The sequence below is a fragment of the Centropristis striata genome, chromosome 12 (genome assembly GCF_030273125.1).
Source record: "Centropristis striata isolate RG_2023a ecotype Rhode Island chromosome 12, C.striata_1.0, whole genome shotgun sequence".
NCBI classification, from domain to species: Eukaryota; Metazoa; Chordata; class Actinopteri; order Perciformes; family Serranidae; genus Centropristis; species Centropristis striata.
This window is the reverse complement of record NC_081528.1, coordinates 10,547,423-10,691,601: the sequence shown is the minus strand read 5'-3', so window position 1 is coordinate 10,691,601 and position 144,179 is coordinate 10,547,423. Positions and strand designations below refer to the sequence as shown.

At 41.3% G+C, this 144,179-nt stretch overlaps 1 protein-coding gene across 1 annotated transcript; it reads left to right on the top strand.

Moving 5' to 3' along the window:
• The first annotated feature begins 28,420 nt into the window (after window positions 1-28,420).
• Window positions 28,421-138,220, top strand: fat4 (FAT atypical cadherin 4). The gene is made up of 17 exons (XM_059346118.1): window positions 28,421-33,948; window positions 83,750-83,881; window positions 90,522-90,783; window positions 91,487-91,837; window positions 95,258-96,180; window positions 97,889-98,063; window positions 110,368-110,548; window positions 113,217-113,467; window positions 113,672-118,021; window positions 119,609-119,713; window positions 120,112-120,419; window positions 124,556-124,641; window positions 125,826-126,005; window positions 126,447-126,571; window positions 128,490-128,692; window positions 132,616-132,877; window positions 135,014-138,220. Exons 1-17 carry the CDS (start codon window positions 28,846-28,848, stop codon window positions 136,921-136,923), a joined length of 14,907 nt encoding a protein of 4,968 aa, XP_059202101.1. The 5' UTR covers window positions 28,421-28,845; the 3' UTR covers window positions 136,924-138,220.
• The last annotated feature ends 5,959 nt before the right edge of the window (window positions 138,221-144,179 follow it).

The window sequence follows — 144,179 nt, the reverse complement described above, 5'->3', positions numbered from 1 at the left end:
TGGACTCATCTCTGGGGGGAATGAAAAGGCTTAGCCCAATTAATGGTTGAGATGCCCCCTTTAAGAGCAGCCGCACTCAATGCAACCGCCACCACACCCAAAATGAGCCACATGCCAGAGCTTGGTGTCTCTGCCCGCTAAATACATCTGCCCTGTATACTGCTCACATGTTAGTGATTCTACAGTGTGCTGCCTCTTCTTCTGACGCTGTGTTATGTAACATGTAGTCTGTGTGGTGAGGCTGCAAAGAGCATGGTCAGCACTCAGTATGTGTCATTGCGTGTTATTGTCATGCGCTGCAACAGGGTGACGAGCATTGGTGACGCAGTAGGAGCAACACCTGTATGATATGATGCAATTCAATGCAATAGTTCTGCAATAAATATCACTCGTCCTACTTTGTGTTCAGTTTTTGTTGCTCTTCATCAGAGCGGCGCTGATTTAAGGCTTTAGTTACTTTGAAAGATGAGGTAGTTTTGTAAGGTTGTTTGTAATAGTTTGTCAAACCTACCTCCACTTCCACTTTGTTTATTTATTGTACTGTGGTGAGTTTTGTCACTTCAGGGAAATACCAGAAAATATAGTTTTTAATTGGACATTAATGTATGATCTGAAATATATTTCACTATATTTCACCATTAAAAATGGTAGCAGGGCGGCTGTGGCTTAGTTGGTAGGGTGGTTGCCCATTGATCGGAAGCTTGATCGGAGGTTCGATCCCTGACCATGGCAGCCTACATGTTGAAGTATCCTTGAGCAAGATACTGAACCCCAAATGGCTCCCGATGCTGCGGTCATCGGTGTGTGAATGAATTCCCAATGGTGGCAGGTGGCACCAGTGTGCCCTGGTAGCCTCGGCCACCAGCCATGTGTGAATGAGCGCAGTCTGTACTGTAAAGATTTGGATAAAAGCGCTTTATAAGTGCAGTCCATTTACCATCCATAAAAATCAACTAACATCTACAAATGACCACCAAAACAGACTTCTGTATGTATGTATGTATGTATGTATGTATGTATGTATATATGTATATATATAGGGGATGGATGGTGCAAGGGACCAAATTTATAAAGAAAAAACACACACATAGACACAGAAAGAGAAAGAAAAAAGAAAAGTCTCCAGTCAGGGTCATTGCTATTCTTGAACATGCAGCATGACCATTCAGTCTTGACCTTTTGTCACACACTGTTGTTCGTCAGTTATACTATTCCCCTAAAACTGCCAACTGCTTGCTGTAACTGGATGCAACATATGATAGCTCCTATACTACTCCTATGCTACTGAAGCTCGGCTGTTGTACCAGCATGTGGTGGGCAAGTGCTTGCCTCTGCAAGAGCACCCACATCATCAATCATTTTTTGATCAAATAGAATCAAAAATCTTTTAGAATTCCCATATGGTATATATATATATTTCAATTTACAAAGCAGTAGAATGACAAGCCCTGAAGGCTCGATTCAAAATGTGCCCTGATTATTGTTTCAGTCTGCACATAGCAATGGAGAAATTACATGTATTTAGGCAACAGAAACCCATTTTACAAAGGAGAGTGTGCCAGGAAGTGTTTAGATTTTTACCAGTTTATGACGTGTGTGTTGACCCTAAAAGTGGTTAACTCGAGTAAAAGATAAATTATTTGAACCAGATTTTTTTGAAAATATCCCCATAAGGCAAAACACTAAATATACACATTACTGTTATAAATCTGCAGTGTTAGTTAGATATTCTGTAACTGTAACTGATTTCTACCATAACCTGCTGCTTACTTGGCGTATAGCAGAAACAATTCATTTTCTGCTTTATCTTACACAGAAAGTGTTTTCATTCAAATATTGTAAGACATTTTTCTTTTCAGTTTTTGTTATTGAACTTTCTGCAAACATACAGTAGAAAGTTGCCTTTAAGCACCCAGGGAAGAGAGAAAAATCATTTATCTCAATAAGTAATTAAGCAGACTATGCCAAACATGCACTAACACCTCAAACACAAACACAACAGTAAATTACCCAGGGATACACAAAGATAGGAATACATTAGAGCCAGCTACTACATTTCATTGGTATCATGCATTCATTCCAGAGCAGTCCTGTAAATTATTAATACCAAATGCAAATGTTGTATGTACATGCTTTGTAACATACATTATTTGTAATATGCATTCATTTTCATGCATATTAATACATCAAACAGATTGCAATTTGCAAACATGCCACAGCTATGCCAAAAGCCACAGTCAAACACTAATTATCAGCTACATAGTAAATATATGAAAACACTAGCAGAACACATCAAAGTCTAAATTATGAAAGCTAAAAATCATGATTTTGATGGAAATGTATAGGAATGGGTGCAGAGCCTATTTGGGTGCTTCCTTTTATACATAGCGTCTATTAAAGTATCAAAGAAGTAGGACAACCAAATTATGAAAAGAAAAAAAGAAAAAGAAAAAAGTGGCCAAAACATTAAAAAGACCTTTGATTATACTGGATATGAGACATTGCTCTTGTCATTTCTTTTTCCTTTTTTCAGTGGTGTCTACTAATCCTTGTATTGTGGTGGAGGCAGATATCTCCGAGAGAAATATATGAAAATACTGGCAAAAAAACAAGACTAGCTATAGGCATGATACCAAACAAGGTGTAGACATGTGTATGTGTTGTAACTTTACTGCCACTGGTTCTTTTCTTTAGACTGACTTTAGGTTAGTCAGTCTGGCCTCTGACTGTTTCCTCTCTGTAGTCTGCAGGCGCTCTCCTTGAGTGTTGACTGCGGACGTGACATGGCTGGCATCTGTGAAAAAAAAACATTTGCTTAGATTATTTGGATTTTTAAAAGATTATTTAGTTTTTTGTCTATTTTGTATCTGGTATGATTTTCTAAAACATCACCCAGTTCATCAAACATTAAAAGTTTGCAGTTGGCAGACATTAGGGTTGTGCCATATCGTAGCGTGTGCTGAACTAAATATTGGCCACCTGTCCCAGACTGGTACTGACCGGTCAGATCCAAACGCACTGATGCATTATGCCGTTCGTTAGCCACGAGCTAACATTAGCGCACAATAGTCTGACGTCCTGTCCAGGATGTACCCTGCCTCTCGCCCAATAAAATACAAATAAGATGCCTTAAATAAAACATTCAAGAACCCTTATTCTCCTTTACAATAATGAATTAAAATATATGCAATGATTAAGACACTGGCTGGCTACTCCAGGGAAAGCCCTGTTGATTGTGAAAAATGTTATGAGGTGTTGGCTCACGAGATTGATGCATTTTACTACTTATTTGCTAATACTCAAGAGTCAAGAGTAACTTTTTTGTATTGAGCAACTGTTTTGCATTTTACACTACATTTTAGATTTATGGTTGATTTTTATTTTGTTGTACATTTTTTATTTATTTATACAGACTAAAAAATCATATTTTCTATATATTTTTCAGTATTTAGTAATATCGTCAAGGATATCGTTATCGCAAAAATACCATGAAACATCGTGATATTCTTTTAGGGCCATATCGGCCACCCCTAGCAGACATTAATCATATTTTTAGTGTTCACAAACAAACACTTGGTAGAGAGGAACACCAGACACTACAGTATGTTACCAGCCAACAGGACAGCACACAGTATGCCAAGACACATATCTAGAGGGCAGCTTTATTTTCTGAAAATCTATCGAAGTCCAAAGGAAAAATCCTTTTCCTCTCAGCTGGTTGGAGAGACAGGTCAGTGTCAGGCTGTGAATCAGAGTGTCGGTGTAAGACAAGAGAAAAGGTAAACAAACTTGCTGTGCATGTCATGGACATTTGGTCCATTGTCTCTGTCCTTTTAAACTTATATCCAAGAAAGGACATCAGGAGGAGATTAGTTAAAGATCATTTATAAAAGAAAGAACAAGTGAGATTTAAAAAGCAGATGGCTTACACCTTATTAGTTGTCATTTATTTTGTATCCATGTGTTTTAGGTTGATACTTTACCTTCAGTTACAAGTTCCACTTCCATTGTGACGTTCTTCTTTAAAACGCGCCATGCTCAATTTCCATTAAATCCATTCTGACAATAGTCTCACTGTTTTCCCTGTATCAAGGACACATTTTATAGAGGTTTGTAAAGAAACAGAAATTTCTGGTCCTCAAAAGATAATTTCTCATGTGTGGGTTTACTATTAAACATGCATGATGCTTTTATGGTAATCTGCTCATTAGATATTTCTTCTGTAAGTTTCCAAAGTGCTAAAACATCACTTTCATCAGGAGAAACTTTTAAGGTACAAAGAGACCGCACACAGCAGAATCATCAACATCAAACTTATCAGCCACATTACATGTTCTGTCTTGCTCTAAATTGGATGGATAACATCTTTATATCAATTTCTGTTATTGTTTGTTTCCGTTCCATCGTTAAAACGCATATCTCCCTTTGACACAAGCAACTGACATTTCATTTTGTTTCTAATCTGATGATCAACACTGCTGAGGACACTATGCTTTATTGAAACCAGCTATCTGCGCTCCTCAGTGTGAGGGATTCTTAGATACAGTACAGCTGTGGTGCAGACATCAGTCTCGGCTGTAACAAAACACTGGGAAAAGTTGCAGAGAAATGTGACCGCAAAAAAATGTGTCATTTGTCAAAGAATTTCAAAATGACAGAAACCGTTGTCAGGTTGACATGTGCCAGAACAGTTGATGTTTTGATTTTTTTCTCACTGCTGCATTACACATCGGGGGGAGAAGACAGGCTGTCAGGGCAGCTGCTGTGCTGTACGCAAGTATTGATCCCTCCCTCCATGTGGAGCACTTAGTGGCATCTCTTAACTGTTGTAGGAAACACTGAGAGTGCTGAGTGTTTCTGCAGCTCTGGCAGGATGAACTGTTTGAACTGCTTCACAGAGATTAGATAGCGCTGGGCCCTGAATTAAAGCTTTGTTGTGCTTGATTTCAGGTCTGTAGCTGCATATATACCATGAAGGTATCTCTGTGCCTTATCAGGAAGATTAAGACCCTAGGTATTGTTGCAAGTTGGAACAATAATAGAGCCACAGGAACAAGCTGAAAGAAGAGATCCACACAGGATTTTTGTTTTGAAACAGTGAATAAGGAGGTAACTAAAGAAAGAAAAGATCAAGATGCTCATGTCTCAATAAGAGAAACTTAAACCTAACCTTTTTTTTCTTTTTCATAGAAATGCATGCTAATTGGATGGAGGAGTGTTTAGATGTAAGTCAGAAAAGTCAGAGGATGCCACTCAGTGGCTAGTAAAATATTTTAGTGTAGACTAATGGTCATGCAGCTAGCATGGTGATAAATGTTGAATATGAAACAGCCTGGCCTCCTAAAAATTCTGTTCCCATGCAACAGAACTGCACTGTCAGTTAAATTTTGAGGGAAACATATTTTCTCCTGTGATGTGTTTGTTCTTGAAGTATCACAGAAACATTTAAATTTTAAACTTCAATTTAAAGTCAGTCGAATATCCGCACATGTAAGATGTTATGGTTGATGGATGGATCAAACAAAATCAGGACTTTTACCCAAGAGACTGGTGTTTTCACCCTGAGTGAAACCAAAGGTCAACATTATTACAAGTTATTTAGGTAAACTACACTTTTTACCCAAACCATGATTTGCTAAACCTGACCATGTAGTTTTGCTAAACATTAATCGTGTGTTTAAAACTGTAAATGCAATCCAGGAGAACACATCTCCCTTGAAATATTATAGTGAATGCAGTTTCATTGTATGTGAATGTAATTCTCAGGAGACATGGTTTGTCCACCAGTAGTGAGAAAATAGTGAGAAATAATGATATACCACAGCAGTTCATTTTTCCATTTTCTAGCTACATTGATATTTAAACTCTTTTTTAAGCTTTTTGGCCAAGACAGCGGAAAACCTGACATATATAAAGATTGCAAACAAAAATATCACCATGTGCCAAAGCACCCATAAAATAAAAATCGCATAAAAGCTGAGAGCAGACTGAATGACTTAGGGACCAACATTATATAGATTCTGGCAAAATGACAAATATAAAGCTCCTTATTGAGTGTGCCTTAAAATCCTTCATAATCACAATTCATAATCATTCCTCACTGTAGGAAGTGAAATATTTGAACAGCTTGAATGAAATACAAGCTCACTTCAGATTGGAGGTAAAGCCGAATAAATCAATTCTGGATCTGTTCACATGCACACATTAAGACTCATGTGCAGTGATGGGGAACAGAGGTGTTTAACAGCAAACACAGACACGTTGTAGATTTACATGAGCGCCAAAATGCTGCCATGCATGTAGACACAAGCAGGAAATCTGCAAATGCCAATCATCCTTCATGCTCTGAAAACCAAACCGAGGACAGAGAGGAAAAGAGACTTTACTTGGATTTCACACAAGCTGATGTGTCTGCTTTTATCAGGAACGAATCAGAAAACAAATACAAATGACAAGCAAACACACACACACACACACGCACACACGCGCACACACGCACACACACGCACACACTCTCCTGTGGGGATAATAAGATAACTGACAGAGAGATGTCTGTGGCAGCCGTCTGAGCTACACTTGGTTGACTGTTGACATGAAAAGCCTCAAAGTCATTCATATGTAAAGTTATTTAATGTTAAAGTTGCAACTGGCTGCATAATAATTCAATAATTCAGACACATATCATAATGCAATCGGTGTTTTATGTCATTCATGAATTAGGGCTGCAATAAATGACTAGTTTCAGAGCTGGTTAGTCTGCTGATTACTTTATTGATTCATCGATTACTCATTTTTCTATAACAGTATAGTATATATTTGTATAAAAGGGACTTCATCAAATTCTTTGTTTTGTCTGACTTACAGTCCAAAAGCCACAGTTATTGGCATTTACATGCAGAAAAGTATAAAATGTCACAGTTTAAAGGCTGGATTCATCAAGTGTTTTCAGGAAAATAAAAAAAAAGGATGTGAGTTATTTTACTTACACCACTCTATTACTTCATTTTCAAGCGAAGGGAGAAATCTTTTTTAATCTTCCCTTTTTTTAAACTCATCCAATCTTATAATTTCCTTTTAAAAGTTTTTCACAACACATTCATTTTTAGTAATTAACTCTGTTGGTGCAAAATTCCAATTTAATGCATTTGGTTTGTTTTTATATTACGTTTGATTTACTTATGACAAGATAATAAAACATTAGTGAAAAAATGCACAACCTTCAAGAAATGCCAAATAAATGGAAGCAATTAACAAAATTGTAAAAATAATAATAATAAAAAAAAATAGTAGGCAATATCAGTTAAGAAACTTTGTAGAGAGTCATATAGTATTGCTTTTAATGCATCTTCATTTTCCTTTTTCATGAAAATATATGAGCTTTAATTTACTCTCTGATATCATTACATTAATCAAACCTGCAGGAACATTTTTAGCTAAGGTCGCGACTAAGTAACATTCAACATTTATATATTAAATTAACAATTTATATTATAAAAGCCAACATTAAGAGTATATTATGCTTCCTTTTCTTTCAATCAAATTCCCCCTCACTGCCACAGCACAAGTTGTAGAGAAACAGCAGTGAAGTTGACTGGTGAGAGCAGACAGTAAAGCACAGCAGCTAAATGTTCAAACACTCAGTGAACAGCAGCAGTTCTTCTCCAGCCTGAGGTCATCTGAGGGTGAACAGCACAGAGCTGCTTGTTCACTGCAAGACAGTAATGATACTGATCACTGTGCTGGATTTTTTCTTCTTCCAGTAAGAAGATGCTGTGATCATCTTCTTACTGAAAGAAAAAAAAATCCAGAGAGGATACAGAAAGAGACAGAGGTAATCAGCAAATGTTGTAATGGACATGATCTCAATGGTAGCTACAACTCTACTGCTACTGTAGACTAGAGATGTAGAATAAACTCATCTGAGCAAGCTATTTTTTACCTTTATTTATATTTTTAAAATGGCAATTGGAAGTTTAAATAGCATATTATTTTACTGATTATTTGCTGCTCCCATCAAACAGCGACAAATACATTTTAAGACTAGCATTTTCTGCAGGTCTGTTTCAGATCAGTGTTTTATGCCGTAGAAATAGTGTCTTAAAAGAAATCTCTCAGACTCGACAAATGAAAGTGCTCAAGTGGAACTGGAGAAGGAAGAAAGGTGCACTGCTAGATGCCTGAACAATAACCTCTGCTCACATTGCCTGGAGGCAGGAGGACCTGGCGTACGATTACAAGTCCTAAAAAAGCACAAAGCAGAGGCAGAGATAGGGGAGTATTTCGTGTCTTCTTCACCTCCAGGTGTTACCTGCACTGCAGCGTCTGATTCAGCCGGCACGTTGCTGCCCTGACCGTTATAGACGCGCTCGCTCTGGGTCTCTGGGACCACACAGCCTTGTTTGCCACATTCCTCTGGCAGCTGGGCTGAGCGTGATTGACACCTGCGGCCAGTGAGTCACAGGTACAGGCCCAGTCTCACCCCACCAACATCCAGCCGCCCTCACAAAGACAGCCTCAGAGGGTGGTAAGATAATCCCACAGTTAACTATCCAGCCTTTTGGCCTCAGACTCTCCCCTGCTCCCTTCCATCCTTCTTTCTTTTCCTCCTTTCCCTTTCTTCCTTTCATTTCTCTCTTATCCTTCAACCTCGCCTCACCTTCATCCTGTCTGTGTTTTCCCTCTTTAATCCTCTCCTCCCTCGCTTTCTTTCCTCTTCTCCTTCTTTACTCTCTTCTCCTTTTACTTACTTTGCCTCTTTTCCTTTTCTGTCCCTCCCCCCTGCTCTCCTCTTCTTGCTCTGTTCTCCCTATTTGCTTTTCTTCCTCCTCCTCTCCTTTCCTCCCAGTTTCTTCGCCTGTTTCCCTTAGCTGTCTTTCTTCCTCTCCTGTGTTCTCTCCATCTCTTTTCATCGTGCATTGCTACACACACATAATGTACACACACCTATTTCCATCTTTCCTCTTGACCCAAAATAGCCACTTAAAGAAGTGGCACCCGGCAAAAAGTCCAAATTTGGAGAATTTTACAATTTTTTTTGTAAGGGCAATAACTGGTCATATGTTCCATGTTGTGGTTCAAAGTTGCTTCACTGAAAAGTGATTGTCATTAGAACATTTTTGCTTTGCTCTCATTTACAAATTACTCAGCAGGAACACTTAAAAGTCAGCTGGAGACTGTCTTTTCAATTCATCGAGCTAATCTAAGCTTAATTAGCCAGATAGCAACAACTCACAAATCTGTCATAGATGTCAGCTGCTAAAATCAAGTCAGTCACCAGACAGAAATTAAAAGTAAACTTCTGTCTATGTCGGAAAACATGGACCCATAGTGTGGGTCCCTAAAATGACAATATAAGGGAAGAATGAACTAGCAAAATGTTTATAAAAAGAGAGAAACACAAATCAGACCAAAGTACCAACACCACAATTTTAAAATACTCCTCCGTAAGTTGAAATCTTGCTCACAACAGCACAAATATGTAGGTTTGTCAAAGTCATATACAAACAAAGGTAGGCGAGGAATGGCGCGTCAGCACCACTTAGTCAACACTCATCTGTCCACCACCCTCATCATCCTGGGGGAGGGTGGAGGTGGAGGTTTTTGGTTGATGCAGGTGACCTGTCTCCCCACACGGTCCATCAAGTCTCTGACACACTGTGAAGCCTCAGGGGGGATCAAACACAAAGCAACCGCTCATCAACGAGACCACTGTTCCCAAGAATCTGATCATGTTTTGGTGTAAACAGCCTGAAAGCCTCTCCTTTAATTATATAAAAAAAGACAGAGATTAGTGCGCTGACAGTTACCTCAATGGAGCTAATTGTGAGTCATTTCATAGAGCAGCAGAGTTGAAAATGACTGTTGGCATGCAGCCCAAATGTGTCCATTAAAGACAGCTCTGAACTGGCCTTAGTCATGAAGGAATAATCTGGCAGTGATGTCAGGAAGTAAGTAAAGACTCAAACAATGACCCACATTCAACATTATGGCAGAGAAAAGGAAAAACACACCTCTGGGTGTTCTAAACTTTATTTTATCAACGAAACTCAAATTGTTTGTCTGAGCGGGAATGGTGAAATTGATTAGATTAGAAAAGTGTTAATCATTACCACATTATTAAACAATGCCAGGAGTGAAATTGAGCCACTGTACAGGCTGTGACTAAGTAGTCAAAATTACAGTAGATACAAGCTGCATCCACATCAAACAGGTGCTGCAGACAAAAACACAAGTCCTCCATTTCATTTGAATGTGGGTGGTGCATTTAGGCTGCAGGGGGTGGCGGAAAAAAAAGGGAAAGACTTCAGTTGAGGGTCAACTTTTGGAGCAACCAAACTGTAATCCATCATGTAATTAGCAATCATAATGAACAACACACCACAATATGGAGCATAACATTATGTTTCATGTGAAAACATTCTTTTTGGCCTGCACAGCAGGTCCTGATTAGCTATTAGAAGAAAATGTGTTTTTTTTAATTCATCGATTCATTCATAGAACCATGCATACTAACAGCACGACACTCACTCGCACCATGGGGAACACAATGGAGACACAAATGGGTGACGCTCCCACATGAAGAACAATGGCTAGATACAACCTGAACAATAACTTTTTTGGTCAAATTCCTTAATACATTTTATAAAATGAATTGATAAAACTCAATCAGTAAGCATAACAACTCAACAACATGCCACATCATAACATTTGGCTAATATTTTAAATTGTATTGTGAATAACACTGTTTCTTTTTTTTTTTTTAATTGGCTAAATAAAATTCATGGATAAAACTTAGGCTGTGGCTCAGTTGGTAGAGTGGTCACCAATTGATCAGAAGGTCAGTGGTTCAATCCCAGATCATGGCAACCTACATGTCGAAGTATCCTTGGGCAAGATACTGAAGCCCTGGTAGCCTCGGCCACCAGTATGAATGTGTGTGTGAATGGGTGAATGAGCGCAGTCTGTAGTGTAAAGCGCTTTGGATGAAAGCGATATACAAGTGCAGTCCATTTACCATTTAAGTTCATGATCAGAAGTGTGATCCTGAGGGAAACAATTTGTCCAAATGCTTTTTTCTCCTGATACCTGCAGAAACATACACAACCTTCATTATTGTGAAATTAGCAAGCATTTCTGATCATGTAATGGCATGTTGTAATGCTTATATCAAGCTTAGTTGAATGTTAAATTTACTTTGTGCGTCTCTTTCTCAAGACTACCTCTCTTCTCCTATAAGTTCAGCATTCAACCTGTCCCTGTACTTTCTGGTTCTTTCCTTACTCGCCATTATGTCCCTAGGTCTTAGACTTTCTGCCTGGTTCTCAAACTAAAGGAAACATTGTACCAATATATTTGGTCTTATTTTCTAATTTAATTAGAGTATTTTAAAGGTCAGCAATGTGACCGCGGACAGTCACACCAGTGGACAATAGTCATGTTTCAAACAAAATATTCAAATACAGGAATCATAATGCACATGTTTTACAGATGGATTCATTTGTGGATATCAAGTTGTTCATAAAAACAGAGAATTTAATAAAACAAACAATTTTTATTTATATTTGTCATCGTGAACACAAAAAAATGGAGCGTCACGTCAACCACCCATATCCAGCCTGTTATTCTCATTTTAGTAGATACTAAAGGTGGAGTAGTGATTACTCAAAGATGTTTTTCAAGCCAAACATGTCAATTTAAGAGTTATGTTTTCTGTAAGTTGACTTATACCAATTGAACAGCTGCTTGCCATTTTTGTGGCCTTCATTTTCCGTCACAATTTCTAATGGATGAGGCTATTATTCTGGCTCTGGCACAAAGAGATGACGTCCCCATTTTTAATCCCGCTTACAAAGCTCTTATTGGTCTACTGATTGATTGTTTCTCCAACTGGGCAAACAGCTGTCAGTGCCCACAACACCACACTTATTTGTATCACTGAAAAATCTAAGAAGTGGGCAGTGATTCATGTAAGTCCGCAAACCAGGCTACCAAATCTTGGCAAAAGAATCCCTGAGTCACTGATTCTGTCCATTTGTGCTCTTTGTGGATTCCTTAGTTAACAAACCATATTATAACCAACTAAGGGTCTGCAAACATGCAAATGCTTGAAATCCTTCATTCCATGTCTAATGATCAGTTCAGGCAGCCAACTATACATTTTTCAAAGGTGGCAACACATATTCACATTTAAGAGCATAGCATATGACCTGAGAATAGATTGCAACAGTTTGATAGTTGGGGAATGCAGCAGATTACTTAACACCATGAACAATCAAGTCCATTTAAAGAGAATGGGGGGCGTCAAAAATCTATCCAAAAACCCACAATCAAGACCAAGAACAAGACCTTGAGGAACTCCATAGAAAAAAGCCACGCTGTGATTTGGTATTAAACATTTTGGACATTTTGGAGATGTGTACAAGAATTGCATTTTTTATCAATTGGAAGGCAAGCACTTCTGTTGTGGAAACTGCTAAGAAACCAACTTATTGTCAATATACATACATCCTCTAAATATTGTCAGCCTCTAGTTTGTGGTTGTAAAGTTTCATGAGGCTGTGATTATCCGAGAGGTCAAAGCAGGTCATACACAGCAAGTTTCAAGAAATGCTCTAAATGCAATGAAATAGCTAGTGTGGGCACTAAGATCATCAACCATGAACATAATTGAGCCCATTAAATCCACAAGAAAGCAAAAACAGCAAAAGAAGTATCAGAAAACTATATGGGAATTACATCTAGAGAAAAGGCGTAATATGAAAAAGGAGAATACTGTTATTTTTCTCTGTTCTGTATAATATTTCTGAACACACAAACGTATAAAAGTATAAACCTTCATTTCAAGACAAACTGCAGTGCAAAAGGAGTAATAAACATGCTTTTATTGTGGTGTGTGCATGTTCAGGGCTCTGAGACAGCCTCAGTCACAGATCATTTGCTGGGTTGACAACACAAACCCAAGTCCATCATAACAAGTGTGATAAACAGCCTAAGCTTGTGTACAAAGAAACATAGCATCCACATTGGGACACAGCAGGCATCAGGGCAGATATGATAAACACCACATTCCCCTCAGACCTTTTTTTTTTGTCTAAACTGCAATCTCAGTAGCAACAGAGTGGAACCACAGTGCATTATCCAGTCTGATGAAAGTTGAGATACAGTTTGTGCATGAGCAGTTTGTCAGGGAATGTATTCCACTTCCTTGCACATACTGTACAGTCATTTATGCTGAAGGGAAGCAAATGTAAGGCCTGAAATATGATCATGGAAAGGCTGTCGGAATGGCAATATCAGGACCAGTATTCATTTTCCACTCTGCTGAAAATTAAGATACACTTCTACACTTCTAAAATGTACATTCAAGAGCAATTCATGATAAAGAAACACAAAAGCTTAATACAGTTTGTACTGCTTTATGAAACTGCTGACAAAAGATGTATGAGGACGAGTCAGCAACCGGCTGCTTCTTGTGTTGTTAGAAAAGACAAGATGAAATATGAGATAAAGGCTCAGCGGAAAACGACCCCTCAACCCTGATCACTGTGATACTGTATGAGCAATGCGTGTGATGGAGGAGATATCATCGGTTTTGTGTTTGCACAGTGATACCTAATACCGCTTTATAGTGAGGATATTCATCCCCGGGAATGCAGGGGCGATAAAAGTGGATTTATGACCAGTTATGTATGCTGGGGGCACTGTAAGGCACACATTGTTGGAGACTTAATTTACTTTCATTGTTAAAGCATGTAACACAAGCACAGCCTTTCACATACTGTTCCATTTTGTAGACAAATTGTCCATAATCATCAAAAGAGGATATTAAGGGAAGCTAGTCTTGGATGGATTTCTCTTGAAGCTTAATAAAGCGGGCCTTTTTATTGCTTCAGTAACCTTTAAACACAATAAATGCAACAGTTTTGATTTCGCAAATGGAAAACTGAATTATATTTAATGGAAGTCATTTGAAAACCAAATGACTTTTGGCAAAACTAAACAACCTTTAGTGTAAAAATGTCATGAAGACATATAGTGGATGCCCCCCCAACGCCCTGATATTTCCACATGTTCCTTTGCATTCTGAGCTGTATGAAAGCAGACGTCTGCTACAGTCGTTTAGTTAAGATTAGACAAGATTGTTCAGCTGCATAAAAACTCTTGTGGCCTGGTTTGAGCAGAGATATTTCTTGGCAGATATAGAGATTAACTTTGCAAGCATTAAAATTCCATGTAAAGCGTGTCTGGGGGTTTGTCACTATGCCGACAAACACAAACTAAAACAGCAGAAGAGAGAACGACGGAGAGAGAGGCAAGCTCACAAAGCAGGCTTTTTATTACCCAGAACCCCACTGTCTCCCAGGGAGCACATATTTAATTACAGACGTGACAAGGAAGACATGAGGGAGTTCAAATGCAACGAATCTGTCATCCCCCCGCCCCGAGTGGAAATCGCACTCTCACCACACAGCATGCTGTACAGATTAGCTCGGGGTCGGAAATTACAGAACATCTCCCAACCTCAGTGGAACTCTCTACAGGAGCTTGCCAACTTCCAGGACCAGCTTCCTGCAGTCTAATGAATCTCCCATTTCTCTTTCTCGCTTGCTAAATAGACCTTTCAGTGCGAACGTTGTTTCTAGCTTATCATACAGGAGACGGACGTTTATTTAGCTTTATACCAAGCATGGTAAATGTGATGGTATAAATAGATTTTTATCCTGATTCAACTGTTTTTCTAGCAATAGCTCAAGGCCTGAGTCTGAATGTACCTTTTTATTCATACTTGAAAAGTGTATCCCAAGGCACTTCATAGGCAGCAGTGCATTTGATACCAGTGTAACTCAAGAAATGCTTACAATGTTAAACTTTGCTTAATGGGGTGCCTCAGGGATCCATCTGCACCTCGCTCTTTTTCACCCCCACCGCGACACCATTTATGATATGTGATCGCTGAATCGGGGGACACAAATCAAGGGATCCCCCTCTCCCTTGTGGGAGGTACGGTGCACGCTCGCCCACAGTCAGCACATTTCAACAGAGCTTTTCTTTGTCACATTTTTCATGGATGAACGTAACAGTTTCAAAGCTATTATTTTCTGCCTTGACAAACATGAAATCTATCCCTCGGTAATAATAGAACTGCGGGAGGCATTTAAAGAGGTGGCTCAATGTACAGTAAAAGATTTACACACTTCTCCTCAGACAGCTTCAGGCTTTTATCTGTGCATGATACACGGCTCTCACATGGTCACAGAGGATAACATACAGAGCCGTGTGCTTCACATCTGAGTAAATAGATAAGCGCTGCATAATCTCTGTTGCATGAAACATTCTAGTCACGATGTTCAGCACGCCGTCGTAAAGAAGTGCTCAGATCCACTACTTACAGCTGCACTAATCAATATTTTTATAAGAACAATGGATCAAATAACTGTGTGTAATATGATAGGGGTTGCTTGTAGTGACAAACCCCCAGAGAAGTATCATCCAACTCTGCAGCTCCCTCAGCTCTATACTTTATCATCTTGCTACACATTCGAAATCAGTTTTATATAATGATGATGTGTCAGTGTTGTGTTTACAGTTTCTGTTGCCCCATGGCCAAAAGATCTATTAATACACTAAAGCTACCACTACAAATAGTTAATGAGAAGTAAAAGTCTGGCATTCAAAATGTAATTTAAAGCTCCACTAAGCAACATTCTTATACAAGTAATTGCTAAAGGGACTATGTGTCACATAGCTCATTATGACCCATATTACATTTATTGTTAGGCAACGACCTCTTGTGGTCGTAGAAATTATGACGAGAGTGAAGAGGAAGTCAGGTGACATAAAACTGACAAATACCAGAGGACTGTGACCCACTGTTTGTGTCATCTGTGAAACCAAAAGTTGTTTATTTAAGTTAATTAGCAAATTAACTTCCATATGCAACTTTTGAGTTTACTCATCTCAACCGAAACTATGATTTTTTTCACATATTTGACCAAGTAGTTCTGGTGCCTAAACCTAGCCAAGTACAACCCTACGTGAATAAAAACAATGCATGAAATTCAGAATTCAGTGTGTATTTTCACAAAAAGAAGTTTATTAGTTTCAACATAAAATATATTGCCTTTGTACAGTTTTCATTGAATATGTCAGAAAGGATTAACAAATGAATACTGTCTGGTTTATTTGCATTTTAGGTAATTTATTTGGAATCAGGGTTGTAGTTAACTACATGTTTGAAACTGCGACCGTTTCACAATGCCAGTCATATTTGTCATATATCATCTGAACTGTTGTTCATACATTTTCGTAAATTGTCGTATTATGTGTTGCATGTGGAGACATGACACTAGTTCATGCTTTTTAGCATTCTAAGACTAATTTAGTTTTTACAGCCCTGTTGTCGACCCTGTTTGCATCGACACGAAGTAGCTGGTTTGAATGTTGTTGTTTTTTTATTTGTTATACAGCATGTCTGCGTTATGATATTAGCTCTGTTCTGCTGCCCCAAGTGGCCATAAAAATCAGTTAATGCAGCTTTAAGTAAGATTAGCAAAAAGATAGTTAAAGTTCTATGCAGACATAATGGCCCATTTCAGTTTTATATTGTTACACTAGATAACTATTAGTGATGCATTCATGTGTTATTAGCATTTTAATGTTGTCAAGGTGCAGCTGGTTTTAATTATCTCATACACTGTTGGATAGTTTAATGTGCTTCATAACAACAGGTACTTTATTTGGTTATTAAAGTTTTTTCCAAAATAAAAGCTATCAAATCAATGTATTGGGGTAAAAAGCTCAAGTCTGAAAATGTAGTGAAGGATAAAACTGGTATGTACAAATAAAGTCCAAGTACATTAAAATTGCATTTAAACACAGTTATTCGGTAATTTGAGGCTTTCCACAGCAGTCAGCATGTGCAGTGTTAACAATTAGGCAGTGTGTGTTGATGTAACAGTAGGAAAAGGTTACTCAGCTATAACCATAATCCTTCCCATAAGCCTCTACAATGATGCCATAGTCATCCAGTGTTAAAAATCTAATTGCAGAAATTGCTTTTGTGCCTTTTAGTGATTATTTCATCAGTAAAACACTTTTGCATGAAAGCTCATTCCTGGAGGAAATACTGTATTATCTGAAATCAAGACAATGTGCATTGATTCTTCACTTAACAAGAGGCGGTGCAATTGTCCTGAGGGTTATTCAAATATGAACTCATCTGGAAGGGCAATCAGGCTCGGCTCAAGTGAATCACCTGATCATTTGAGAGGATTCCAACTAGTACTTAACCCAAGATGGCATCAGTCTCACAACAAACCCCAGTGTGCAGTTCACATCTCCTATTAGCCTGTGTCATTAAACCAACATCATAAACCCTCCTAAGTACACTTTCCTGCAACTGGAAGGTGTTCATGGATTTAGAAAATGGTGCCCCTGCTGATATGGTACATAATACCTTCATTTCAGTTTTTGCCAAGTCATTACCTTTATTTGTGACGAGGGAGCTAGTTTATGAAATGAGGTATATCTTAAATGCCTCACAAAAGTAGTAGAAGGACCTCACAGCAAGAAAAACAGAGAAAACTGACATATTTTATCATGTAACAAATGAATATATGCATTTTCTACTTCAGACAGACTGAGTGGTTATATAGGATAGGCAACTGAAATCCCTCTAAGAGAGACAAATACTGGCCCTGGTCTTTGTAGTTGCTCTTTCCTAAAATAATTGCTGTCCAAAAAAAATAAATAAATACATTTAGAAAAACGAAATAACAACTACACATAGGGTTAGAAAAGAACTAGGCTTCGGTTTAATTCCAATCTATAAACAGTTATGGTTAGGAATAAGGTCAAAGGTCAGATTAAAGTGAGATATCCATAACAACTTTTAGAAATTTGGGCATTAAGGTTGCCAGGATAATATTTATGACGTGTTTTAAATAGAAACAGGAGGGTTAACAGAATATTGAACTTTGTAACACAGGACCCTGGGGACAGATACGCTCTCTCTGATGCCACTGCATATGAATTCAAATGCAGACGCAATATTAGCTTTGGGTGATGCAAATGTGAGTTGTCTTTAGTGTCTTCACTTGTACTAAAAGGTCATGTGAGGTCATAACATGAACGCCAAACAGTGTTTTCCAGATGGAGGAAAAACAAGAGTAGCAGTTTGCTAGCTGAAGCAGTTGCAGTTATAAAGCCTTTCTAAAAAGGAGAGGGTTCTGGAGGAAAATCTGTGAAACTACTGTATTTCCTGGATAGTTCTAAAAAGTATATTTATTCATAACAGTTTATAACAGTTATTTGTTGAACCCAGTTACTATAAGCTGGCTTCCCATTAAGCACTAGCATTAGTTGGCTTTCCCAGCAAGCCTACTTTGCTAGAAATGAATGGTGTTGACAGTAACTACTTCTAAGATGTCCTGTTGTGTGACTGCACGTATTTTTCCACTTACATATCAATGTCAAACTCGAAACTCTAAGAAGAACTACTGATTTCCCATTTGTCTTGAGTAAATTTGTCCTCTGCACCTAAGGATGTTTGAGGAAACTCAGGAAAACTCTCAGACCTCAGGACGGTGTTTTGAAAGGGCATCCAAAAAAGGGGGTCCGGTGAGAGTGTGAAATTGGATAAGGGGTCTAATGAACAGCACCACACTCCACTCACCGCAACTTATCACTGTCCTCCTCACTCCTCTGCAGCCTCAGTGTGGAGTTTCATATTAGTTTCAAAGAACTCAAAGAGCACAATCTTCTTCATTTTCTTATCTTGACTCGGGATCAACTGCATGAGCAAAGCAATTTGCAGTGTGTGTGTATAAGGTAGCCGCCCTACTGTATGATCCATCTGTATCTATCACAGGTCAGATTGTTATTGAAATTACTTCAGACTTTTCTTTGTGTAACCTGTGCCAGAGGATGAGAATTTCTCCTGAGAAGCATTTCATTATAATGGCACACAGAAAATTATTAAAAACAGCAACTGTTTCCAACTGACATCAGAAGGATATTAAGATTCATTTTTCATTAAATCATGCAGATATCAGCCATTGAAAACATAATTAAGGTGCTATTTTTCACTTGTTTGTGTTGGTGTAAACCCCCAAATTAATAACATTTCAGGTCTTGATTGATGTTTCACAATGTTTTTCATCTTCAGTTTTGATTATGCTTTATAATGCAACATTTTCATGCAAATAAATGGCTGTGTGCAACTATGCAATTATGCCAGTTAGTCAAAAGCACAGCAGTGACCACTTTAGCATCAAAAATGTTGTGAAAATAAACAAAACGCATCATTTGCTAATTAACTGAGCTAATTAGTTTCATGACACATGCCATTTCATTGTTGACTCACTGATTACAACATGAATAATAAATAGTTAATAGTATTTATAATCTCTGTGCTTGTGGCGTAACATATTGGCATCAGTATTCTGAATGGGTGTGTGAGATGAAGAGAGCTGGACAGTCCCCTCTGGACTCTCATTAAAATGTTTTATTTATTTATTTATTTATTTATCAACAGATTTCCATCATGCATGATTCTGCTGTAAAAATGCCAGAGTCCTGAGGATGAACAGTTTTGGAGAAAAGAAAAAAAAGACATTCTGCTTTGCACTGCATTCACCATCACTGTGGAGTGCTGATCAAAGATTAGTAATATAATGATGCAACAGTGACACCTGTGGGTTGGCTGGGGTGCTGCATGTAGAAAGGGCTGCATTTACTTTAATATTTCACACAGCATGATACTGCATGTACCAATGTGTGTGTTTTTTTACACAAATCACAAATATTTAATTATTAAACATTGAAAAATATGGTTAATAATCACTGTGTAGAATGACGCATTACAGCGTTTGTCACTTAAAGGATGTTTAAGGGGGAAAGTTCCTGTTTAACTCAAATATGAGTTTGTGATGTGCAAGTACATGCAGGATTTTGTGACTAGTTTGTAAGATAATAATGAGAATGGACTTTACAGGGTAGAAGAAGACTCTTGTATCCAGTTGTTGAACTTTTTAAATTAAAAATATCAGCATGTTCCTAGATTCTGTGAAGGAGCAGAAATTAATGTAATTTTAAGAATTTTTGATAGCTTTTTCATGTCTTAAATTGAGGGTCTGCAAGGCATCCTGTTGTGTAAATCAAAGGAATAAAGTGAAATACAACTGCCCTCTTTATTTCCCTTTTTTCAATAGATGTGAATAATCAAAAAAAGAAGCAAATGTAAGGGAGAGGACGAGGAAACACAGCAGCTAAGAATCTTATCCAAACATTTGGATTGATTGTTTTATGACTTCAAGTGGCCATTCGAGGAACTGCAGTTTTTGGCACTTTCAGTTCTGGAGGTTGCAGCTTGAAGAACCAGGAGAATTAAATTTTGTTACTCTACTAGAGCTCCATGAATGGGGTTGGTACTTTCTGATGATTCATGAGCTGTCAGAGTAGAGACTAAAGGGCTGAACTAGCTGCCATTGACATTGATATTAGGATATTCTTGTTGCTTATTCATGTTAAATACAAAGACAGGCTTTGTTGTTTACTCTGTGACATGTTTTTAAAAAAGAGTGAGAATGTTTGACAAATAGAAATAGAAAAAAATAGAAAATAGAAAATATGTCCTTAAATAGTTGTTAGAACCATTTATTTATTAGAATAGTTATTAGTGAAGTCAGCTGCTGATTGAGCTGTAAGTCCTGGCTTAACGTCCACAATTCAGTTCATCACGATGGTGCTGGATATTGTTGAAGTCAGGGCTCCAAACCAAACCGAAAAAAGCAGACATGTCCACAGACCTTTGGCCATATGGAATATTTATCTGCCTCAACTGTCACAAAGTGATTAAAGTTAGCAGACGTTAGATCAGACAGCACTGGCAGCTTCATTAGTGAGTTAGCTGAGGATCTGAAGTGCCAGGATGGGTTAACCACTCCATCTCATGTCATCACCCCACCCTTTTCCCCTCTGACTCACTCCAGTGAGAAAATACTGAAATACCTCCTGTATATTTCATCAAAAGACTTGTATTCTATAATTCTACATTTCAACATGGCTGCAACATTTGGCCCTCCACCCTAAAATGAATGACTGTTTGGTTTGTTTGGCGAATGGCGGCGCAAGCGATATCTCACACAACGCCCATGTAATGTACCCAACAGCGGAGTTTACTGATTGATATTTATTTCCTCGCGTTGAGATTTTCTCAGCGTGAGCAGATGAGGGGGATGGAAACTGGGAGAAGGCGAGCACGCTAGGAAACAGCAGGCCCTCACATTAGACTCAGCAACAACGGGTCGCTGGGAAAACTGTTGCAGGACGACAATTTAAAACCCAGAAGCACGTTAAACAAATACAGACATGCAATAGATCCACTGTCAGCGTTAAGGCTTGGCCGTTCACACACTGGTTATTAGAAAAGAGAGCAGTGTTGTTTTGCTGGCTTTCACTTTCCCCGGGCAAACAATAACCTTTTTGTAGCTCACTTTTTAAAAGCCTATTCAACTAAACTCTTGTTGCCTGAGACTGAAACCAATGACTTGCTTGTAAAAAAAAAAAAAAAAAAAAGTACAAATTTCCCCTCTTCTTCAACATTGTTTCTTCACGACCCCTGAGGGATGATACAGGACTGACCCTGAAAGCTGCACTCAAGTGCCAAGGAATGAAGAGACGATGATTAGCATCTCATTATGTGTCCTCATATTTAATTTAACTCAAGTTCAAGTTCAAACCTGATTGTCCTTCTTTGCGTCAGTTCATTCAGGTCACATCCCATTTCTGTACACTTCACAGAGGACAGCACATGGTGCATGAGTGGCTGCTTTGGATTACTGCAGCCCTTCATCTTCTCATCGACTCCTGCATTTGATCTTCATGGCCGAGCTTTGACTTTACAATATGTTGATAGATTTTATGAGAGTAGGCACTATATACTTGCACTGAGCTTTCTTAAGAGTGGAGGAAACAGCCTTTGATGGTCTGAACTAATCTTATTGAGGGGATTTCACATTTCTATCTGACGTCTGTCTGCCCGGTCCACGTTTGGTTCTGCTGAGCCAAAGATTTCACTTTCATTTTAACATCCTCATAAACTTGTTTTGCATCAAGCTTTCTGCACAACCTCAGAAAAGTAATATTTTTGACCCCAAATTACTCACACCAAAACTACTCAGTTGATGCAGGATTGATTTGCAAGAATTCATTCAGCACAGACTCGAAACTGAAAACACTATTTCTATGAAAAAAGCCAACCATCTGATTTGTACAAGGTGGGTTGCTGCAGGGAAAGTTGCTTGTACCATTTTTTTTGGAGGTGACATGACAAAATGTATGATTAGCAGGTTGCAGCATCCATGCTCCATCCAAAAACAGTAGTCCAGTAGTCCAACATTACTTTTAGGCTATAGGTGTTCAGCATACATTCAGTTTGTGCATGTTTTTGGGAGGAAGCCCAGTGGCCCGGTGGGACCCCACGCTGACACGGGGAGAACATGCAAACTCCACACAGAAGCCGCAGGCGGGAGGCAAACCAGCGACCCTCTTGCTGTGAGGCAAGAGCGCTAACCACTCAGTGATCATAACCTGAAGAACAACATCAACACCTGTAGATATCTTCTCTCATACAGGATTTATACCAATGGGCTACAGTATAGGATCACTACCTGGATGACAATACCAACACCTGTATCTTTCATCATACAGCATTCACACTTACAGGGTACAGTCTTGGATCACTATTTATCAACACCTGTATATATGTTTTATCATACAGGATTTACACCACATGATTGCAACAATACTTTCCTGGGCCAGTGGCAATAATATCAAGTTAGCATACACTGTTATGTTACAAACTGCCCCACCTGCCCCAATACAGTTTTATGATTAAGATCAAGATTAATTCATCACACACTCATACACACTCAATCCTATCATAGACTACATGATTTCCCTCATATCACACAAAGATACACCAGCATCATTTCTTCAAAAAAACAACCAATGTAAAGTACTTTTCATTGTTTACACACAGCCCCTTGGAGACACGAATAAAGAGGCCAAATAGGCAATAATGTGTTAACAAAACAGAAAACTTAGTGTTTCCATTATATGCAGCAGCTGCTTAAAGATTTTATGAAATATCATGAAGTAGCTATTACACCCCTCCTCTGAACTCACTCTTCCCTTTGAGGATGTGCAAAAGGAAAAGTAATAGGACGTCAATCATTCACAAAGTCCTGACAAGCACATAAACAACAGTGCTCAGTATTTTCCTATGGTATTTTCTCCTTCAGGCCGAGTCACGACACACTGGAACCCTTGACGACTGGAATACCATGGAAACCACGCTACTGCGGCGGCTAACGAGACACAGCAACAGTAGCTTGGAAAATAGGGGTATATGCCACTTAATTTTATGAATTTGCGGTTTATGAGCTCACAAATGAAACAAGAATTAGCTAGCTAGCATAACCAAGCTGCCACTGCTATTAAACTCCGTGAAAAAAACTATTTATATACAGTCTATGGAAAAAACACTATCCTACCTTATGTGACGGTCTTCGTTTTTCCTCGAAAATTGCTCCATGACAATCGTAAAGTCCAGTTAAAACTTTTTTCCCAATAGTTCAAGAAGCGTTTTTGAGTTTTAATCCATGCTGTGATGAAAACGAGCGCTCCCCTTGGCAGTTTATCGCCGCCTCGCCGGTAAAAGTTTCAACATGGCGATAAATATCCAAAATCTCCCGGTCACCTGACCTCTTTTACGTCCTCGTCACGACAGACACAACCAGCAACCAATCAGAATATTTGACTTATTTGAAAATAAAGTTAAAATAAAATTCATTGGTTCGTGTTTCAAGATATATGTATAGTCCAGGGATGGGCAACTAGATGCCCGGGGGCCTGAAGTGGCCCTCAGTACAACTACATGCATTTGAGCATGAAATCTTAAAAGTGAAGTGTAAAAATGCACAAAATTACTTAATCAGAGTAAGTGGTTATTTTTTATTTGCTTCAAACATTTTGTATTCCTATTTCTACTGTTATACATACATTTGAGCATTAAATATGTTACATTTCTGCACTGTAAACATATTTAAAATTGCAGTTTCATCATATCTGGTGAAATGCACGGTCCTATATGTGGCCCTGTGGTAGTGTCGATGAAAAATTGTGGCCCCCTGCAGCATTTAAGTTGCCCAACCCTGGTATATCCTATACTTTCAACACACACACACACACTTGGTTTATTGTTATTTTGGAGCCAAACGCTATTTAAAAACATTTCACAATTATATATAGTTGTACAATAAAGCTCAGTGTTAAATGTGTTGAAATCATAGACTGAATTTGTATGATTTCACTACAAACACACACACACACACACTTGTTTATTTGATGTGAATAAATAAGAAGAAGATGAAGAAGAAGAAGAAGACAGACTGAGGCTACAGTTTCTGGGTTTTGGACGTCCCTAGAGGTCGGAGGGTTAGTCAGGACTTTGCTGTAGCTCTAGCTGAGAAAGTCCTTGATCAAGTTGCTCTTTATGTGTGGAGGAAATAATGTATGTCACTTTTGCACAAAGCAGTTGCCAAATGAATGTAATGGTATTATACAAATTGCATTAGAACCGAACAGAATTACCTTTATTGTCATTGCACAGAGTACAACGAAATTGTAGGTTCTCCACCCAATCAGAGCACAGGAAATGTATTTAAAACGTTGTATACAAAGAGGCTGACTTATCAATTTCAGATCTGTCTGTCTTGTTTAATATGATTAAATTAAGTGTGCTATTTGCAGTTTGCTCACTGACTAGGTCTCTACTACAGTTCAGATAATGAGATACTTTATCCAAATCAATTGGAAGTGTAGAACAACATTTATTGTAGTTAGAAACAGAGAAAGATGTTGGCAGTTAGACTCAATCAACATGAAGCATCTACAATAAACAGAGACCCATTTCAACCAGAAGGTGACATAAAGAGAATGCTCACAGAGGAGAAATGGTGGATCACTCTGCTCAGGAAACTTCGCTGTAGTCTTCCCTCTGTTGATATAACCATGTCTCTGTGAATATATTTCCCTGATGGTAGTGGCAGATCACCAGAAACCTCTTCAGTGTAATTCTTTACCTGTCCACCAGATGCCATTCGAACATCCAGCACTCCATCAGCCCTCCAATGATCCCCCTTGACCTGAGCTTCACAGCCCACCTCCACACCTGCACCTATAGTGAGTGGCTCCCTGACCCAGTCCAGTCTTCTTCTTACTGTCTGTTTGACCTTCTGCTTGCTTGTTTGGACTTTGGGTTCCTGCCTAATCCTTGTTGGATTCAAATGCTTGTTTTAAAATGCCTCTCTGGATTTGACCCAAACTGCTACATGGTCCTGAAAGCTCTTGCACCTTATATTTGGGGAAACAATTAACTGAACTACACAAGCTCTTCCTCTGACATCTGCATTTGGATCCTATTACTGAATCCCTGCTCACTCCAGCTGCAACATATTATCTGATGATGTATTCTCAACATATTTTCTCATTAACCGAAGTCTGTCATGTAGAAATGTTTGTGGTGCTAGATGAATGGTCAACAAAATTATTAGGAATCCTTGACTGAGGACCATGAAAATAATTACCAGGCTTGATAGTAACCTGGGCAGTAGTTGTCCACATGTTGTGCTCCTTACCTGTGTGTTTCTCTCAAGGAAAAGGAGAAAAAAAAATAGATAATTAAGCCCTTTTGAATTCAAGGTTTTCTATACATAGCAAAAATAGACTAAGATCAATTAAAGCAACCTAAACCTTGTGATAATACCGTTTGACAGCAGGATACAAACTTGCATTCAGACAGCTTTATAAGTGATCTTAGCTCTCATATTGATTCAGTATTTGTAAGTGTTTTCAATGTCAGTGCAGGCCATCAGATCAGCATCTCTTCCACGTCCAAATTAGTGCTCAGATCAGTGAAAGCACATAAAAACATCAGTCAGCATAAGGGAATTAAATAACAACAACTTGATATTTATATCAAAAGCATCCTGAGAGCTCCTGGCTTAGCCGGTGTAATCAGGTTAGCGAAACGTCTCCTGTGGGGAAGTAATCTACTTTGATGCTCTGTCTGCTACCAAAACATTGAATCTGTGTCAGGCTGCGCAGGCTGAGCAGCTACCAGCCAGTCCAGCCCGCTCTGTAATTAAATTACATTAGTTGACTCATGTCCTACTTAACGTCCAGGCAGCCAACGGCCTGATTACGGAAGCCACAAATTGTCAAATACCAAACCCGAATAAACATTTATGTCTCTCAAAAACCAGGAAGGTTGTAATTATGCACCGTAATGTTATTTCACAGGACAGATGAAGTGCAGCACAGGAGCTAGCTTCCCACATCATCCACGTAGAAATTCAAACTGTTCTTCCTCCTACAATTAGACTGAACTCAGTGAACTTGTATGACCTGGAATCAATCTGATCCCACAGCATATAGGCATTTATCATAAATATGAGTCTGGAAGTTATTAATTCCACATAATCAGGTCTTTCCCCAGATTGTAATCAATGAAAGAAATACAATTAATGCTCACATGCAAACACTTAATTCAGACATGAGTATTTCATCTTTTGTGGGAAAGTGATTAAAAACTATCTGCCTTGTTTCTACTAACATTCTTTCAAATGTTAGTTTTTCAAAAGTGAAATTGTGATGTGAACACTGGTAGAGAAGCTATAAAGACTATATGAAATCATATTATTTGCTATGTATAAAATAAAATGAATACACAGATGAGAAAATTATCTTTTCTTCATGCAGAAATTGAAACATAAAATTTTTTTTTTGCTTATTTTTACTGATTTTTCCAAAATATTTACATCAAGGAACTCTATTTAGAGTATATTCCCACATTTGCACAATGAGACTCATTTTAAGAAGACACAGTAACTGAATGACTGTTTGAGCTTTGTTAACATTTCGTCGAATAACTTTACAGTATTTAAATTGTCCTTAAGATGATAATAAAACCCTTTCATAAATTATGTTTATATTATTTTACATGCCTTTTTGATCATGCAATCACTGGTTTTCATGGAAAAGTCTAAAATTAGATGAATATTCAAGAATTTAAAACAGCTGTAATTAGATGTAAACCTGCAATGTTCACCAGTTAAGCATATGATGATTCGGCAGAGAGAACAATGATAATTCCCTCCTATTTTATTGTTGGAAAGAGTGTTGCATGTATCCATTCCAACTGTAGTTAAGGATCTGTAGAAACAATCAAATGCATGTGTTGATCTCACCTTTCATCACTTGTGAGAGGAATTAATGCTTCTTTGCACAAGTTTAATTTAACACCAAAATTTCTTCCATAAATATCATACTCTCAACCATTCTAACTCTGTGCTTCCATCATTTTATATGCATCTATTATTAAACAGTTTATAATTATAATTAAATAAATTCTACTAAATCTGCAAGTCCAAAATCGTATATATCTTTAACCATTTGCCTCCTGCTCTTTACAAAGTTTCACTGAAATGAGTTTGGTTTGGAAGTACCACCATTTGACCCCTAGATGGAGCTACTTACCCACACATTTAAAGCTTTCTGCAACTTCCATTATATGCAATTATCTCACTGGTTATAATGAACTCTGGAAATGACACTAATCACTGAGCTTTATTGGACAACTCATTATGATTAAGACTTAATATTTTTTATTTTATTTTATTTTTTTACACTTTGGTTCAAAAATAACTAAAGAGAACACTCTGATTGTACACAAAAGACATTAAGCTTTAGTGTACAATATACAATGCAAATAATTATAATAATCCAAAAAAATTTGATCATTATATTCAAATAAATTGTTGTTTTTATAGATACTTGTAGCACCAGTATTTTTTTAGACATATTCATATTTTTATGACATTTGGCATTTTTTAAAAACTTAATAACACAATTTAACTTTGTGTTAGTCAAATATGATTTTAAAGCAACTTTTAACAGTTTATGCTTAGCTTTACCTCATATTAACCCTAGTAATTTCAATTATTTATTGTGAGCATGCCTTCTATTATAGGATCTGTATGTGTTTGTATGTGTTCTGAGAATCTTTCCTATCCTGAGCTCATTAGGACAGTTTTACCTCGCATTAATCTGTTATTGAAGTAATTAAGAGCCCTCGGGGCATCGTTACCTGTCTCATTTGATTGACATCCTCTTCCACAAGCGGGGACAACGGGCTGCACAATGGAGGAGGGAGAGGCGGGGGGAGGGCGGGCAGGAGCACCGCCATCCAATGGGATCAGTGATGGGAGGGAGTTTGTCGAACTCCAGCTTTGTCCTAACTTACTGGGACTTCTGAGTACAATATGACTGAAGCGCCTGCACCGTTATTCCACGGGACGGTGCGTCGGCTCAGCCGCCTGCTCGCACTCAACACCCGCTCACTTGCGCTCTAACTTTGGATAAACTTTTTTTCCACGCATCTCCAAGGAGCTTGGGACTTTTTCTTTTGTTTCGTCTTGCAAAGGGATTGTCAGATTGCGTTTTGAACATGCTTTTTGCGGAGTTGCATTAAAACTTCCCTGATCTGCAGGAATCATTCTCTCCATTCAGAGGATTGTGTTGCATTGAAACAGCGCTGCGCAGGATAAAATACACACTTCTGGAGTACTTTGGGACACTGAAAAACTGTGGAAAGAGTCGTCACTGGGCTTCTTATTGAGTTTTCTGTGGAATACAATGCTTTAGTGACTCGTCCGACCTCAGTAAAGTTGATGCATCATAGGCATGGACACTATCTGAGAAAGGTGGACTGGCTAACTGACCATGGCGCTCACAGGTAGGGGCTTAGGCCGGTTTCATTTGATTTTACTCATGTTATGGACTCTGTCGCAGTACTCAGCATCCAGCCAAGTCCGTCAAGAGTTTCAGGTCCTGGAGGAGCAGCCCATCGGCACCTACGTGGGCACGATAGAGACCAAGCCCAGCTTCACGTACCGCTTCAGCGAGAACCACAAACTTTTTGCAATTAACGGCACCACCGGGGTCATTTACACCTCCTCTGTGATTGACAGGGAGCTTTTGCAAAGTGATGTCATCAACGTCGTGGTGCTGTCCAGCCAACCCACCTACCCCACCGAGGTCAGGATAGTAGTTTTGGATATTAATGATAACTCCCCGGTGTTTCCTGACGCCTCCATAGTCGTGTCTTTTAAGGAGGACGCCAGCAGCGGCAGGCAAGTGATCCTGGACACTGCTACTGACTCAGACATTGGAAGTAACGGAGTTGATCACACCACGTACAGAATAGTGAAAGGCAACGAGCAGAGGAAATTCCGCTTGGATATTACAGTCAATCCTAGTGGAGAGGGGGCATTCTTGCACCTTGTTTCAACTGGAGGCTTGGACAGGGAAGTTACTCCCTTCTACCAGCTCCTGGTGGAAGTAGAGGACAAAGGAGACCCGAAAAAGTTTGGCTACCTGCAAGTTAACGTCACTATTCAAGACATAAATGACAACCCCCCTATTTTTGATCAAGATCAGTATCAAACCAGTGTTTTTGAGGATGCAGCAGTAGGCTCTAGTATTCTGCAGATCACAGCATCAGATCAGGATGAGGGAGCAAATGCTGAAATCCGGTACTTTTTAGATGAAGGAACACCTTTCCAAATTGACCCCAAAGCAGGTACTATTGTTATAAAAGAGGGTCTGGATTATGAGAGTAAGAAAGAGTACTCACTGACTATTCATGCAGTAGACAATGGGGTGCCCTCTCTGTCAGGCAGAACAGAAGCCACAATCAAACTTTTAGATGTCAATGATAATGACCCAGTGGTGAAGTTTAGATATTTTCCTACAACTTCTAAATTTGCTTCTGTTGATGAGAATGCACAGATTGGCACGGTTGTTGCTCTACTCACTGTTTCAGATTCAGACTCCCCCACAGCTAACGGTAACATATCTGTCTCAATCTTAGGAGGCAACGAGCAGAGACACTTTGAAGTGCACACGTCTCCTGTGCCCAATTTAAGTCTGATCAAAGTGGCCAGCGTGTTAGACAGAGAGAGAATTTCCTCTTACAACCTGACTGTGTCTGTGTCAGACAATGGCAAGCCTATAGCTCGCTCCTCTTTTGCCAGTCTGGTTATTTTTGTGAATGATATCAATGATCACCCACCCATATTCCAGGAAACGCTATACAGAGTAGATATCAGTGAGGACGTACCAAAAGGCAGCTACATTAAAGGGGTTTCTGCAACAGATGGTGACTCTGGGCAGAATGCCAACCTGCGCTACTCCCTGGTGTCTGGAAACGCTTTGGGCTGGTTCTCCATCAGTGAAAACAGTGGTCTGGTTACCAGCGCTGCTTTGCTGGATAGGGAAATAGCATCTGAAATTGTGCTCAACATTAGTGCCAAAGACCAGGGGCTGCAGCCCAAGATTTCTTACACTAAACTGATAGTCAACATCACTGATGTGAATGACCAAGTGCCCACTTTTACACAGAGTACCTATCATGTTTCCCTGGTAGAGCACGCTCCTGCCGGCACTGAGCTGGTGGTGCTGTCTGCCTCAGATGACGACGTAGGGGCCAATGGAACTATCCGGTTCTCATTTGATGCAGAGACTCCAGCCAGTGTCCAGGAGCTGTTTCGCCTGGATGCCGTGTCAGGGCGATTAAGCACAGCCGTGGAGCTAGACAGGGAGGATCAGGCCTCCTACTTACTGCACATCCAGGCAGCAGATGCAGGCAGCCCATCTTTGCACTCTGTCGGAAAAGTAAACATCACCCTGAAAGATATCAATGACAACAGGCCAGTTTTCTACCCTGTGCAGTATTTTGCCAATGTGAAAGAGAACGAGCCCTCGGGTTCTTATGTAACCACTGTTTCAGCCACAGACCCCGATTTAGGTCGAAATGGCACACTCAAATATATAATTACAGCTGGAGATTCTTCCAAATTCCGCATTAATAGCAACACTGGGAAAATCACCACGCTTGTGCCCCTGGATAGAGAGGAGAAGACTGCTTACCAGCTGCAGGTGACAGCAGCAGATGGCAGCGGGCTGCGCTCACACACCCAGGCCATAGTGACTGTCACTGTCATTGACACACAGGATAACCCACCAGTTTTCAGCCAGAAAGTCTACAGCTTTGTTATGTTTGAAAATGTGGGAATTGGGACAGTTATAGGGACAGTGTCAGCCACCACTGTAGATTTAAACACAAACATTTCATATCTAATCACCTCAGGCGACCAGAGGGGGCTTTTTACTGTGAACAGTGCAGGTCAGATCACAGCATCAAGCCAGATAGACAGAGAGGAGCAGGGCTTCTATCAGCTGAAGGTTGTAGCCAGAGCTGGGGAGATCACAGGAGAGGCCTTTGTTAACATCACTGTGAAGGACTTAAATGATAATGCCCCTCATTTCATTCACGCTGTGGAGCATGTGAGCGCAGTGGAAAACTGGAGCACAGGTCATGTCATATTCCAGGCTAAAGCTTCAGATCCCGATGAGGGAACAAACGGCATGGTGGTTTACAGCCTCAAACAAAACCCCAAAGGCCTGTTTCATATTCATGAGAAGCACGGCCTCATCACGCTGACCGGGCCGCTGGAGGTCACCACCAGCTCTTACGAGGTCGAGGTCATTGCATCAGACATGGGGGTCCCCCAGCACACCTCCAGCCTCATCCTCATTGTCAGCGTTTATGACGTCAACGACAACTCGCCAGTGTTTGACCAGCTCTCCTATGAAGTCATCATCCTGGAGTCTGAGCCAGTCAACAGCCGCTTTTTTAAAGTGGAGGCCACCGACAAAGACTCTGGGCTTAATGGTGAGATTATGTATGACATCGCTGGTGGGAACACAGGTGATGTGTTTGGCATTTTTCCAGACGGGCAGCTGTATATCAAAGCGGAGCTGGACAGAGAGATACAGGACAGATATAACTTAGTGGTCATGGCTAAAGACAGAGCTGTGGAGCCGCTAAGTGCCACTGTCAATGTCAGCGTGATTCTAGATGACGTAAACGATAATCGTCCCCTCTTTAACAGCACCAATTATGTGTTTCATTTTGAGGAAGAGCAGAAGCGGGGGTCGCTGGTTGGGCATGTTTTTGCAGAGGATAAGGACTTTGGCCCCAACAGTGAGGTCAGATATACATTTGAGACTCCGCAGTCCAACTTTGAGCTGAACGCCATCACCGGGGAGTTGACCAGCACGCTGCAGTTTGACCGCGAGTCGCTCATGAGACAAAGAGGCGCCGCGGTGTTCAACTTTGTGGTTGTCTCGTCAGACCAGGGTCTCCCCAAGCCCCTCCGAGACCAGGCCAAAGTGCAAGTTTACATACAAGACATCAACGACAACCCGCCTAAATTCACCAAAGACATTTACCAGGCCTCCATCTCAGAGTCGGCTCAGAACATGACACAACTGCTGAGGGTCTCTGCCTCCGATGTGGATGAGAACAAAAACGGACTGGTTCATTATCATATCTCTGAGGGTAACGAGGAGGGACAGTTCACTATTGATAGCAGCTCTGGACAGGTTACTTTAGTAGGGAAGCTGGATTATGAATCTACATCCTCATATTCACTGAAAATCATCGCTGTTGATGCTGGATCTGTGCCCCTGTCCTCCTCTTGTATGCTCAGTATCAGCATCCTGGATGAGAATGACAACTCCCCCTCCTTCCCTAAGTCCTCTCTGTCAGTGGACGTCTTAGAGAACATGAGGATAGGGGAGCTGGTGGCCTCAGTGACCGCCACTGATGCTGATTCAGGTCAGAACGCAGACATAACTTACACCATTACAGCCACAAACAACCATGGCACTTTCAGCATCAGCCCCAACACCGGCAGCATCTTTCTGGTTAAAAAGCTGGACTTTGAAACTCAGTCATTTTACAAACTTAACATCACAGCAAAGGACAACGGCAGACCTCCCCGCTCCTCGTCCATTCCTGTAGTTATACATGTCAGGGATTTTAACGACAACCCTCCCATATTTGCCCCTGGTGACATTTTCAAATCCATCCCTGAAAATCTTCCCCTCTCAGCCTCGGTCATGACAATTACAGCTCACGACACCGACGCAGACATAAACGGGGAGCTGGAGTACTCCATTGTTCAGCAGATTCCCAGGGGAGGCCACTTCAACATTGATTCAGGCACTGGGCTCATATACACCAGCAAGGAAATCGACAGGGAGTTTTCAAATCTGTTCGAGCTGACAATCAAAGCCACTGACCTGGCATTTCCAGTTGAATTCCGCCGCTTTGCCCTGAAAAATGTCACGATATGGGTGACAGACCTGAATGATAATGTTCCCACTTTTATATCCCAGAACGCCCTTGTGGCTGAGCCCAACATAGTCATCGGCTCCATCCTGACAACAGTGATGGCCTTTGACCCAGACGAGGGGGCGAACGCAGAGGTGGAGTACGAGCTCATAGAAGGGGACTCTGACACTTTCATCATGGACAGGTACAGCGGAGATATTCGTCTGGCCTCCCAGCTGGTTCAGTCCCGCCTCATGTACACCCTCACGGTGTCAGCCACCGACCATGGCACCAGCCGCAAGACGTCCAGAACTGAGCTGACCATCATCCTCCAAGGGATGGATGGGCCTGTTTTCTCCCAGCCCAAATACATCACCATCCTCAAAGAGGGCCAGCCGCCAGGCACCAACGTCATCTCCCTGGATGCCTCGAGCCCGCGGGGCTCAGCGACCAAAGTGGAGTATTTCATCGTGGCGGTTCGCAGCGGCGGGAAACCCGTGGGTCGGCTTTTCACCATCGGCCGCCACACTGGAGTGATACAGACGGCTGCAGAGCTGGACAGAGAACAAGGCTCCGACCTCTACCTGGTGGATGTGTACGCCATCGAGGCAGACGCCAGCCAGCCCAGAACACAGCGTGCTGAGGTTAGTACACTGCTGACTTTTCTATTCTCTACAGGTACTGGAAAGCCACCTTATATTTTGCTATATTGGCCTATTTGATCTGTTTGGCAGGGAGAGGGCATGAACTCACCCACTGGCATTTGTTATAGACATTTGGATGGAATAAGTGTAATGAGATCAAGGTCTGAACTGGAAAAAACGGGGACTGAGACTGTCCAAGTCACACATAAAACAGAGCCACCTATTCGTTTTGTCTGCTCATTAATTAAATTCCTCTTTTACACATGGCTCTGCATTACATTAAATCACAATTTTCTTGGACATGAGTACGAAGGCCTTGTTCTCTGGCACGATAACTTTATTGTTCCCATTTCCAAAAACATACTAGCCATAACAATTCATCCTGAATGTGCCTCCTCTAATATTTGAGCAGTCTCGGAAAGGGAAATGAGTGTTGCATGTCTCCTGCACAAGCTTCTCTGCTGCTCTCGTGAATTGAAATATTCTTATCAGCGGATATGAACCGCACAAATCAAAAAGGACCACTTTTTAATTTCCCCACTGTAGACATAAATCATTCAGAGCTGCTGTTTCAGGTTCAAGGCCCATGATGGTTTCCCCAGTGTCTCCTCTAGAAATGAAAAGAGTCATAAGGTATTCCAGTGCAGGTATGCATCATCAGTGCCAGTATTACTTTAAGGCCTTGAGCCTGAGGCTGTTTTAGCACTGGGGTGGTCTTGGGGTGCCTTTTATACCACTGGGAACTGCTCCACAGGCAATAAGTGACCATTAAAATTGGGTGACCCCTTAAGACTCTGTGAAAAGATGCTGAGGGCAGAGAGAGTGAAACTTGAGCTGTCCACTGAGTTTGCATTATGCAATGCACCTTTTTCAGGCTCTCCCTAAAGAAAGAGGGAGTTCTCTGAAGTGTAATGCGGGAACCCTAAACCCAGTTTTGGGTGGCTGAGGCCTAGCCGCCAGTCAAATGAAAAACAAATGTGAGTCTATATATGTTTTGGAAATTTTAACCAGGACTTGAATTGCCATGTTATTACAGGCTTGATGACACACACGCACACACACACACACACACACACACACACACACACACTACATATAAATTTGACTTGAAAAAGGTGTAAGCTCCTCTTAAAAAATGTGTTTTGTGTTACCACTTTTCAGAAACGCCTGATGTGAAATGATTTAAAAGATTAGGTTTAGTGGGAAGTCTGTGACGGTTTGTTATTGATGCCTTTTCAACCACTGCAGATATTGAAGCTGAAATCTAATACAGCAATCAGTTATTTGGAGACAAACTTGCACATCATTGAAATCAAGGATTACTTGGCAAAATCGTGTTAGCTAAGTTAACTTAAAGGTTTGCTCGGGCCAAATGGGAATATCAAATGTTCTCTCACTTTGCCTGGGGCGAAGATGGCAATCTGCTTTCCTGCACACTCTACTGTCGGGCTAATGAGAGAATATAGTGCTTCAGTGCTCTGCTCCCAAACCTTAAACTCTAGATTGGTTTCATGCTAAGCTTGAACTTTCTCACCCCTTGGAGAGATGACTTTACCACACCACCTGGCTGAATAGTCAGACTCTCCATTTTGAGAAGCGTGAGATCTAATAACTTGGAGGAATTCAAATGACCTTTTGGAAACTGGTTTTGTGCTGAAATGCAAGGTTCTTTATGGCAGTAGCTTTTAATAGTAAAAATGAACAGGTCATATTCGTACTATTTGTATCTCCTCTGTCATCAGGATCTCAAAGGACTGTGTGGTACAATAGTGTAAACTTTCAGACTTAGACTAATGTTTTTCCAGTGCAGTGTTTATACACCAGATACCCGGTAGCAACTGGGGGATTATTTCCACCCCTGGGGTTGTGACCCTTTCACATTCTCCATTTCCCACTCTCCCCATTCACTGGATGCATGAGTGAAAGCTGGCATTTTTTTTCTCCTTCTATACACTATGTGTGATGTTTTGGAAACACTCAAACAAAGAGAATCTGGCTGGACATGTGTTATCGACGGTCGTGATCTTAAACAACTCAGGACCCTGTTAGGCCTGCAGAGGAGAAAGGGGATTCTGGGTTTTTTCTTCTTGGCATCTCAGAAAGCTTCATTGTCAGTGATTGTGGATTAGAATCTCTATTTGCGGGACTGTGTGTGACTTTTGTCTCATGTCTGGGTCATGTATAATGTGCATTAGGTGTTTCTTTGAGCCAACCAGTAGTAGTGCGAAGATAAATCAACATGTTCATATTTGGTTCGACCACTTCAGCAGCTTCTGTCTCACTTTGGAATGTCGTTCAGGTGACTTCATTACCCAGAAATCCTATTGTTTCTTCCTCTGAATAGCCGATACAGACAAAGATATTGAGAAAAAATATCTTGGCAGCAGGTTCATCTATTGTTGGGTGATTCCAAATTCCATTCATAGTGTTCAGGAGGATGTTTTTTATTTAACTCCAAGTTTTGATTCATCACATCCTGCGATGTCCTCGTTTAGAGGTGGAGAGAAGCGTTTCCCCCCATAACTCATACTGAGTAAATCCACACTGAATCACCTTAGAAAAGACTCTCCATGAAGTGAAACTTACAAGTATCAGTTCAACTTTTGGCCACAAGTTAATCAGTGATGTGTCAGCAGGTGTTTCCCTTCGGCTGTTTAAAGCTAAACACCTGCACAGCACTTACTGGGGTGTGAGCAGAAGTGCTGGAAAGACTATTAGAGAGGTTCATAAGTTGATTTCCAAGGAGAATAATCTTTAGTTGTGGCTGTTACTAGATTCAGGAGAACAACCGCAAATGTTTTAGCCATAAGGCATTGCTGATATTCATTTTCAGAGAGATTATGTTTAATTGGGAAGTGACAATGAATCATTTTCTCCCCATAGGCTCTAATGGTGACTCTGAAAACTTTGTGGCTTGGCAGATGACAGTTGAATGGCGATCCAGTTTTCATTGCAAATATAGAGAACGAAATGTCCATAGAGACTTCTCAAATGTTCATCAGTAGGCGTATATTCATTCCAACATCTTTTCGTTAAAAAAAAAAGCCAAAATATGTTTTTGTGACTTTTATTCTACAAGAATACAGTTAAATTACACAGTATACAGAATGTTTGTTGCTGGAGTTTTCAGCTGCTTGCATTCGTCATTTTCAACCAACAAAAGTGAATTTAATTGTTAATTAATTGCAAAACCATAATAGTAACCTGTATGTTTAGATTTTTGGTGCAATACTCCTTTAAAGAAAGATGGGATAAGAGAGATTATGTTTAATTGGGAAGTGACAATGAATCATTTTCTCCTCTGTAGGCTCTAATGGGGACTTTGAAAAGTTTGTGGCTTGGCAGATGACAGTTGAATGGAGATCCAGTTTTCATTGCAAATGGAGATTAATGTCCAGATAAACTTCTAAAAAGTCCACCAGTAGACACAGATTACACACATTTTCTGTTAAAAAATATGCCAAAATGTGTTTTTGTCAATTTTATTTTACTAGTTTGGTCAGTTGGGATCCTAAGAGAATACAGTTAAATTAAACAGTATGTTTGTTGCTAGAGTTTTCAGCTGCTTGCATTTTCGACCAACAAAAGTGAATTTAATTGTTGCAAAAAATTAAGAACCACCTTTCAGAACCTATGCATACTTAGCGTATGGTTTTTGGTGCAATGCTCCTTTAAAGAAAGAAAGATGGGATAAGAAAGAAACCCCAGAGAACAAAAGAAAAGATTTTGTCTCCCTGTTATTACACCATCGCCTATCTGTGTCTTACTCTTTCCCTTCATCTGCCGCCTCACATTCAGCCCCTATAGACTGGACCACTACAACTGTTTTCCTAAACTCACTGTGAATCAAAATGAAGTGCTGTTTTTTCTGCGAGGCCCTCTAGTGCCACATCAGTCCTTGCCCCTTCCTCTTAAAGGCATTGTTCCCCCCTAGAAAGTAAACACAGTCGGAGTGTTCAACAGGCCTTCCTTTGTTTTGCCTTCGCAGATAAAGTGTTGCGCTGCCCCGGCCGTGGATCAGGAGGCTTTTTGTTATTTTTCTGTCTGTGCCAGCATCTTGCCTTGGCAGATTTAGGAGTGTGTATGGATGCCCCTGTCAGCCAGCTTTCCTCCCCTCTCCTCACCAGTGAGGGACGAAGCTGTCTGGAGTTGTGAGATTTGAAGAAAGAAAAGGGTATGGGAGGGTTCTGGACATGTCAGACGGTGTTATTGGGAGTTGTGGGAATGAAGGAAGAGGCGGGGTGGAGGGGAACGTTTTTTAGGAGGGTCCTGGAAGGGCCAGGCAGCGATGCAAGGAATCATGGGAAGGAAGAGGCGAAGGCAGGGCTCCTGATCATGTCCTAGAAGCAGGTGGGAGCAGGAGCGCTCAAATCCTCCTGTCCAGAGCTTTGGATCCAGATGGCTGAGGCAGATACAGAAATTAGTTTCGATGTCTGTTTGCTTGAACTCTGTTATTTCCCTCCTCCTCTTTGTTAAGCTGTATATCTTTCTCTCTTTGCATCTCTTTTGTGACTGTTTTCTGTTTCTGGGAATCTGTTTGTGTCTCTCTCTGTGTTGTGGATCGGTCTGATTCATAAATCTCACTGGCAACAAACTTCAAAGTTTGCTTTTCTTTCTTTCTCTTTCATTCCCTCTTTTTGCTTTCTTTGTGTTTTGGCGTTGCTGAACCTCCTCCGACATGAAGGGAAATATGATCAGGCGGTTTTTTGGGTTGTAGGGAAGATGGAGAGCGAGATAAAGCCAGCCAGGTCAACGAGGCAAGCAGAAGAAGGTCATGTACGGCTAGACAATATGATATGGATGCTGCGTGTGTATTTCCGTCTGTATGAGAGTATTAATAAAAATTGAAATATTGATGACTGCAGCTTCCAGAGAAAGGTCGAACAGTGACACGGATAGCTCCCAGAGCGCAGCATTTAATGTTCTTTGTTGAATCAAACTGAACAGGAGAAAAAAACGCTATGATTACATTCGAATAATGCACAAACTTAGTATTAAAATTTCATGTTCCTCAGAAGGGACATTTTACAACAACTGGAAGAGGAATGATGCAGAACAAATGGCCTCCCTGTGTGTTGTAATTCATGGTCTAATTGTAATTTTTTGAGTGTGTCTCTCAGTATGTGTGCACATGTGCTTGAGAAAAGGGTGGTAACAGTCCAGTCCAGGTAATAATTCACGCCGGAATCCGTCTGGACACGCATTTTTGAAATGGTCATCGAAGGAGGCGAGCATCTGCGCGGCTCCCTCCTGGTAGGTGGTCGCTCCGGGTGAACCTGTGGGCGAGCCGGTGCAGAGGAGCGCAGGTTGTCCCAGAGCGCCTGTCCGCTTTTTACGAGACAATCGCCATAAAAGTTGGATAAACATTCGCTCATGCATAGATGCGTGCAAGCAAATGCTGCCAAAAACACACACACATGCACACACTGACCACACTGACTCTCTCTCAAGTGCAGGAAAACTCTAAATGGTAGCCACAGTCAAAATAACTCTGTTGCATTTAGATTATTATGATTATGTTACTGTCAAATAAGATCATTGGGATACTTTGTGACTGCTATTCTGCAGATTCAAGCCGAGCCTTAATGAAGCCAGCGGTTTATGTCCTCCTTTTATTACACGACTGTTTGTTAGTGTTTGTCTTGTTCCATTTATTTTGTGGCACAGTGTAACTTTGTTTGGAGAAGTGTAAAGCAGTTACGGCTCCTCTCCACTCACCACTTAAGATGAATATGAAAGTTACGGTGTTTTTCCTAAAGAGCTCCTATAGCTTTGAGTCTCGACAGTTTTAGCTGTGCTTTGTATAACAAGCCGTCTCACATTTCACCATGTTTGACTTTTTTTTTGTCGGCGACTGGCACAGCTCACAGTACACATTTGTCAGACCGGGGGCTGAGAGGTCAGGAGCAGGGTCATATTGTTCTGCCTTGCCATGTTCTTTAAAGTGGAGCCAAGTGTCACGTTAGTCATGAAAGAGCAAAACTAACTTTTTTTTGGCCACCAGCCACAAAGGCTATTAAATCCCACAATTCACCAGTCAAGTTTTGGTATTTGACAAACCAGGCAGGAGAGATTCAGATGATTGTACACGGCTCGTTACCTGCTCAAGTGACTGAGGAGAGAGTTCAGTATCCATAACATAGTTTCTCACCAACATTAAGAGATGCATGATGCTGTGAATAAAGCAGTAGAGAATGAGTCTGTCATGTCATGTCATGCTGGGAATTGTTAGAAATGTGTCAATTCTTTCCACCTATTTAATCCCCATGTTTTGATATTGACACTAAAAAATGTTTTGATGATCTTGAAAATGATACTTTAGATCAGTGGTACCCAACCCCTTTGTCTTGTTGCGACCCTTTTAAATTGAAGAAATTCCTGCTTGCAACTCCTTGTCATTTGTTAACCATCTGTGACCAGTTAAACTAAAGAAAAATAAACTGTGATTAAAGGAAAGTCTGGGGATTGTGGGGCAGCACAGAGCAGTTTCTACTTTGTTAATCATCAAGTTACACCTCAAGTTTGTCTTGTCTCAGCAGGGTGCAAAAACGGAAAAAGCAAGCAGACTACTTAGAGTTCCTTTAATATGACCTATACAACTGGATTTATTTTTTTACAGCCCGTGGAGTCGCCCCCTGGTGGCCACTAAAGAGAATGCACTTTGATTTTGCTTAACTTTTCAGACAGATTGCCACTTGGTGAAACCACGGCATAGTTCAGTTGTTTTTCTACAATCATTTACCAAAATAATCCTCAAATGTTAAATGTAATCTCTAAACAGGCAGTTATAAAGACTTGAAATAGCATTAAATTGTTGGAATTTGGTTTGGATAAAAAGAGTGAGCAACAAAAATTGTATCTGACCAAATCCCAGCTTTTAGTACTTGGCAGTTTTTGATGCTGCTGTGGACACATTTCTGTCTATTTTCAATTCACAACCCTAGATGTGGGGTCAGTAAAAATCTAGATATTCTTAGATCTAGTAAAAGTAAACTGAAGTTAAAGTACACAGAATTACCTTTGAGATTTCAATCACATTGTGTGAACTTTGTAGCACTCATTGTGTTGTCTTTTGTGGCAAACTGAATTGTCCTGGTGTGGTGACTCCACCCTGCTGCTTCTCTAAACAGGTTAAAACAAAAATTATTTACACACTCTATTTTTAAACTCGGTTTGCCGCTAAATTGTGTTTATAAAGGGAATGCGCATGTATATTAAAAGAAAACTCTTTCGGCTCTGCGGTTGACTGTCCGCAGACTTTCTTTTTTCATTTTTTGCCCCCTTTCTGCCTCATGCAAAGTCAATGCAAGACCTTGGGTTAGAATAATAAATGAATGTGGCCAAAGTCTGTGCATGCTCCGCAGAGTTTTGCATCATCAGGTTTATTTTCACATCAGAGATGCATTTCTCTTGTTCTGTGACTTTGATTGTCATGCCTCATTTGGGAGGGGTCATTCCTCTGTCTTAAGCACACATGCTGGGACCAAATGTGCGACTGAAATAGTATTAATCTCCACCGGGAATGCTTTTCTCCTTTGGTCCGCGTGATCAAAAGGGAGCCGTTTACCGTTTTGTACCAACAGTGAGAGATTTCTTCAAGTGCAATCAGACGAGTCCATCAGAAGCTGTGATCTAAAGTTTCCGAGCTTTATAGTCGCTCAACCGCAGCAAGGTTGATTGGGAGTAGCTGAAGTGGTAATGATCAGGTATAGCAATGATTTGGGTCGTACATTTTCCCTCAGTAAGAGCTACGCAGGGAAATAAATCTCCGCCTGAGTATGACTACATCCCAGAGATTTCTTCATCACTTTTCTCTGCGCTGCTCTGACTGTGAAGGGACCATAAAATATGCCCAAGTCTGTCCAGCTTCGAAAAAAAGAAATGTTCCACTACTTTCACTTGTAAAACGAAGGGAGGTAGAGAGAAAGAGGGAGAGCGGAGGGTTGATTTTGGCACATGCTCTCTGCGGTAATAATGGATCCCAGCTACAGAATGATTTGTTCTTCCACGTGACTTACCGAGCTCTCTAGCATCAACAAACACTCCAACACATCCACATGCAGAAATACACACAGCAAATTTCCATTGTTTTCAGAGCTCAAACTTCACTGTGCTGCCTCGTTGACCTGTCTCTCCCTCTGCTTTCTGTCTTAAAATAAAAAATAATAAAAAAGAGCTCGGTCCTGCTCTTTTGCACATCTCACTTCCCACTGGCCGTCCATCAACAGCACCTCCAAAGTGACATTTAGTGCGGTCGCCTCCTTCACAGATCCTCCCACCTCCAGGGACATCAAACGAGAAGCAGAGAGAGGATGTGCGTTTCTGCACTGTATGCAGTGCTGTCACGTGCGCGTGCACACACACACACACACACACACACACACACACACTCCATCTCAAGCGCTTGCGGTAAGACGAGAGACCCCAGGCAGGAAGGGGTATCTCCCACAGCCTGGACAGATAATTTAGGAGCTAGATGGGAGATGGAGGGAGGGAAGGAAGGAGGGGGGGCAGTGAGGTTTGAGCTGGGAGCGAGGGAGGGAAGGCTGGAGTAGGGCTTTAGTGTCAGAGGCAGGAGACAAGCAAAGATAGACTGGCACCAGAGAGCGAGAGCCCGTGTTATTGTTATCTCCCCTCTTATTTTATGAGTTTTCCATCAGGAGATCCACTGCAGCTCCTGCTCCGTGTGCAGCACACGCTCCTGCTTTATTAAGAGGTTAACCATATTGTGATTTACCATTTGTACAGGGATTATTTTTTATGTTTTCTAGTTGTGTTGTTGTGATTGTTGCTTTTCAAGCTTTCAAAATCTTCTCTTGCTCGCTCTGTTGTTGCAGGTCTTAACTCAAAAAAGAAGCCAAGCCACAGCCGATTTGCAGCTGTTTTCAATTTAGGAATTGAAATATTTCAGCTCTCAAAATGTCCCTGCATGACTTTTCCGGCACTCAATTTCTATGCAAGTTGTTTGAATTTTAAAATTTAAGTCGTAATTCTGCTAATGCTCATCTTTTGACAGCTTGCTGGCTTTGTCTCTGACCTTAAAAACCCACTGACCTATCTGTGTGGAGCTTTCCCCCCTTTTATTCTAGCTGTTTAATAATTTGTTCCTTTTGTTTGCAAATCCTTTTTACCCTTCTTTTGTAAAGAGATAATTGTGTTATTTACCTCCGAAACCCCATCAACCCAGCAGTGTGCTTTTAATTTCAAAGTCATGCTGTGCAGCTGAACATTGTTCAAACCCAAAAAAACTTTATTTTAAATTTGATTGGAGATCCAAAAGTTTATGAAAATACCAAATGCATGACACACAAGTTTGAAGCAAAGGTGTATAAAACAATGTGTTAATCAGCTAGAACATTTTTAATTAGCTAGAACACTCCCAATTATTGCAATTATGCAGTCATAAAGTCTGCAGGTTTGAATATTTAAAAGTAAGATTATTTTCTCACTCACCACGCAGAGGTCTGTTGCAGATGTCTCAGAGTTTGGCCCTCAAATGATGTCAAATTAGCATAAGATATTTTTAGAGGTAGATTGTTTTTTTTTTGTAATTTGGGTGAACTGCCCCTTTAAGCTGTTCCTGAACAGACAGGTGCTTCATATCAGGTGTTTCTTTGCAGCGTTGTTGACTTACAGAACCCTCCACAACACACAGGCTTCCCTCCTCGTTAAGTTGTGTGTACACATCATCCTCCCATGGGTCGTTCTGCAGAAAGGCTGTGGTTGTTTGAGCACGTAGCCGAGTGGAACGTCTCGGGAAAATAGCTTGTGGTCACCGAGACAATAACTGCAGAGCCTGAGCCTCACTTTGGAGGATTATTATCTCATTCAAGGAGATTCTTGGATCAGAGCCGGCTCGATGCTGGCGCGGCTACTCGGTATTTCCAAAGCAATAATCCTGGAGCATCTTCTTTTTTTTGGTTTGGTGAAATATCATAGAGCACACTGGATGCAAGCTTTGCATTGAAACATTTCCACCCTGCACGGTACACTGTGTGGCTGTGCATGGCAGCTAGCAAAAGCTGGCCCTCGACAGCAAACACAACGCTGTGTTTACACAAATTTCCAACAACTGATCTGCTGTCAGAAGCAGAGAGCAGAAAGAACTCCTGGCTTGAAATAGAGAGCCATTTTGGTGAATGCGGCCTTCCTCTCCCCTCTCCAGTTGGGGCTGTTTAATTGAAAGCAGCTGGTGAGGGTTCTGGGCAGCGATGTGCGGGTCCAGTCAACGTGACTCAGCCTCACGAACGGGGTACCTGAGCCGCCCTCCCTGGCTCTGCTGTCAGGCACGAGTTATGTTTTTATTAAAGTTGGTGATATCTGAAGCTGCAAACGAGAGGAAAGTGTGACTGTTTTAAACTCTTTTGCTGTGGCTCTGGTTTCGATTACACTCGTTGACAATGTGCTATTTTTACTCTTTTTATGTCTTCTCTTTTTTGCCCACTCTGTGATTTTCCTATGCAAATGGATGAAGTGGCCTAATTTCAGCAGGCTCTATTGTGTGTGGAAGTGGAGGTGTAATTTAACAAAGTACTGTCCTTAAAGTTGACTTTATGGTCGTTCCTTTCAAACACTCTGCTATTCTGACCTTGTCTGCATTGCTTATGTTTATGTGTGTAACTGTGCTTGCTCACATGCATATCTCCTCTCACAGTGCATGCCTGCAGCATTAAACAGTTCACTGTTCTTGCATACTTTTTGCACAATCTACCAAATCTTGGCGCCTTCTCCTCATTTTTCCCCAGTTATCATGCTCAGCGTCTCTGGCACCAACACGTAGCTCCCCGAGATGAAGAAAAAGGAAAAAAAAAAAAAAAAAAGAAGCAGCCCACCGAAAAATGAATCATCCAAAACTTTGTCTAAACTTGGCTGGCCTGCAGTTGACGGACAGATCATAATGAAGTCTCCCTCCCAGGACATTTTGTTCTTACGGTATTACATGGAGGGTGATCAGATATTACACTGAGTCTCTATCTCCTCCAGGGGGCTGCTTCTGCTGCCGGGGCTTCACTTATGCTGAGGTCTACAGGAGCCTGTGGGTGGATGAGGGAGAGAAGGGGGGGGGGGTACAACAACAACACAACACATGAAACCTCAAAACACACTGCAAAAAGCTTATGATATTATAACATTATAAAGCGTTTTATAGAAAATTGAAGTCAATATGAAACATGAAAGATTAATGATGCATTCACATGCTCATTGGATAATCCCATTTCCCAACTTCATGCTTTAAGACTTTGAAACAGCATGCACGCTACATAGACATGTGTTGTATTTTATTGCTGAGAGCATTTAAACAAACTATTTATCTCCCAAAACTGCTAAAATATGTCTTTACCTGACTTGTTATCAGGGTTAATGCTAACAAATGACTTTTTAAAAATGAATCTAGGTCACTTTAGGTGGATATATTACCATGCTGCAAATTGCATTTGAGCAAAATATTGATATCCAATACGTGATTTCATTAAAAAAAGTTAAATTTCACTCCAACATTTACTGTCGTCCACCAAGTTTCTGCATATTGGGACGCCAAGTTGTCTTTGTTTGCCAAAACAAAGACTTTCGGTGTTGTTGTTCCAACTTGAAGGGGCTTTTCGCAGTCGGGGAACTCACTTTTCGGATTTATTGGACACCACATGAGTGCAGGGTTAAGAAGCTAAACTGGAATCAAGAAAACCCTTTTTTTTTTAAAAAAGAAAAAGAAAAATTTATTGGTAAAACTCACTGATTGTACACATTAAGATAAGCAGTTTGACCCAAAGACAGTTACACTTGCTGTTTAACGATAATTAAACTCAGTTTAAATGTCACAGTTTTTGGAAATGAAGATTCTAATTGTGCAATTTTGTCATAATTGTTGCTGTAATATGAGTATTTACATAAAGACAGTGCCTTTTGTTTTGCCTCTCCGGTCTTATTCACCACAAACCATTTAACATCATAGCTAATCATTTTGAAAACCAAAATGCTCTTTTAGAAATTTGAATGTGTTTCTTCTCACATTTCAGGCAGCAGACAGACATTATTAAGTCTTCCGTGTCTTTGAAGGAGCTTTGTCAAGTCTGAAAGAATAACCCCAGTGATGTCATTGGGGTTATCACGGCTCAGGCTTACAGACTTCAAAATTCCTAATGTGATGATTGCAGAAAGAGCCAGTAGCAGAAGAGAAATCCCAGACGTGTCCGGCATGTGTGTGCATACTGTGAGTGTGTTTGCATCTTGCCCTAAAACCGCTGCAGTCCTCCAGCACGCCAGCTGCCTCGGTGCTAATCCCTCCTCTTGCAGATTTACACATGATCTCGCAGAGGCTTTGTGCCATTTGATGCAGTTATTTGATAATGAGTGAGTGATCCAATGGAAAGCAACACTCTCAGGAGCCTTCCCAGTGAATCATGTGACCTTTGACCCGACTTGGCAGAACTCGAGCGGAAACACTGCCTCTTGTCTTGGCAGCTAAGACAACCGGCTATGTTTGTGTCCAAGTGTGCGTTTGTGTGAATATACTCCTCGAGGAAGTGCGATTGTGTTTCACGAGGCCGATAAATGTTTGTGCATATGTGTGTATGAGCATATGTGTGACAGGGCCCGACAGCGCTCAAGACTGGCAGCCCGAGTGTGAACTCTGCATGTTTCCTTTATTCCTCTGACGTCTGACAAGGCCGAGGCGCTGTTGGTAATGATGTGGTTATTACTTCCCATCATGCCTCGCTGCAGGGCCGTAAAACACAGCAGTATATTCTCTTTGTCCCTCATCGGATGCCTATGGGGACCCGCACTTTGCTGCTCTTTTATGAAGCGTTTGTGTTCTCCTGAGAAACGTACCAACACACTCTTGGGACCTCATTCACAAAAGCCTGATGTTTGATTTCATCATATTATCCTGTCAAAAATGGAAACTCTGTTTACCTCTTTCATGTCCTGGGAGAGTGATACTATTCCTCCACATAGCAGCTTTGATTGTAAGAGATCAAGTGTTTTTTTTTTTTACAGTAAGACGCTTTTCCTTTTGAATTCTGAGTATCCTCTTTTGGGAATTAAGCTCTCCTCATGCAAATCAATCAGTAATAAGGCATGGGCATCAGATTTCAAATTTGTCTTTGAAACTTTAGATTTATTCTCAGGCTTTATACGCGACCCCCGCTGTTGGGTTTTGCACGAGCCCCCTTCTCGGGCTGTGGAGAAGCCATAGTTTTGCCCCGGGCCTGGAGTAATGCCAGCTGTGGTCATATGGAACCAGTTTGATCCCCCTGACTGTCAAAATGCCCCGTCTGCCCCCGGTGTTGGACTCCATATGTGGACATGGTGCTGTTTGGTATTAACACAACAACGACTCCAGTCTCTCACACGAGCTGGGATTGTATATCTACCTACTTATTCCCCACAGGGGGGTTAGATGACTGCGAGGGCAAATGTTGAAATATAAAGTGGATTTGACATTGACGCCAAGTTTATATATTCTGATTTTAAATATCTGGAATTTACTGGAGATGCCTGGTGGTGTTAGATGTGTTCTGTCCTGTATTGATATAATTTGAAATCAGTTTGACCTAAAGCCAGTATTTACTGTTCTGTTGTCTTCGTGTTTGATTAACAAGTGATTTCTGGGAAATGCGGTGCTGCTACGAGTTACTGGAACTGAGTATACTCATTGTGTCATTGGTTTTGCATCTTTAAACTCATTTACAACAAATCATGACACATCATCACATTGAAACCACACTGCTCTTATAGACATTTTAATGTGCTTTGTCTCCCGTTTCAGGCAGCATTGGTCCCCATTGACATGGGGCTTTATGTATTAACTTTATTAAGTTGTGTAATTCATTACTGAAAAGTCTGCATTCAATTTTGTCAAAGTCACAGAAATTATGAGACAACAATGGAAGCTTTCTACATCAATCTGCACATAAACGTCACTGTGGTAAAATACCATTTGCAGAAATGATTGCAGACATAATGGATTACCCAAATCTAGAGCTGAATGACTGCTAATTAATATGAAATAATATACATAATGGAAATCAATGGTGACCTGTAATACAAGAAAAAAAACGTTTTGCAAAAAACTGGAATCTGGTTTGCAAAAATGTATACATACAATTTACGTCAAACAGTTAAAACTTGCAAAAAAAACCCAGTAAAAGTGTTGATATTGGTTGTCAAATGTTCGTAGTATTGCAGTTCATAGCGTCAGAATCCTTTAATTCCTGCACCTCTTGCACAATAATGGGCACATTATTCAGAATCTATGCAGGATGAAATGAATTACCAACATTACCCTTCCACATTATTTGAAAACCTCTCATCTTCGAAAAAGAAAAGCATTTTTGTTTCCCTCATTAATCCTGCTCGGTTCACAAAATCAAATTCATATCATTACGACACAAATTAGCCCCCTGCAATCATTACCCCATTGTTGGGGTTGTTTACATTGTTGTTTTTTCCGCTGCTCTGCATACATCAATTCGCTCTCGCCTTAATTAATTCTTGCACTGAAATTAACTTGGGAGAAGTCCCGGGATGATTCATTTAGGGTGTATATGATTAGGACCAGCCTGGAAGATCAGAGGCTCTTTTTAATCTGTAGCACCGATGCTAATTCATCAACCAACCCCCCTTCCTTCTCTCGATCCCTTTCTGTCTTGTTGCGGTTTTATTCTTTCCGATCATAAGACCCCCCGTCCCCTTGACGCAGTTGGTGTCGGATGGAAATGAGGTCTACCCATTTCTTTAGGGACAGGATGGATAGATCAATGGATGGATGGATGAGGGGGATAGAGAACCCGGTGCGGAGGCTCTCTCTCCGGGTCTCCATTGAGCGGAGATTACATCGCCGGTTGGTGGCTATAAAATGCAGCGCTCCCCTGGCAGACACCAAACAGGACTCACAGGAGTCTTTTCAAACCTCCCCATTGTTAGCGAGGGATTATTCTTTGGGTTGTTATCCCATTACGCTGTAATGGTAGCAATTTTCTGCTTAGGAATTTGTCTTTTTCTGGGGGAAATACATGCCAGAAAGTTTTTGAATCAAGCACTTATCGTTAGTAATTTGTAAAAAAAGTGTTAGATTACATTTCCACGGCTCGTGACTTTTTAGAGGACTCTAAATTATTGTCTGGATCCAACAATAGTTATTTTCCTTGAGGCACTGATATCCTGTATTTAAATGTAAAAGCATATTTTGCTTGATGTGGCAAAACCCTATACTAAATTGTCATGATTTCCCAAAATGAGAGCAAAAGGCGGGTATTGAGGGATTGTTATTATAACTCTGTTAGCCTTGTCAGAATGCCTCAGCACAATGCTTAAGTCAAATTCTTGGAATATTTTAGGTATTAATTTTTTCCTGACGTGAGCAATGGTCCATTCTTCATTATGGAATGGGACATCAACAAGGCTTTTCAAAGTAATGCTCTTAACAGGTCATTAAGCTTTTTTTGAGTTTTTCTGTAAGTTTGCCCAAACACTAAAACCTTGTGTCTTTCACGTCTGATTAGTGACACTTTAATAAAGTCGTTTAAAGTTCAGCGGACTGAATTTTCCACCTTTTCTAGTGTTTCTATGGTCACGGGGAAACGACCCGCATTCAAGCCTGTACGCAATCTTTTAAATGCAAATCCTTTAAAAGTAACTGTGTAATTCTGTCTATGGGGACTCTCCCGACTTGGCTGCGAGAGAAAGTGTTTTTTTATATAAGGCAACCACGGCTGTTTTCCTTTCTGTCTTCTTGATCTGACAGCAATTGACTAAGCCAGTCCTTAAGGCGTGACAAAAGCTTGGCAAAATCTTTACATTTCTTTTTCTCCTCTCTCCCCCCTCCCTTGGCTAACTTTTCTTGGATGGGCCAAGGTGGACAAAGCCTGTCTTCTCTTCCACTTGATTGGGTCAGAAGGCTGAAGTTAAATGTTTGGTTCAAAATTGTCTTAGCATTCCCAGCATCATGTTTTCCTCTTTCTTTTTCTTTTTTTTTAATGGCACTCGGGGAAGCTCGGAAAAGTATGTCGAATCGGTCACAATCAAATCATTTACGGTGAGCTCACAGCGAAGGAATTAATGCATTTTATATGAGGATGCCGAGTCTGAGGCAAAGTCCCCTCAGCAACATGTGAGAAAACTCCCTCTCTCTCTCTCTCTCTCTCTCTCTCTCTCTCTCTCTCTCTCTCTCTCTCTCTCTCTCTCTCTCTGTCCATTACTCTCTCCTTTCTCTCTCTCTCTTTCTCCCTCTGTTTTACTTATTGAAATTATAGCTGTCACCCACTTCACAAGGAGGAGAGCCAGGGGAAGCAGGTCATTGACTTGATTTTCATGGGAAGGCTGATTCGGCCATTCAGGGTCTGATAGGTCCAGTATTGACAGCCCTTTGCGGGAGGGGAGGGGAGCATGCCGCCTTCATTGTACCCACGGTTTGCTGAGGAAAAACAAGAGAGCGCCTGGGAGACAAAGACCTCAATGGGAACAGTAGCCCCTGTGTCCCCTTGCCTCTGACTGCTGCTGCTGGGAGGCTTGTGTCTTCCATTCTGGCCTCAAGTGCTACTCCCACCCTCTCTCAAACACCCCGCCACCCCCGTCTCCCGCTCTTTTTTCATCCTGTCAAGTGGCTGCAGAGGTGTTGCCGTTTCATTCTCTGACCCCTGACACCCTCCCTCTGAGTCCCATCGCCTCCGAGTGCAGAGGTTGTTTGTCATCTTCATTTGCAGGAGAGTAGCTCTTCACTTGTATCTGCAGAGGGCCAAATAGCCTCACTGCTGTTCTCAAGTTAGACATGTACTTTGGGCCGATATCAGCCTTCTGCTGCTTGTCCTGTCTGTGACATTTCTTCTCTTCTGAGGACAAACTCATCCCACTTCTCTCTTCTGATACTTAAACTCAGTATCAAGAGTTATACTATTTTATTCTGCTTCCTAGTAGAAATAGGCAGGAGCTCTCAATTTGGATGTCAGCATTCATTCATTGTCCTTACATTTCAAAAAATATATTTTATTATTCTTTTGCTTTTGCTGCATCAATATCTGACTATGATGTGCTACTATAACAGGTGACCCATGCACGCCAACAAGGTAATATGTATGGTAATGTTATGATGTAACAACAATACTCAAGTAATCTTTAGTGTGATTGAGTCTCAAGAACCACTCGTACGAACAGATTTGTTCTTAAGTGGCTTGTAGAGGTGATTTAGGAGGGCTTGCAGATTCACTGATTTCTTCGTATTTTCAATATTCCCTTAGTCACAAACCCTGTTTACATTTGGTCCGGACCTGTTGTAGGAGTCCTGTGCAGTATTTCCACTAATATATTGTATATTTCATTACTTTGAAGCGATTTTGAGTGTGAAAATCCTGCATGAATTATAAAGAGAGAGAAGGGTTACCCCCCTGATTGAATTCTCCAACTCTGCAGTAACTCTATAGGTAGTTTAGTCAACTCATCCAGTGGTAAATTACCACATTGAAATAGCTACTTTAGCTAATATTACTTGTGTCTATTTCATTTGAACGAAAAGTGACAAGATGCAAACAGTGGTAATTCATTTTAATGTACATAAAACTCCAATACTGTTAGTCATTCGTTTTTCCTCTTAGCAAAATGCTCTGAGGGAATTTAAGTTCACTCAGGTAAGCAGTGGTGCATATATATATATATATATATATATATATATATATATATATATATAATTTATGTCTAGGGCTTTTATTGTGAAAGGTAAGGAGTGTTTTTATGATAATTTATTGCGAATACTCAAATAGGGAAACTACTAAAACTTTCCATTCCTCCTTCCTAGAATTATGAATAATAGTTGAATTAAACAGTCAAATTTCTCAATAATCTTCAATAATGGCTGAAAATATGAACACATCAGCAGCTGTTATTTGAAAAACATTTGTATGAAGTTCAGTACTGGTCAAGTCCTTCTGCTCTCAAGCACTTGCTCTTGTTTTAACAAGTCCGTGTCCGGCCTGGCCACTCATCAGAGTGTGTAGTACACTAGTCTAGGTTGAAGGTTATCAGGTCACTCTTATCAAGGCCTCTCTTTGAAGTAAGCCCTGGCTCTGTTTCCCTCCTGATAAATACTGTATGTGGGCTCAGTCTGGGCAGACGTCCAGCATGTGAAGGATGGAATCATTTCTGGTGTTTTTGTTCCAAAACACCAAATAACATATTGCCAAGGATTGCCAAAAGTAGTTTCAAAGCTGATTTGATGTTGCAGTGCTGTGTTGTTTGTTGGAAACTCGGTCCAGGTCTTGATCTCAGAGCATCATCATTTTGTTTTTTCTACATACCAAGAGATACAGAACGCAAGTTGAAAATGAGTCATTTTAAGTTATCGTGAGCCTGATATTCTCCTGGAGTCGGACATTACGCGTCAGACTTATTTATGTCTTCACAGCTAAATCTGTAACATTGAACAGTGATTTAAAAAACACACAACGAAGGATTTAGAGACGACATGGGACTGAACGTGATCCTGCTAGTATTTGCACTTTTATAACAGAAAAGGGGGGTTGACCCTGCGTGTTTATGAGCAGGATAAAGAAATACAACTGCGGAGACTGAACTCTAACCCCTCCTGACTTGGCTTCCAACCTTCCTGAGGACTTTATGACCTCTGACCTTCAGGCTAACCCAGGAAATTGCCCCCGCCCCCCTCTTGACAGGCAGTCAACGCTGCCTTTAGTACCATCTTTCCGACGTCTGGAGAAAGAGCCGTAATGAGAACACAATGCCGAGACCGACACTCGGAAATCATGCAGTGTTGACAGTAGGAGATCACAGTCTATGAATTTAAGTTTCAAGACATCAAAATGATGATAAGCCAACTGGTAACCATTAGGCTATTTGAAACTCCGGGCCTGTATCCTTCAAAGAATTTAGTGAACACACACATTAACATCTCGGTTCCCTTCAGGTTTTTCTTTTTCTTCCCTTTTTCTTGGTGACCACAGTGGATCGGCATGGCAGACTTTGTAGAGGGACTCTATCCTCCTTACATCCCACACACCCAATCCCCCCCCCCCCTCAATCTAATACTGGCTCCTTTTGAAGTGTGGATTTTCTGGAGAAGTGCTTCGCCGCCCCTCTCCATCGCCCCCCCACACCCAAATCTGTCTATTGATGTATCAGGGCCCCTGCTTTCATATGGGGATATGGTCCCTCGATTTTTGGTCGTGAGCTCTTTATCGTAATTTACTGTATCAGGGAGTGCTTCTCTCCTGGTATGTGGGGATTGAAAGGAATAGTCATGTGCTGAACTGATTAAGAAGTTGGTGGTGACCCGAGGTTAAACCCTTGGAGAGGAGGGGAGTGGGTGGAAATACAAAAGCGAGTCGGAGCGGGCGTAGTGGGCTGATAGAGGTGGTAAAAATGGGTCACACAAAAGGTGGAAAAAACATCTTGTCCCACTTGAGTAGAAGTGAAACTTTGCAGACACTGAGGTCAAGGATCCACCTCACTACCAAGCCCTTCGCCCTCAGAGAAGTTGAGATAACTCCATTAAAACGAACCTTTCAATTGTCATCTTGACTTGTTTTGGTAAAGACACTTTTTCCTTATCATATTCCATTAACTGGAGATTACCTCACCCTGTCTCTCCCCTCTCTGTACCCTCACTTCTTCTCATGATTCAAGGCACCACCAGACTGTTTTTGTAGCTGGCTTGTCTCTTTGGAGGACTGGAGTAAACTGAATGGTGACAGCTTTGCCTGCCAGGCGAGCTGTGTGGTGCAGTGTCTGTATTGAGTCTAGGCTTGAGTTTTTCCCCCCTCCCTCCTCTGTGTTTGATGAGAATCAGACAGATTTAGTCGAGGTTTGTGCAAGCGCAGAGGAGCGGCCGGCTCTCTGCACACCGCTTGCTGCCACACTAATAGTGGCACGGCCTGGGACCGCTGAGATTACGTGTTACCAGGCCGAGATGTCACAAGCCCAGGGGGCTTTTGTTGCTTTCAAAGAGACGCCTGGTCAGTCTGTTCCACCATTACTTATCACACTGACTCAGATGAAACAATACAGGGCAGAATTAGGGGGAAAAGAGTCATGAACTGTGACACATCTGCTCAGCCAAAATTTTCCTCCTTTCTTTTTCCATCCCGTTTTACAGCCCATTGACGGGATCGTCCTAGAAACTCTCATTGCAGGATTTCCGTTTTCCCCTTTGACAATTAATTGAGTGCTGCTGTCCTTCCTGGCATCAAACTTACATTAAAAAGCACTGACCCGTTTCGATGGTTAACTTAACCCAGCTGAGGAAAGCCCACTCCAGCAATCAGATGTAACGGCATATTGCATTTAATTTGGAAAAAGTGTGTTAAGGACTCTTTTTCTTTGAGCCTTAGTTGCCGTAAGGGAAGGCGGATCGGAAACTTTCTCGCTGCCAAATTGGTGGTCAAAGTGGCCGTTTCTCTGCTCCGGCAGCGTGACAGGAGTCTTATCAAACTTTAACGATTCTCACCACGGAAGTGAAGATGTCTCAATGCTGTCTTTGTAGGAAGCTCTGTCTGTCAGTGCTCAGTGAGAACCGTGCAAAATCGAGCTAAGTGGAATTAATGAGCGAATTTTGCCCCCGAGACCTGCACTGCCTCTGTCTTTGTTTGTTAAAGTGAGTGTTTTCACTGCAGCCTTTTTGCCCTGGCATGGTGCTTGCAGAGATCTCTTGGGTCCAACAGGTAATTCCCAGGCATTTCCCCTTGTTTGGCTAAGGGGAAAAAAAAGTAGCGTCTACCCATTCTACCCATCCGTGTATGTTAAAGTCATCAGCCTGTTGGAAAAAAAACAAAACGGTGAAGAAAAAATTGAGGTTGATGTGTGCAAGAGCGTCCCTAATGTTCATTACTTCATTCAGAAAAGATGTGTCCCATCCTGGGAAATGTTTTAAAACCGAGACATGGAGAAAAAAGGCTTGAGAGGAGAGTCTTGTCATCTAAACTCTGTCTGTCAGGATGCATTTAGCTCCTGGTAATGGGAATACAGTTTACTCAAATAGGAGACGTGTACGTATTAATTGTGAATGTTTCCATTCTGTTCTGTGTACATCTGAAGAATAAACAGCACTTTTGATTCAGCTCAGATCTGTTTCAGCTCTTAAAATGAAATTGTGCCATTAATTTCAGCTGTCCTCTCCAAAGGCGTATCAGACATTTGTTTGTATGAAGCTTTGATGGTTTGGCCTTGTTAAAGAGTTCTGGATGTCTGTGGCAATTATGTTCCTAACTAAACATCCCTATCCAATTACAGATTCAGAGAAAAGACAGAAGTTGTAGTTCTATACTGCAAAGTATAGAAAGATATACTGTGTAATACTATACAGGATGCAAAATAAACCAATTGTCATAGTCTTAATTGTGTCTCCTCTCTGGTGACACTCTAACTGACAACTATTTTCCACCTATTTTCTCAATTAGTTACCTCTGCCAAGGATCCACTTTTGATTGTCAGCTGTATTACAGAAAAATTACCAGTCTGATTTTCATGAAACTTGGTGGAAATTAGAAGCATGGGGCAAGGAAGAACCAATGATAATTTTGGAGTGGCTCTGGATCACAGGGCAGATACACTAATTATTTCTTAACATTGCAAGAAGAGCATCACCTTGATGAAAGGCTGCACCTTCATGACATTCTAGTTTATTTATGTTTGGTATAATAAATGTAATAAAATCATCACATAAAACACATTTAGAAGGCAAAAGTAGTTTTTCTGAAATAATTTCAGCAATTGATTCATTGTAAATAAAAAAGTTACCAATGCGTTTTGTGACAGTCAACTTATCAATGGATCAACTAATAATTTTAGCTCTAAACACATGAAAACCCCTGTAGAATGTATGCATAGTGTGAAGTGTTTCCTGCTGTTATATAGGAACCATCATATCTAATATGCGGATTCTTGTACTTCTGCGCTAACTAAGTGTGTGTATGTGTGTGTGAGGTGTGCGCGGTGCTTTGTGAGTCTTAGTGGAGATCCTCCTGGCCCCCAGTGGGACGACGATAAAAGCCTTGTGTGACACTGAATCACTGGCCTTTAGAGGATTTCCACGGCCCTGAAAGGCAACTGTGATAATTCAGGGACAATCCTTCCCCGGTGGTCTTCCCACTGGCATCCCTTAATAACTGTATTAGCAATTAAGAGAGCCGCAATCGGGGCCTGAAGCCGCCCTCGCAAATTGCACCGTCTTCCCCTCATCTCCTCTGCTTGTGGCTGGGCTTAATGGGCTGTGAGACGACATAACCCTCGTTCATTATGGTCTCACCATAATAGATAACAGACTCGAGATAATGTCACTTGCCGATACAACACCATATGCGGTGTTTATTTTCAGTCGCAGTCCCTCGACGGTTGTGTAAGATAATAAATGAGCAGATCGGGGAACAGCTGAGGCCGACTGAAATTTCGAGGTTGAGGTTACAGATATGCGAGTCTAACCCCCAATTTCAACACCTTCAGGCTCGCTGAGTGATGTGGGGCCCAGACAGGATCTCCTCAAACCATTCAGGGTAACATTCTTCCAGAAAGGCATTAACGCAGTTTAATTTTGAATAATTCACCAAGAGGATAACCCAGCTCGCCTTGTGAAATCATAGCAAACCTCACATGCAGGTTTCTTGGGGCTAAATTAGAAGCCTTGATGATCCGTCAGCTTGCATCTCTATGAGGCGTCCTGGGGGTTCTCTGCATAGTTGCATGGAGCTGTTGTTGGAAGAAACCTACATGTATAGCATCTTATCGGGCATTATTAGTGTGCAATGTATATCAGGACATATTCATTTAAAATGAAGCAATGTCTACTTGCAAGAGTTGTGAGTGATATTCCTTCACAACCTTTTTAGACTGTGTCAGTTATCTTTTAGCCTATGGATCAGCTCTGGAAATTTCACTTATAAGCACCAAACAAAAAGGGGAACATGTAGTTAATATTCTGAAATATGACGGGAAAAACCTTTTGTCTGTATTTGACTTATTATATTTTGTATTGCTGAGTGGCAGCTTTGTCACTATACTAAGCTCTTAAAGTTACTCACCCTCCACAGTGAACAATAAGCTTTTAACACTGCTGCACATCTTCATTTAGGTTCACTTTAAAGACTTGTAAAGATAAAGATTTATTCATGTGGTACTGCATCATTTTAAAGGGTACATTAAAGGGCCAGTTGTGAATCTGTGAATCTGCCAAAAAAACAGGTCACTTGATCTATTATAAATTCTAGTGACATGCATTTATTTTTGAATAATTCTTTGGTAACTTTAGTTTTTAATTGATAAATTTGGCAATTAGTAACATCACAGAAACAAAACTCTAACTTTACCATTACTATGACATTGTGAGGGTTGCGTTGGGGCTTTTAATTGTAAGAATTTCCTCTTTTATTCCTATTCTGTTAATCATTTTATGACCATGAATTCTGCCCCGACCCTCAGTCTCATTCATATTTCCATCTCTGTAGGATTTGTGGCTTTTTATTCAATTGTGTTTCTTCCCTCATCTGTCTTCTAATCTATCAATACAACTTTATGTTACTTATGTTATAAATTGAAATCATTACCAATGTTTCAGTCACCATTTCAAGAATTTCAGTGAATGAGTCAACAACCTTGAATTTAAGTCATAGGAAGTTCAGTTGTTGATTTATTTTTCGAAGCCGATGAATGCATCTGGGACATAATCAGCTCTATCTGTGAAGAATCGTGTAAATGAGCTCGTGCTGGTACATTTTTCACAGACTGTAAATTTCCTTTGGACAGAGCTCTGGTTGTTTCATTGCTCCTGGAAGAGAGAACACCCTGTGAATCATTCACCCACAAAAGCATAGCGAGAAACACCACAAAAGTTTGGATGATTTGGTCTGCTCTCTTCTTTTCTCTCTCTCTTTTTTTTTTTTTGGCACTTGCCATCTCGACTCTCCTCCTCCTCCTCCTCCTCCTCTCCCAGCGTCTCACAAACCGTGTGGTCAGCGAACGTTAAGAAGTTATGGATGAGCATACTGATTCCTCTGATGAGCGAAGCCCCCCCTTTCGTCTATTCTGTCCTAATAGGAAACAGGGGAGATTCATCCTCCAATCCGCCGTCCACCCCCGGAGGCCCATGATTGGGGATGTGTATGGTGGGGAGAAACCAGGGATGACAAATAAAGGCTGAACTCTTGAATGGCAAGGTTCTGCTTCCCGTGGCTCTGTTTGCAGCGTGGACCCCGGAGGCCATAGCCCCTCCGCCCGGGGGGTTGTCAGTTACTGATGGCACTGTTGTTGGTTCCAGTGTGAAGGGGGCCGAAGAAGCCCCACCACAATCCCGCTTGTTAAATAGCATGAATTAATGAAGTGGCGGAGCTGGGAACTTCCTACCCCTGAGCGACTTGGGAGGAAAAAAAGAGGGCCACTTCCTTAGCATTTCTATGGGCCCCCAACTTCTTTTCATCCTGTCGGCTTTTTCCCCCCCGAAACCCCCACTTTTTTCTCCCCCCGCCCGCCTACACCCTCAAAAACTTCTTTTTTTTGAAGTCCTTTAATCCTCTGGATTTATGCCGGGTTGGGAACAGCGACTGATAAGCGGCCTCAATAAGCAAAAAATAAGATGGCTTTTGCAGAGTCGTATATGTGAATGCAAATGTGAACAGTGGTCATGGCTAACGGCACAGAAAGATGAGATGAAAGAAAGTTGCAGATGTGAATGTTTGTGTTTCGGCTTCTTTTTTTTTGTTTTTGCTCCCTCACTGAAACACTTCCTGCAAATAATTTTTTTTCTGAGCCTGCAACTTTGTTTTAAACTTCTCAAACCAATTACACGACAAACCTCTGTGCTTTTTAATCTAACTGAAATCTTAAAATTCATAAGACTCTAAAGAGGATACAAAATTGCCCCAGCAGCAGGACAGCATTCCCATGGTGCACCAGTCTCCAGTTTTTATTGCCACCCCTACCTTCTTAATTTATGTTATTTATGAAACTGCTTCAGATTTAGCTGCTGCTTTATTAGTCTTATGTTACTTATGATGTCAGTCTTCTATGCACCTGATTTACAGATGGGCAAAGACACAGCAACACTTTTATAGAACTGTAAAGCGCTCCGGCGATGCTGATGGATGGCAGCAGCAGTACAGTACCTCTAGTGTTGCACATGACCACAGAGAGGGGTCGATTTAAAATCCCCTCAGTACCAAACCCAGGACAATATTTATCAACCTTTAAGTGAAACAGCTCGGAGACAAATGCCACCTGAGGGAAATTCAGTCTTCTTTGGTATGTGTCTTGCTGTTTCATGAGAATGCTGCACTCTTAATGGTCCGTGAGGCTCATACTTGTTGATTTAATGCACACTTAAAACGCAAAGTTCACACATAGCAAGTTTAGAATTGCTTTTAGAGGAGAGACACATGGATCCAAGCATGCTGACACCCCTTGTTCTTTCATTTCGGCCGAACAAGTCAATTTTATGGAGACAGATTGGGCTTTAGACCGCGGCTGCACCTAGACCTGGCTCATCTCAAAGTCTTCCGCAGCGGTCCCTGCAGTGAATCATTCGAAACGGAGACCGAGGCCGCTTTGCAGATAACACAGATCCCTTTGAGGTAAAGGCTGGTTGTCCGCCAGTTCCCTAATGGGAGCGTGTTTATACTTTGAGTTTTTATCTGCTGTGAAGGGCCCTCCGCCACACAAAGGCTGGAATTCCTCTCGTGAAAGCTTGATACTGCAGCGCAAAATCACGTAAATAAATAAATGAAAGGAATAATCGGTCAAGGTGGATGGAAAGGCATCGGTACGCCCGTCGCATGCAACAAAAAGGGGCTTCGATGGTATCTCCTCCCCTGGACGAGACGTGCATGCTACTTTGCTGTGGAGGGAGAGTGTAAACACGGCCTCGGAGCCTCGGCCCGCTTGCTCATTTTAGGGGCAAAACACTTAAAAGACTCTGATCCCGAGCTGTGATAGCCAGGTTTCCATAATGCCTTTCTTCCAAAAGAGCAGCATGTGCGTGGCAGAGTAACTGATGTAGACGTTTCAATGTCTGGCTGCACCAATTTTGAAGGCGGCCGTTTAATGCAGTTATTATTGAGTGATTTATAGTTGGCTGTTTTTGGTAATGCACGATTATGCTTCACTCACCGAATGTTATTTCAAGCGTATCTAATCTATTTTCAGCCTCATGTAGAGTGAACAAACATTGACATGAAGTTAAATGAGCCTGATGCATGAAAATAATGTAAAATCTGAAGTCACTTCAGAAGTAAAACAGACAGAATAAACTTTTATTGTGGTGACAGTGGTGTATGAATACAGTCATAGCCATGTCTGTGGTGCAACAATATATTTAAGGGCATCTTTGAACTTGTTCAGCTGGCTGCTGCACTTCAGCGCGATGAGACTGAGTATGCATGAAACCAAATATATTACAAAACGGTCGATGTGGAGTTTTGAAAGGGACCGTATCTGATTTGCTCAATTCCCCAACAGGCTTGTTAGCTATGATATCACAGCAACACCCCAGAATGAAATAATGAGCAGGTCATAGACTCTTCCCATGGACAAAACACTGGGAAGTGACCAGCTTCAAGCTGGGCGGGGAGCTCTCTTCTTGTCCAGCCGGAGCAACTTGCCCATTATCTCCCGGCTGTGTTTCCTCTGTGAAGGAACCCCCCGCGGCCGCCGTCTCACTCTCTCCTCCTCTGCAACAAAGACCAGAGGAGCTGCAGGTAGCGATGCTAAACCGGGTGCTGTTTTTCTATAAAAGGAAAAGGGAGGGCCTCAGTGAGCTCCCCTTTGAAAAGTTTATGAAATTAACCAATTAGGACCTGCAGGGTAGTGAGATAGAGACGAGAAAGGGGAAGAAAGACCCTTCTCTTTTTCTCTCTCTTTTTCTTTCACAAACACACACACATCGCCCACTCTCCCAAAGCCCAGCATGGATTAATCACTCTGTCTGGGCGAATGAATGGTCGTTCACATCGCTGAGGCCTGTTATTTACAATTAAGTAGTTAGACAATAAAACTCACGCCGTGGAGTCTGCTCAGTCCTCCTCGCCTGCTCTCACTGCAATGCTTTGTCCTGCTTTTATTTTTTTCTACGTATTTCTTTCTTGTTTTCGTAGTTTTTTTTGTCACCTTTCTTAATTCTTTACCTCTTTATGTTGTCTTTTTGTATTCTGTTTCTTTTCTCCTACCTCTCTTTTACTTTTAAACATTATTTTTCTTCTTCTTTCCCTTGCTATTTCTTTATTTTTCCTCCTCATGTCCCACCATACCTCTTCCAACTTTTTTCCATTGAAATCTTTCTTTTTCATGTCTCTGCCTTTCTTAATCCCTCTTTCACTTCTTCAATCTAAAAGTCTTTTTTCCCCTCTCTCTCTCTCTTATTTTGCTGAGAAGGAGCAGAACCAGATAATGAGGCAAGGAAAGGTCCCGGCCCATTAGCTTTCGATGGAGGAGAGCAGCAGACTTCTATGACTCTCTTTTATTCCGTACGAGTCAAATCACTCACTGATAAACATATTAATATACTCAAACATGAGAGCAGTGTTAAATACAACATAGATCTTGCATTTTAGGTTGCAGTCGGTTTGCTCCTCATTATGCATTATTTACATCTCACTGGTTATTTTTGCAGAGCATGCTGTAGGTGTTTACATTGTTAAATAGTTTTTCACATTGTTAGAATACAAATGTGGACTGAAAACACTCTAATACAGTAAAACATGTTTATTCTGACCTGATATTTAAAGTAGATGCCACTAAATGGCTTCTTCTAAAGAAGGAAACATGATCTGATGAAACAGTCTCCAACTGTGAAGAAGAAAGAAAAGGAAGAAAACACGGCTTCAGATAATTGGCATCAAATATCTAAAAAACACGGTGTCAAACATTAAAGAAGAAAGAATACATTTTGCAATACATTAGCACAGATGATCTGCTTTGCATTTTTTCAGCATTAGTAAAGGAATTGTGATGCTGGCAGGGTCAGTTTTCTACTTGTGGAGCCAGTTTGATCCACCAGTTTACTGTATAGGTGCAACGGGACCCAGACAGCATAAGACCAGTATAGTTTTTTAATTTTAGCATTCAGCAGATTCAGGAAATGTGCAATTTGAACAGTCTGATTTGTCATATGTTAGCCAAAACAATCCACCCTGTATGTGTGATTATGTAGTTTTAGTTTGTTTAAAAAACACCAGACTATGACTAAGTCAAGACAAGGATTTACATTTTAGTTAGCCTGAAGGGCAACATACATATTAGTGGTGTCTAAATCATCATGATCATTGTGAGTTGAATCCCACAAACTGTCCAGAAAAGCCCTAATTTGATCAAATTTGTTGGCACATCCAGGCTACTGTACCATGATTACTTCTGTGTGTATTTGCATGGCATGTTTCGTTACACTTGGATAAGTGCTGTTCTGCAGCAGTAACATTCACTGGCCTCATTAGTGTCTGTGTATACAAGCTGGAGTTAGGAGTCTTTGTTGGCTGTATCTAAGTTGACCTTTATTGTGAAAATCAGCACTAACAAACACGAGAGTGCACAAATAAGTGCAAACACATCCACACAGTTAACTCACAATCATACCCAGTCACACTCAATCACACACCAAGCCATGCAGACAACAGCGGTCAGAGGACAAACCACGACTTGTGTCCAGCAGCACGGCCACTCATATCCCCCCTGAGAGTCAGCATTTACTACAAAACAAATAACAGGAAGCTGTGCTGGCTGCGCCGTGAGAATTTGCAACAATCCCCACCCTTGTGTTGCGTTCCTTCCCTTCTTCTTGCTGACTTAACTTTACGACCTCCTCCAGCCTCGTGTCGCCTCGGTCAGGTCTGGCCTGAGGTGGTTTGACACGAAGCAGTGCCACTGGGCATTGTTTGCATCATATTGTGACTCTTTGTGGCTGTTTGTTTGTGCAGTTTTTGAAGGAAAAGTTTAGAGGGGGTCAGTTTACACATCTCGTAATGCAAAAGGCAATAGAATAGAAATAAAACATATCTGTGCTCTGGATTGTTTAAGGGTTAGTGGTTTATTTAGCAGTGTTTCAGCCTCAGCTGCACTTTGTCAGGCTTTTTTTTTTCTGTCTGTGCTACGTGCTCTTTATTCCTATTGCAGAAGTACAGCAGAGTTTGGAAACTCTTTGTGCCATCTCAGATCTTCCTTACTTGAGTCTTTTTTCCATGTAGAGTTCTTCCAAGTCATTTGTAAAAGTGGTCTGCTAAAAGCTTTCCCTCCTTTGAAGCATCTTGTTCTGAAATGGAGAAAAACTGTCACATTTCTTCCGACTAAATTGCTCCTGACATCACAGTAAACGGATGAGTTATTGCTCTGTCTATTATAAACATTCTTCTGGTTGATAATTAAGCCAGCTGTTGTCTCTAAACCTGACATGAATTTCAAATAATATTTTCTTAAAAATCAAGTGTGGTATCGGAGCGTTAATCCTTTTATTCTCTGCTGTTAATCTTCACACGTATAGTTTGTCTTATATGAGCATATAGCGTCCAGTGGTGAGCAGCACTGGTTTGGTAGTAAATCCCACAAACTGGTTGTAAAACTGATTTACAGACACGATGGCCACAGTCAATTACAGTTTGAACTAAATCTGGCTCGGCTCTGTTTATCTTCTAAATCTGGACGCTGGAGAACGTTTAATTAGTGTCAATAGTGGTTTAATTATCCCATTCGTTTTCATGTCATAAGTTACGGGCAGCGTGCTGCGCTGCATAAATACACTTGTGTTACACTTGTGGAATGCGTGGAAAATGACCAAGATGTAGTACCCTTATATTTGACATCTCCATACTTGGCGAATAGATCTTCATCATGCTGGGGGAGAAAGTTAATTTTTATACTCTGTATTTATGCTGCTTTATATTTTTATTTTAACAAAAAGCAGACCTCTTCTGACAGCTTCTTACCCATGATACAGCAACGTGGATTTGGAAGTCCTCATACATGAACCAACTTTGGACAATGTCATCAAGATAGAAATAAACAGCTTGGCCGAGCGAAGGCGGGGAGGTTTGGAAAACTGATTACAGGCCTTCGATTTCTAGCCCACACTTGACCAAAGAATCAACATATTTACTGTATAACATTTCAGGAATAGATGAGACGAGAGACCAAACCAAAAAAATAGAAAAGGAAAGAAAGAAAGAGGAGAGTGTTTAACAGAAAATAGCATCACTCTTTTCGATTGCCAGCTCCAGGGCGTTTGCCAATAGCAACATCGAGGGGAGTCTGTTGCAAAGAGGAGTGCACTCCTTTTTGGATGGATTACATTTACAATCTTTGTTGAACCCTTCCCAAGAAAAAGAAGAGGGAAAAAAAAGATCCCTGTCACTCTCTTGGAAGCCATGGCAGCACGGTGCAAACACTATCTCATCTCCCTCGCTATCTGCAGACTTTTTAGGGTATTTGGGGTAAACGTTTTATCGTCCGTGCATACACTGTACCGTGCCCTCAGTTTGACTTATAGAGGATAAATGGCATCTGTAATCTCTGTTTGTTTTCATATGTGTGTGTGAGAGCGTGTGTGTGTGTGTAAGTGTAGGTGAGATAATGCAGAATACGTCAGCCGGGGCTTAGATTAGGTTTAGACCATGTTGAGTGATTCACTTCTGGGTTATCTTAATTCTTTAAGATAAGGTGGACAGTTCTCAGACTCCCACACTCGCTGTTTCATCGTGGTCACTGCTTTGGATCCTACCTGTGGTCTGAATAATGTCGGCGATGGGAATTTGGTCTGGGTGCAGATAATTGGGCTCCGAAGGGTTGTAATCGGCCACACATGCAGTGACACAACCCATTCAGTGACTTAAATCCTCTGAAGCAAGTCTGAATGCAACACAAAGTCAACAGTATTCATCTGGCCAACATTACATTTCAGTTTGATTGCCTTGTATTCGCTACAATGGCCTCAAATAGCTCACAGTCAAGGCTTCAGCCAATGATGTATTCTCCAAAGACAAATGGCAAACTCTACTACCACTTATTTTCTTAACCCTGGCCAAAGTATAATGAACATCTGCAAAAATTACACGTCTTAATAAGATTTTCCAACTGGCTGTTTGACGTCACTTCAGCCCCTTTCTCTGCTTTTTTTTTTTTTTTTAGCCCCAAAATTCACATTGTGGCCCTTAAAAACCTTCCCCGGCTCCCACCCAGGCGTCCCCGCTCACAGTGACAGACACCATTCATTAGTATGCTGTATTTGTCCATGCTGTTCAGACTTCTCCAAACAAAAGAGATGAAGCAAACACCCAGGAGTGTCTAATGGTCTCCCCAGCTGTTGATGCACTAATTGCGGAGGCCCTCCGAGCGCAGCGTATCTGTCTTTGAGGGCCGTGATGGATCTCTGAGAACAGGCGCAGATGAGACGTCACACGCAGAGTTGGAGTTAGCGCAGAGAGGCTAGCATATATCACTCCCCTGTTTTTGATGAATAGTTTCCTTTCCCAAACACAGCTGCCGAGTCAGATTTGTGTCCTTCTTCTCCGTCTTTGCCGCTGCCCCAAGAAAAACGAAGACCTTGTGGATAAATGTTGGAGTCCGGTCCCACCTGAAATCACTCAGCGGTTCATGGAGAAGTGCTGTATGCGATACAGTGTGGGATGCATTGTCCATGCTGGAACACCGTTTGACAGGTCTCAGCTGCAAATTATCAAGCAGTAGACCCATCTGTTGACATGCTTTCAATTTTTTGCAAAATAAATACATTTATAGCTTCATTTTAGTGTGTTATGGACCAGAACCATCAAAATGACCATGTTAACTCACTTAACAAAACTATAAACTTACAGACTTATGGTATTGGCTCAATCTATATGACGTTAACATGGCTTTACCTCCACATACTGTGGCTATTACTGCATGCCAGAGGGGGCCAACTGGTAACATAAACTAAAGTGCAGCACTTGATACCATTTGTCATTGTTCAAGAGATTAATCCAAAGCACCTCACAGCGCCATGGGACATTTATAAACCTGGCAGTGTGTTTGATATATACTGTGATTCAGATTGGCACGGTAGGGCAGTATGCCAAGTTTATATATTAATAACATGGACATTAATTCATCCTTGATCAATCATTATTTATTGGAAACTATTTCCAAGGCCAAGAATGAAATCAACTTCATTTGTACATTGGTTTGTCACATATGATTCCCTTTATAGGCCCACAAAACATGTGCATAAGTGGTGCAAAATCTGAGTAGACAGAAAACGTACAATACTATAAAAATATAGATTTTTAATAGGTATTGCATATTGTTGTTAAGGAGGTGTTTTAATCAATTGTAAGTGAAAATTGCTGCTTTACTAGTGGCTAATTTGGACTATCCACCATCACTGAGTGGAAAATGCTAATACTGGGTTGGACACTGGGACCTTTTTTTAAATGTTCAGCAAATGGGAAGTTTCCTTCCAAATTGTGGACATTAATTACTGTATGCTGGAGTATTAAACTAGTAAGGAATGCCAATGAACTTTGTTGTAAAACTCTCCAGAAAAAAAAGTTATAATTGTTGACAAACCTGTATATTAATATTGAATTCTTAAAAATGTCCTTAAAGCTGCATAAAAGAACATTATAGTACGTTAGAATTAAAGTAAAGTGTTGCCAGTTATTGATCTACTCTGCTTCCTGTTTGGTGGATGTGAAGCCACTTCTTTCCCTCTGAGTGTATAGGCTGTTAATGCATTCACTTTTTTAAAACTTTTGCGGTATTCAGTGAACGCCGCGTGAGCCGAACGAATGTCCCGCTGTTGCATTGATGTGGTGAACAGAATTGACATAATCTTGCAATTTTCTCTGAGAATAGGATTGTCACCAGAGCAACGGAGAACTATTTACGAATTTCCCCCTGTCAACGCTGCGTTCATAAAGATACGTCCTTGGCCCCTGGTCGTTCCCTTCGTGAGAGGAGATAAGACGGACGTTGAGAGAGAGATGGTGAAATGCAGATAAAGTCGAGACGTGAGAGAAAGAACTGAGTGAGAAAGTGTGTTTCTCTACATGCAAAAGATAAGAAAGTGAAACCGATGCCAGCCTCATCTGCTAACACTATCAAATAACCCTCAGTCTGCTCGGACACCTCTCGTTAAAATTCCATTCATGGATCAGTCCAGTCACACATTTCTCACACTGATCTCTTCCTGATTTGGATCCTTAGCTCAGCAGAAAACAAACAAGCAGTTATTTGTGCGAGATTATGTCAAAATCTTCTCACGGTACGACAAAACCCCACCAGTCGGTAGGGTGTTTGTTTCACGTGACCATGTTTGGCTTTCTAGTAATGAGCCCGATCCTTAAAGGTACCCAGCAGGCCAGGGAGTGCTTTTGACAATTCCATTCCCCGTCTGGCTGACCTTAATCTGGATTAGTTGATTTTCTTTCCTTGGATTAACAGCTTGTGGTTCAATTAAACTTCACGCAGCCGAATGAGTTTGAATCATGGAATTACAGAACGCCGCATGGCGCTCGGAGCGAAACTGAAAAAGCTTCCAACTTCAGTGTTTCCTGCGTGAACAGCCTCTGCTGTCCGGCCAAACCATCTGGCCTGGAGAGGTTTTTTTGGCCTACCAAGTCTTAAGGCTACCATGCTATGCAAAGGCATTCCTAGACAATGTGGAGACATACAGAGAGGCGGTATCTCTCTCTGCATGGCAGTTTGAAGTCTTAACTGTGAAAACATTCCTCAGAGTATCATTTTTTTCCTTGAGTTAAAGCTTTATGTGTAAAGACAAAGAACCGTTTTACACTGGATAAGTAATGTTACACCAAAGCTCTGTGAAAAGGCAAAGTGGAGACAGACGCACTATTTTTAGCTTTTTAATTAGCTCAATAACTGTCCAAAGTATAAACAAACCGTTCTATTCCACATCTGTCAAGTTAAAGTAGGTACTTGGCTTGATTTGACACCAAAATCACCAACCTTATCATGATAAATGAGTCACAAAATGCATTTATGTTCACTTTTCAGGGTTAGGGTTAGGGTTTCACAGGTCTCTGCATATAAATAGTGTCATCAAAGTCATAAATATGATTCAGAAAGTAATTTCTGAGAGATCCAATGTATCTGACCTGTTTCTCAATATTATAGTGCCTGAAATAGCAAACACAATACCAATAATAAGTCCATTGTTCATAATTGTCATGAATGTAGTGCTATAGTATACATTTTCAGTACTTCTAACCCTCAAACAATAAACTCTGAAGTCAGAGTGATGAAGTTAATGGCTGAATATCATATATAAAAAAGTTTTTTTGCAAGTAGCCCAAATAAAATGTCATGAAATGTAGAGTGCAGAGATAGTGAGGGAAAATCAATAAGTTCTTATTCATCTGCTCTTTTCTTTAGTAAGAAAAAATGACATTTAGTTAATTCAGTGATGCTATCACAGCAGCTCTGAGTTGGCAGTAAAACTACACACAGCAAGTCCTCAGTTTGACTCTCTGGCCAGGCTGTAAAAACATGAGGAGAAGAACTTGAATGGGAAACACCTCCTCAATAAATAACATTTAGGTGCCCTTGAAAAAGGCACTTACCCACTCATTCAAGCCACAACTGCTCGAATAAAGCGTCTGGTTGCCAACAGTAGATGTCTGTGCAGGTCCCAGGTGTGAATGTGTGTAACTAGCAGACTACTTGAATCAGCGAAACTCTTCCCTCGGTAGAAAGATGAGAGTTGAATGGTGCCCACGAGCTGAGATTCGTATCAGATGGAAAATAAACCTCTTGCTTTGTGACAGTTTACACTATTGTGTATTCCACAGAATTGAGAAAACAGTAGCATTTATTTAGTTAGAAAATATCTCGTTATTTTTCTTTTACTATTGTTTAAACAGGTAGGAATAAACAGTGGAGCCCCAGAGCTGGATTTACTTGAAATCTGAGCGACATGTCAAATGAAAGAGGAGCCTTGGCGTGCAGTGGAAAAATAGAAACAGGAATTAAGACCCACAGAGGGAGAGACGAGAGGGATGTGCATGTGAGGGCAGCAACTGGATTGCAGAAGAACTTTAGTTTGACTGACAGTGGATACTGAAGGCTGATGATACTAGCAGACATATTTTTTCCACATTCTCTCATTATCACGCTCTATTTTAATTACTGTCAAGCATCTAAACCTGCAAATAATATTACTTCCTTAGTATAATGTGTTTCCTGTTTGAACAGGATGTGCAGGCAGGACGGAATACAATAAGGGATCAATCTAATGAATAAACCAGTCAGTGTGATCGAAGGCAGGGAAGTCATATTGTTTACAGAGAGTTTTATTGGTTGGGTTTTTCACCACAGGAGCAGTGTGGCTGCAGGGATGGCTTTGTTTGTCTTCGGGTCGGTCAGTCCGACACACGGAAACAAGATTGAAATGTGATGGATTGCCATGAAATTTGGTACAGACATTCATTGTCCCCCAGAGTGGAAATCCTACTGAATTTGGCAACTTTTTGTGGCTTTGTTTGAGGAAGGAAGTCCATCATATCAGCAACGGGCCATTGATTTTTCAAGCATTTTTGCTTGATTCTGATTTATTTTCTTTATTTTCTTATTTTCTAAATTCTTATTTTTCCTTATTTTCTAAGAGAGAGAGATAGGAATGCAACACAAGTCCTGAAAAAGTCAGACAGTCTTGATAACATGCAATCACTGTAATCAGATCCATTGAATTCTGGTTTTTCGTGAGTCCAGCACTTTGGTCCAGACAGAAATACATCAACCAGATTGAAAAGTGATGGATTGGCATGAAATTTGGGGCAGACATTCATGGCACCTGGAGTAGAAATCCTATTCAATTTGGTGATTTGCTGACTTTTTGTAGCTTTCTTCGAGAAAGGGCATCCATCATATCAGCAGTGGGCCATTTTATTTGAGCATTTTTGCCTTATTTGATTGTGCAGAGCCAAAGAATAGAAAAAAGAGGGAGAGAGGTATGACATGCAACAAAAGTAAAGAAATTTAGAAAGTTTGGGCAAAAATGACCAAAGCACACCAGAACCACTGAGTTCTGACATTTACTGAGAATCAGTCCAGCACTTCAGCCCACACAGAATTACAGCAACAAGATTGAAATGTGATGGATTGCCATGCAATTTGAAACAGACATTCATGGTCCCTAGAGTAGAAATCCCACTCAATTTGGCGACTTTTTGTAGCTTTCTTTGAAAAAGACTTCCATCACATCAGGAATAGACCATTGGATTTTTGTTTTTATAGTGCAGACAACTGATAAAGAGAGAGAGTTTGACATGAAACAAAAGAAAGTCAGAAAGTTTGGGTAGCTTAGCATGTGCTACTCTGCTACCAAGGCGCTCTAGAAACATTGATTTCTGATTTTTAGAAACAGACTGGACCTTTGGGACACTGTGGAACAAAACCAGTAGGACAGCTGAGAGAGGGCCTGAAAAAAAGAGTGTGGAGGTGGGGGGTTAAGGAGAAAAAGAAGGGGAGGATAAGAGGAGGGGAGAGTATCGAGAGAAAAGAAGCAGAGAGGACAGACAAGAGGCCCAATTGACTTTAGGGCCTCACTTGTCTTTTTCTGGTCTCTCAATTGCTGCCCTCATTCCCCTTTTCCACTCTCTCACCCCCCTTCTCTCTCTGTCTCTCTGTCCTACCATGCCAAGTGGTTGGTTTCGTCCATGCATACCGGGCTGTGGCGGCGGAGGGGGTGGGTGTTGGACGGGTGGAGGTGGAGGTGGTGACTGTTCCTGTCGTTGACTAGATCATATGTGACACTGTAAGCCCTTTTACCCCGGCGCAGCCCTACTTAAATCCTCTTCTCTGCACTGACTGACAGCGGCCAGACGTCCTCCAGCTTTAGACATTAGAAGCTTTTGTTTTCCCTCCTGCCCCGGATGACGTGCAACTGTCAAACCAATGTTTTGATTTTTTGACGTAGCGTCCACGACTGGCCGTATGGTACTTATACTGGCATTGGTTTGTGGCCGTGAGGATGTTTTTCCTGCATTCACTGAAAGTCATGAAAGTGGTTCTGACTGTTTGTGGGTAAATATTGTTTTCATTACAAAGACTGTTCGCTGACATCCTGTTAAAAGGGTCCCAAACACTGACAGGAAAATAAAAAGCACATCTGACTTCCCAACAGTGCTCAGGATGAGATCGTGCCCCTTTGCTTGTTTTCCTACAAGAGACGTGTGTATTTGTGTTATCTGAAGCTGTTCAGTCTAAACATATCTCATAAAGATTTCGAACACAATCCGCCTTTTCCTGGATGCATTGTTTAACATGTTGTGTAAATGTTGAATTAATATGTCACTTGTCAGAGGTCTGTTTGTGTGTTTGCCCGGCTGCGGAGCGGCTTTGGGATACACTGTATATCTTGTGTTTCATCCCCATATTGTTTGCCACAGATATTGATAATGACTTTACATTTTTGTTGCTATTGTTGCTAGACTAAACAATTTCTTCACTACTAAACACCAACTTTGGTGTTCGCTGTTTTAAGAAGCCCTTTGTTTGAGTGATTTCTGATTGCTGGTTTCACTTCCCAACTCAGGATAGCATTGCTCTTTTGTTGTCTGAGTATTTCTTTTTGTCAAATTCCCAAATGCCCACAAGTCTTGTTGTCTGGGCGGCATGTCTCTTTTTTGGGGGGTAAAAGTCTGGAGGATTTATTTAAACAAGAAGTGATAGAAATGAAGTACAGAAGTCGTCCCTTCTTCTGCTTTTCTTCTCCTGATCCACAAAATACATGTCAGCGCTGCAGGAGAGGTCAGCTAACAAATGACACCCTTGTGCTAAACTGAGGTTTTGACCCCAGAGTAACCAAAGGCTCCCACAATGCAACTGCTCCGAGGAATTAATCATCACCTCCTGACCTCGCGCGCTGACCCTCTAAACCCTGGAGAAAACCTAAAGGTGTTATGGATGATAGTAGAGGCTGAGAGAAAAGGAGGAGGGGAGTGAGAAAGAGAAAAAAAAGTCTTCCTCTCTCATGGGGCGTCCATGGGGCCTTTATGAGTTGACAATTAATAGTCTCTGTAGGTTTCCTGAATGGGGAATTGAGACGAATTGTCTCTTGGCTATTCAGCTGCGTTCAAGCGTGCCGCCAGACAAAAAGAAAAAAAGAAAGGAAAAAAGCGATGGCTGTGAAGGCGAATTACCCATAAGGCTGTTTTTGAAACATTTCCTTTTTGTTTTGCAGACACAGGCCCGATGGGAAGACCCCCATACACTCTCACACACACACACACACACACACACACACACACACACCACCCAGTGACCACTTGGAAAGCCAGACATCTGCCAAAAACAGAGCCACTTTAAAATAGTGATCTTTCAACAGCTCTTCTTATTGCGAGCCGTTCAGCCACGGGGACTGGTGAGGGAAAACAGATCATATTGAGGCTGACATTTGTTTGTTCGTTGCTTGACGTCTGAAGGCAGAAATTATATTCACTCATTTTCAGTAGCCACAGAACGACATGCTATACGTCAGTCGCTTTCACTTTACAGACAGTGAGGCATTGATGTTATGGCCGGGGCCGTAAATCACGCAGAGAGTGCCTCAAATTATGTGGAACTCTAAAGGAATGGGAAGCGAGGGCTCAAGCTCCATGGAGAAAGTTTTGGATTGCATCCGTAAAATGCAAAGGATGAGGACGGGAGTTGCCGTGAAAAGTGGGAGATAATGAAATGTGCAGGCAACATGGGAAGGCCATTGAAGGTTTTTTTTTTTCTTTTTAATCCACTAATGATGTCTTAGAGCCCTAGAATTCGTCTTTGGCCCCAGGATTTCTTCCCATGCTATTTTGTCTTGGAGACTGAAGTGCATACAAATGGCTTGTTAATTAAGATGGATGGTACTTCTAAAAGGCCCATCTTCATGATAATAAGAGAGTTAAACATGCGAAGCCTTGTATACGTCCTTGTTGTGAGGAAGTGTGTGGAGGTATGTGTGCAGTATGACGGCAGGGGGGAGGGGTGCTGCTACCATCACACATGTATGAATGAGCATGTCATAGCCCACCGTGTGATTGGTGCATAGTTTTCATCCATTTGTATCTTTGAAAGAGAAAAGAGAGGCAAAGCTATCTCAGGGCCCTCCAGTCTGTTTCCATGAATGGCCCCAGCAGGGGGAAACTGTCCCTCATTGTCAAGTCATTTGGCAGAAGTCTTTTTTACGCCACCTCATGTTAAATTCATCAACATTTCTCTGTCATTTTTTTTTCTCTTGCCCCTCAGAATGTCTTCAGATCAGGTTTTCTTGCCAAGCTGGTTCCTGCTGAGGCCTAAATGGCCGCGGCAGATGTATGGTGCGCCAAAAAGAGCAATGGCTTTCATGACGAGGAAGCACAAAAAAGAGAGAAAGTTGTCTCGTAGTAACATAAAGTTTACTTATGGGATGTGAAGCAGTGTTTTTTAGAGCTTCATCAGGCTGCATTGGTGACTGTTGGATGGTGTTGAATTGGTCCAACAAACACAAGACTTTGATCAAGGAGACTGGTGTTTGTGGCCTCAGTTAAACTAAAAGTTACATTGGTATTTTAAGTAACATATGTAATTAATTAACAAGCTACGTCACGTTTTTCTTCACGTTTTAAGTCACCGACCTCACGTCTGGTGTTAGTGATTTTATGCTAAACTATCTTTTCCTAAGCCTAATCATGTAGCTTGTTTCCTAAACCTAACCCAACTATGAATAATCTGAATGTTTATGTTAGTTTAAAACTGTTATATTATGTTCAGGTATGGAGAGGTGTAGATGTCCTGATAACAGTAGGGGCACCACTTTAGGAAATGTTGTATTTTGTGGGTAGGAACAAACCGTATTTGTCATCAAATGGTTTGGAGGACTTGTTGGTTCTTTGTTGGTTTTCTGCAAAACAGCCACAGTAGGTTGATTTATAAAGCATTTTGTGTCAGGAGTAGTTGCAGCACGTAACTCCCCTTAAAACCTCAAATTGCTGTTTTCACATTCCTTCTCCCTTTTTCCTTTCTTTCCAGTTTTTTATGCTAAACCAAGCCAACTGCTTACGTAACAGACATGAGAGTTGTATCTATCTTATCCAACTCTCAGTAAGATCACAAACAAGCATTTTCCCCAAACATCACACTATTACTTTAACTTCACTCAGAATTCCCCTTAATCAAAATGCATCTAACAAATCTAAACTCCTGTCCACTGTTATAAGTTTTCACTTAAGCTACTATCTTGTTTTTAGTATAATCAATGGGGGCTTTGGGTGGCCGTGAGCTTCTGGAGCACAGGTCAGCCGCAAGTTTGAATACTGCACCCCCCCTCTCTTGTTGCTCCTCCTACCATTAATGTTTGCAGGGTTTTTTCACATAAACAGGGGCTGCAGGGGGTTATGTGGAGCTTTTCACACAATACGCAAAGATCTTGTTTGGATTAAAGCTGGTTTCTTCTACACACACATATTAATACACTTACATTCCTGACTTCCTGCCCTCCACTCCTCCACTCATGCTTGTTTAAATGAAGTAAACTGCAGTTAAGTATCATCTTTTTTCAGTTTTCACCTCAGAATTATTTTTTTTCCCTCAAAGACCTGTGCCAGCCAGTGATGTATTCAGTTCAACTTTAGTTTCATTTAAAACTGAACTTTATAATGTTAAAAGGAAACTTCCATTCTTTTGTGATATATTTGTAATATAGTGGCCCTGGAAAACCACACAATACACGCCTTTTGTGTTTTATTTCCTGACTTGCTAGTACTGAAAGGAGACAGACTTTAAAACCGGTGACTGTCACCAACAAACAAGCAGACAGGAAAGAGTCTGGGAACAACATTTGCTTTGATGCTTCCTGAGTTCTCAACCATTACCATGATGAAAACCAGATCTAATGAATTGATAATCATATCAGTCCCAAACGTCATTACAGTTGGCTAATTATTTAACCTAGATTTCTAGGTTAAGGAATTAGCCAACTGCATGGGGGAGATGTCATCACAGATGTGACTTGATAATAATTAGGTCAAATCCAGACTGAGATGCTGTGCTAATGTTTCTTTTTTTCCCTTTCGCTCCTGTAAATCTCATGCATTCATCACCGGTTGACAGCAACTATGAAATGGAAGCCATAATTGTATTTAAATCCTCTCGCAGCTCTTCCAGAAGTCTTGGAAAGCAACATTGGCTTTAGAGGATGATGCCTGATATCACTTAGATTTAGCAGTTATCTGTTAAAATCTCTCTCATGTGAAGTTTGAGAGTACATACTGGGCCATTTGGAACAATCTTCCCAATCTATCTATCTAAATTTATGATGGCTCCAGACAAATCATGTCAAATTTGCATCAAAACAAGAAAATAATATTCCTTTTTCTAACGTCGCCAGCAGTTTAAGAAATGCTCAAATTTCTTTTTTAAGGATGCAACTATACTGCATTAGAAAAATACTCCATAACAAATTCCTTTCAGTGTGTAAAATAATTGATGTATTAACCTGTACGCTATATTTTAGTGTTGTAAGTGTTCCAGGTGGCACAAAATCTGAGTACTTCATTATTCTCTTGGAGAGTTTAAACTGTAGCAATGTGTTATATCGCAGCTGTGGGATGAAAGCTGGAGCTTGTATCTCTAGTTTTGGGGATTTTCCTTCCTTTCATATCAGTTGAAGGATTACATGCTTTTCTACAAGCTGGAAAACACTCTCTTACCTCTTATCCTCTGCAAAAAAAAAATGCATCACCATCAAGTTCAACACAAGGCAGCACTTGAAAAGATGACTTTGCTATCTGAAAACTGCAAATGAGCTTATCTTGTGTTGAAAGTAAAATGTTTTTCAGCAAAGTAAGTGGTAACTCCAGCCATCAGAAGTTGGAAAACAATAAAAAGTTGAATATTGTGGTCTGAGATGGGGAGGAACAAGAGTAAGAAGTGTCCAAAAATGGTAATTCCCAACCAATCTGTTGGTTTTCAGCAGCAGAAATGGAAAAAAATCTGAAAATCTTTGTGTTTTTGATCTATTTTGAGGGTTATTGTGAGCAATTACAAAGTGTTGTGTTTCTCAGTTTCTCTCCCTTCCATGGCCTGCACGGTTTGAATGGCGTAATTGGAGGTAATTGTGGAGAGAGCGCCGTGATAAGGTGGCAGACTCACGCAGAGTCGGTGGCACCAACATGGATACCGATAGACGGCTGACTCCAGTTATGGTCTCCTTCCATTTTTTAAGAAGTCTTAAAAAAGACAGATAACTGATAAAAAAAAGAAAAGAAAAATGCATTTCTCTCCTTACATCTTCAAAGCATAGTTTTCACAAATAGGCTAATTATTTTGTTTTCTACCTTTCATCTCACACGAAGGAGAAAATGCTTGTTTTGATGTTCTTCTAACCTCTTAATCCAGGGATACAGAATGCGCCGCGTTTAATAGGCTATGGTAATTTCCATGATGGCTTTGAATTGTGCTCCAGCTTCAAGGAGAGCTAAATCTTGTCTCTCCTCCATTAGCACCACTCTGATCTTGCACAAGGTCTAATTAAACTTTCCATCTAACTCTCTCAGGTAGGAATAAGAAAGAAAGAGTTATGGCTGTTTATAGTGAAGAAGAACCCCAGTTTGCACCACTCATGGCCGGATATGGGACCGTTAAAAATGGCAATCCATCATGATTTGTTTCCACTCTCCTGTGTGCAGAGATGTAGGCGAGCCCAGAACCTCTGTGAAACACTACACGGGTCCAGATGACCTGGTGGGTTATTCGTTCTGTTGGATTATATGTCCCAGCAGAAATGCTCAGAGGGAACCTTGCTTGGCAAGGGGTTTGCAGGGGGCTTGAAGGGGCCTGCTGAAGACAAACAATCTTTTAACAGTTGGTGAAGTGGTCCGCCGAGAGGACAGTGATCCCCTTTATTAAAACCACTTGTCCAACATTGTCTCTCCTCTCTCTCCCCTTGTTGGTTACATAAGGCCAAGGTGCTTTGTGATGGTTTGCAGGCTCTCCTGTTTTGTTTTGTCTGTCTCTTTCTCTTACTCACTCTCGCTCAGTTTTTTCTTTCCATGAAGATTTTGGGGGACTTGGGGGGGATATGATCGTATCCTGACTTCTCTCTCTTGCACAGCGCGTTGAGGTTTGGCTGACGTCCAGCTTTGTCTGCCTTTTTTCCCGGGCACGTTCCCATCTCCGGCACGCTCAAATTCCTGTCTCCGGAGCGCGCATGCACTTTGCTGAGCCTGATGACTGCGGTTGGAAGATGAATTACTCTGCAGGCATTTGTTTGACAGATCCAGCCAGTTACGATTGTACACGTGTTAAAGAAACCGTACGGAAGAGATCAGTTTGACCTTGTCTTAATTATTCAGTTGCGCTTCCTTTTGTCGTTAAAACACAGAGCTGAGATGGCACTTTTAACCAGTGTCCTTGACCTGCAGAACCATGACTTCTTCAACTCCCCATAAATCTGGAGCCAAGAGTCTATGAGGTTCTATGTAAACAGTTGAAACAACACAAGGAGAGGTAGAGAAGGAAGTGAAGATGAATTGGAATAATGATGATCTTTTTCTTCAAGTCTCCGAAGTTGCAGGAAATGAATTATGTTGAATGTGCCCAACTTCACAATTTCTCTTATTCATAGCAGGGCATTCATCAGACGTGCGTGGATCACACCATACGGTTTTCAGATTAAGCGAGGCAAACACAGACCCGGGCCTGGGCTTTTTCTAGACGCTCGGTAATCCATTCTCAAAGTTGAGAGGATGACAGATTCCTCCGTACAATACGGTTGCTCTTAAATAGAGCAGGAACTTTGGGAAAAGTATGATTTTCCAAATGTGCAGGGAGTCCATTAGAAGCCTCTGGGAGTTTAAGATTTTCTTGAAGCAGTTGTGGGAATTAGCTGGAAAGTCCTTACTGACCTGCTTGGGTGCGGCTCTTAGAAGGTTTCACAGTCAGTGGTTGGAAGGGGATATAACCTCTCCGTCTGCATATGAGAAGGCCCAGTGATGACTCTCCGGCTACTCTGGAGAAGCCCGGCAATTGGAGCCTTTGTATTTTCCTGCTTCTGTTGGAATACTCTCACTAACCAGCCCAAGCTGTACCAGCCTTCGACTCGGTCACGGTCCTCACATTACACAAGGCCCCAGCTGAGGCATTAGACCATTGTAACCTTAGATAACCATCATGTCATTGTAAACAAACAGTGCATCATACCTGAGATTGGATTAGATTTGGTTAAATGTCGTGAAATCAGAGGCTTTTAGTGTTCATTCTCTTTTATGGCATTGCAAAAATTCCTTTGTGCCATTTAGCTGTTTATACTGTGCCAAAGCCTGACTAACTCCTTTTTACAGCACATGATTCTGGCTCTGCCTTGATGATGAAGTGTTATATTTGGAATTACTTTGTGATCCCAGTGATTTCTTTTTTGTTGACGCATTAAGCTTCAACTTAAGCTCATGTCCACATCAGTAAAAATGGATCATGCAAAGTGGACTCATTCAATCTCAGAGGCCAAGTATAACGAGAGCTGGAAGTCGGTGCTTCCCCCGATCCTTGACCCCGAGTCGTCAACAGCATCTAATGAGACATTTAATCATTTTGAAATTATTGTTTCCTGCAGGAGGCACACCCTGCTCCAGTTTTTTTTTTACGATCAGATGAGCTCAACATTTACAGGCCAACTGTTGCATCAGTTGCACTCAGTGTTTAAGGTCTGCTTTGGAAGAAATATTTGTGCTAATGATGTGAATTTCAATCTTTTCGTGGTGTTCAATGAAGCAAGTATGCACTGTATTACTCATCTGTAATGCGAACCATTCCTCACTTAATTAATCAGGCCCTCTAATAGAAATAACTGAGTGGGTAACTGACAAAATATGTGCACAGCCTACATGGGATTGTGCTCATATAATGGATCTCCTGCTCCTGTAGTGACTTTTCCCCACTGTCTGTCTGTCTGTCTGCAGAGGTTTGGCAGAACTACAAGTATGAGACGTTTCAAGTGGGAAACATATGAAAACCTGTGCTACTTCCCTTTTTTTTTTTTTTACACACATGGGGGGAAATAGCAATGGTTGTTTGCTCTCAGGGCTCGCAGGTGATGCTTTTACCTTCAGTTGTAACCAGAACTTCTTCTTCTCACGTCGGATATTACAGTGTGGTGGGATGCAGGAATTATTTTTGGTATATTTTGTTACTCTCGAGGTAAATGTCTGTTCCTTTGATGTCTCGTTTGCTTTCACAAGCAAGTCTTTTTAAAGATGGTTAAATGTGGAGTGTCAGTAACACCGAATATGAGTGAATGATACAGCAACACTTTGATACTTTTTGAAGGTCAGTTCACCCAAATTACAAAAACATATACAGTATTTTCTCAACTAGTCATAGCCACGCAGATGTGCCAATATTTCTTTGAAACTATTGCCTCCACCCCAATACAGGCGAGGTAGGTGGAATTTCATTTCTGCTCCTTACGGCATTAAAAATGATTTCAAAACTCAACAGCAGCAGGACTTTCCAGAATCAATGTTATGGTTGTATTTTCCCTCAAAAGTTGGACTAAAAATCGACTATTTCTTTGCTTGAAAGTTCATGTGAGGTCATTGAATTATTCAGAATAACCAGGTCATTTTCACTGGAAAGACTAGTCGTTGAATATTTCAAATGTATTATTCCCATGATTTGAGTACAACAATAATAAAAAAAAATAAATCCATTCTCCCCATTTATAATGGGGTCACCACAGAAATTCTAGATATCTCAAATCACATCTCACATAAAAACAAAAATATCTTGAGGTTAGTGGAAAATGTGTAATATGGATGAGCTGAGCTGTTAAATTTAAATCCAACGAGTGAGAACGTGGACTTGATTACATAACATAAGCTCAGACATCTAAATTATCCCACCTGTCAGTCCTGCTTATATCATATAAGCTCTGGGAATTTTGTGACAAGATTAATTTATCACTGCTGAGTATGAGCTCCGGTCCCAACCTCTCGGACAAATACCTTCCATCACTTAAGGTCTCATAATCGACAGCGCTCAGGAACCACTTGACGCGTGAATCATTCATACCTCCCCATAAATAATAAAACCCTGGCAGCCAGTTAGCAGCACCTGCAACTTGAAACAGTAGTTCGTGAAACACAATCTTTTACCTTGTAAACTAATGTGTTTCACCTGCCTCGGCCGGGGCGTCTGGGTCCGCCGCAGACAGGTAGAGGGAACAGAACCTCTCTTCCTGCATCTCTCAGCCTCTCCCCCCTCCTGACCTTGCTTCCTCTTCCTCCCATGAATTTTTCACCAAAGCTCTTTGATATATTCCTGTCCCGTGGGAGCCTGGGTAATGCAAACTGGAAGCGTGAGGCGTAATTATTTCTCAAAACTGCACTTCTACCCTAATTAGTTCACTCCTCAGAAGTGGGCCTTGCATTATTTACACATCAAGGGGACACACAGGGCGGGAGATAAATATTCATTGTTTGTTGACTTTGCCCCGGTCCCTCGGCTCGGGCGCAAGTTGAGTCGAGAGCCGCTGTCACTGTGGCTTGTTTGTGCGACTTGTGCATCGCCGGTGCCCGGGACATAATCTGTCTTGTTCTTCTGTAATTATCTCCACTCATGCAGACACCAAACTCAGAGCGGGTTTAATAAGTGGACAACTTCCTCGTCCTGGCACAATCACATCAGATGTGATGCGATTTGCTGTAATTGTGACCTTATACACAGAATTTTCCCGGCTGCTGTCGGTGTCATAACAGTAAACAGCAAGGAGCATATTTTATTCAGCCAGACTCTGACACCATTTCAACGACGTCTCCCTCAAGCTTTTTGTTCTGGGTCATCTTTAATGAACTGAACTTTTTTTCCAAAAGGAGTCTGTGGCAGCTGTTGCAAACAGTTTCCTGCTACTGTTGGTTGCAGAACAGATTTGTGGGACGTGGAGTCTGCTTTTCCTGTCAATAGGCGGGTATGAATAGGCTGCTGTATGTGACCCCCCACCTCGGCAGTCGTGCGGCCTTGAAGCCTATTGTCTGCTCTATAAATGCCCGCTGGGAAATTCTTGTTCAGAAAGCTGCACCTATTGTAGACTTTTTGACAACTGTTCTTTTCCCATTTCCTATGTCATCTCACTAACACGTAGCTTCATCTGTGTGTGTGTGTGTTTCATTTCAGGGGGTTGCGAAACAGAGGTTGGGGGCATCTTGTGATGCCTGGCACAAGAATTACCATAATCACTGTCAACATTAATGGAGATCCTATCACTGGAGAATTTAAACACGGCTTTTCCATATTTATAGAGTCAATAAACAAAGAATGCGCAGCAAAATGTCTGTTATGATTCAAAAGCGAGCCGTGTTTACTGGCTTTGAAATGCATATTTGGGTTAGTGGATGAGGCGGAGGGGATCACAGTTTAAGTTGTGGGATATGAGTGGAAATGTAATATCGCCACACTAGACACAGAACATCTGAAACCATAAATGTCTCACTCTCACTGTCTCCAGGGTTTCCACTTTCCCTCAGACATTTGCATAGCCCAGCTTGTGTAACTGCTCCTCTGTCAGCTATAGATGGCAGGTTGTCAGTGGTGGAAGAAGTATTCAGATCCCTCATTTAAGTAAAGGAATACCACACGATGAAATTACTCCACTGCAAGTAAAAGTCCTTTAAAAACTTTAAGTAAAAGTACAAAAGTGTCAGCATCAAAATGTTTTAAAAATATCAAAAGTAAAAGTACTCCTTATGCAGAATGGCCACACTCAGATTGTTTTATATATTCTAAATTATTAGATTATTTGTATTGATGCATTTATTTGCAGTGTTATGAGGTTTAATGAAAATAAAATGTCTAATGACTTTAAATTGATCATATTTTTATGTTGAATGTTGACCTGAAAAGTAACTTAAGCTGGCAGCTAAATCTAGTGGAGTAGAAATGTAAAGTTACATAAAATGGAAATATTCAAGTTAAGTACACGTACCTCAAAATTGTACTTAAGTACTTGAGTAAATGTACTTGGTTACATTCCACCACTGCTGGTTGTGATATATTGGTTTAGTTCCCCTTGGTACTGTAGCAGTTAACATAATTTAATGCACAAACTATTGTTCTTGTACTTATTTTAATTCTAGTGCTCTTGTAGTAAGGTGGGATTAGGCCAGATCAGTTGTTCCACACCACACTGGGAAAACAATTTCTTTAAAGGCCTGCAGTTGTTTGTGTGTCGAGAAGGAAAAATGCCATCCCTGCCACAAAGTTGGATGCACACTATGGTGAAAAATACTTAACAAGATTCCCCTTAATTGTAACGAAGGGGGCTACCCAAAAGCAATGAAAAAAACAAAGATGTGGCCGTACGTACTTTTGACCTTGTAGTATATTAACCACAAACCAGCATGGTGATGAAGGGTTCTCCAAGTGTGGTGAAAGAACCGTTGGGGATCCTTAAGTGGGTTCACGTGGTACTTTTTTTTTTGTAAAAGGAGGAAAAGTTAAGCGCCACTTTGATTTACTCAAAATCATATAATTTATAAACAATTGATCTAATCATAGGTTTCACTCTTACCACTGCTGTGTCTGTAATATATTTAGGTTATCAGAACAAGTCTCATTATATGGGACAGAGTTTATCCATATGGGGGGTCTGTGGTCTCCAAGTAATGTGTGTTTATTTTGGTTTCTAAGACATGAAAGTGAAAATCCCAGAGCTGCAGTTAGTTTGCTCTACTGTTACACTCACTGTAAGTCTCCATGGAAAAGAGCCTCAAGTCAATTTGTAAATTGCACAATTTCCATGAGCTCAAGTGACAGTGGGGTGTATGATTTCTGTCGTAGACCCACAATGCAGTTTTCTAGATGTTGGTTTAGGGCACTTGCACTGTACAGTAGCCTACTACTATTTCCTTAAGCTTTATTCTTAAATGAAATAGATCAATACATTACATATAGCCTACATTAATCCAACAAGTTCAGATATGTGTTTGAAATGTACCTTAACCACCTCAAGTCATATTAATTCAATAGTGTTTGGATAGAAACTGCTAGGCTGCTAGGTTAGGTTATTACATTTAGCTACTGACTTACTATTACATTACAGGAAACAGAAAACAAAGTGGGTAAATTCGCTCATAAACTAGCCTTATCTAGGTGGTGTGAGGCTATAGTGATTAAAAAAAGTGATAAAATTAGCATTATGGTTAATCTACTAAGCTAGACCGGTTAGCTTTTTTGGAAGACTTTTTTATTACTTATTTTCTCTATTACAATTAAACATTAGTTTACTGCTTTATTTGTGCTTCAACACACTCAGTGAATTTATGAAGGTTTTGGGGCACGCAAATTGATTAATCAATTACACAACAAGAAGAAGTTAAATAGTTAAATTGACTTTAGCTAACTCTAACTAGCCAGTTTTGCAGCTCCTGTAGTTTGGTTTTAATGTCTCTTTTCTTGTTCTTGCCAATTTTGCATTCTGTTTCCCCAGAAACATTCACATTTCAACATAATATTTTTTCAATAATAAATCGGATGTTAAAAGTTTCTGTTTTTTTATCCAGTGTTGAGTTCAGTATAGTAGCTGCTGTTTGGCTTTGAAGATCAGAATTATTCTACTATTAAATGTAAATAAATGATCTTTGGGAAAAACAGTAATTCAGTCTCCTTAGTTTTTGACCTTTCAAGTCAATATACTACACTTCATCATTTCACAGCTTTTCCCCTCCAGCCTCTCTGGAGTCAGAGAATGATAACTTTCCCCTTCTTCTGCAGCTTCTTCATCATCTGAAGTCCCAGAAGATGAACACTTTTTTTTCCCTCTTAACAGCTGTAGCAGGCTGAGTTTGGCAGCGCTTTAACGGAAACTGTGGTGTTTATTCTTCCTCTGCAGGTGGAGATCACGCTGCAGGACGTCAATGACAACCCGCCTGTTTTCCCTAATGATATTCTTGATGTGACCATTGAGGAGAACGTCGGAGATGGCTTCAAGATAATGCAGCTAACAGCCACGGATGCAGACAAGGTAATGGCTCCCCCAGTTTCTATTCTGTCTGACAGTGTTTTTGTACTTTTCTGTGCCCGTTTTCCACTCCACTGCTTTCGGAATAGATATCCTGGGAGTGATTTCAACTGAAAATACGTTCTAAATTTTTGTTCCTACGGTGTAGAAACCACTACAGATTCAAATGGGATTTTGAGGCCGACGAGGCTGTCAATAATGAAATGAAGTCGACATTTAGTATCTTTACGTTGGACCATTTTCATGCCAATACTCGGGGCAGAAAATCCATTAAAACAACATTAAGAGCATTGTAGGAATCATGGGAATTAAGTGCATATGAGTGATACAGTGAACCACTGATAAGATTTAGTAGTTGTATGTTATTATCAAAAGTGGAGGAATTTTGGAGGATATATTTATTACTAAGATGTAAAAAATATGGTGTCAAACATGTGGCATTAGAGCGGGGGGAAATAATGGATTATTATTGTGAATTAATCAACAGCTGTTTTGACGATCCATTATTTGTTGAAGGATCTTTTGTTTTTTGCATTTAATCAGGTAGAATGTGCAGAAGCAAAGATTTTGCCCTGGGCTCTGAGAAATTACAATTTTCAGAGGTCTAATAGAGTAAATAGTTAATAACTTAATTAAAAGAAAAATGTTGAACATTACAGTATAGTAGTAAATAGGGTGCTTTAGAGTAAAGCGCGATTAGTTTAACCTTTGCGGACCCACAGTGACAGAAAGTGGATGAGACAGATTTTGATCCTTTACCCTCAACACAAACACAGAGATGTCCAATGTGAATCAATCTGTCTTCATACATTTTTTTCCTCCACACATAGACACACACACAGAATGGAGCTTTTCCGTCTCATGTGTTGACGTTATCTGAGACGCGTTGAGGCCACTGGTGTCACACAGCCTGGAGGAGAAACGGCCAGCGATTGATTTTTCGGCCTGCTGCTCTGATAGTCCCTCCGCGGCTCCCATAGTTCACATTACATCACCGAGATCACTCTCAATTAGTTAAAGGCTCCGTCTTTAGCTGCTTTAGGCAGGATATGGACATTAAATCCTGCAGCGAGCGAAACGCAGGCCCAGCCGGCATCTCCAAGGTCTGCGGTCCCTCGCCCAAGCCAAAGGACACAGTTGAAGTGAATGGAAAAAGTCAGGCCGTAGAGGGGAGAGAGATTAGAAAGAGAGAATATGGACCCAGATTTAATGTTAACTTATGAGGCCACACGTCTTTTATTGCACAGCTGTTGCCTCACCCCCTTCTCTTTGCTCCGAATGTGAGAAAAGTCATACAAAGTCTCACTTCTGGCCATTTTTCTTTTGTCGGAATATATTGACTGTAAATCTCAGACCTGGAGGCAGGTCAGTCTTTTCAGTAGGGGGATTTTAAGGACATTATTTGATTATTTTTGCCTTTTTTTTAGCGCTAAAGTATTCACAGCTTTGATCTCAGAGCCATATGGTATTGAAATCAAACTGTGCAGTTGTTCACTTTTTCCTTATATCAGCCTGAGCTGTGGTCTGTAAGATGAAACTTTAGGCTTTCAGTCAGTTTTAGAAGACTAAGCATTCACTTTGACATGCACACGTACGCATATAAGTCTTCCCAAATGATCAATTTAAAGAACTTTCATTCAAGAAAAGCTGCATTTTGCTTCCAGGCAGGGAGTTAAATAAAAAAAAAGAAAAGATAGAGACACTTAAAGAGAATGTAGAGGAGGCTTTTTAGGAATTACAGATTCTAGAGATGTTTACTCCAAACTTCAGTGCTGCCATGAATAGGTTGCTAAATAGAAGCCTGTACTTCATTCCAGCTCCTACTCGGAGCCAGATATGAGGCCGGCCAAGTCTTTGCCCACATCCTTACGCAGGAAACTTAAGTTGCGCTGACACTAAGCGTACGGAACGCATTGGAGCCCTTGTTGAGAAAGCCACATGTGTGAGCCAGTGCAGGAGTAGCCAAGAGTGCAAGCTGTTGGCCAGCTGACGGGCTGAATTCAGACATCATAATGATCCCATCCAATTTAACAGTGCTACATGTGGGATTCATGTGTGAGGGTATTAAAACGCTGTTTCTACGCATCCGTTTTTCGCTAGGCCCATTTCCACCCCCAACAAGAAGAAGGAAGAGGTTGCAGTAGGGTTGAAAGAAAAATCAATATAAAACGTTTTACTCCTGTGTAATGCAGGCTAGGCCTCTTTGAATATGTTTCTCACCTCATTGGAAAGAAAAATGCTGCCTTTTGTACTTTTGGAAAGACTTTGAATGTTTTATTAGAATACTGACCTTATGTGGAAAATATGTCACAGGTAAAAAACCTTTCTTAATGAAGAAAAGTGCAACAATGGCTGTTTTAAGAGAGGTATCTGAAAGTAAGCGCAGCCACAAAGTGAGCAGTAATGTGTTCCAGAGGCTCACACACCCACTGCAGGATATTTCTAGACACTTTCTGCACTTGTGAATGCCTTAAAAACAGATTTACAAAGCAGCAGTGCAGCCGGTCGGCCCATCTCTCCCTTTAAAGGCTTTATGTTTGAACTCTTAGTGACAACACGTTGCTTGTTTTTCAGCAGTCTGTATTTTGATTGGCTTGTGTGCTCGGTGCTGTTGCATACAGGAAGCTCGCTATCCCCGCCGGCGCTGTCTGCTTCGCACCTCTCACTTCTCGTAGGAACTGCTTGCTCCCAAAAACCACTCATCTGCTAAATGAGTTTCCTTCTGCTCCAGTCTGGTACGCTGGGCTCCCTGGGACGCTGCTGTTTAATTGGTCAGCCCCCTTCCAAACAACCGGAGCTGTAAAGTAGTCAAACTCTTGAGCAAAGGTCAAGAGGGCAACCAGTGTGTGAGTGTGTGTGTAATATCTTAATTACTCATGTTAGTTTAGTGAAGAGAGAGGGAGGAGTTAGTGCATTAACATAAGACTGGGGTTATCTTTATGTGTATGAATTCCTGTGTTCATAATTGTATATGTGTGTGTTGGACTAAAGCCGAGATGGACCCCCTGCCCGGCCTCTCTCACCTCCCTTGCTCTGCCTTTGAACCCTATCAGAAAATTAATTGGCAAACCGCGGGTGTTGGGTTCCGGACTGCAGCCCAGGTGGCTGATGGGATTGCCAGATCTGGAGCCACTGATTGATGACAGCAGGGTCCTTAGATGAGCGAGGCCTTGCTCCGTCCTCCTCGTATCCCTCGTTTTTCTATTTTTTATTTTACTGGGCCTGGATCTCTGACCAGTCTCTGGTAATGCAATGACAAACCGGGTCAAGAAGACGGAGGTTTTATCCGTCATAAAAACAGGCCACGGGAAAGAGATAAGAGCATGTCATGAACTTGGCCGTACGATATTGACTCCGAGAGCTTTTGGCGACCGACCTTCGTGTCTAGACTTGAAGGGGCATTAACATTTATGTACAAAGTCTGTTAAAGATAGAAAGGAAAAAAAATATTTAATTTGTGACAGACGGAATTTATTATTTTTCTGGTCTGTTCAAACACCAAAATAGTAAACTGAGGAAATATCTACATCCATAAATACCTGATTTATAAGCATTTTTTTAGCATTTTTTGTCATCTTGCACTGTGCACTGTGCAGACTTAACCCCTCTGAACCCCAACAAACCTTTTCAGGGCATTTTTTGCCTTTTTTTTAACGTTTTACTCACTATGGCCTTGTATTTCAATATGATATATAAGTGCTGTACCTCTGTGGAATTGGCACAATCATGGCTAGAAGTGGGAACAACTCAAAAACGTATTTTGTAGTGAATATCACAGTTAAAATGATATAAATCATTAAATAAGTTTAATTTCTCTGATATTTAAAAAAAAAAAAAAAGAAAAAAGGAAAACAGTGGAATCTATAACTTTTCCAAGTGCCCACAAGTGTCACGAATATAAGGAAAAACATTTTGAGCTATTTGCATTTTTACAACCTCTCCTGCCCTCTCCTCTCAGCTCGGTGTAAACATATTTTCAGTGAATATTTGTCACGTGACTGTCTGTCACAGCAGAATCAATCATGGCTTACAGTGTCGCTGAGGAGCAGAATTTAATGCTTTTAACAGGATTTAGTTATTCTAAATGGTTATTATTTGGCAACAATATAGAGGAGACGTGTAAAAATAAAGTGATTTTGACAGAATTATCACAATTTAAGCTTCATTTTGGCTACTTTTTCTTACAGAAACTCTTGTAACCTATGATCCGTTCAATGACTGTCAGAAAGTTCATATTACGATGATAATGCCTGTTTTCAACAGTTTCTTTCTATGATTAACAGCATATTTTTGGTGATATTTTAAAGAAAACAAACATTTCAAACTGCCCTTTTAGACATTGTGGTCCAGTTTCTTTGTAAACCTTTTAAACAAGGATGCACTAGCCTCAGAAGGGCAAAGATGCTAAGCAGCAACAAGCAGCGCAACAACAGGGAGATGAAAAAAGTTGAACTTTATGCTAATGTCCTAAAAATAGCACTTGTGTTCCCACAGAAAACTGCTCGGTAGTTCATCAGGGGTTGTTCATGTAACTCAGCAAATGGCTCAAAGAGGCAGATTAAGTGACAACTGAGAGACAGCGTGCTAATGTTACCCTTCAACATTACTGCATGCACACAGTTTATGTAAAATATAGTTTGTTATGTGAGCACCATTGTCCACCAAGGCAGTAAATGTGTCGACATGGAGATACATCAATAGCTTAATGCAACGCCTCGCTGTATAAGCCTTCCCATTGTCCAGGCAGGATCAAAAACGCACCACACAAACATCAGACATAGTTGAAAGAGTCTCTTTTAGCTTAGCTCTTAACCAGCTGTAACTAGAGCTTCATCTCACTGAATAGCAGTAGCTTTTTGATGTTGCTTTTTCTTTTTTGGCAGAAGACACAGAGTGAGACAGTTGTCTGATCTCTTATTGTCCCAGGCACAAATATAAACGTCAGCCTCTGTCGTCGGGCTCATTCAGTTGTCATATCACATTCAGTTCTCCTCTCCTATTCCAAAGCCTCTTGCTATAGCTATCACATGTGTCATGGCGCTTGTACTTGTCCAAGGTAACAGGGGATCTATTAGTTGCATTTATAGAGGAACACTATAGCCTTCAAAAGTTCAAAGACAGAGCGAGTCTCACTGGAACATCACAGTGGACAGGGAGAAGAAGCAGAGGCTGAATGGTGGACTGTCCTCTTTTTGTTAAGCCTTATTTATCATAGATTATGTTATTTAAACTGTGTGAAAGTTTTTGACAGATTTCTGAGGGTAAAATAAGTTTATGACTGCTATTATATCCACTGTGTCAAATTTTAAGTGTCTCCTTGACTGCTAGAAGTCATATTTTCTCAAAACTACCAAAGAAATTTACCAATTCACTGACATAATCTCTACCTCTGTCCCATGCAAATCGTTTTAAAGAATCCTGTTGGATCAAGCAAAATTTTTCATTATTATACAGAAATTCAGCTTATACTGTCACTAATTTCTTCAAATTCTGCAAACATTCTTCAATTTTTTTTTTTTGAAATAGGTTCAATACTCTTACTGCACCGAGAGATTTTTTGATTAAAGAAAACAAGACTCTAAGTGGTTGAAAATGGACATAAATTACCAGATAAGATGGAGATTTTCATTTTAAATGACATCGATAAAGTTTTTTTTCTTTTTTTCTTTTCTTTTAGAGTTTGTGTTTCACCAGTGAAACCTGCAGCATGTTGTCGTTAGCATGTCTGTGCAGAGTGTTTTCTTTTAAATCAGAGGCAAGTTTGGAGTTCTTGTTTGTGCAGGTCAGCTGGTGTATAATTCCTTTGCATCCGTTTTCTCCTTCTTCCCTGTCTTGATTTGTGATCTATTGCATGGTCTTTATGAAACCACAAGCCTTCCCTTCACGGAGCGTCTAAGTGAAGAAGGCTTTCATTCATGTCGGACTAGATCGAGTTGGAGACGTGACACGCTAACGTGTGGTAAACTGATTTCCCATCGGATAACGTCGCTTTGATGCTTGTAAGCACGATGCTCGTCCTCTCCTGAGTTCAGCAAAATAACTTACTGACCTCTTTTTTTTTCTCTCTCTGAACCATGAGAAAGAAAATGTAGCCGGCAAATATTGACTTACAATTTGGTTTGGTTTGCCTGTGATGAGTCTGTGTGAAACAATAAACACAAATGTTCTTTCCACATTTCTGCCTAATGTTAAGATCATGGTTTTGTGCTGTAAACATGCATATTTAGTTATGCAAATTTGAGTTCAGGTTGTTGAGTTCATTTGTTTCCAAACTATAATTTATAATTTTTTAAATTATTTTTCTGGTCTGTTCAAACACCAAAATAGTAAACTGAGGAATTACTGATTTTTAAGCATTTTTTAGCATTTTTTTCATCTTGCACTGTGCAGACTTAACCCCTCTGAACCCTAACAAGCCATTTCAGGGCATTTTTTGCCCTTTTTACATTTTACTCACTGTGGCCTTGTATTTCACTATGATATATAAGTGCTCTGTGGAATTGGCACAATCATGGCTAGAAGTGGGAACAACACAAAAACGTCTTTTGCAGCGAATATCACAGTTAAAATGATATAAAGCATTAAATAAGTTTAATTTCTCTGATAATTTAATAATTTTTTCCATTTTCTGTCTTCTCTCCAGGGTCCTAATGCTCTCGTGACGTACACCATCATCAGCGGGGCAGACGACAGCTTCCGGATCGACCCTGAATCCGGTGATCTGATCGCTACCAAGAAGCTGGATCGGGAGCGGCGCTCAAAATATTCCCTTCTGGTGCGCGCAGATGACGGAAAACAGTCGTCTGACATGCGTCTGAACATCACCGTCAAGGACGTCAACGACCACACGCCCAAGTTCTCCCGCGCAACGTATTCGTTTGACCTCCCCGAAGACATGGCGCCAGGTGAGGTGTCAGTCAACGAAGAGTCCAATTACAAACTGAAATGCAAAGAAAGTAGACAGCTCACACAGACAATGTTTTGACTTCTGCAAAAGCCCTCAGACTGAACTTAGACAGGCTCTGTTAAGGTCATCAAGAGCCTCAAATTATTAGGAGCAAGCTTCTTTGTAGCAGTTTATAAGAGCTTTTTTTATAAGAATATTTTATATGACTGTTGTAGCTCTCCCAAATCCTCTGTATCTTCCTTAAGGGGGAAATTAAGAGTTTAATAGGTCAAAGGGACAGTAACTGATATTTGATTTATATGGAAATCTATCAGCGAGCAGCAGGATTTACAATAACACTGACAACTGTCTGGCAAAGCTCCTCTGTCCCTCTCACTGCCTCAATCACAAGTAAGGGAAGTTTGGAAATAATACCAAATGAGGATGTAATTAAGATATGATTATGTAAAGTACTAATAAAAACACTTAATAATTAGCTGCTATAGTATTATCCTTATTCCTGCATCATTAGTTTAATGCCATTACATTTGGTTCCAAAGCAGAACAGGCCAAGTGAGTTAAAACAGCTAAACTGGCGCAGCGATGACTGAGTCACTGGTATTAATAAACAGCTCTAATAACCCCCTGTAGATATATTAAAGTCATTTTGTTTCTATAGGGCAGTAAAGTCTAACTTCTCGCCTCTGTGTTATGACCCGCAGGCTCCATCGTGGCGGCGATCCTGGCCAGCGACTCTGACTCAGGGGTGAACGGGGAGGTCACCTACTCGCTGGAGGAGGACGACCAGGACGAGACGTTCCTCCTCAACCCGGTGACGGGCGTGTTCAACGTGACGCGCCCGCTGGACTACGAGACTCAGCAGTACTACATTCTGACGGCCAAGGCCCGGGACGGCGGCGGGCAGTCCAGCACGGTCAGAGTGTATTTCAATGTGCTGGATGTGAACGACAACCCGCCCGTCTTTAACACCAGCGTGTACAGCACGTCCGTGTCAGAGAGTCTGCCGCCCGGATCCAGCATCGTCACTGTCGGAGCCAGTGATGCTGACGATGGTACGTACACGTGGAATTAAATAGAAGATAAATACTGGAGCCGGAACAATACTAATTGATTTTTTTTCACCACTCAGAGAACCAAAATAATATCCAAACCTATACCCTCAACACACAACAGACATTGTTACACAACATAAATAAGGAACAAATAAAACAGATGAGAAAAAAACGGATGAGAAAAAACAAAACAAACAAACAAGCAAAAACAAAAAAAACCCACACAACAACACAAACTGGGGACCAGCCCCCTGCTTAGGATTGGAAGGTGTCTCGCTTTCTCTAATAAGTTTTTGACTTTGGCAAGTTTGTGTTTCTGTGCATCTTATTAGAGTTATTTTGATGTACCTTATGTGAGGGAATATGAGTTGTGGGGGTTAGAGTTCTGTGTATATCTGTTGGTTAAATGTGAAAAAAAATATAATTAAAAAAAAGTGGTAGTAGGGGTCTGTGTGGCTGTAATGACACACAGACCCCTAGTATCAATCTTTTATTGTTTATATTATTGTGACAGTGTTGGTCAGTATTTGCTTGACAATCTCATTATGCTGCTAAAAAAAATATTGAATTGAAAAAAAAAACAGACTGAAAATTTTACTTTATTTGATAAAACAGATGTTAGATAAAGTTTTCCTTTGGGACATAATTTGCAGTTTAAAAATAAGTAATTAGTTCAAATATATATTATCGCAATACTCAATAATAATATGATAACATCGTATCATGGGGCCTGGGGAGATTCCTCCTCCTACTAACTACAAATGAATATACTTTAAATGTTTCTGAGTTAATAATAATGAACCATTTTTGCTTTGAATGTAGTAACATAAGCCAAAAAAAATATTTTATGGCAGATGTCCTTCAAACACTTAGCAGTTTTGGGTTTTTTATTAATGACGGTGGGCATTATTAGAAGATAACAAGTTTTTTTAAAAACACTAAGATTAACCGAAAATTAAGAAAAAATACTTTTAAAAAAACTTAACTTAATTTGTTTTTGCTGCTCACATATATGCTGATGCTAATCAGGCTTAAAAAATATATATTTATTTTAAAAAATATATAGAAAATGCACTATGAATTGCTCATATTTCCTACTTTTTTCATTTGATCAGAAAAGTACCTGCCAAAATGCATGTACTTAATCTGTTTGCAACTTGAAGTTTTATTATTATAAATATATTTTATTTAATTGTAAGGTTCAGCGTCAATCTGTCAATAATTAAACATTTTGAGGGACAAAATCAGACCCAAAACAACATATTTTGGCATTGATTTGACTGATTACATTAGGCCAGATTTAGTCATCAATTAGTAAAGTTTCTTAAATATATATCATGTCAAGAAATATTTGACAACACTTCCAATTCAAAATAACTTATATTACTTTATCAGCAGACAAATATCTTACATTGAAGTGAAATCCCAGTTAAACCCAGAGATCTATTTAAAGAGTTCTGTGAGACTGTTTAAAGCAGTAATATACTCTCCGACTCTATAAATCAAGTGTAAGTTTGCCATAGCAGATTAATTTAATGCATGCCTGTCATTTTGTTATGACAGTTGGTTACACAGAAGCTCTCAACCCTACATTTTATTTTTCATTTTTATTTTGCGTCTTGCATGAGCGACTTGATGAAATACATCTTCACCGTATGATTAAGTGGCTTGAGTTATTTCTGCATTTCAGGTGGCTGGGTTCGTGTATGTGAAGTGCCGTGTGGTATTTGAATAGTCACCGCTACTCTCCGCCGCTGTAATTACCGCTTCACCCAGACCTAATGTGGTTATTGTGACCTACATTCCTGGGAAATACGCTGCCTCGTTCTCAACCAGAGTCTGGCTTCTTTCTCCACTGTCCACATAATCTGACCACGTCGTCCTCTGCAGATACATAGTTGCTGCTCTGCACTGTCAAAATAAAACGCCGCCATTGTTAGCACTTCCTAAGCCCTGACCCCCGACCCCCAGACTTTGTCTCTAGACGGCGTAGCCTAAACTCGGATGGAAGTAGCACTCCAGCTTTTGATAAGGGATTACTTGTGTACTGTAAATACATGCTGGAGTGTGGGAAGGTGCCGGCGCTTTCCACATGAATACCCCGTTGAGTTGAATTACAGACGCTCAATTTAAGCTCATTTTAACCCCCAGTTCCAGGGCAGTGCTGCGGATTAGGCCAGATTTCAAGGATTGATAGTTTACTGCTTCCATCCACTCAGTCATACTGTAGTTATCTCATTTAAATAAATGTTTCAATTGTGAGGGATTTTTCCAAAACGGCACAGCCGCGCTATCAGTTTCGGAAGTGGTTTGCAGTGGTGTTTCTCTTTTGATAGCGATCTGTCATGCTACATGAATGGATCGTCTACTTGGAGGACGAGAGCAGCAGCCAGAGCTCCAGCTGCTGCACATGCACAATTTGTGGAAATGGATGTAGATAACGCATATAAGTGCCTAATTCAGACACATATTTAACAGTCACATCTGGAACAATGGATGTAAGTCAAAAATATCAGCATTCGACCTCTATTTTACCAATCTGTCTGTTTTTTATCTGCTCATTTCTCTTATTCAGGGTCATACTCAATAGTTCCTTGTGCATTAATCTGTTTTTGACACTGTGAGTGTCACTAGACAGGATTTGGAGTTAAAAATACACCCAGACTCTCAGTCTGATTGTTTAACAGAAGCTTTGTGGTTTTTTCCTGCTCAAACACAGGTTCCTTTTATTTGCCCAAATTCAATTTTGGGACCAGGTTTTGTTAATCCACTAAGGGAAAGTAACACATTTAACGTTTGGAGCCAAAAACAAATGCTGTTTAAAATCACAGAGGGTAGATTTACTGTCTCTCTCGTTATTCAGTATCTTTTGGTGAAGTACTTTGGAACGATCAGTGAAGAAGCTTAGTTCAGTCCACTGGATCTGCAAAGTTTATCGATAGAGGGAAAATAAATCTGCAAATATTTTGCGGATTAAATAATCTTTGAAGTCACTTTTAAAACCATGCAATACCAAACTTTTGCGGCATCACTCCAAATAAATGGACGCATTTTTTGTTTTTTTATTGTTATTCATTCTTTTTTTTTACATTTTTCATTACATAACTTTGTGTTGTGCAAAATTCTACCAGGCATTATGTGCTGTTTCTTACATTTTGTAAACAAAACTATTAAAAGAGTAATCGAGAAAATGATTTGTAGATTAGTCCTTAATGAAAAAAAATATTAGTTGCAGCCACTAAGTTTACAAAGCAGAATTTATTGGTGTTGAAAACCAAACTTTTCAGTTTGTTAAATCTCTTTGGCATTTGCAACCAACCAACATGTGCAGTTATTTACCGTAGCTTTAAACATTGCTTTGAAATAATTCAGTGATTTAATTATCATTCTTATTTTCTTTCCTTCTGGTGTGTTTTCCAGGCCCAAATGCGCAGCTCCTCTACAAAATTGCGTCTGGTGATCCCCAGGGCCACTTTGTCATCAGCAAGGAAGGAGTCCTCCAAACCAAGAAGACGTTGGACAGAGAAACCCAGTCCTTCTACAACCTGGTGATCACAGTCAACGACCTGGCTCCTCCGCCCATGGCCCGCTTCACCAGCACCGCCCAGGTGTCCATCATTCTCCTGGACGTCAACGACTGCCCGCCCTCCTTCACCTCTCAGAGGATGACCTACATCCAGGAGAACACGCCGGTGGACACGGTCGTGTTCACGGCCCAGGCCATGGACGCCGACAGCGGACCCAACAGCTACGTCGAGTACTCCCTGAAAGGTCCTTTCGGGAACAAGTTCAGCATCGGCACAATCGACGGGGACGTCCGGTTGGTCGGAGAACTGGACCGCGAGGAGCTTTCCAACTACACCGTCACAGTGGTGGCTACAGATAAAGGCGAGCCCCGACTGTCTTCAACGATGGATGTGACTATGATGGTGCTGGACGTCAACGACAACACGCCGAGCTTCTCTCAGAACATCTACGACATCGAGATCGAGGAGAACACCTTGACCGGGACTGATGTCATTCAGGTGTTCGCCAGCGACGCAGACGAGGGCACCAACGGGCAGATACGGTTTTCCATCTCAGCAGGCAACACCAACTCTAATTTCAGGATTGATTCGGTTACGGGGGTGATTTCGGTGGCCAAGCAGCTGGACCGTGAGGCGTGTTCTTCCTATTCGCTGGTGGTCCAAGCTGCAGACCGAGGCAGCAGCCCCAGGGTGGACCGCGCCACTGTTAACATCGTGCTGCTGGACGTCAATGACTGCACACCTGTGTTTGAGCTCTCTCCTTACAATGTCAACGTCCAGGAGAACTTGGAGAACCTACCGAAAAACATCCTGCAGGTTTGTTTTTTCTTCTTGTCAAGACATTTATTGCAATGCAATCAGCTAGAATCACGTCATTAACATTCACAGACAGGACGTCCTGAGTGAAAAGAAGCCAGTGTTTTGAATGACAGTTTCAAAATAGAAGAAGGAGAAATAAGTAAAGTAAATAAGTTAAGCTAATGCCTTAACCAAATTAGTAGTAATACTAACTTAATAAGTGCAGGTATGTGCGTAGTGCACTAAATCATTTAGCATGGTGGTCTTCCTTTGCTAAATGCCATGACCAATACCTGACTGAAATGATATAGAGATGATATATGAGTGCAATTTGCTCCGCACAATTAGGGCTTTATAGGATTTCACCGAAATATGAAACTGGGCTAAATTGCATGACAAGGCAATTAACATCCCAACTGCTCTGATGACTAAATGAGCCATAATATGAAAAAATGGAGTGGAGGGGCTGATTTCCAGTGACGGCGCAATTCCATTTTGTGTACCTTGTGAGGAAATGAGGGTACAGTTATGTGGTGGGAAGGGGTCCAGACGTGGTGGTTTTCTCTAACCTGGCTGTCTGCGGTGTGCACGGCAGGGAGGGGCCCACAATGCATTGGGCACACAAGTGAAATGTGGTACCTTAATGCTGCAGCACATGAGGAAAAGTCAGGCTGACTAATATATTCGTACTCACTGTTTTTTGTGGATTCCCTGAGAAAGTCTGATTAGACAAAGTGAATAAGTAATGATCTTCCTTCCCTCAATAATTACGTTGACGGCGCCGCCCCAGCACCGTGATGGTGATTAACCTTCAGCTGCTTCAGTGGAAAGACTCAGGATGGTGGTCATACTGGGTCACTGACAGCTTTATTTGGTTGTGTGAATTGAGCGTCATACATAAATTATCCAGGGAATAAAACGTAACTAAAACTTCCATGAAATAATATTTTCTGATTTTTCGGAAATTTTGTCACTTTGGTGTTTCTGCATGGCTCTTACTGGAGATCACCTGTTAACTTATCCACTGAAATGCCAAGTCAATTTGATATATATAACCCAAAAGCACAAGTTTATTTCCAGTCAAGTGATAGGAAGTAACTAAATAAATTCACTCAAGTGTACTTTTTTTTTTACTGAGAGTATGTTACCTTTGCTGAATAATAACGGTCACATTCACCTTTATCCCGTAAATTGTAACATAAGTAGATAATAGTCGATAGTAGATAATAAGTCACCAACCTGACTAGGTTATTGAAAGAAAGAAATGATCATAAAAACAAGTCATATTTCCAGAAAATTAAAACCATAATGCAAAAATAAATTCATCAACCACCGGATGCCTTGGTTTACATGTTTGAAAAGGAGTGAGGAAGAAGTACAAAATAAACTACTGATCAGGTAAGGCTGCAGGGACAAACAGAGTGAAGAACTGAGCAAGAGTAAAGAGAGTTGTTTCTTCTTTCAAAGGGTACAAAGTCTTGCTCAAAGTGTTTTCATGTCTGTCTATTTTGTACTTGAAACACAGTAAAGTACCTCAGAATTGTACTTAAATATACTGCATAGTACTTTCCACCACTGCTGTCACATCTCCATCTAACCCTCCACTTCTTATTCCAGACAAACTGTTGTTCTGCTCCTGGAAATGAAAAACACATTTCTTGTAAGCGACACAGAAGGAGTTTGATCCCCAGAATCTCTAAAGAAGCCTGTTTCTGTGTTTTTCCAGGTTGTTGCCAGAGACGACGACCAAGGTGCCAACGGCCAGCTAAGCTACATGCTCAGCGGGGGAAACGACGAGGGCGCGTTTAGCCTGTCTTCCAGCGGCCAGCTGAGCCTGACCCAGACTCTGGACCGCGAGGCTCAGGGGAAGTACATCCTGCTGATCACAGCCACCGACTCAGGTAAGACCGCAATGGAAGTTTCTGAGCTGCGAGGGCGGCAGATACCATCTTGAAATGTTTGACGTTTCTTAAGTAAAAGATGATTTTATTTTATGCAGCCTTTAGCAGTATAATGTTTCAGTTTATAGTGTTCAAAATCAATTGTTTATGTCTGAACTGGCACCACAGCCAACTCGTCCAATTTATCCTGATGATCTGGTGAGGACGGAGCACCGTGTAATACGTCCTTATAAGGACATTGTTGAATTTTAGCAAAGCTAGAAACATATTTTGTAATCAGCCAGAGAAACCGAGCTGAAAAGGAATATTTTCATAAACTAACAGCAATGTCAACAAACAGCATTTTGATTTCATAGTGTGCGCAGTGCTCTTTTTGTGTGGCACAATAACCCAAACATTCAGGAGTTTTTAGCTTGCAAAATAGTGGGTGTTTTTTAACCTATCCCCCAGAAGTCCTTTCAGCGGGTTCTATTGAACAGCATCCCCTGTTTATTTGGATACGGCGGTAGAGCTTGTTATAGCCAGATAAAAGGTTAACTTGTTATTGCATAGAGGCCAGTTAATGTGCAGTTAAAGGAGTACATGCGTATCCCTGTTGCAGCCAAATCACATGGTATCCCAGTTAAGTATATGTTTCCCCGAGCTGCTCTGGCACGGCCGTCATGGTCTGAGGGTGGTTCTGTTTCATTCCTGGACTGACCATGTGACCATTCATAACGCTGTGTATTTTTGACTGTACGCAGGCTTTGGTGAGAATTGAGACAATGTTGCATGTTGGGTCTTGTTTTTGAAAAATCTACATAAACACACTTTTGAGAGTTTTTTGATGACCCAGTAAGTGAATCATTTGCATATTTGTGGGAGATTTTTACATTATAGGTTACTGAAAAGGTTGCATAAATCAAAAACCGTGCAACTGCATCAACTTTTCAGAAGTCCAAGTAAGAACAAAGTGTATTTTCCTTCACGCTTTGTTAAGATTCTCTTGCTTCATATACTCTTCAGAGGTTTGTGCCACATGGACAAAGTTGCCCAACAAGCGAACATACTAATTAGGATTCGATCCCTTTTTGTACGTTTCACAAGGAGTCCATATTTAGAGCCCTGACAACAATTCCAAAATATTTTGACAGGACTTTTCAGTACAATGTTGGTAAGAAGCAGGAAAAAAAGGGATTTTGGGGTAGAATATCAAAATATCAAAAAACCCATAATCATAGTACAGGCCAAATTACCCAGCAGCATTTTCTCACATTTTTGAGGCCTCGGCTGAGACAGTGGGGGGAAATGGTTCTCCCAGGCGCTATCTGGCAGGAAATGTTGAAGGTGGATGGTGCAGACATGTCTCCAAGTCTGCTGTCTACCATGTCCCATTTTCAACCACAGACATTCATCTTAACATGTTAACGTCTGCCTTTATCTTCCAGTGCTGCCTTATTTGACTAGTTGGGCTCCAAAACTCTGTGTAGAAGAGAGAAGAAAAGGACTCAGGAGGATTTATCACTCCCGGTCTTAAGTTTGTAAAATTATTATTCTGTCAGACAAGAACTTAAATATGTTGTATTGTCATGTTTGGTATTTGTATAAGTACTGCAGCAGCCACTGAGCCTTTCAAACACTTCATCATGAGCAGAAGAGATAATTTTCTCTACTGCTTTGTGACTTATGATCAGACAAATGTGCTCTAAGTTCTGAGCTTTTCTGATCTTGTTCTGTGAATGAATCACAGACTGACTTCCACGTATTCAGCCTGTGTACTGTGCTATAGCGGACCGTCCTTCTGGGACATTTTTAGTCATTTCAGTGAAGGTAAACTCATTAATCGCAGCCTGAGCAGAGCTTCAGGACCCTCTCTGCCTGCTGCGCTGACTGAAATCTGTCATGAAATGGATGGAAACAAAAGAGCTCACCGGGTGCTGGTTCCCATAATGTGTTCTGGCTCGAGAGAGCAGCAGAATTTTGGCAAACGTCTGCCATTATTTGAAAATCTGTGCACAGCCTTTTCCGAAATGTGGCATCCATACAAGCTGCTTAAAGGTGTTTTACAAGGCGTCTTGTTGAGAGGAAACTTAAAGATCGGGGCTGGGATATTTCTCTCTCTCTCTTCCTTGTTTATGGAAAGTTGTTTGCAGCGTTTCTGAGTCAACAAGTTGTGCAGATAGCAGGAGACATGAGGGGGCTGCGGGGTCCGGGGCCGGTCCTAACGCCGGGCCAACATCTGGGATCACCTGCAGGCAGATCAGATTTGTAAGCCACTGCTTAGCAACACACAAGCAATGCCCCCATGGAAGAATGTGAAACAATAAGATTTCCAGCAGAGCCACACAGTAACATAATGTTTGCCACTCAGTTTATGGAAGAGCTTAGAGTGGGCATCTGTGGTTGAAGAAAACATGTTTATGCATCTGGCCGCTGCTCAGGTGAGGTCTTTTTGCTGCTAATTAGCCCTTTTTAAGCACTGAAAAGCTTGTTTTTAGTACAATTCTCTCCTTTTCAGTGTTCATAAGTGTAACTTTTTACTTCATAGGATGATACTGGGTCAACCGTATTCTCAATATCTAGGCTTTTTTTTTTTTTTTTCAAACAGCCTTGGAAAGCATGAGGGACTTTAGGGGTCAGGGCTTTATTTTTGGTGCCTAAGTACCTAATGAGTCTTCACCAAGAAAAGGTTTTTTTAATTAGATGTCTGTTATTGTCCTGTTTTTGTTTTTTTATATATGCATAATTATCTCTTTCTTTTTATGGGTTAGTTTGCATTGATGCCATTTGGGTTTTAAAGATTTAAATATTTCATTTCACACTTTCTCACCTCAACAGTTCTTGAGATAAGTTAAAAAAGTGAGTTTAAATTTACCAAAATTGATGGAACATTTAGATTAAATTGAGGAGATAAACTAGTTTGTGTGACAGTTTCAGGTTGTATTCATGCACTTGCATATATTCTTTGCTTTTTGTGTGTGTTAAGACATATGTGTTTGTGTGACTTTGTGCACTTCTATCGCGTCTGTTGCCTCTGACTTCGTGTGAGTCTGCGTGCGGTGCTGAGAGCGTCCTCGGGGCGCATTGACATGCACCATGTTTGGTCACATTTATTAAAGGGAAGGCACAGTAAATCCCTTGGCCCATGTCTATTATGGCGGATACGGTCGCATAGAAATCCCACGTCTTTCACATCCCTCCAGCACATCGCTCCATAGTGCTGCACTGTTTGTATATGGTCTTTTGGCCAGTGGGGGTGAGGGGAAGTTTTGGGGGGCTAAACGACCGCTTAGCAGATAAAGAATTTTAATGACCATCCCGACTTAAAAGCAGGATCTTTTATGCTCCTAAATGGCTCCCATGAATCTGGTGTATAAACCCTCTAGCCTTTTGTTCCCCCCTGACTTGATTAATTGAATAATGATCTGTCAATCTCCTGTCATCAAGTTTGGAACAAGAACAACAAAGAAAGTGTAACCTGAGCATATATCTATTCATCTCTGACATATTAGACAAATGGAAATTTCGATCAAATGAAGTCCTGTGCGAACACTGATAACGCCGTGTTAGAACGCTTCTAGATCACCGTCCAACACTTGCCACAATAAATCTTTAATGGGGTCCATTTCTGAGGGTTTCAGCCAGTCTGCAGTCTGGTGGCAACACAAGACTTTGCCAAATAAAATATCAGGTTCCTCAAATGAACTTTAACAGAGCAGTAACATTCTGGATTAGCTCTTAAAAAACTGTGCAGAAACAATGTGGTCTAACAGAGTTTTTTCCTCTTGCCTGTTTTCTCTTTTCCACTCCCTGGTACACTTTAAGCTCCATCTGAATGTTTGTGTAAATAGCTTTGGTAAGTAATGGGGTGTTTTAAAAAGGTGGTGTGGGTTGGATGATTACCCTGGCAAGATCCACTTTTTAATGATGTTTATTCGCTGTGTTTCTCTGAGGACCCCGGTTAGCACATCAAGTTCTCACAAAGCTAATTTGCTCATAACTCGTTGGAGCTGTTCACGACTTCTATTTAAATATTTCGTAGTATTTAATAATTTGCATGCTTTCATTCTTTAGCGCTTTTCCAAAGTCATATTTCAGCTTTATGTGGCCAACGTATGAACATTATAGAGTTGTATTATGAGCCAGTTATGCTGCCAGTGTATGTTCTCCGCCTCTCGCACTGCGTATGATCTGCTGTGTCACCGTCAAATAGGAAACAGCTACAGTGTGCTCTGCAGATGCATTTCTAAATAGAGATTTCCAAATATCCAACAACACTGCAAATAAAAGCACCATTGTAATAAAAACACAAAAGGCACATCACTTCATTAAATTTCACCACAGGCCCTAAAATATGAGAAAAAGCAGCAGTTTTTGTCCGTCGATATGCTTTCCCTGCCTGCCTACAAACCGCCAAACCCTATCCGTAACATATGGGGAAGAAATTATGCAAAAGGAGTCAGACGCGGCACTCCATAAATAACTGGCGAGCTGTATAACATTAGGTTTAATTTGACGAATGCCTCTGAGATTGCCATATTATTAGAAATATTCTTTCCCCTTTTTATACTGGATAGCAGCTTTGAGTGTTCTCCTCAGATATCCCTTTCACTCTCTCACTTGTTAAGTGTGAGAAAACCTCTGTTTACTCTGTTATGTTTGGCAAACTGTGCATTGGGACAGCTCGCACCCTGCACTCAGCTCCGCCGAGGCCATTCATGGGTGCTGGACAGGGTCGCATTAAAAGAAGCTTTGTTGCAAAGCAACAGGTTCTCAGAGGCAGAAAAATGTCAATTTTGCCTTGATGGCGGCCAATTCTCTCCGCCCTGAGTAATGATGTGTTTTATTTACGCTGTCCCTTAAGAGCACAATCTAGCCACAGTCCATAAACCGTAATTAACCGTTTAGCCTTAAGCTTCAGGCTACAGATGGGCTGTCTTATAAATTTACACTTCTATCCATCTTCCCCTAAGTCAACCTGTCCTGGACTTCCCACTTTAATGAATCCGGTTGTTTGGACATCCCAGCCCTATCCTTGTTTGTCTGTTTTTTGATAAAACATCAGTCAATCATATATTGAAGGAAGGGATTATCTCTTGTGCCAGCAGAGACACCCAAACCTGCTTCTTAGCGCGGCTTAGACTGAGCAACTCGGGGCAACGCGCAGCCTTTCCCAGGAGGTGGGTGCTGCTGTTTCCTTCAAATCAGCCCCCTGCAAGGCTCTCACAGCAGTGTGCACCCTCATAGCAGCTGCAGCAGTCAAAAAACAGATCTCTTAATCGCCACTAACACATGTATTTGTACCCCCTCCGGTTCAGAAAGTATGGCCACAGCACCTTCTTAGAGGTTAATGTGATTTGTTCGCTGGTAATGTACACTAATAAGGTGCTTAGACCCTGCCATATGTTTATGCTAGACAATACTTTCTGGGTTGAGAGGCTTACAGAGAAAACTGTCTGTGGATCCTGAGGATGGACGACAGATGGTCAGCTGGTCTAGGTTACTGTCAGGGTCCTGGAAGCTTGTTATTTTGGAAGGCACTTCTTTGGGGTTATTCCGGGTTCTATGATTTTCTCCAAACGTGATCCAGGCTGACGCAAACCTCTTAGATCCGAGCTCCGATTCAGCAATGAAATATTAGCACGCCGAATTGAGTGTCGCTCCCGCCGCCAGTTTAACAAGCACTTTAAGTTCTTTGGGATTATTGTGAAATATCAAACAGAGGGCTCTGTTTTGGTTGTCACTGCCCCAACTGTGTCATTCCCAGATCTGACGGGAATGTGCTGCGTTTAATTAAATGGTAATGGAGTTTCAAGATTCAATTAAAGCGGGGAGGAATCCTCATGTGGCTCAGGCGCTTTAAGCTCCCCGACGGATTCTGTTGCTTTGTGTGAAATGAGGTGCACTGACGCCAGCGTCTTTCTGCTCTGTCCTATAGTGTAATGGCTGCTCATAGGATGAAAACAGTTATCTGAATTCCATCAGTCTGATGCGTTCCCATGGAGGGTACCCTCAGTCTCGGAGACAGGGTTATCACCAGGACTTAGCTCGGACTTATCCTTTATGGTATCCATACCACTTCAGAGCTCAGTGACTCCAGCGTAGCTCTCAGGGGCAAAACCACCTCATGGAAACATAGTACCACAAGGTCCACTATTTTCTTTACTGATTGAGGGAGCATGCTTGTCTGGATCCAAACCCCATTTCCTCGTGTGCAATAATAACCGAGATGAATTCGGATCAAATATACAGTCAGGCGCTCGTCTGGACTGCGAGCGATGAGTGCCGTTCGCTTCCAAAACAATTTCCCAGCCACAGCAGAAAAATTGCTCGTGTGAAAGTACACAGTTTGTCCTGATTCTTTAGCGATGATGTTGATAACTTCTCAGCGTGAGGTAAATACAGATGATGTGAGGCTGTAATCACCAGGAGAGCAGTGTCAGGTCAGGGCGGTTTGCTTTGTTAAGTAACCGAAGATTAACCCCTGAAATAAGATTATACTCGTGGCACAAACTTCACACAGAGGTGAGGGAGTGCATTGATTGCCTTATCTGTTTTGGCTCACAAGAGATCTACAAATCGTAATAAAAATGCAAACACTTCAGTTTCTCACACTAGTTCTCTGCTGTCCAACATGCACATCAGCTCGATTTGTTTTTGAGTCTTGTGATTGTTCTACTTTACCCATTGAAGTTTTGGGCTATTTTGGCAGTTTTGAATCCTTTCCTTTCTGTCTGTATATACAACTTGCCACATGCCATTTTTTTGGTATATTTTTTTCAACACAACCTTGCCTATATGGTCTGCTAATTATTTTTTCGATTTGACTTAATGGATCAATATTTTGAACACAAAAAAACACAAAGAGAACATGTAATTGAATTTTGAATATTATGATTTTTTACTTTCAAAACCACTACCATATCAAAAGTAGTTTTAAATGTTGTAAATGTGTACAATGAGGATAACATCTAGTTATTTATTTTTTTACTAATTGTAATTTTAACGGTATTTAACCTTATTTTTGGTTTAACTCAGTCTATCATCATCATACAAAAACTGGCATGGAGTTTCTAAGACAGTATTTTAGAAGGAAGTTGACGACAGGGTTCAACTTGCTCTGTTTTTTTCATGATCTGTGACTGTAGACGGTTAACTGTGTGTCTTCTGACAAACATTTACCTGGATGGCTTTATTTCTTTGGGTCTAATGGCCAATAGCAATGCACCTTCGAATGTCAGCCGATACACAGGCAAATAAAACAGGCTCCATTTGTATGCAGCCTTATAAAAAGTCAAAAATTTACTGAAGAAAAGAAAAAGAATAGAGGGTCTGGGGACAGGATTTGCCAATGGAAAAAATACTTTTCTAACCACAGTGCATGGCAGCACAGGCAGCTGACTTCTTGCTGCAGATTTCCACCAGCTCTCTTTCCATGGCAAAATGATGTCATTTGTCGTACAGCAGCGGGCCAGATTATTCTCTGCCAGATTTAGGCATATTTCCTCGCCATATCCCCATCCTCGGCTTGAGCCACGGCGCGCGAGGTGACACCCGCCTCGGCTGCAGCCGTCTAAATCATTGACCCTGACACTCTTCCCCCGGCTCTTGCCAGATTCCAGCAAAGACTGTTTGGAGGAGATGCTGGCATTTCTCAGCCCTCTTGGAGAGCATTCCTCTCCTGTTGAGTCACTCCCTCCCAAAAAAGAAGAAGAGATTATTTTCTACATAATAAAAAGTGCTCTGGGTTTGTTTGACTTACTATTACAGGTACGGCATTCAGGGGAAACTTAAGAATCGGAAACAGACGACATTCTCAGCTGCGACGTTGACCCCGATATTTTGCAGCCACCGCCGTAAGAATCTTAAAAATGTCTCACCCTGGCCCTAACCATTCAAAACAACTGTCATTTACATACATTTGCATACCTGCCAAGATATAGTGTTCCTTGATGACTAAATCTGTCAGCCCACGCAATGTAACAAGATAGATCTGAACTATTTACACATTGGACAGCAGGTTTTTGGGGGGGAAACAGCTGCCAGGGGTTATGTGATATCAGTGAGCCCCAGGAGGCTGAGAAGGCACGTCCTGGGGCTGCACAGAGGCTCGTGATGCTGTGAGAAGTGATACGGCGAGAAAGATGTGAGAAATGCTCCACTTGAAGCAACGACTGGCGACGACGGCGGGGTCAACGCGGGTTCAGGGTCACGCAGAGGAGCGTCAGGGGGCTTTGAGTGTGACTTAGGTCTTCACAAAGGAGGGGGGGTCAGTTGTCTTTGCTCCATGCTTAATAAGGATTAGCTGGAGTAACAGTGTCCTGTGCCTCAGAGTCCCTGATGGTGACAGACGCAATGCAGGTCAAAGGTCACTGAAGTGGCAGCGGTAGAGGAGGTTGTTCGTTCTCCCGGGGTAGTAAACAGGCTGTGACATCACATCCTGTACAAAAGTGAAACGCCTGGAAGGAGGGCAGCGTCCCCCCTCACACACACACACACACACAGGGCTAGCTGCGGAGCTTGGCCTGCTTCCGCTCTTAGTTGGGAAACAATGCTATTGAAATGCAGCCTGAGTTCAGAAAAATTTGCAGCTTGCTTTATGTGTCAAAACCAAATATTTCCTTCATTCACTCAGTCTCTTGGTAGGAGCTAATGGATTTGTAGACAAAGCCACTTAGCTCCCAGAGCCACTTATCAGCCCGGCAGCTCCAGCCTGCACAGAACATCTTTGATCAACAACAGTCTTAGTGAGTTGCTGACTGTCAAACACACTCTGCCTGGCAGCAGCAGCAGCAGCAGCAGCAGCACGGCTCCACAGTGGTTAACTTAAAGTGATACAGACACCTTGCTGACTTGGACAGGCTCCTCAATTAAAGAGGATCAGCCGAGGAGAAGCCGCAGTCGCGCTAATCTGTTGCCATGACAACCCCCGCGAACGATGACTCGCATCAATCCAATCACGTTGCGCACTTGAACGTGTGACACCGCGGATTTACAGCGCCACAATCAAGCACGATGTTGATTAAGTAATCCTGCTGACTGCATCTGTTTGGGCACTTAGCCACATGTTGTGGTCGCTTGATTACATAACAGCCCTGTGATGATACACTATAGGCTGGATGCTACCTAAAATTGCGTACCACAATTTACATTTTCCGCTTGGGTTGTGTTTCCGCAGCTGTTCATTCTTTGCATTCGACACCACATTTGTCTCAGGCTGTTCTGTATAAATCACCAATAATTTGGAAGTATTTTGTTTATAGGCAGTATCACAAATATTTGTAAAGGTGGAAATGCATAATCACCTCAAAACTTCAACATTGCCTATATTTGGTTATAAACAGGATTGTTAAAAAGTCTGCAGGAGATGTGACTCATCCTGGTAATGACTCACTAAAGATTAGTGTTGTATGGTTTCTGGGCCTCTTTTGGGATGAAAATTGTTTACTGTTACCTCTGTTTGTGTCATTTATTTTGCTTCTGGAATTCAGCTCTGTTTATTCTAAACGCGCATGTTAGCCACTTCTGTTCTGAGCACAAAACCTGGATGCATGACAAGCTTAAGGTCGAATGTCTGTTTATTATCATAAAACCATGGCAGTGAAGTGATTTTACAGTAAACTATCTCAAATCTCATTCTGCGAGGAATCCCCTGAACCTCCCGAAAGAAGCTGCGGTGGTCTCCAAACCCCACTGTAATGTTCAAATCTGTTGATCTTCTTAAGGAAATTTTCTTTTCTCCTCTCTGCCCACAGGGAGGTCACAGGTTAGTGTCAGCAATTTAAACAGCAGCAGCAGAGCTTGTAGGGAATTTCATTTCATTCTCAAGGACAATTCAGTTGGTTGATGGGCAGTTTAAATCCTGTCCTACGCTGCACATAATGCCTCAATGTCTTTTTGGTGCCAGTCAAAAAGTGTCAATAACTCTGAGCTTTGAAAATAGTCGAGTGAAGTCTGGAGATCACCAAAGTTTATGTGAATCTATCTTATAGTTGTTGATATATTTCTGTTTGGACCAAAGTGGTGGACTGAAACACCTAACATCTAACATCTACACCTAATGCCTAGATGGCAAGTCTCAAAAGCAAAAGAGTTCTCGACTGTGCTTGTTTCCTTTTTCCTCCACCATCTCCTGGTTATAAGGCGATGTGTTTAAGTCTATGTGGAGTTTGCATGTCCTCTTGTTAGCGTTGGTGTTTTCCAGGTTCTCCGGCTCCTCCCACAGTCCAAAGACATGCAGGTTAGGTTTAAAAGTTGACTCTAAATTTTCTTATAGATGTGTGATAGTTGTCTTTCTCTATGCATGAGTTCAGACTGCAGGCAAAAGTGGCCCAAATCCCATTTCTTTTGCTCAAATGTGACTCAGATCTGATTTTTTTATAACTGTGAACAGCAAAAATCACATGGAAACCAATTTCTTTCAAATCAGATCAGATGTTTTCCAATGTGACCTCAGTCTGAACAGTCATGTTGCAATTTATGCAACTTTTGTGTCACTAGAGCAACAATTATCACAATTCTGCGCTAGCGGTGGCAGAAGTCCCTCAGACGCAGTGATTGCATGATTGATTAGTATGCTCCCACTTCTCCTGGCTCTGACTCCTCATCCACACACACTTTCGTACAGACTTAGAAGCCATTGCTCCACAAAAAGGCGCAGTTAAAATCTCTTCATCGCCTTTTTCATCTGCTCAGAACTCCTCCAGCTTCCACCACAATTGCTGACTTCAGCAGCCTCCATGTTTACTTCTATACACCTCCCAATAGCTGGGATTGGCTCCAGCCCCCCACAACCCTGTAAACTAAGAAGCGGTTACAGATAAAAGATGGGTCGATGGATCTTTTCGTGACTTACATGTCAGGAAGGAGTCACTTTATCAGCAGTACTCATCTCAGGAGGCTGCAGAGGGAAAAATAATCAATCTGACTTCCAAATGAGAAGAATTGGCAAAACATATAATGAGCATGTTGCCCTGTTTTTATCATATTTATAAGATAATCCAAGTGTCCCTCAAGCTTTCTTTTCTCACCCTCAACACCCTCTTTTCCCTGATTCCTTATGTTTTGATTCTGCACAGCTCCGCATTAAGAGAGAATTTTGGTGGCCACTGTCCAAGTGTTTTTTATTATCTCTTATTAATCCAGGCCCCCACGGTACACGAGTTCAAGCATCTGATATTTTCGACAGCTGAGTACACATGCACAGGAGACACAAGCTCAAGATTGTGTATGTTTTTTATTTTATTATAGTTTACACATTCACATAGATTCCTGAGGAGAGCTGCAGGAGGGAACAACTACATGTTAGAGGTGGGAAAGTGTCTCATGCAGCCTGCAGATCTCAGCTTTTCTCAATCCTCAGGTGCTCTCTGTCCTAATAAACAATGTAAACATATGCAAATCATTAAGCGCTCAAAATACCTCCAAGCCTCTAAAGATGTCCCCAAATCCCATATTGTGACTTTCAGTAACAAGGCTGAACTTGTGTTTATGTTTGGAATATATATCAGGCGACGCAGCGTACCATTTAAGGACGGATTATAAAGGCCGGCTCAAGCAAGGCAGATGTCTGAATCTTTTTTTCTCTTCAGGTTTTTCTGCATTGCGGCTCGTTTTCATCTGCTATTGATTTAAATCCACCCCCCCGGGGCCCAGCGAGCCCCGTTTCGTCACCCGCTCTGGGAGAAAAGACGGTTAGATTTTTGCTGAAAATAGCACTTCTCCTCGCTCAAATTCCACAGACCGACTCACTCAGTGCCGTGCACCTTAAAATAGATACCTCGCTGTGGAAATTAAATCTATGAGTGTCCAAGACCCCAGGAAGGACGCCTGAAAGATTTGGTTTCAGACACATTGAGCCCTTTTGATGTGTTCTGTGCTGTGTTGATGTGGCAGTGCGACTGATGGAAACCCAAACCAGTAGCCAGAGAAATTCGCTTGCATTAAATGCAGCAGGAATATTGCGGCTGATCGCTCTCAGGAGCATGAATTGGTTCAGTGTGGATCTCGCTGTAAATCACAAGTCATGTACAATAAGTCACCATGTGTCAAAAGGCAAAATGGGAGCCTTAATGCTGCTCACATGTTACAGTTTCCCTTCACCAGCTCGCTGTGGCACAAAAAAAGGAGTTCCTAATTGTGTCAGTTAGGAAATTCTTCATGTACAGGTCTGTCATGTGAATGGAAAAGTGTAATGAGTTGCTTCTGTCCTGGCCAGAGAGGCAGTTTCTCCTTCACTTCTTTTTAGTGTCCTCGCTGAAGGAAAAGAAAAGTGCTATTGTCACTGATCATTTTTTTCCTTTTTCTTTTCTCCCTTGATGCGCAGGTTCGCCATCTCTGAGCGGAACGGGGACAGTCACAGTTCTGGTGGACGACGTGAACGATAACGTACCCGTTTTCACCTCCTCCACCTTCCACACCACCATCATGGAGAACGCCCCCACAGGGACGGACGTGCTGTTGGTCAACAGCTCCGACACAGACGTGGGCGTCAATGGTGTCATAAGGTACCCTTAGGCCTTTGCATTATTTTTACTTTTAGGGTTTTTTTGTACTTAAACAGTATACATGTCCTCACTTTGGGGATTTTTCTCCTTAATTTGATCCATGTCTGTTGTCTTTCTTTTGACCTGGTTACATTGTTTTGGGGTATTTTCTGTTTTCTATTATTTTATTAGACAGTCGAGACAGAAATGTGTAACAACTTGCTACACATGTCGACCCCCTAGGCCTCTGCTGCACTGTAAAACACTCCAATCCAATTTAAACCTAAATATAGGTTGGACTGATCTGTTTTTTCTAATTATTGAATGTCCAAACATGCTTTTTGCAGGATTATAGTTTTAGTTTTTGTTTAGCTGAGCACCAAAAAAAAACCCAATCCGATATTTCAACAAATTAATTTTCCTGAAATGACCACAAATACACGTTTTAATTCTTAAAACGGTCTAAATGTAAAATGTTATGTCCTTTCCGGAACAGACAAAGTAAAAAGTGAATGTTTTTGCATTCAAATTTCCTCTTTAGATTTAATCAAGAGAAGAAAAAAAAATAATACACCAGATGACATTACCTCATAGCTTGATTACTTTTTTCCAGCAACCACTGAAGGAAACAGTAGATAATTTGCTCTGACGGTTTATATCAAATTTGACTTTATTAGACAGATTAACGCAGGAATAAAATCTTTTGTGTGCATAGGACTAATGAATCCATTTTTTACAATGCAGAGGAGATGTATGCAGTTCCAGTAACTACTGTGAATAATCAGGTCAGCTCTACTTTGCTTTGATTCCCTGGTGTGAAAATATCCTTTCAGGGCCATACAGGACTGGGTTTTGGCTTTCCTCGCGCCCTCAGTGAAACGTTCTACCTCATCACCAGCTTTGTGAAATTCCAGGCCGATGTTGCAATTGTTGACAGGAGTTTAGGAGCAGAGTGTAGAGTTTTAGTCAACACCCGAGTCATTGTTTGGGCCGTGATTCTCAAGCTGGACGACAGCTTTTTCACACTCACAGCCCCCCTCCATGGGGGAGCTTGTAAGAGCTTCTGGCCGGTCTCTCTCAAGCCGGACACTGACTCAAGTCCGACCCCTCCTCTCTCCTCAGTTACCCCACTGGGTGCACATTGGGGGGGTACCGCAGTGCGCTCCAGTTTCCCAAAACATGGTAATGAGGATGTTAATCGCCTATGACAGTATGAGTTGTGCCCATCAGGGGTTCCAGGGGGTTCGGGGCCCTTAATGGAGGCCAGAAACTGGTTACCTTCAGTTATTAGTTTTGATTCTCACAGCCCATTAAGTCCCAAACCTGGACTTGTCTCTGGACTCTGTTCCAGTCTGTGGACAGTTTATGCTGCTGATGATGTCCAAATAAGCTTTGCATCCACTCTGCTTTCACAGTTGCTCTGTAATTTGTCGTCCCATCTCTGGAGGGGGATGCTTTTTCAAGAAGCCTTTTCAAAATATGCACTGGTGTGTACATGTATGTGTCAGTTTACATTTGCGTCTGGGTCCTGCTGCTGAAACATGATATCAGTTTGAAAGCAGAAGACGGTGGCCCCTCAGTCCTGAAGAGTTTTCATGTTGTGTGTGGTTTTGTTTGCATGTACTTTGTTTTTCTTTTCTCTATCATGTGATGTTTTTTTATAGCTTTTGATTCTTTCTATTTTTTAATCTTTTTTTTATATACATAAATACCATGTCCCACAAAACAAAAAAATAAATCCAATAAAATAAATCCAATGAAGGATACTGGAGCTCTCCAGCCTGAACCACAGTGACTCTGTTAGCAGTGGAGCAGAAAACAGTTGCTGAATTTTATATAATATGAAGCTGGATACTTTAATCAGTTAACAAACTTATCTGATGTCAAGCCACTACAATGTGGTGACCATTATTGAGCATATTTTTCTATTAAATGTGCTTTTTGTGAAGCTTGAAACAGTGCCCTCTGTAGACCACATTGTGACAGTACGGAAACCAGACCACTCAGTCTTTTGCCAGTGCAGCAAACAATATGTAGAGACTGTTTGAGGAGACTGGCTTATGGAACACCTGACGGTCATGTCAGTATTTACATTAGAAACACCTGTAATAACACCATTACCTCACTGTAGCATAAAATGTGCTCATGATGCAGAAACTGAAGTAGCTGCACAGCCACTCAGAAGAGGTAATTATGATAATTTGATGGACTGAAAGGGTGATTATGTGTAATTTCATACTTTTTTATTGTCCTTTCATAATGTAATAACTTATTTAAAACACCAAGATTATATAGAAATGTGCAGGTGCAGCAAAAAGAAAATCAGTTTATTAAAATGTTCTCTGTTTTCCTTTTTTGTAAGCAGTTCTTAGCAGTTTGTTACAGAAGGTTTGCACTAATACAAACTTTCCATTACAAAAGCCGAAGTATATTTATTTTCAGTAGAGCTATTTGAAATTATTTTTTCCTTCTTTTTTTTGGAAGACAGAATGAATGATAGTGGGTAGTGAAAATGACTAATCACTATATCTTTGTAGGTTGAGAATATTTACCACAGATTACATTACTGACAGAATTGATAACTTCAATCACAAATAATCCAACACAAATTCAATTAGTTATCTTCCCTAACTTCATCAAATTCACCTGGCTTTCACTGAAACTTGTCCCACTTTTATCTTTCCCACAGCTACAGTCTGACCGGAGGACACGGCCAGTTTTCCATCAACCCCGCTACAGGACAGATTATCACCAGCTCCCTGCTGGATCGAGAGGACAGGGCCAATTACCAGCTGCTGGTTGTGGCAACAGATGGAGGGCAGCCTGAGGGCTTGTCCAGCTCTGCCACCGTGTCGGTGACGGTGGCCGACATCAACGATAACCCTCCTCGCTTCCACCACCACCCCTATGTCACCCATATACCCGCCTCGACTGCAGCAGGTCAGTCCATGAATTGCATAAAAAAGGAAACGTCTACTTTTGTTTAAAAGGAGAACAAAAAAAAGTCTTTAACCTCAACACATTCAGTTTGGAACAAGGCTTTATGATTGGAAGAAAGAGAACTCTTAACAAATATGTGTTTATATGTACGTTTGTGCACTATCAGCATTTTTTAAATAAACTCAAATTCTTTCATGTCTTTAGGGTCCCTGGTCTTTGCTGTGACTGTCACTGATGAGGACTCTGGTTCCAACGCCCAGCTGCACTACTCCCTAGTGGGGCGCAACTCTGAAAAGTTCAAGATTGACCCCGTCAGAGGAGCCATCACTGCCAACGAGAAGCTGACCGGGAGCTCAGAAGTCACCCTCACAGTTCGAGTTAAAGACGGCGGAGCTAACCCCAAAACGGACACAACCACCGTGACCGTCCGCTTTGTCACTGGAGGAAACTTCCCAGTCATCAAACTGAAGGAGAACGCATTCACGTTCCCTGAGAGCCAGCCGACCAATCACGTCGTTACAATGGTGACAGGGTCTTCGATGAGGGGCGGACCGTTGTCGTATTACATCGCCAGTGGTAACCTGGACAACGCCTTTCATATTGACCAGCTGTCAGGCGAGTTGTCTGTCAGACATCCTCTTGACTATGAACACATTCAGAAATACGTTCTCTGGATTGAGGCCAGAGATCAAGGCTTCCCACCTTATTCCTCCTATGAGAAAGTGGAAATAGTTGTTCTGGATGTTAATGACAATCACCCAGTGTTTGATAAGGATCCCTTCCATGCTGAGATATTGGAGAACCTTTCACCTCAGCGGGTTCTCATGGTCTCTGCTGTCGATCTGGACAGTGGGCCCAATGGACAGCTTGAATACGCCATCATTGACGGCAACAAGGAGAACAGCTTCAGCATTAATAGAGCAACTGGTGAAATAAGAACCACACGGCCGCTGGACCGGGAGAAGGTGGCTCAGTACGCTTTGAGAGTCAAAGCTACAGATCGGGGGCTGCCAGCCAAAAACACAGCAGTCAAAGTGCTCATCAACGTCCTGGATGTGAATGATAATGCTCCCAGGTTCTCCAAGATCTTTAGTGCTACAGTGGCTGAAAACGCCCCTGTGGGCTACACCGTGACCAGAGTCACCACCACGGACGAGGACGCTGGTTCAAATGCAATTAGCCGATACTCAATAACAGATACCAGCCTTCCATTCAGTATCAATCCAAATACAGGAGACATAACAATAAGTAGGCCACTCAATAGAGAAGACACAGATCATTACATAGTGAAAGTGTCTGCCCATGACTCTGGCTGGACAGTTAGCACAGATGTCACCATATTTATAACGGATATTAACGATAATGCCCCCAGATTTAGTCGTCCCTCTTACTATCTGGACTACCCTGAGCTCACCGAGGTGGGCTCCCTAGTCACGCAGGTGTCCGCCACAGATCCTGATGAGGGTTTCAATGGCAAAATCTTCTATTTCATTCGTTCCCAGTCAGAATTTTTCAGAATAAATGCCAGCACCGGAGCCATATTCGTGAAGCAGCAGTTAAAGTATCAGAACTCAACAGGTGCTAGCAGTATAAATATAAACCGCCACAGCTTCATTGTTACGGCCTCAGACCGGGCAGTCAAGCCTCTGATGAGTGAGACGACAGTGATTGTAAACATTGTAGACAGCAACGATAATCCCCCAGAGTTTGATTCAACGAGCTACTTTACCCCTGTCACCAAAAGTGTCAAGGTTGGCACCAGACTGATCAGGGTTGTAGCTCATGACAAAAAAGATTTTGGCCTTAATTCTGAGGTTGAGTATATAATAACAGGAGGAAACAGCTCAAGTAAGTTCAAACTAGATAAAACAAGTGGATGGATTACTGTTGCCTCGTCCCTTACATCTGATATGAATAAATATTTCCTCATTGACATAACAGCAAATGACAGAGGAAATCCTCCTTTGTCGTCGCGAACGTCAGTGCGGATTGCAGTCACAGAGGAAAACCACCACACACCTGAGTTCTCACAAAGCCAAATCTCAGCTACTGTACCTGAAAGCCTTGTTGTGGGAACAGCAATAAGGACCTTGTCTGCCAGGGACAAAGACAAAGAAATGAATGGCCTTATAACATATAATATTACTTCAGGCAACGACAAGGGTCTGTTTTCACTTAATAGTAAAACTGGAGTATTATCCCTCACTCACCCTCTGGACTTTGAAGAGAAGCAGCAGCATGAGCTGAGAGTTTCAGCCACTGATGGTGGTTGGATTGCAAAAACAAGCTATGTCTCCGTCACAATACATGTGACTGATGTGAATGACAACCCCCCTGTGTTCAGTCCTGATGAGTACTTCCCCGTTGTGCAGGAGAACGTTCCAAGTGGCACCACTGTAGTCAAAATGAACGCCACAGACCGCGATGCAGGAGCTAACGCAGTCATGGCGTATGTGATACAGTCATCAGACAGTGACCTCTTTGTTATTGACCCGAACACGGGCACCATCACCACCCAGGGCTTCTTGGATTACGAGGCTAAGCAGGTCTACCATTTAACAGTAAAGGCCTTCAATGTCCCAGACGAGGAGCGCTGCAGCTTCGCCAATGTCAACATTCAGCTAAAGGGAGCCAATGAATACGTACCCCGCTTTGTCTCAAAACAGTACTACTTTGAAATCTCTGAAGCTGCTCCAAAAGGCACAGTGGTTGGGGAAGTGTTCGCCAGTGATCGAGACCAAGGAGATGATGGAGTGGTTTACTACCTCATTTTCGGGAAAAGCAGAAAGAAAGGCTTTGGCATCAACAAGAAAACAGGCCAGATTTATGTCACAGGTACTCTGGATCGTGAGAAAGAGGAAAAGATTTCACTGAAGGTGTTGGCAAAGAACGCAGGAAGCATCCGTGGGGCAGATATTGATGAGGTGTTTGTGAACATCACAATTCTGGATGCCAACGATCCTCCTGTTTTTACTCAGGAGCTGTATGATGTGCAGGTTAGTGAAGGCCTCTCACCTGGAGGTCTGGTTACCTTTGTGAGTGCTGAAGACTCAGACTCTGTCCCAAGCTGGAGCAGATTTTCCTACTCCATTGCTCCTGAGTTTGATAAAAATGTTTTCACTATCAACCCGAAAACTGGCCAAGTGTCTGTGGCTGCAGAGCTAGACAGAGAAACAACTCCTGTGTATAATCTGACAGTTCTTGCTGTGGATACTGGCACACCTCCTGCAACCGGAAGCACCACAGTGATTGTGAACCTGGAAGATATCAACGATAACGGTCCAACTTTGACAACCACCTATGCTGAGGTAATGGAGAATCAGAGAGCTGGCGTTTCAGTTGCAACACTCACAGCATCTGACCCAGATCTACCGCCCAACCAAGGCCCTTTCTTATACAGCCTTCTGAGTTCTGGCTCTGCCAACAGCTACTTCAGCCTTAGTCCAGCTGGAGCGCTAATCACCAGCCGGGAGATCGACAGGGAACAGATAAGTGACTTCTACATCTCTGTTGTTATCAGGGACTCTGGTGTGCCTCAAATGTCCTCCACGGGAACAATTCACGTCAAAGTAAACGATCAGAATGACAATCCTTCAGAGCCGAGGTCCATGGAAATCTTTGTCCACTACTTTGGAAACATGTTTCCCGGAGGTTCTTTGGGTGATGTAAGACCCCAAGACCCTGACGTTCAGGATAGGTTCCACTGCTCCCTCATTCCCCCATCCTCCGGTCTGTTTAGTATCCCAACTGGAACGTGCAACCTCAGCTCAAAAGCCCGCTCAACTGATGGAACTTTTGAACTAACCGTCCGTAGCAGTGATGGTGTCCACGGTTCAGTCAGCAACACAGCCAGAGTCCTATTCATGGGCTTCACGAATGCCACAGTAGACAACAGCATATTAATTCGACTCCAATCTCAAGGAGTCAAAAGCTTCCTTACCAACCACTACCTCAGTTTCCTACGCATTGCCAACTCTCAGCTAGCAGGACTCGGCACCGGGGTGCTGCTCTATGGAGCATTTGAACTCAACAATCAGACTTTCCTAATGGCAGCTGTGAAACGAGGCCACGGACAATATGTCAACCCCAGTGGTGTGGCCACATTCTTCCAGAGTATCAAAGACATTTTACATAGGCAGAGTGGGGTGCAAATAGATGCGGTGGACCATGATCCATGCACACGCAACCCGTGCCAGAATGGAGGCAGCTGCAAGAGGCGTCTCAGTGTCGGGCCTGATATGAAGACAGAAGAAAGCGTCCCAGTGATCCTTGTTTCCAACCACCCCCTGCAGCCGTATGCCTGCAGCTGCAGGCCAGGGTACACAGGAGCTCTGTGTGAGACAGACATCGATGAGTGCCAGCCATCGCCGTGCCACAATGGCGGCACCTGCCACAATCTGGTGGGGGGTTTCTCCTGCACCTGTCCTGAAGGTTTCACCGGGATGGCCTGTGAGAGGGATGTCAATGAATGCCTTTCCAATCCCTGCAAGAACGGGGCGCTGTGCCAGAACTTCCCCGGCGGGTTCAACTGCCTCTGCAAATCCGGCTTTGCAGGTACAGTACACGTAGGAGTCACATTTTATGTCTGACCACACAGTCACTCATGTTAGGCTTGGGGGAAAAAAACATGTGGGGACACACACATGCACTCACTCACTAGCACTCACACACTTGACATTGGGTCCAAGGATAATATTTGCTTCTGAATGTTTCCAAGAGGTGTTGTAGCCATAGCATACAAGCATGGCTGCCAAAAACAGTTTGTTTTTTGGATTACTAGTTGGGGGGTATCAGCTGTGATGCATATCAGCCTGCCATGTTTGCTTTAATAAAAAGGATGATGCGAGACTGACCCTAGTCAGGACTTGAGTGTAGACTCCAAACACAGTTCACCAGTATCACATTTCATCTTGTGCCTCCATGTGCTCGCAGCCATGACCACACACAGATACAGTTCTAATCCAACTGTACACAAAAGGATTTTTTAATCAAGGTATTCTCATTTGGCTCTGTTTTGAGTTGTATGACAAATGAGCAGCTTTATAAAAGATCCAATCAGGCCTTTTAGTTTGGAAATGTAATGCATACACTGTGTTATTAGCCTTGATAAAAAGGGAGTGGATTTTAAGTGGAATTACTTAGAACAGTCATTTGAATCCTGCATGTTGTCCAGCCACTGACTGCAGCATCTGAAAGACATTTTAAAAGAGGGCCGTGGCAGGCGATTTGCCTCAAGTCAAGTCATTACTGTCCCTTTTTATTATGACGGTAAAAAATGACCACAAATCTTTTAGGTTTCATCAAGATAAATGACCCTGGTGGAGAAATGCACCTATTGACTTACAGTAGTTTGCATGCCCTCGCAGTGAACTCTCAACTTCCTGTTTTCCCCGCCTGGTTTTTGGCAGCAGAATCAATCTCCATTAGGCAACTTGTCTCAGGATTTACAGCCTGAAATATATTTGCAGGAGTTCATTGTCAGTCTTTTTGTATTGTGCCATGCCTGGATCATTTATTGTCTTGCCCCAGTCCATTATTTTTATTATCAGTGTCACATTCCTTATCATGTTGTTAAACCTTTCAACTCATTTAGATGTTTGCCAGAAATTCAAGTACATTGCAACTGTTTGTCTTCCTGCACTGCAAAAAAAAACAAAAAAGAAAACAGCCTGTTCCAAATGTAATTTGATCATGCAACGAGTTTGAAAATCAGATTATTCTTAGTGAGAAGAATCTGCCAATTGAGTGAGATCATTTCTTTTTTTCCAATGAAGGTTTCAAGATGTTTTTGATCAAATGATGTCATCTTGGACGAGTAATTTCTGTTCTGAAATAGCATCACTTGTGTTAAGAAAAATTTAAGAATAAGTGAAACTGCACTAAAACAGATGAAATTACATCTTCCTGTTAAAATTTTATGGTTGTTTCAACAAAAATCACAATCTAAGACTCAATGTAATTTAAATGATTTGTTGGAGCGCAGATTTTTTTCTTTTTTTTGCAGTACATCTCTCAGCTGTGAGGTGATGAAAGGCCTGCATGACTTGGCCTGTGGGGAAAGTGAACTGTGTTCCCCTCGGGGTTTTTCCTGTGTTGTCTGCCACCCCATCCATTTTAATTTGTGTTGTTCTGTGAACCCAGGCAAAACGTGTGATTCCATCATCAATCACTGTGAGTGTAACCCTTGTTTTAATGGAGGTTCCTGTCAGAATCGGGTGGATGGATATTACTGTCATTGTCCATTTGGTAAGTAATAGTAGGAAACTTTTGAGGGTATTAGCGAGTCCTGCTAAATTGAAAAGCAAGCTGTTTCAGCTGTGCAGTCCCTCTAAAGAGAAGAGAGTTATGCCATCATTAATTCATGATTTAAAAGTGGACACTGTCATTTCATTTTGTGTCTCCATTTCTCCACATTAGTATTGCTGCTGTCATAAATACGCCTCCAATTTAAAAGTAAAACTTTTCAAAGATGCAAGATTAGGATCTGACAACAGTAATATCTGCTTTGTTTCTACTTAAGACAGAACATATAGTATTGCTTGATAAAGATTCTGTTTTATCTGTGGATATTTTTATCACAGCAGCACCGTGAATCATTCATTGGCTTCCTCTCTGATTCCTCTTTTGGTCTGTTTTGTCCTCAGGGGTTTTCGGCAAACACTGTGAACTCAACAGCTATGGCTTTGAGGAGCTCTCCTACATGGAGTTTCCGTCTCTGGATCCCAACAATAACTACATATATATCAAGTTTGCTACCCTGCAGAGCAACGCTCTGCTTATGTACAACCACGATAACCAGACCGGAGACAAGGCGGAGTTCCTGGCTCTGGAGATCTTCGAGGGAAGGATGCGCTTCTCCTTCAACTTGGGGAGTGGAACTTATAAACTGATGACCATGATCAAAGTTTCAGATGGGCAGTTCCACACAGTCATCGCCAGGAGAGCAGGGATGGTAAGAATGTCTGTTTTTACGGTCGAAATTAGATCGCCTTTTAAACCGTTTTCAACATGCATACTTGGCTTAGTAGTTTTTTGGGGGTTTAGTAGCAAAAACATTGCGTAAAAGCTGAGAAATGCCACATGGTATGGACTTACAACGTGTGCTGCACTATCAATAGCATTTATGTCCTGGGCTTTTATAGCTTAAACCTGCATCCAAATTTGGCCTTATATTCTTTTTTGCACCATCAGATGATAATTAAACTCTCCCAAACCACGGGTAGCTCAGCTTATGGTTTTCATGGTTTGTAATTATATTTTATTGCTCGTTGTGATTTACAATACGAGGATCCAAAATGGCCCTGAAGGTTGAAACTCTGTCTCCTGTGCTCTGAATGAGAGGCTTCTGCTGCCAGCAATGCAGTGGCAAGGAAAGAGGGAAGAAAATCCGACCAGGCCCTGTCAGAGCTTCTATAATGTAGCTCTCCGGCTGGACTTCAAATCTGTCATTTCCCACCGTGCACTGAGAGTTTCATAGGAAGCTGGTAAAATCGTTAAATTGTCAGTTTTGAGATGGTGCAGAGTGACGGGATGGAAAGGAATACAGCACACGTTGAGATTCTGTCCGTGCATATAGTGAATATTATAAGAGGTGGTCATGTAAGAGCTCCTGAAGAATGAGACAGAAAAGTGTGTGTGAGAGTGTCATGCCTCAAGTGCCAACTCCCTCAGGCGGTGTAAAGTGAACCTGATCACTGTGTTTGCGAAGGTGCTGTGGGTCATTTCGGTGGTCAGGCTTGAGGTCTGTTCTCAATTCCTGCCTCCTGAATTCTGAGCCAATGTCAAAAGCAGACAGAAACCACCGACACGGTCATGCACCGCTTCATCACGAAGGCTCCAAGTAATCAGAGGGAGCAGAAAGTTCACAGATACTGTTACGATTGTAATTATAATCATCGTCCAGATCCGTTTAATTGTCAAATGCAATAAAAAACACACAATTTGCTTTGGCACAGTGAGTTTAACAGTACAGCTGGATGTCATGTTAAAGTTTGCCAATGTAACTTATAATAAATGGGTTGAATATGTAGACTCATATAAATGCTAGTAAAATACTGACATTGTCACAGGTCATGATATGCTAAATTTTACTGTATAAACATGCATCTGTCCAGCAGACACAGACTAACAGCACAATTTTATTTTGAGTTGTGTTTCTGTTTCCAACAATGACTCTTTGTTTACTCTGTTTTGGTCTCCACCTCCTCCTGAGGAAAATATTTGATTTCTTATCCACTAAATGCTCCAATATGTTCACCAGCTTGTCTCTGTCTGACGTTTTTGCTGCTGTTGGTGGAAACAAGAGCAACAATAATGAAAATCAAAACAGTCAAGATGCATCCCTTTAACCGCAACAATTAGCTGTAAAGATGCTAAAATGCTAGCAAGTAGAGCTGCATAGTTGGGTAATAATTCCCTGATACCAACGCACATCAGACACATCAGGTTTTCAAGTAGCTTCAGTGTAAACTAACTTGTGTAAGCATTAGATGCTCAGAGCAAGTGCTAAGGTGACGTGGTACAAAGAGCGAGAAAGTCTGCGTAGTGAGGAGGACAGGGCAGATTAAACAAACATGATTTTCTCCTAGAAGACCCCAGTTTGTGTCGCTTCTTAAACCAAAAGTCAAGATTTCATTATTTACGGTGACATCTTGACTTACCTATGCCATGCAACTTTTTGCATAAGCAACAAAATTATTTAAACCCCAACCATGACATTTTTCAAAACATAACCATGTAGTTTTGTTTATATATATACGATGTTAACCACAGTTCTAAAACTATAACTGTAGTGGAGTTATAGTTTGATGCACGGGGTCCTGACTGAGTGCATTACCCCTTTAGTGTATTAGCGTGGCGGCAGAAGCCTCAAAATCTGTGCAAATAGAAACAACACCACAGGGGAGAGTAATAAATACAATTTTGGTGATATGACAATAATAACAAGTAGCGTGACAGTAACAACAATAATGTGACAGCAACTGACTGTCTGGAAATGATCACAGCTGAGGATATCCAAACAAGAGTTCTGCTAGTTTATTCTAAATCATGGTTTTAAGTAGGAACAAACAACAAAAACTTGTATGAACGAGGTTTGCAAATGCAGTTTGACAGCTTGGGACTTGCTGTAGCTGATTAGCACCAGCAGCTAATCATCAAGCTTTGATTAGCTGCATTATTTGTCCTAGAAACAAAGGAGAAAACAAATGCGTAAAAGCAGTTACTCAGTGCCTGCACCACAACAGAGATCAATGCCATGGTCTTCCATTATATTAGTCACGGGGAACACAATGATCTCCTGCGGCGCTCTCTTCAAGTTTCCTCCTACGTTAGCCAAGCACAAAAACACGCTCCTCAACTTTTCGTGTTACATTCGGTATTCATTTCCAAGGGGGTTCCTTGAGATACATATTTCCTCCTCCACAGTGTGAGACACTTGACAGTGAGTGCAGCGTACTTAAGTCATGGCTGTAGTGCCTTTGATCACAGGAAAAGACATTAATAAAATCTTCATGTGGTGCTGATGTTTTTTATGGCGCTTGAGAGAGTCACGCATGTGTCCGAGACAAATGAGTCCTGTTGTTCCTCGCTCGCTGTAGTCGCTGTGTGTGACTTGGTTTTGTGTACGTGTCCATGTGTCTGACTCAAGTGTGACTCAAGTGTACTGTGAGGGAGTGAGAGTGTGTGTCTGGGTGTGTGCGCTTGGTGGGGTCGTGCTCTCCTGGATGATTTGTGTCAGAGATCCGGGCCGGTGTGGTCCGTGTTTACTTAAGATCCAGGAGAGGTGGAGCGTGATTGCCCTGGTTTTTCAACACTTTCACACACTTTTCCGGACATTTTCCTCACCAGCCCATTTCTTTTCTTCCTAGCAGGGTCGTTGCCTGTCAGAGCACAGAGAGAGCAAGAGAGTAACCCACATCTGGACAAAAGCTTTACGACCATTAACGGGAAATAGGAAATGTTTTGCTGTAATGTATGGGATTTTTTATGCCACTCTCCCATCAAACCACTGTGATGAATTGATGAAAAATAATTGGCCTGCATGCCATTTGGTGGGCAGAGCTCACACTAACAACAGGACTTAGTTACACAAATACTCAGGGAGAAATCATTTTAAGCGGTTGAAGTAACCCTCAATGGGTTGAACCAGAACCCCGGAGTGAAAGCCATGATGCAGTGCATGAAAAGATATTTAGTCTGGCAAAAACATGAGTCTTTAGTCCTAAAGATGTGCACATGTTTAGGCAGGGAATCGAGCTGCAAACAATATGATTTTAAAAGCTAGTCCTCCTTAGAAAAACAAGCATTAACACGCATATGTGGTGTAAAGCAGTCACATTCTGTGACTGTCATTCATCGTGACAGTCACAGAATGTGGCCTGACACAGTTAATGTCGCCTTGTCTACATCTTTTCAAAACGTTTTATGAAATATGTCAGCATTTTGGAAAAACTTATTTGTTTTCTGGCAAAGTTAGATGAGAAGATTGATTCCACTCTCAGTGTCTGTACACTAAAGGGCAGGAAACAAACAGCCAGGTTCTGTCCAACAGCAACAAATATTGAATTTTCTATCTTACAAAAAGATAGAAAAGTGCTCAAATCAGATCAAACTGTAAGTGTAGCCCTAGGTTATGCAGTTTTAATGACTCCAAGCTTGAACAATGGGTTTAAAAAAATGCATTTTTTCTTTTGTAACATTTGGTTATTTAACAACCTAACCTCGGTTGCTATAAAGTAGCCCAGGCTGCTGGCTGCAGGCTGCTGGCCAGCATTCTTCATTTGGTAGCTAGAAAGCAACTGAGCTTATTTGGCTCCAGCACTAACTTTGACTAAAACTCAAGTTAGCTGAGCAAAAGGGAGAGTAGTTAACCGTGAAAGTGTTTACTGAACCAGTATATATGACACACTCAATCCCACATGACACTGATTATAATGAGGGAGAAACAGAGTGACTGCAAACAACTCTGTCAACCACAGTCTTCCAGAAATGGCTTTTTAAAAAGTCTCAAACGAGCACTAACTGACTGAGACTTAACAGCTGTTGTGTCTAAAAGACGGTCGTGTATGTGTTTCTGTCATCATGTAGGCTGCATCCCTGACTGTGGACCTGTGTGGTGAGGACCAGGAACCAGGCTACTGTGCTGTGAGCAATGTGGCAGTGCACACCGACTGGTAAGAGAAATCACACACATGCAGCACAGTACACAGATGTTCTGTTTCTATGATCCAACTGTGTACATTAAAATAGTGTTGACAGTTTCAGGTCCAAGGCTTGGAAGACTCAATGCATAATGACATTTTCCATGTCTGGAAAAAATAATGGAAAGTTTTACAGAACCAATAGTTTTGCTGCACCTGGTGAGAACATATTAGCTGAATTCTTTCCACTTGTTGTTTGACCTCATCCTATATCAACCTGACACTCGAAATAGGCAACAATTCTAATATTTTGTGGTGCCCAACCTCTTTTATTTTTCTCTTAAAACTAACTTGTGACTAATTGCATTTTTTATATGTATATTTGTAAGAAGATTGAAGAAGTAAAACTATCAACTTATTCAACAGTAAAAACAAAGATGAGGTCAAAATATGATAAAAAATAAACCAACTGAACTGAATGAATCATCTCTGATTCATCTTATGATCCGTTGTGGTGGTCCTGACCCCAAGTTGGGGACATACCAATTCTCTTCCTTGTCTTTCCATTTTTCCAAGTGATAACAGCTTAATTTCCCTTACAATATGCTGTTATTTTGCTCAGTTTATCACTACCTTACTGTCAAAGTATCTAGATGAAAGTGAATTGTTTAACATTTCGGCCTAATATGCAATTCTTAAACATTTTTGTACAATGATAACAGTAAAATGAAGTCATCTGTTGTAAATATGCAATATATGACGTAAACCGTCATTAAATTACTGGATGATCACTGCCTTTACACACAGCTTTGAGCCAGGCCTTGTGGGGTGAACACTTGACACTGTACATGTGTTTTTGTGTGTACATAAGTGTGTGTGTGTGTGTGTGTGTGTGTGTGTTTGTGTGTGTTTGTGAGTGTGTGTGTGAGAGAGATCGATTTGGCAGATGAAGAAGGGCCAGAGGTCTGCAGGAGGTTTATTTTTTAAGGGTCTCTGGACCCTGTTGTTGTGAAACTCGCTGACCTGCAGTGTCTTTATGTGCAAGTGTGTGTGTGTGTGTGTGTGTGTGTGTGTGCACATACTTGAATGCATTTGTAAGCTTTTAGTTTTTCTTTGCATATGTACTTTCATGTCTGCAGCCATTTTAGTCTTTGTGTGCTTCTGTTAATGTGTATATGTGTGTGTGTGTGTGTGTGTGTGTGTGTGTGTGTGTGCAGGATCCTGGACGTGCAGCCCAACAGGCTCTCGGTTGGAGGCGTCAGGTCAATAGAACCCGTCCTTCATCGGCGCGGTCAGGTCGCCACCCACGACTTTGTCGGCTGCATCATGGAGTTCGCCGTCAACGGGCGCCCGCTGGAGCCCAGTCAGGCGCTGGCATCGCGTGGCATCCTTGACAGGTCCGCATACCCCAACCCCGCCCCCCCTTTGCTCCCGCTTTCACCCGCTCTCCATCATCTCCCTCTTCTTCCCATCTGTCCGTCTTCTCTAACCTCCTCGACTCTCGCTGTGGGACATCTGTTCACACTCCCAAACCCTCTCGAGAGTTTTTAAAAAGATGTTTTTTTTTTAAATACAGATTTTTGACGGGGGAAACCAATTGCAGAATTCCAGAGATTTTTTTTTCTTCTCTGTCCTGCTGCTGAATAGCGAGGGCGAGAACAGATCTTTTAATATGCTAATTCTCTTGGGGTTCTTTATGGGTTTTTTTGTGTTGCAGCACGGGGAGAGAAATCACAGCTCATCTGACCCTTTTTTTTCCTTTTTGGCGGACCCCCCCCGGCTGCCGACTGTGCGGCTGACTTGTCAAACTGACGCTGTGTTTGCCGTTGTGTCTGTAGATGTCCGAGACTGGAAGGAGCCTGCACCGCCAGCCCCTGCAGACACGGGGGCACCTGTTTGGACCACTGGTCTTGGCAGCAGTGCCAGTGCGTGGATGGCTTCACTGGCAAATTCTGTGAGAAATGTAAGTATATGCCTTTGAAGTTTTTTGCTGATGCTGCACTTACTAAGGAATATTCTATCATGATTATTTATGATTCTTCCCTCCTGAGTCATCGAACTGCACCGCGTAGCTTAATATAGGCCACATCACTGCATTCTGAGCTTTTTTCCAAAGCATTTGGGCATTTCATTATATAAATACTTGACATCAGAGAACTAGAACAGACTCAGAAACCTTTGAGGTTCACAAAAACTGCTAGAAACTTGTCGCTACTGTATAAATTGCTACATATTGTTAAGCAGTGTAACCAATAATCATTACCACATTTATTTTGAATCACTGATATTGTTACTGAGAACAAATTGTTTCACTTGAGAAGTCTGGAAACCTCAAAACTTAATTTTTCTCTGTTTGCCGTTGGATTTGATCATGTGGGAAATCTGCTGGTTTTGCTTTATGGCACGAAACAACATAGCAGCACTTTTTTCTGATACAAATGGAGCGTTCTTTCTCAGTCATGTGTTTGATTTTCAGGAGACAAAAGGAGAAAACAAAATTGATGCCAGGAAGAACAGTGAAAATAGGACAAATAGGAACATCCTTTAAAAGGAAGCCATGAGGTTATGAGAAATGTCAATTCTTTAAACCATAAATCCAGCGGTCTGACTTAGACACTGCCAATCATCTTGACTGTAGTCTTGTGGTTACAGTGAATTTAGCAAATTTTACCCATCAGTCAGTGGCTGACCGAAGTTAATCCTTGCGTTCTTGCAAGCTGGGTGTCCTAAGAGCTCGGCCTCTGCAGTGACTTCAAGTAGAACTGGTTGGTGAAGTAGAACTATAGTTCGCAAAGTTTATCAAAAAGATAGATTTGAACCATAAACATCAGTCAACAAACAATGCCTCTTTTGTTTTTTTAAGCAGTTTTCTATTCAGTGGCATGAATTTGCATGTCAACATTCACCAAAGTTCATCTTGATGCAAAATATTTGCACAGATGTACAAATCCACTGAACACTGATTCATTACTTCCGTTGTGTTTTGACATTTTAATGCCAGCGTTTAGTGCCTCAAGTTAAATCATTATTTTACGAGAGGAAGAGGGAGAATGGCACAAACACAAAGGAGTTCTAATGGAGTTGTAATGGAAGTCCTCCTAAACAACAAAAACTCAAATTCCATCAACAATTTTATGGTGTTACTCATAAATACAAGTCATATTTTACTTTTAACTGTGTATATAAAGCCAACTTCCTGGGGAAATGACTCTGTATTGAAGCTTCTGTTCATTAAGATTGTAGCCTGATCTTTCATCACACTTGTTGAAAAATGTATATTTGTTTGTGTTTTTTCGGTTTATTGTAACACGCTGCTCACTTATATGTGAAGCGGCATACAGTTTTTTCTCTGTTTCTACTAGCATTGCAACAAAACAGTTTCTATGACCTAACAGAACAGAGCAATCACTACAGGCAGTGACATTTCTAAAACAAGTGCAAATCACACAGTTTTTATCCAAAAACTCACCTGCAATTCTGACAAAAAATGCTGCCAAAGAGAACAAAACGGAGATCTTTGAGATTCTGATTTAAAGATTAACACAGCTAATAAGCACATAATAAAACCACACTCTTTGCAGATTACATTTATAATTGTAGTGTTTATATGAAGCTCTGAAGTGTGATGTGGGTTCAGTATGTTGCTTCAGGGCACGCTGGCTGTCCTGTGAATAAACCTACATCTTTAACTTATGGGAACGTATTTGCAACCACTGGTGAGAATGTAAGGGCCAATTTGTGGTTATGGCAGTCGGATTAGGAAAATCATTTGAGCCTGAGTGTCCGCCAGCTCTGGAGTGGAAATATAAGTTCAAGAGTCGCCTGTGAAACTCGTGTGAAGTCCGACAGGATTGAGGACATTCTCTATCTCTCTCCTGCAGACATGACAGCAGACACCGCCCTGTCCTTGGATGGCACGGGCCGCATGGATTACTCTCTGAAGCAGGGCCCGAAACGCGACGTCCTTCTGAGGCAGACCTCTGACCTCGCCAGTCCCAGCAGCCTGGAGGTCAAGTTCAGGACACGCAGCAAGAGCGGCACTCTGCTGCATGTGCAAGAGAGCAGCAACTACACCACTGTGAAGGTGAGAGAGTGTTTGTAGACTACGCCTTTCGGGATAATTACTATATCAACTTATCGTTCGATATATAAAAATGGACATGATATTTTTTTTCTGGACTCAAGATATTGAATTTTTGTGCTTTTTTGTGTTGTGTTTAAAGTACTGCTGCAAATGTTTGACGAATTGCCCGAAAAAAAACAACTATATTTCCCAAGCAGCAATTTCAGCTGTTTAAATGTTAATTTAATAATAGAATAATATAATACACAATGATCTTCTCATTGCAATGTTTTGTTAACAGAGCCTGAAAGTCAATTTTATTTGTTTTGGTTGTAGTTTATTTATTTATGTTTTATTTATCTAGAATATTTTAATATTTCTTTACCACATATCAATTGCAATGTTTAATATTCTCGAGATTTAAGAATTCATTGCTGTGGAAAAGAATGTACTCATTATGCTCTAATATCGTTATAAAACTAAAACAACAGCGATACGATACTATCGTTTATCGGGATAGTTTCTGGGAAAATATATCGTCCTAAAAAATGTGTTTTCGTGACAGGCGTAGTGTAGACTGAAACATACCATAAATTTAAAAAAAATTACATTTAATACACTGCAGTATACTATTATAGCTCATATGTTAAACGCATCATAATGTACATTTCTTTTTTTCCCCCACCAAAATACTGCCCTCTCTCTCTCTCTCATGCACTGTTTAGTAAATTCAGACCACCTCTAAATAATGAAATGCAGCACCTCAGTTAGTGGTTTCACAATAAAAGCTTCTGAATGGCCCTGAACTGTTGCAAGTGTTCATGGGAGGAAGTCTGGATTGTGCATTATCAGCGCACAACAGCAGCAACAGCAAATTAATATCACCAACAGGAACAGATCAAAGAATATGAAGGCTTTGTACTTAAACATATTAAAATGCACTTAAACTACAAGTAAAGGTCTCTTTCAGTTGATATAAGTGAAGGTTCTTTCCACAACGTACCATGTTCCTGCTTTTGTCCCCATCAATATTATAGTTTAGGCGTGAAGCCAGAAAGTTTATCCTCATGTCCCTTTTTTCCTACAATTCAGCTCTGGTTCTTAAACCGGTTCAGCTCAGGATTCTTCCACTAGTTTTGGTCAGAACCATTGTAACATAGGATCAGTCATTAACAGAAGGTGTTAAGCAATGCTCAATGGAAGTAAAGATTAGTAGGAAGATGGTGGATAGCATTGATTACCTGCAAGCTTTTGTGCTGTTATTCCAGATATTTGTTTTCAACCAAAAAACTAGTGTGAACCAACTATTTACGAGACCTCTGCATGCTCTTTTCGTTTGACTGCCCACTGATGTCGTCACAGTTGGCGATTCAGGTCAAGGGTCACCTGCTATTTTTTTTTTTGTTTGCTTTTTGGGAACTTTTTGGGTTCACAACCAATTTATATTGCTTGAAATGCTCCAAATGGTTCAAAAATAAAGCACCCAATAAACTTAACTAACTAATCATGATAGGAAGTAAAGTGTACAGTTACTCGTCAGTATCAAATCTTCCTTAAACCACATTTATTACTGAGGTCCCATGAAGAATCAGCTTAATGCAAATAGACCTAGATTAAGAAATAGGTTAAGACCTGTTTGTTAAGGTGTATTTGTATGGACATTTAGGATACTGTGGCATAGAAAATGTTGACATTTACATAGTGGCAAAAAAATCACTGCTAGTTATCTCAGAAGATTCAGCTAACTCTGGTTGTTACACAATAGTGTGTTACTTCACTAATTAGCCAGATAATTGTGTTACTGTGAGCATCAGCCGATAGCCACACTCACAGATTTAGAAAGCTCATTAGCGAACGTGCAAGTCATAATTACATAGTTCATGATCATAATTAACCTCTAATCAGTGCCAAGAACACAAATCAGCTTTGGCTCATCCATTCGTGTGAGATGACAGAGCTGACGGTCTGCAGTATGGCTGCCAGATGATGATTGGTCGCATCGCCAAAAGCTTTAGCAGTCGTGAGTGTGTGTTAGTTTGTGTGCAAACATACAGTAAGCTGATGCTGAAAGGTCCCCTGAATGTTTGTGTGCAGATAAGCTTGAACATAAGTGTCTGTACATGTTCTCAGCTCTCACCCCACACACTCTCTCCAACTATAGGCAGACTCTATGGGTCTTTCTCAGCCACCTCCCTTTAGTAAAAGTCCTTCCCCCTCCCTCTGACTGATCCTGGGCAGCTGCCCAAAGAGGCCTGAACACTCATTCATCCTCTTCAATTTTCCTTTCAGACCCCCTCCACCCTCACCACCACCAACAACCCCTTCCCAACTTTAGTATCAGACTTTCTCTCTTATGATTTTGTTTTCCGGCTCTGAGCAGCTTCTGGTGTTCATCGAAATCACCATCGCAGCTTCCTAAACAGCCCACAGAAGTATTATAGGGACCACGACTCCTAAAATAAGCTGAGCAGCAGGGGAACCCACGCTGTATATGTACAGATGTTTAGAGTCTGAACTCTATATATGCTGAGATATAAAAAAAAAAACCTTGTTTAAAGATGTTTAATAGATAAACTTAGTGATAGGTTTTCCAGGTTTAGAGCACTCAGTTTTCTTTGGCTTGGCTGACTTTCCGCTTTTCCCATTTTAAATCAATTCCTCCGGAAGCTACTTATCATTGCTGATTTTTCGGGGTCTTTGAAAAGGGAGGAGAACGGGATTACTTTTCCATCGAAGTGGGGAGTACACATATGAGATTACCATACGCTGTGTAAGCCGCAAATTTGTTGTCCATGCCAAAGTGAGCTTGATTAATTTCTTTTAAAGACGCACTCTGTCCCCTCTTCTCTGGAGGGAGGCTTCAGCAGTGGGCGTTTTTGAATGAGCGTGTTTTCTCTGAATTTCTTGTTTGCAAGCTTCTGGTCATCATCTGGCTGAACAACATTAACAACACACAACAAGTCGTGAGAACATGATTAACTGCAGCGTGCCCCGCCGGGAGAAGAGATTTACAAGCGTCAAGTTGCATTATGCTTTCGATCTCAGACCTCAACATCAGACTCTGATAGCAGTGTGGTGGTAGTTTTGTGGAAACTGACAGAAGACTTCCTCTCATCACTCATGATTGATACTGACATTGCATTAATCTAAACAGCTGCATTTGTAACCCAAGTTTATGCTCCTCAGAGAGCATTATTTATCATATGCCTGTAATGGAAATTATAACAATATCGTCACACTGTTAAAATAATCGCCTAAGTCATTTTTTGTCAAAATTGTTTTTTTCTGCCTAATCATCTCCTCATGATGGCCAAATCGCCTACATCCTCAGTTGATCAGATCATGTGATTTTACCCCTTTAAGATAATGGCCTATGTCAAGTGTGTGACTTAAGCAGATTTATTATGCCGAAATCAAAATAAAATGTGACTTAGGCAATTTTTTTAAACATGCCTTTGTGACTTAAACAAGATATGGTAACACTTTATTTTGAAGGTGTCTACATGAGTGAGACACAAGAGTGACATGAGCGTGTCATAAACATGACATGGGATGTGTCATGAACATTAATGACACTTTGAAGTAACATTAATGCTCATGATACTTGTCATGTCATGTTTCTGACAGGCTTGTGTGACGTGTGAAGTTATTTATTTCTCTTAAGTTACATAATTTACACACAGTGTTATTACTATGCCAATAGCCATCCTTTTTGAGTGAAATGATCAATAAATGTTATATGTTACACTTTCTGTTAAGTTTTTTGTGTTTCCTGCAAAACTTGAAAAAATGAGTTAGGCGATTATATTAACAGTGTGATGATATGCAGAATCAGGGATTTTTCCGGTCTGTCTGCTTATCTCTAATCTGTGATGGGCCTGTATAATGTGGATATTAACATCAAGAAATAAAACTACTATCTGCCTATCTGCTCCTTCTCTCAGCTGAGGAACGGCAACATCCACTACGTCTCAGATGCCGGCGTTGGGGGGAAGGTGGAGCGCACCGTGTCAGACGCAGTGCTGTCAGACGGCCTGTGGCACACGCTTCAGCTGGTCAAGAACGGCTCAACCACGGTGCTCCAGGTCGACAGCATCTACTCCAGGGTCATCCAGCACGCCACCCAGGACTTTGGAGGTCTCAGCGTTGTAACCTTTTCATTGGGAGGGATCCCACCTGGACCTGCTCAACAGAAAACTGCAGCAGGTGAGACTCAACAGTGTTTTTATTATGTTTTTGTGTTAGGGGAGAATGGGATTGAGTGCTAAGAACCTTATTGTGTTGCTTGTGATTGCTCGTATAATTTAAGTAGCAGCCCCTCATTACCACAATTGAGATGCCATTGAGCAGGCTTCTTAAAGAGATACTTCTAATTTATTGTGGGGTTGTATGAGGTACTTATGCACAATCAGGGTATTATCTGTATTATCTACTACAGTAGATGGCAGTCGGCACCACCCTAGTGGAGAAGCAAGCAGGATATTGGCTTTAGAGTAATGTATGCTGTGGACAGGGTCAGCAGCAAAACATGTGTTAGACAGCTAAATAAAGGCCAAGCTAAAAAAAATGTCAATATCAATTTTAGTGTATTTTATCTTTAGAATATTTCCATTGCTTTACCTTACTGTCAGGCAGCCATGTTTCAGTTTATGCTGGTGGAACTGAAGCTGTTATTTTATGCAGTCTTTAAAGCCACCAGACTCTTTGGATAAAAACAGTAATTTTACCTCACAGAACACAGGAGTTGCTGGTTTACCGCTCCCTGGATTGGTTAGTTTCTTTGTGTTATTGTGTGACTTTGGTGAATCCAAATGAACCATTTAAAACACCAAAGTCACACAATAACACAAACCAACTTACCAATCAAAGCAGCAGCTGACCAGCAACTCCTGGTTCCTGGTTTGTGATTTTCTGTAAAAAAAAAAAATTATCCTTTTTGTCAGAGAAGTCTGGTGGCTTAGATAGCAGCTTCAGGTCCCCTTCAGAAAGAGTCTTGTCTGAGCAAGATAAAGCATAGAAATGTGAAAATATTCTACATAGTTTAGATATCATCTTCTCCAAAACTAACTTCAACAGTCAAATCCTTGTTGGATGTACACTCTATGTACATGCACATGTGTACATTTGTATTTATGTGCTGTGTCAAACATAAAGGCTGATGCTTTCAAAAACTGGCGTTTGACCAAGAAACTCATCCACTCTACTTGCTGTAAATAACTAATGCAGCAGCACATTTTGTGGAAACCTGTTATATATACTATAAGTGTGTGTACATGCACATGCTGTACTTGTGTGTGACAGAGCTCTCATGACTTTGTGCGCCCTTATAAATCCAGGCCAAACCTTTTTTTTTTTCTTCCCCCAAATGAATTAATAGTCTGCTGCACAAACTGCTGACCATATTTGGTGTCCGTCCAACAAGACTCTGTGAATCTGGCTTCAAATCTGTTTCTATTTGACGCTGCTAAGATTTACCTGCTATGAATTTACATTAGTTAAATAAACGTTTCTTTATCAGAGTATCATTTATGGACCAAATACCTAATATTGATTTAATTTGACTTTGTCTTGGAACGCCCGCTTTATGGACTTTTGGAGTTTTCGTCTCATTTCCATGGATTCTCATCTTAGTTTAGACTTAAATCACAGATCAGATGTACACGAGCACAAGCTGGGAACAGTTTGGAAAAGGTGAAAGAAGGGTTTCCAGAGGGAGGTAATGCAACATAGTAAATTTTCAAATTTTGGGGGAGGGAAAACCAACCTATGCTATGCACTAATATGGTAAAAAATGAGCAATTTGAATTATTTGTTGACCTTTTTCACACGACTACATGAAACAAGCAAATCTGTGACACGCTGCCTGTTACTTCAATGTGTGTCTGAGTAGTCTTGTTCTGTTGTACTCACTATTCAAGAGCTAATGAAAAGGCACAAATGGATTTAATCTGCAGAGGGATAACTTCAATAAAAATCTATTTACATCGGTGAGGCAGTGCTGTTAGGCAACACATGAAGCAAAAGATTGAATTAGACACAGAGACGTTCATCCGACCCAGATGTATGTCTCGGAGCTATCAATGCTCCGATGATGGATTCTCTCTTAGAAAATATTTCATATTTCTTTCAAATTGGCCAGCGATTGATTTTTAAAATATGAATTGTTGAGCTTTTTTATTTTTTTGTCTCAAGCTTGAACCAATTACTCATCTAAACAAAATTGCTTTAGCTCTGATTATAGCTCCCAGTTCCTGTTATTTGCAAGGAAGTAATCCAGCATCCCCTCCAGGCCACTGTTGTGTTCTTGTTCTCTGAATCGTTTTCTCTCTTATTCGTTGGCAGGTTTCGACGGCTGCTTGGCCTATGTGAAGTACAACGGGGAGAACCTGCCATTTACTGGAGAACACAGCCTCGTCACCTTAACTAAGACCAGTTCGTCTGTCAAGATCGGGTGCAGAGGTCCCAACCTGTGCGAGAGCAGTCCGTGCTGGGACGGCTTGATGTGCGTCAACCAGTGGTACACGTACCAATGTGTCCCACCCGGCGACTGCAGCTCCAATCCCTGCCAGAACCACGGCAGCTGTGTGCCGGACCCCCGCTCAGGTTTCAACTGCGTCTGCTCAGAGTTCTACACGGGCAAGACCTGTGAGACCTTGGTGGCCTGTCTGGGCGTCCAGTGCCCTCAGGGTAATGTTTGCAAGTCGGCCAACAACGGCGGGTTCGTCTGCAGCCCGAGCCCCACAGCGGAGACGATGGTCCTCCCCATCTGGGCAGTCCCTGCTATCGTCGGCAGCTGCGCCACTGTCCTTGCCTTGGTGGTGCTCAGCCTGATCCTGTGCAACCACTGCAGGGGCCGCAACAAGACCAAAGTGCCAAAGGAACCCAAGGAGAAGAAACCCAAGGAGAAGAAGAAGAAGAAAAAGAAGAAGGGTAGTGAGAACGTGGCGTTTGATGACCCGGATAACATCCCTCCATACGGAGATGACATGACGGTACGGAAACAACCAGAAGGGAACCCCAAACCGGACATCATTGAGAGGGAGAACCCTTATCTGATCTATGATGAAACAGACATTCCCCACAACAATGAGACCGTCCCAAGTGCCCCGTGCGCCCCCTGTAACGGCCCAGAGGCAGATATTGAACACTATGACATAGACAATGCGAGCAGCATCGCCCCTTCAGATGCAGACATCATCCAACACTACAAACAGTTCCGCAGCCACACGCCCAAGTTCTCCATCCAGAGACACAGCCCGCTGGGCTTCGCCAGACAGTCTCCCCTACCCCTCGGAGCTACGAGCTACACCTACCAGCCTCAGTACACTCAGGCACTGAGATCCACCCCACTCAGCCACTCCCACTCAGCCTGCCCCACCCCCAACCCTCTCTCCAGACACTCCCCAGCCCCGTTCACCAAGCCCTCCTCCTTCTACCGCAACACGCCAACCAGAGAACTCAACCTGGCCCGTCGTGAGGGCAGCCCGCTGGACCTGCACAACGACATGTGCCAGCCGCCGCCCATGTTTAACTACGCCACGCGGCTGGGGAGGCGCAGCAAGAGTCCCCAGACCATGGCCAGCCACGGCCACACTTCCAGGCCCGGCAGCCGGCTCAAGCAGCCAATTGAGCAGATCCCCCTGGAGACGGGGCCTCCTGTGGGGCTGTCCATAGAGGAAGTGGAGCGGCTGAATACTCCGCGCCCACGCAACCCCAGCATCTGCAGCGCCGACCACGGCCGCTCCAGCTCAGAAGAGGATTGCCGCAGGCCGCTGTCGAGGGTCCGCAACCCCGCCGACGGCATCCCCGCCCCAGAGTCCTCTTCAGAAAGTGACTCACACGACTCCTTCACCTGTTCAGAGATGGAGTACGACCGGGAGAAGCCGGTGTCTTACAGCTCCAGAGTCCCCAAGCTCTCGCAAGTCAACGAGTCGGACGCTGACGACGAGGACTACGGCGGGAGGCTCAAGCAGAGGCGGTACTCAAGCCGGAGGGCAGAAGGAGGGCCTGGCATTCCCCAGATGCCTCCTACTGAGCAGCACTACACTCTGCCCCACAAACTGGGCCAGCAAGCCGGGGGCTTCAACTGGGACAATCTGTTGAACTGGGGTCCCGGCTTTGGACATTATGTAGATGTGTTCAAGGACTTAGCCTTGCTTCCCGAGAACGCGGCAGCAAAAGACATTGAAATGAACAGTGGGGACGGCTCGGTGACCATCCTAAACGAAGGAGAAGCTGAGCAATATGTATGAGACTATTTATTACGATGTTGTAGAATATGGTGATGTTCTCCGTTAAAAAAAAAACGAAAAGAAAAGCAAGACTGTATATTTCAAGAGAACATTGGACTACATGTTTTTTTACATTATTCAGAATTATAAGACGACTTTCAATGCAGTAAGGCAGAAAAATGGCACCTGTAACATGACAGATTTTGTCATTAGCCTCCTTGGAATAGTTTACCAGTCTTTTCTTGGTCCAAAGTCAACTGTACAATCGTGCATTCATCTCTCTGAGGCCTCATTAGAACGTATCCATTGACACCGACCGGCTAAAAAAAAAGAGAAAAAAAGAAATCCGTGTCTGAATTTAATTTAGTGACTGCAAAGCTCCATTGACGTTATCTTGATCAAACATTTCTGTTCTTTATTACCAGCATTGCCTCTCCTTTCCTAAAACTTCTGTCACATTCACAGCTGAGCGATAAGACGGTAGATAATACTAACACTCACAGGAAGAGAATTCCAACGGGCCGTGGAGCCAAAAGGAAACTCCCGGTCTCTGTCTTTTTAGGGGTCAATTTTTAATTTACTTAAAAGGAAGCATGTGTGTTTGATCTGACTGCACCTGTAGGTGACAGGACACGGCCCTCGCTGTGAAAGTAAGAACGCCGTTTTGCTTGCACGGTATGGCGGACCCCACCAATGTTATGATCCCTTTTCTCTGTGTCTTTGCCCGGGTGTGTTTTCTCACAGAAGACTGGCTAAATGCTCCAAGAGTGAGGATTAATCAAGTCCCCTGCCTTACAGACATTTGAGGATTTCAGCACAGGGGAGGACTTTTCCTCTTCTGTTTTTCTGGCCTAAGTTCAGGAGGAGAGGAGGTTTTTTGGGGGGGAAAGTGTTGTTTTTTTTGTCACACATTTGTGTTTTTCTGGCCAGCCAAGCGTTTGATGATTATCATGGTGGTGTATGGATCCTATAAACATGACCCCGACTAAAACACTATGAACTTGTGTACATTTTTTTAATTCATGAGAAATCATGGAGTCATTTGTCATTGGTGTCCTTGTCCATTATTTTGACATGTATGGTTTCTACATTTTTGTACTGTTTATTAACTTAAATTACTTAAGCTGTGTTTTTATGGATATTTTCATATGCTGAAATGTATGTTCTTACTTTCGGGGAAAGTAAGATTGAAGACTTATTTTTTACATTTGTTACATATGTAACATCAGTATTTTCCACTTTTGATAAAACTATAACATGCTGTATGCTTTGTACCTGTAAAAAGACAATAACAGAATAAAAAAAGTATTTATTTAAAGCTGCTTTAGAAACCTTTTTCTTTCCTGCAGCGGTAAGCATCTGATTAAGATGCACGGAAGAGTTTGCAGTTTTTAAAAATAGTCACCTTCAAGCTCAGATTACCTCCCATCCCGAGTCATTTGGGTGGTAAGGTATTTTATATTCAAGGCCCTCTCTCTATGCAGTCTTTAAATAATTCTGGGTCTGAACAAAACATTTAAAAAGGCATTTCAGGACCCGAGTGAAACTGAGCCACCTCTCTCAAAGCCAAGCAAAACATCAAGCGGACTCCACAACGCAGGGCCCTATATTGCTTTCAACAATTATTTACATCTGGCTTATTGAGCAGAACCTCTTTTTTGTCATAGCTCAGTGATTCGGTATGCAACATGCTTATCTTCTCCGTCATCGAGGGGAGAGAGGCCACGAGAGAAAACGCAGGGAGCCGTGAACCCGGCGTAGAGTGACAGCCCGAATCTGGGTAAATTACTACGGGCTCGCTGAGGGCCTCGGTCCTGCAGAGAGCTCTGTTGACCGAAGCCTCTTTGGGAAAACTGTACCACGCTGATGCTGGGATAATAACAACACTCACAATGATAATGAGAGCGTGGGTGGGTGGCGGGCGAGTAAATAGGAGACGAATTCAAATAAACCCTCACAGCATCTCCTCTTCTGTGACACGGCAGAGGCAGCTTCAGCAGCCACCTCCTCCCTGTAGGTAAGCAGGAGGGGTTGTATACATAAAGGGCACATTGTTCTACAGTATGGAAGGATGTAAAACACTCATGAGGACTGACATGAATCTGTCTTCCTGATTTTCTTAGGGGCAGAGTGAGGGGGGTGTTCCTTCTTTGCCTTTTTTTCCCCACAAGTGCTGTTTTTGGATATTGTCCAGATGGCTGCTGCACTGCACCGAATGGCAGAGGAGCTTACGATGTGTTTAAGGATTAATTGCAGTATTTATCCTAAGTGCGAACATTGCATGTTACATTATAGGACATAGCCCCTAGAAAAATACAACATATGTTATTCCTGTCAACTCAAATGGTGCTTTTTCAGTGAGCAATAAGCTATTTCTTTTAGTAATGACACAAGAAACATGTTACAAGCTCACATGATTACGCTTCTCATTTTGGAGAGCACCACATAAAAACACTATGATGCAGAGCTCAGATTGGAACAAAGTGATTTCCAAAAGTGTGTTGCCAACAAGTCGGCCATAATGTGTTCTGCAGATCTGCACACTGAACGTATTCATCTTGAATGAAGGTGCGAAAGAGCCGCTATTCGATTTCCCATGGAGCTCCTACAGAGTGCTGACTTTTTTTTTTCCTCTGAGTCCACAAATGTCGTCAAAACATAATTCCCATTAAGATGATTTCCATGTTGACTCAAGACTTTACCCAGTATTTATAAAAGGATGTGGCATTGAGCTGCGAGTGACTTCCTTGAAACAGAGAGTTCCTCCCCAAAAATCCTCCCGAAAGCTTGTTTATAAAGATTGATTATTCTGAGCCGCAGTGTCCTCATACAGCTACAGAGCCTCCCCAAGTTTCACTTTAATGACTCATAATTAGAAGCACATTCATTGCTGGAACTAAGGCCATATTTCACTCTTACTCTCATTTGTTGGTGTTAAGCGACTTTTGATTTGACTGTGAATGTGCACATGTGTACAGCAGGCAGTGTGAGTGAACTTCATCTAAACCTTAAAATACTTTTTAAAAACTGTAAAATTCAAGTATTTTATACAAAAACTAGCATTTTCACTGGCTGTTGGAAGAGGCTGGCCATGAACCATGTTTTCAAACAACTGTGAAGCAAATTTTAAGCTAAATTATGAAATGTTGCAACAAAAGAATGAAGGTTAAGGGTGAATATAGTGGGATACGACACAGTTTCGTCTGAGGTTGGAAAATTTCAGGAATTTGCTTTATTTGGGTTTAGTTAATTGATCTTTGTCAGCTAGTATTGGACATGTTTTGTGCTGTCTTGAGACGAAGATAAATGAACATATTATCCAGGAAGATCTCCTGTAGTAACTGTCCGCTAAGTCAGTATAACTTATCAAATTTTGGCTTTTTCTTACAGATTTTGTAATTTGATACTTTAAAATGTGCATAAAATATGTGAACGGAAACACGTCCACAATTGTACTCGGTTTGACTTTGAGCTTAGAACATTTGTGTCATATCATCCCTTCAATCCTTCCTCTCATTTTCTATCACTCCTTTACAATAAAGAAAACTTCTTTTAAAGATCAAGTCTTTGCAAAGGTCTAAAGTAACTGACTCCTCTAGACAGGTTGTCCACTCCTACTGAGGATGCAGTTCATTCGTTGTCGAATTCAGGCTTCAACTAATGTGTCATTTCATTATTGATTCATTTTTCAATAATTTTAAGTAACATGGAAAAAAACTAAAAATGAGCCAATGCTCACATTACAGAAGCCAGAACCAGACAATGTTTGTTTGATAAATAGTCTGACTCAACGGATGCAGACTGTTGCTGTAGCGATGCCACTGGTCACATCTCTCACGTGGTCGTTTTCCACTTCCACCATCTCCATCTGTTTTGCAGGGGCACAGTCGCTGCACCCTGGGCTAAGCACCAATAATAATAATAATTGTTCCCCTATAGCAGAATGATAATGGTGCAGCCAGACTATCCTGCAGCACTGATACAACGCTGTGGCGATAGATCAGGCTCTGCGGGAATACATGATAAAAGTCAGCTCTTTCTTGACCTTTGAAAAAGCAGCTGGCAAAACAATCTCAACTCAAGGTCCTCTTTCTCACTTGTTCTGGAGCTTTTGACCATATCGCAGTCTTTTTATCTGTAGATCTAGTTTGCAGATTTGTCAGTGATCAAACTCTCAAGAACATCCAGTTAATGTTGGGTTAAAAGTTACATTACATTTACTAGTTAGTAGACTGAGAGTTGAGATTGGTTTGTCAAATATTTTATTTGTATACTATTCAATGCGCAGACTGTGCACTTTTTCAATGAATGGTGCAAGCTTGATACCAGAACTTGACTTGGATTCTCTCACAGCTGGATTATTTAAAACTTGCTCAGTGCATCTTAACAACTGTGCAAAAAGCAATCAAGTATCCTCCAAACCTGTTACAGCTGTTAACTTGGACTTGTGCTGTTAAACAAAGCCTCCATTATGTCATAGTCAGCTTCCCTTCACCTACTGTACATGTGCCTTGCAACATAAAAACTAAAGGGCCCATGTCACTGTTTTTCTCTGTCAGGGGTCACATTGTCCACCCCTCTCCTTCTCCTGGACTGTACACACCCATCAGACCAGTCAGTCTTCACATGGTTCTGCAGCTTGATGGACAGATACTGGGTTCATCCTCTGAGGTCTTACATGGGAAACATTATTAACGCTCCACAAATTATCACCCGATCTTGAACGCTGCTCTCCATTTTCACATCTGCATCAAAGCTGCAAGACTCGTCTTCGATAAGTGTTCCTTAATGCCGTGTGTACTGCAGCCAGCCGATGCCTTTCAACACACATGAAAGCGTCAGCGAGTCGGAGCTGTTGGGAAATGAAAGAGAAAGATAGATGTATATATGTGTGTGTGTGTGTGTGTGTGTGTGTGTGTGTGAGGAAGACGATGGCTGTCCCATCTTTGGAAAAGCGCCTTTCTTCCTCTTCGACTGTAAGACTCTGCGGTTTTTACTCCAGCACTGAGCGGCTTGGATTAAGCGTGGCTCTGGTTGCCACCAGCTTGGGAACATTTATAGAAGTGTGTGATGGATGCTAAACAGACAACAGCGTCATCATAAGAGCCCTGGCTCTGGTGTCACTGCACTGTCAGGGAGTCGCTCCTTCAGGCCCTGCAGAGGCAACACATCTGTTTCTGATCCCATGTGTGACATTCTGCTGCCTCAGCGAATTCAGAGTTTTGTTTTGTTTTCTAATTCGGGGAGATGCTGCTGACTTAAGTGCTGGTTAACTCACTGTGTGTTTGGCAACCAGCAGAGCTGTCGCCCCGTTGGGAAGGAGAAGATTCTCCCAGTTGGTCCCACTGGTTTCATTTCACTTTGAAACACAGATGTTGGTGTTGTTTACGTCGACTTGTGGGGTGAGGTTGATGACCAACACACGCTGTGCAGAGTTCTACCCTGTAGATGGAACACAGCAGCCAGGATCAACTTCAAGTTTTGATTGAATCATGTTTTATTTTACAGTTATGTTGCAATTCTGCAATTCTATTTTTATATTAAGATTTATTACAGATCAAATGACTTTGTGATAGTGGAATGTGTTGCTTGTAGTGATTAACCCACACAGATTTTTGACCGAATGTTACCTTTCCGACAGCCCATTTTTCTGAAACTTCAACAGTCTGAAAAATATTCCATTCATCCAACAGCCCGTTACCCCAAAAGAAACTCACTATCCCTGCAGTTAGAAAGACTCATGGCAAAGATTCATTCTGCATAATAATTAGCTGTGTTCCATGTGTTGTTTCTTTGGGTTAGGGGGTTATGGCATGGATCTTATAAATAATGGGCCTTCAGAACAATGGGTGATTGTTTTCAAGACAACTGGCTGTCGGACAAATGGGACATTTTTCAGACAATTGGAGTTTCCGAAAAATGGAATGGGCCATGAATAAAATAGCATTCCTCTCAGAACATTTCAGCATGTTTTAGCTCATAGTTTTAGTTTTAGTTTACTTTACTTTACTTTCAACCAAAAAAGCACAAAAGTCCCACGCTACACAACCTACCTAAACAGAGTTAAAGGTAAAGTAAATGTTGAATTTATTTAACCAGGTGTCTAGAAAATCAACCCCAAATGAATGCAAATGTTGCTCCATGTTTGCTGAATGTGTAAACATGCTTAGTTGTTGCTGACATGTTCCTAGTTTTAGCTTTCTACAGTGATAATGTAGCAATGTTGTGTTTACAGCTTCTTCCACTTACCCAAGTGACCGAAAAATAAATATAAACGATGCTTTAAACCCATTTCTAAATGTAAGATGTTTCATTTTTAATAACCCAACTCTATATTTAAACTATTTAACACAAATGGGATTGAAACATTATTTAATATTTTCAAACTAAAACAGTTAAATGAAGCCAACCCCATCCTTTTCATCTGAATCATCTTTATCAGACTACAACTCCCTTCATCACTCTCTTTGTAATGCAGCACCAACCCCTCTTATCATTTTAGACCCTGCTCTTCCTCACCTGGCCACCAGTGGTCCCCACTGTCCTGTATTTCCTGCTTTAACATCACCTGAAGACTCACCTGTCTACACACCTGCTCTGCATTTGTCATCAGCTTCAGTATATATTCACTCCCCAGGCTGGGGACTCAGCTTCTGCCTCAGTTTCCATGCCTAGTTTTTACTCTACTCTGCACAAAACAATATGATTGCTCATCTGTTTTATCATTTTATTGTTGAACAAGTGAAACATTGTATTATGCCACTCAACCACTGCCTCATTAGTCTGTATTTATACTTGTAATATGCATGACTATTTGTATGTTGTTACTTTTTTTCCTTCTATTTTACTTTCTATTTTAATTTCAGATGAAAATATTGTACTTTTTTTCTCCACTACATGTATTGGACACTTACTGTATATATATACTAGTTACTTTACAGATTTAGATTTGACCTTAAAACATATGATAATAATAAAAATAATAATACATTTTATTTGGAGGCGCCTTTCTTGGCACTCAAGGACACCGTACAAAAGGATAGAAAAGAAACCGCAATAAAATACAATAAAATACATAGAATAAATAACAATACAATAGATATATTGGATAAGCTCAGTAAACACAATTCGAAACATTGGCTCCCAACATTTACGTCTAGCGACCAGATACTATCAGATACTGTCATACTGACAACCAAGGCACCATTTAGTGTGTATATTAGCACATTGACTGTAATGTAAACCCATCTGCGTCACTCAGCATTGAGTAATTGACA

Bases quoted from the DNA above. Each gene is read 5' to 3' on its own strand.
- fat4 (XM_059346118.1), top strand. From the start codon at position 28,846: ATGGCGCTCACAGGTAGGGGCTTAGGCCGGTTTCATTTGATTTTACTC. The intron at 113,468-113,671 runs GTCAGTCCATGA...TCATGTCTTTAG, and splicing joins ACCCGCCTCGACTGCAGCAG to GGTCCCTGGTCTTTGCTGTG. The intron at 118,022-119,608 runs GTACAGTACACG...CTGTGAACCCAG, and splicing joins CTGCAAATCCGGCTTTGCAG to GCAAAACGTGTGATTCCATC.